At 34.0% G+C, this 121339-nt stretch overlaps 9 protein-coding genes and 1 long non-coding RNA gene across 12 annotated transcripts in view; 7 read left to right on the top strand and 3 right to left on the bottom strand.

Annotated features, from left to right (window-relative positions):
- The window catches only part of LOC105328666 (poly [ADP-ribose] polymerase tankyrase-2), a 6010-nt gene extending 4296 nt beyond the window's left edge, over positions 1-1714 (bottom strand). Inside the window, exon 1 of the mRNA XM_020067375.3 lies at positions 291-1714. Coding sequence (XP_019922934.3) covers positions 291-1574 — 1284 coding nt within the window. The 5' untranslated portion in view covers positions 1575-1714. The remainder of the gene's footprint in view (positions 1-290) is intronic.
- Positions 1715-4163: 2449 nt separating this feature from the next.
- On the top strand, positions 4164-15175 carry LOC105328665 (protein unc-119 homolog B). The gene is made up of 5 exons (XM_011429638.4): positions 4164-4473; positions 5877-5990; positions 11380-11488; positions 12602-12774; positions 13744-15175. The coding sequence occupies exons 1-5, from the start codon at positions 4317-4319 to the stop codon at positions 13854-13856; spliced, it is 666 nt and encodes a 221-aa protein (XP_011427940.2). The 5' UTR covers positions 4164-4316; the 3' UTR covers positions 13857-15175.
- Positions 15176-20579: 5404 nt separating this feature from the next.
- On the top strand, positions 20580-29413 carry LOC105328664 (proton-coupled folate transporter). Its single transcript, XM_011429637.4, has 2 exons — positions 20580-20947; positions 26536-29413. Exon 2 carries the CDS (start codon positions 26618-26620, stop codon positions 28103-28105), a length of 1488 nt encoding a protein of 495 aa, XP_011427939.3. The 5' UTR covers positions 20580-20947; positions 26536-26617; the 3' UTR covers positions 28106-29413.
- A 5462-nt stretch (positions 29414-34875) lies between these two features.
- Positions 34876-58767, bottom strand: LOC105328662 (branched-chain alpha-ketoacid dehydrogenase kinase). The gene is made up of 11 exons (XM_011429636.4): positions 58547-58767; positions 56787-56855; positions 56441-56551; positions 52542-52589; positions 52074-52193; positions 51070-51168; positions 48140-48213; positions 44472-44600; positions 43902-43991; positions 36148-36330; positions 34876-35076 (listed from the first exon to the last, which is right to left on the bottom strand). Exons 1-11 carry the CDS (start codon positions 58724-58726, stop codon positions 34932-34934), a joined length of 1248 nt encoding a protein of 415 aa, XP_011427938.3. The 5' UTR covers positions 58727-58767; the 3' UTR covers positions 34876-34931.
- Positions 37153-42256, top strand: LOC105328661 (uncharacterized). Of its 3 annotated transcripts, none has more exons than XM_011429632.4 (2): positions 37153-37530; positions 40283-42256. In XM_011429632.4, exon 2 carries the CDS (start codon positions 40379-40381, stop codon positions 41072-41074), a length of 696 nt encoding a protein of 231 aa, XP_011427934.3. In that variant the 5' UTR covers positions 37153-37530; positions 40283-40378; the 3' UTR covers positions 41075-42256. The 3 variants fall into 3 exon arrangements, with proteins under 3 accessions (XP_011427934.3, XP_011427937.3, XP_011427935.3); XM_011429635.4 differs by lacking the exon at positions 37153-37530 and adding an exon at positions 39633-40069; XM_011429633.4 differs by lacking the exon at positions 37153-37530 and adding an exon at positions 40162-40185.
- LOC105328663 (uncharacterized) lies at positions 54504-61147 on the top strand. Its single transcript, XR_900233.4, has 3 exons — positions 54504-54807; positions 56450-56567; positions 60906-61147. It is a non-coding gene; the product is annotated as an uncharacterized lncRNA (long non-coding RNA).
- Positions 61148-62976: 1829 nt separating this feature from the next.
- Positions 62977-75977, bottom strand: LOC105328660 (lysine-specific demethylase 2A). Its single transcript, XM_011429631.4, has 16 exons — positions 75647-75977; positions 73602-73740; positions 73103-73181; positions 71578-71624; positions 71227-71399; positions 70866-70972; positions 70472-70719; positions 70055-70170; positions 68857-69516; positions 68536-68619; positions 68204-68434; positions 67505-67750; positions 67033-67182; positions 66542-66769; positions 66306-66452; positions 62977-64297 (listed from the first exon to the last, which is right to left on the bottom strand). The coding sequence occupies exons 1-16, from the start codon at positions 75677-75679 to the stop codon at positions 63101-63103; spliced, it is 3885 nt and encodes a 1294-aa protein (XP_011427933.3). The 5' UTR covers positions 75680-75977; the 3' UTR covers positions 62977-63100.
- Positions 75978-76198: 221 nt separating this feature from the next.
- LOC105328659 (calcium release-activated calcium channel protein 1) lies at positions 76199-79495 on the top strand. Its single transcript, XM_034481953.2, has 2 exons — positions 76199-76455; positions 78214-79495. The coding sequence occupies exons 1-2, from the start codon at positions 76264-76266 to the stop codon at positions 78706-78708; spliced, it is 687 nt and encodes a 228-aa protein (XP_034337844.1). The 5' UTR covers positions 76199-76263; the 3' UTR covers positions 78709-79495.
- A 5349-nt stretch (positions 79496-84844) lies between these two features.
- Positions 84845-90498, top strand: LOC105328657 (MORN repeat-containing protein 3). Its single transcript, XM_011429629.4, has 5 exons — positions 84845-85110; positions 85558-85712; positions 86378-86537; positions 87048-87232; positions 90015-90498. The coding sequence occupies exons 1-5, from the start codon at positions 84966-84968 to the stop codon at positions 90081-90083; spliced, it is 714 nt and encodes a 237-aa protein (XP_011427931.1). The 5' UTR covers positions 84845-84965; the 3' UTR covers positions 90084-90498.
- Positions 90499-118645: 28147 nt separating this feature from the next.
- The window catches only part of LOC105328656 (hypothetical protein), a 9444-nt gene continuing 6750 nt past the window's right edge, over positions 118646-121339 (top strand). The window contains exon 1 of the mRNA XM_011429625.4: positions 118646-118801. The gene's annotated coding sequence lies outside the window, so the exon portion shown is untranslated. The remainder of the gene's footprint in view (positions 118802-121339) is intronic.

Genomic DNA, 121339 nt, shown 5'->3' with positions numbered 1-121339 from the left:
AATGGTATTGTATGATTGATATATATTTTAAAATAATGCAAACATCGATATTTAAAACTGTTATTAGGTTACACTGTATGCAACTACTGAATAGCATATTTTAGACTAACTGGTAATGTGGGTTCCATAAAAGACGATGCCAAAACGGAAGCGTTTATTGTTAACAAACTATCCATGTTCCTGCATGATCGAAAACAACACAAATATCTAAAAAATGAAAGCAAAAAAAACAACAAAAAACAACAACCGAACAATTAATATATAGGCCTATACTTGTATAATGCACGTACCTGTATTTTTGGAAGTCCCTCTACAAATTGGCTTAATGCGCTGTCTTCTTTTTTGACAACAACCTGCAGCAGAGACCGGCCTTTCCTGTCTTCTGTGACGTCAAAGTCGTAGCTGTCCAGTGCCAGACCCAGGAGAAGGTCCTTGTCTCCTCCAATGGCGATGTTTATCAGAAGTTCGTCGACGAAAGCCAGTTTTTCTCTCATAATTTCTTTGCTTGCTCTGTGGTACTTCAGAAAAATTCGGTCCCGTAAACTGTAACCGTTTTCATCACGCGTAAACATATCTAGTCCCTTGTCCATGAGGTTCTTAATCATTGTAAGAGGTAACGCTTTTTCGTAAACTGAATTGACGATGTCCACAGCAAACGGTTGCACCAACGAGATGTCTGCCTTTTCAAAAAGAACCTCCAGCATGTCGTATGCTGCATCACACGCGAAGCAGTTCTTTAGTACGTAATAGTACAGGGGCTCGGGGTCTGCTGCACTCTCGTCAACAGTAATATTGACGTCTGCTCCATGTTTTATCAACATTTTCATTGGGGTGATCTCGTAAAGAAGGGCAAGGCACCCTAGGATCGGCAGAGGAACAATAGTTCCCTCCAAGTCGTAGAAAGCTGCATTTCTCGTGTTCACATCCACTCCCCGCTTTTTAATGGCCTTCTTCAATTTTTGTTTATCCTTTGACATCGCACAATGCACAAAATCATTATTGGCAATATTGGCATCAATGGTGTTCATGACATGTTCTGCAAGAAGTAACTGAGCCATGTTGAGGAGACTTTTGCCCTTGCGGTGGTCGTCCAGTTTTACCCATGATGCTATGAGTCGTAAAATCGTCTCCTCGGAATGGCCTTTTTCGATCGCAACCCACAAACCCGGATAGAAAAGTTTCAACACAGTTTTGTTCAAGGGGTCAGTGGTGGTATCCCCGACCTCCTCGCCGGCTGTGTTAGGTATCGTCTGATCCACACCAATTTGAATTAGAGCTTCTACAAGTTGGTAAGTGTTTGGCTTCCGGCATGCAATATGGAGTGCGGTATTCCCCTCCCTGTCTCTGAGGTTGCAGTCAATCCCGTAATTCGACAACTGAAAAACTACTGGGATGAGCCACGGTGCGTCTTTATAACCATTATACTTTAAAGCAACGTAATGAAGAAACCCGCCGCCGCTTTTGTGAAGAGCGTTGATGTTTTCTCCGTTTTTTATCAGATTCAGTGCTTTGCTAGGCGTATCTTCATCTTTTTTGTCAATGGCCTCTTTCAAGGGAGATACATCAAACTCCATGTTTATTCCTTCTAACTAATACTTACGAACTGGTTACATCAAATTATTTTAAAAGAGTCATGCTCGTGTTGGACTTAACAAAGAATGAATCAATAATTAATTTAAAGAACTACCAAACTTTTTTGTGGAGATCGATTTAACAAACAGGAAAATAAATTCAATTTCAATTTGTCTTTGTTATAAAGAAAGTAAATGTTGTTAATCAACTAAATACCCTGGTAATCAATTGTGAGCACACAAAGACGTTTGGAGATCAACCGAAGCCCTAATTATGTTTAATCTATCCCAACAAACTACAAGGCTGAGTTTCATGCAAGGTCGAACCTGGGCTTATTGAACTCTGTGTTTTAAACATCAGTAGATCTATATAGTTAATGATGGTTAAAACTCAAGTTTATTTTTGCTTAAATTCCTTTTTTGATAAAGTTATTCGTTTCAAAGCAAATGGTTTATATATGACAGTAACACTTACTACTTACTTAGAACCATTTTAACAAGAGCTTGGACTTTGGGTTGTTGGTGTCAAACTGCAATGTGACGTAGGCCTGTCTATTTCATTGTTGGCCACTCGGCCATTGCTCTTTGAAATCAACAAGATATGTCTGGCTTTTGAGCTACATGTAAGACTACTCAATCGGTGTATATTTCACCTGAAGCTAGCGTCATTTTTAACTTGTTTTGACGCAAGATATAGATAATTACGTCCTACTGAAAGTCCAAGGCCTTGTTAAAATGGTTCTAGTTCTCTTCGTGCTGGTTAAGCACATAAGGAAGTTACCAGGGATCTCAATGTTGGTCTGTCCTGTGATCATCTCAGAACCTGTCTCCATGTTCAGTTGTTCTCCTTCATTTTTTTATCCACTCATCTTCTCTGGGTATCTCTTGGTCTTCCTCTCTGTCTCTTTCCAGTTGGTATCCACCTCATTGCAACCCTTGGAATGGAAGTTGGGTGCATTCTACCAACATGTCCAATCCATTGTCACATTCATTCACTTATTAGAACCATTTTAACAGGAGCTTGGACTTTGGGTAGTTGGTGTCAAACAGCATTGTGACGTATGCCTGTCTATTTCATTGCTGGCCACTCAGTCATTGCTTTTTGAAATCAACAAGATTGCATAGAAGCTGCTTGTTCTGCTTCATTTGCCAGTTTTTCTGCGACAGTGATACCAGTATTTTATACAATACGTTCTCATACTTCAAGTGACCTACATAGTAAAAGCATAACAAGGCTCCTCCATGACATTTCATGAATTCTTGAGCTCTAAATGTTCCACCCGGATCGCAGTTGACCATACGAAGTTTATTTTCAATTTGGTAAAGTATATTTCCAGAAAGCACTCAACCTCAGCAGTAGTAAGCAAATGTTAAATGTTGTTTAATTGACAGTTCTTCGGCATAAAACCCAACAGCTGTTTCAAGTGAAAATACTACTGCAGCATCAAAATCTACAGGTCTTTCAGCAAAGGAAACTTGCAACTTTTTACTTGACTTCCCTTCAGCATAAAAACCTTCAGCTGTTCTTTGACATTCAGTGACTCTAAATGGAAACTTACAGCAGTTTTATTGGCATCTTTTATAGCAAAACAAACTTATAGCAGTTTCATTGGCAGTTCTTTAGCATAGAAACTTAAAGCAGTTACACTGACAGTCATTTAGCATAGACTTATAGCAGTTTCATAGACAGTCAAATAGCATAAAAACTGACAGTTATTTTACATGTATCAAGCCCTAGCATAGAAATCCATGGACGTAGCAACAAAAAATGTGGTGTCTAAAAAAAAGTTCATCTTCGCTAATCATACTATATACATGCACATGTATTGACAAAAACAAGCAAACAAATTAAGAAAAATTATACTGATATTTTAGCTTAACCGGAAAAACTTGATAACCCCCCCCCCCTTCTTAAGACTAAAACCATTGCCAGCCCTTTATGCCTTTTCTGCGTATTTTTCCTGAGATGTTCTATAAACGAACCCTCTTATTCAATGACCCTGTTTGTCGAGCATAAATGTCATCTGGAGCATCATAAGGCGAAGGTAAAATATTTAAAAAAAAAACCCCAAAACCGTAAAATGGTCATTGGTCAATATCCATTTAGATTTGCTGTCTGATTTGGGCTAGAGTAAGTTTTTTGTGGACTTGTTTTAAAGACAGGTATGTAAGGCCTATTTACCAAATAACAAATAAGCGTTGAGTGTATTCATTCGACAACGTGCAAGTTGAACTTGATAAGGAAATAACACAAACCAACAGTTTTCTTTGATAAATAGAATATCGGTGTAAAATAACGAGCCACTTTTCTCTGGAAAGGTGTAACCACGATTAGGATTCAGAGATTTTTATTGAGAGGGGAAATGTTCAGTTGTACAGGTGAGCGATGTGGCCTATGGGCTCACTATTGGGCTTGTTAATGTACGTTTACATGCTTTATAAACATACAAGAGTAATAATTTATTACTAATTGTTAATTGCATAAACTATATGTGACTTTTTGCTTTGTCCTTTAAAATTGAATGTTTGTTAAAATCGTTGTAGAGCGAAACATCCATGTCTCAATATATTTGGAGACGAAAAGCCTCGCACTCCTCCCAGAGTTCCCGTTGCCATCGCCGCCATCTTGAACTAGAAGAGACGCCAACTATCTATGTGAATCATCATATGAATATCCACAGACAAAGTTTAACACTATTTTATCATAAGAACACTGTGTAAAGAATGTCAATTGACTAACCAAAAATGAGTACAACTACAGGTAAAAAGAAAAGCGGTGGATTTTTAGCACGCCAAGCTAAATCGAAGGAGAAAGCTATTGATTCCATGACGGAGGAAGAACTGTTGAAAAAAGCCACTATCAACCCAGAGGAAGTACTACGCTTAAATAAGATCACTGAACGTTAGTATATCTGTGAATTACGTACGTTATTTTCCATAAACGGGGCTTTCTATGAAACAAAACGGCTGTTTAGGTTGTGCAGGTGCTTGTTTCTTTGTCCGTACATGAGTCAGACAACAAAATGTAAATACGACGTATAAACTGAAATGCTGCTTAATATGTAAGGTACAATGATCAAAATACATTTGATTTGTGTAATGGGACATACATTGTTTATGTGTGCAGATATTTAGACAAAAACAAACCTTAACAAATTTAAAATTTATGCTCTTGAACAGCTCTTTTCTTTAAAAAAGCATTATTTATCCTTTTGTCTGGGACAGGTTGAATATTTAATTTTTACGTGTACTATACAAGTTATGGATATTAAATGGTATTGGGTTTGTTCGCCCTATCTACCTGTTCGCCTGAGTCCGTTCACTCATATTATCGTTTGACCTATACTCTGTCCCAAGATATCCTGGATTTACATTTTGCTTAATTGCATGATATTTATAAATACCTCAGGGTTCAAACGATGTTCATTCAAAAATATGAAAAATTTCCAAGATTTCTCAGTAGAAACGCCCCTGTTAGCTTATCAGGTTTCAATACATTGCTAAAAAATGTGATGTCTGCAAGGATTTTGTATTGCAGCAAGCCCTGATGATAACGTTGTAAAATTGCGCGATGTATTACGAGTGTATTCCGAATGGAGAAAAGATGTAAATATTCCCCATTATAAATCTCCGTAAGGAATCTTTTTTCGTTCCTGTGAATTTTTCTGAGTGAAAGATGATAATGTGTCAATGAAATTATTTTGGAAATTATCCCTTTCAACTATTTCAATTGCACTTTTTTTCACAGGTATGTATATTTTTATTAAAAATGGTCCAAATATGTAGCATAAATATCTTGGGACAGACTATAATAATTGCTTGCCCTAAACATCGTTTGAGCCTTGTTTTTTTTTTTTTATAAACCATATCATTAGTTATTTGCAATGCAAATTACCCGGTAAATCCCCCATAGACTCTCTATTTTTGTTTTGAAACCTGAAGCGTTTCAAAACAGATAATCTGGACTTTATTCATTATAGTGACAGAGTTGGTAAAATGTGCCAGATTGCCAGTGATTCTCGATAGAGTTTTTAGTATATCTGGTTTAATTTACAACTTCGCCAGACATAATGTCAAGTAAATTTTAACCAGTTTAGAAATGTCAATGTTATATATAAGCACACTCTAACAACCTTTGCTCTTTAAACTGAGTTGGACTATTGAGCAAAAGAACAGTGTCTTCACATATAAAATGTGTACTATTTTCTCTTTAGTTACTTGTCGGGCGAATTTGTATATTAAATCTATTTTATTAAATATATTATTATCATATTAACATCAAAAATAATTTTTTTTTGTTCAAAGATTATTTGTGTTCCCCTGAAGCAAATATCTATGGCATTGACTTCACACGATTCAAACTAAGGGATATGGACTCGGGGGCTGTTTTGTTTGAAGTGGCCAAGCCCCCACCACCAGGTTTGTTTGTGTTATTTATAATGCAATTTTCCAAGTGCTAGACTGTCTGTAGCCTCTTACGCAGGGTTGGCCGGAAAATACCAGTGCTGGGAATTACCGATGGTCAATACCGGTATTTCCCGTCCCGGTAAATACTACTGATTTTCACTAAAGTGGGAAATACTGGAAAATACAAATTTTTAATCTTAATTTCTTTAATTTGTTCAATGTAAAACGTATGTCTAGGATATAAGATATTAACAATAAGCATCAAAACACAATTTAGCATACTTTGCTATATCACTGTCAGTTTATGAATCTAAAATTCACCAGATCACATATTCCAAAGATATTCTATAGCTGCTAGAGTACAAATTTTAGCCCATCTTTTTGAACCCCAAGTTTTGTGTTTTACAGATTTATAATTCAAAACACAAAATAAACTGTTATAATTACTGTAGGTGTTACGAGTAACAAGTAAATAATCACACATGTTGTTTTAATAAATAATTGACTCTTGACAGTTTTGTGCTCCTGTTTTGGGGAGATATCCCATACCAAAAAAAGTTATACAGAGTCATAACTATTTTGTAACTAAACTGGTAACTTTTTAGTGCCTCAAATTTGAGGTACAAAAAAGTTATGACTGATTTGTAACTATTTTTGTCTTTGTCGTTTTGAAGTATAACTAAAATGTACCTATATCACACTTAGACGATTTTCACTATAACTTTTCTGTGCCTAATTTGAACTTAATCATTTTAAAGTATAACTGAAATGTACCTATATCACACTTAGAAAATTTTCACTATAACTTTTTTGTACCTATTTGGACTTTGTCATTTCTTAGTATAACTAAACTGTGCCTTATTCAGACTTAGAATTTTTCAGTATAACTTTTTTGTAACTAATTTGGACTTTGTCATTTTTAAATGTTTGTTTCACTTTAAATACAACAGACTTAAACTCTTTTTGTACATAAGTATATTATAGATTTTAAAAAAACCAACATGCATATATGCACACACAGTGAGTCTGTCTGACACACTTGACCCTGGGTAATTATAAATTTTACTGCCTGAATTTCAATGCTATTATTAATACCCTTCTTTAATAATAACTTCATTTTAAAAACTATTGAAGTTTCCTGCAAGTTTGTGTTTTTCACCTCCTCTTCTCTTATAATTCACATTACAGCAACAAAAACTAGCTATTGTGTTTCTGATTAAATTTTCAGCAAATTCTTTAACAGCTAGTACACTCTGAGAAAAGTGTATGTCCATTCATATGTTGTTCAGTTATCAGTGAAGTTAATTGCGGACCTTATAGAAAGACAGGTGTGATATCAGATGTGTATATACCCCACCAAGCCCTCAGGCTGTGTAAGCCTTAATTCACACCTGTGTGATTGTCTCTATTTAATCATGCGTAAAGTCCAGCAAGCTCTTTTACTATTATGCAATTAAACAATGGACTTGATTAAATGCTTGCTTCTTCATTTTAAGAACAGTTAATAAACATGATAAACATTCAATTGAAGAAAAAAACTGATATGCATTTCCTCTCAGTAAATGGGATAGGCTGGGTTGATTCAATCTTTATAGATAAAACTAAATTTACTTGGGTAATTAGTTTGTCTTTTAAGTTATCATAATGTTTGTTTTTGGTGCAAAGCATATGATATAAATAGAGAAAATATGTATATTCCCGCTTGTTTTTGAATCCACCATGATTCAAAATGGCGACCTGTAGTGATAGTTTCGTATTATTATTAGTACTAATATTTTATTACATACTGCAAGATCAGTGAAATAATATCCTTTATTTAATTAAATTGGTTTTTTACACAATGAAACACTAGTAAATTCATCCTGTATTTACTGAATACAGTTTTTAAAAGTATTTTTCACTCTACTTGGTAGCTGTGATATGATTGGTCAGATTTCAAACTTGATCAATAGCGGAATTTGATTGGTTGATATCATTTTCACTCATTTTAAACATGAAGAAGGACAACAACACTGAGGGTCTTCATTCCTGGATTATCAGAGTTTTTGTGTAAAGTTTAGTTAAATTTCCATGTTAAGAATGATCTGCAACAATGATAATTATATACAGAGAAAGTCCTGAGTGATGGGCTTGGATATATGTTCGTATTTTTAAATGATGGCTGCCCAGATTTGCTGGAGGAAATCATTGTGAGGAATACCATGGTAAGATTTTGATAATTTACAGAATATATAACTATAGGAACAACATTATTTTATTGGATTGCTATCAGCTGATATAAATATTTTAGTAAATCAACTGTAACAGGGATTTTTACCAGTAAATTTAAATTGCCCAAGATGACAACAAACAAAATGGCGGAACTTACTGGGCATAGTGTGATAAGTGTAAGGAGAATGTTCAATGTCTCGAGACTGTCTTCTATTTTTGTATGTAAACTATTTATACTGACAAGATTATAAATATACATCAATATAATAATGGTGAAGCACTGCTCATGCAGCTATCAGTTTAACTAAAGTAATTAGATCATTTTGTTTTACACAGATTAAAAATTCAAAACTTAATGATCTTTATAGCGAAATATAAGCTGCTGTGATGACTGTTATATATTTTTGATGTAATTACAGACTGTCCAATTTACAAAGAAGACATGCAATGGCATATGCAGCAACTTGACTTGCATCCTGTTAACTTCTTGTCATCACCTGCCTTGATCTACTGATACCACCTCCATCCCTGGAAAAAATCTCTGGACTCATTTCTACCAGCAACACCAGGGCATATTCATTGAATATTATTCAATATATAGTAATATGCTCAGTCCATGTGTGATGATGTATGATTTTCATGCATGCACTATTCAGAACAACCAACACCCAACTTATCCATAGATTATCCCACAAACTTTAGCACCAATTTAGGACCAGAGCTGGGAACAATGACTTATCTTATGCCATATTTTTTTTTAAATTCATATATCGATCACACTAGTTTTGTATTTTGTAGTTTTTCTTTCACAAACTGAATATTTATAATTTATACATGATGTATAGTAGACAAAGCCATGTTAACTACCATGATTAACGATTGAACTTAGCTGGAATTTTATTCATTGATGGTAGATTTTTTTTCAGTCTTGGTGAAATGATATATAGAACTGTCAGCACTTAAATATATTTAAATTTAAGAATTTGATAAAATTATGTTTCTTTTTATCTAAAACCGAACAAATGTTCAAAGGGATTTCTTTCATAAACCACTATTTTTCAGTTGTTTTTAATTCTTAATTTGGTAAATATGTACCTTCGAAAAGTGTCAAATAAGATGTTTGCATACTGCATTCCTGGTATTTTGTTTCTCATAATAATCTCCCTAGTAACCACACTATTGAATAACTAAAACTATAAATTATATCAATTGTAATGTACAAGACATTCAGGTATGAAGTATGGGGGGATTTAAATTTACATATAAAAAAGTGAATAAATATGTATCCCCCCCACACACTTTTTGTGACCACGTTACAAAATGCATAAGAGGGGAACGCCCCCCCCCCCCCCCCAACCACCAAACAACACAGAATAGGATTTTCATGAAATCTAAGTTATGAAAACACTATGCTACAACCCACACCCACAGAGATTAGGATTTTCATTATTTTGAGAAGTTGTCCTTTTTTGTCATTTTTGTATTTTTTTGGATGAATCTGGCCCCCCCCCCCTTCAAAAACAATGCTATGTGCCTGTCATTTCATTGTGCTGCTATGTAATGAAAAAGAAAATAAGTTTATCGGTATAATCAATTCAGAAAAAAAGGTTTTCATGTTAGCATATACATCATGATGCTGAATTATTAGTGTTACAATGCTAAAAGATGTTACAATTATGTGTCATATGATTATCTAATAAGAATTATATTTTGATGGCTATTAATTCTTATCCAAAAAAAATTTTTTAATCATAAAAAATTAATCAATTTGCAATAATTATAAGATTATAATATGTAAATGAAGAACTTCAATGCTAAAATTAAAGTGATACCTTATTTATACCTGAAATAATGCATTGTTTACCTATAGATGTAGTATAATGGTATTTTTAGTTTACCTTAAATCTATCTAAATCTGTAACTTTAATGTGACTCAAAGTATAACTCTGATGTACCTAAAAATGTGACTCAAATGTGCCTATATCTATAACTATAATGTAACTCAAAGTATAACTCTAATGTACCTTAAAATGTGACTCAAATGTGCCTATATCTATAACTATAATGTAACTCAAAGTATAACTCTAATGTACCTTAATGTGTAACTCAAATGTGCCTATATCTATAACTATAATGTAACTCAAAGTATAACTCTAATGTACCTTAAAATGTAACTCAAATGTGCCTATATCTATAACTATAATGTAACTCAAAGTATAACTCTAATGTACCTTAAAATGTAACTCAAATGTGCCTATATTTATAACTATAATGTAACTCATTGTATAACTCTGATGTACCTAAAAATATAACTAATATGTGCCTAAATGTATAACTTAAGTATACCTGTATTTGTTCTTATTTAAAAACATAACTATTTTGTAACTTTTTTATAACTATTTTGTGCCTGATCTTGATTTCTTTTATAAAATAAATTGTTGATAGTTATATTTTAGTCATGACTTTTTTGTACCTAATTACAGAGTTACAAAAAAGTCATAACTAAATGATGCAACTTTGGAACCGATAAGAAGTAGTGGTTCCAAAGTTGCATGACTTAGTTATGACTTTTTTGTAACTATTTAAGCCTTCAAAAGTCATGACTTTTTTGTAACTTTTTTTGGTATGGGATATACTATTATTGTGATTAATCGGCTTCTTCTTGGGTGTGTTGCATACTGAGGTAGTGACACAGTCACACTTTAATTTTCATAATTTTCTTGGCTCATTTTCACATACATCAAATAACTAGAAAACAAAACTTTGGATATCATGTTTATGATAACTGTATAGATGCACCTATACATGTACCTGACTTAAGTCTTAAAAACAAATAACAATGTTGTATGAATGAACCATGTTTGGAGTATTTATAAGAAGATAACCAATGCATAACTGGCCAGTCAAAACTTGTTAAAATCAAAGACAATTATACAATGTCATTGCTGACAAGGTGTACTATTGTCTACATCCCTACAGATTTGATTTAGACTGAGTATGAAGTAATATGTAGTTATACTTTATTTCCCAGTATCTCCCGGGAAATACCAGTAATTCCCGGGAATTACCAGTATTTCCCACTGTCCTGGGAAATATGAGTATATCCCGCTTTTTTGCCAACCCTGCTCTTACGTGTTTAGTCTCTACTGACACTCAATAAAAATTCTTATTTTGCATCATCTTTTTGTAGAAGACTCGGATTCTGATACAGAACTCGATGATGTTGATCCTCACGCAGGGCGATTCGTACGCTATCAGTTTACACCACAGTTCCTAAAGCTTAAAACAGTCGGAGCAACGTAAGTCAATGGACTCGATGAAAAGTTCTTTGCCTTTTGATACACATTTATTGTACAAGTGGCTGGAACATAAAAATTTTATCATTTGTCCATTAAAGATGATTTTATGGACTGATTCAAAAATAAAAAAAAAAATGTTTAGTATTTATGAAAATGAATCAATATGAATGTTTTATCGACAACGACAAACTGCCTTACTTGATTTCCCCAATGTTTTTCTAAAGGGGTAACACATGCTGTTAGAGCTAGCCTTTATTGCAGCCTGAATAACTGGGCTGCTCTAAGTGTATAAATTATAAATTCAAGTGTTTGTTTGCTATTTTGAGGTTAAGAGTTATTGAGAAATGACATTTACCTTGAAAAAGAAATGCAAACATAAAAATAAAACATGAAATTATATATACTGTTAACATACATAGTCTATTAATATTTTTTTTTTTGGAGGGGGTGTGTACAAATGGGTGATCTCACTTACATTTTTGTTAAATGATAGTCATTTTCAATGAACTGGTAGGTCTCAATATAGATTTATTGTCAATCAAGAAAGTTTGATATTTCAAATATCAATTGACTTGAAATGTTGCCTATTTGTGGAGTTTGATTCATATCTCCTCATTGAGGTGTTCAAATTTAGGTGTGTGGGAAGGGGGTGGATGTGATCTCATTGCAATCAAAGATGATCTTTGAACATGTATGTGATGATGTCTAGCTTCATTAAAATAATATTTAAAAAAAAAACCAAAACCAAAAAAAAAAAGAAGGTATTTTCACCTTTTCACCTCATAAAAATATTTTTACTTTGTATTCTTTGAAGGCAACAAATGAAGGTCACATCACCTTTTTAAAGACTTCTTAGCATTCTTTTCTCTGTAATAAAGAAGATTGTTAAAAATACAATAAAATATCTTGTAGATCTTTATTTTAGCCTTCGGATTTTATGTGTACAAGCTAAAATTAGCCTGTGGTTAAAAAAAAATCCAATCCCCATCTCTAGCATGTATTATCAGTGATTCCAAGCAGGTTCTATAAAAAGGATTCACTCTTAATCATCCGGCCTAAATTTGGGGTTTTGAATTTTAAGTAATAAGGTTTAAATTTTCTTTTTTATTTCAGGGTAGAATTCGTTGTGGGAGAGAAACCAGTGAATAAATTCCGCATGATAGAGCGCCATTTTTTCCGTGATAAACTCCTGAAAAGTTTCGACTTTGAATTTGGCTTCTGTATTCCTCACAGCAGGAATACAGTGGAACATATCTATGAATTCCCAACACTAACACCAGATGAGGGTAAGTGGACTGATATGTTTTAAAACAGAGCAATTTTTGAATGAATCTGTTGGTTTATTTCTAGAACATTAACATTCAGATGAGGCCATTCCCAATCTCACAGCTGTATTTTAGGTGTTAATACCTTTTCTTAACTCACTGATAATCAAATTTGTCACTTAAGGTCAGACGACACGTTCCTCAATTTTATATAACTTTTTCCAGGAATTTGTTGATGGTTTACTACTATTTTGACAAGCTTTCTTGCAAAACATTAGGGTACCTTACCAGGCATTTCTGCAAAATACTAGAGTATGCAATTTCCTTTATAATCTTCTTGAAAATACACTTGAATTGCTGATATAAAAATAAATACATATACAGCACAGCAAAATTCACTTTGGTGGAACTCTATCTTGGCCGGGGCGGGGATTTGAACTCACGACCTCTAGAACCAGTATGCTTCTGGCAGTGAGCGGCCACGGTTCTCACCACTCGGCCATCTAGACACAGAAACACATCCCATTAAATTTTAATCATATTTAAAATAATTATAAAATCAATATTTTTTATTGGAACTCTTTATTACGAGGAGATACAAAAAAGATTCTCAAGGAACATGTCGTCTGACCTTAAATGACATGGGAGTTGTGTTTTCATATGGAAACAATGTCTTAGCTTAGCTTAGATTACAATTTAGAGTTACCTTTCTTTGAACATTACATATAATAAGCTTTTATTTTATTTACATGTGCATTAAAACATTCCAAATTATCTACTGAAATCTGAGGTTGGTTTGATATTAACTTGGATGATTTATCATCTTGGTTATGTCACCATCAAGATTCTAGATGTTATTTAGGGAAATGTCGTAAGGAATGTAAAGGTGATAATGTCATTAACAAACCAAGGTTAGTCACTTCTCCTCTTGTTTTGCCTCAGTGGAAGACAAGATTAGTCACTTCTCTTCTTGTTTTTGTTTTGCCTCAGTGGAAGACATGATCAGCCATCCGTTCGAGACCAGGTCCGACAGCTTCTATTTCGTGGAGGACCAGCTCATTATGCATAACAAAGCAGACTATGCGTACAACGGAGGATCATAGGTGACCTTCAGCCGGCCTGGAGAGAGAAAGAGAGAGAGCTAACGTTTTTATTCATTCCATGTCCAATTACATTTAATATATTGATACATGAATATTTTACACATGTTAAAAAAAAAAAATTTCAAATGACATTCCAACAAAAATTCCATTTATTATGTTTGTTTCTTAGACTGATTTTGTGTCACGTGTGGGTCAGTTTGCGTGGGTGTTTATCTCAGTAGACGATTTATCATTCCTTGATGATGTACAGATATTTATTGCATACGATACATTTATGCATGATTGGTTATGTTCATTTCACAACTCAATGTGCGGAAAGCAAAACCATGTTGAAGAAGGCGACAGAGTTTTTACATGTTAGGGATCTATTATATATACAGTTACCGATAGTCAAGTGTTTCTTGTGTCTTAACTCTACTGACGTTTAATAGTACACTGTACTTGTATTTAGATTATAAACTCTTATCTTCTCTTCCTAAGTATACTCAATGTCCTAACACTTTCCGTTTTGCCTGGAAACCCAGGAAAAGCAATAGGCATTAAACCTGTACTGTAATTAATTTATTAGATATATAAAGATATAATGTTTATTGTTTGTATTTGTATATTTAGCTGCATGTATTTTACATATACATGCTTTATTAGGATGATAACTGATGAGAGAGATTGTGAACTTTATTTTACAAGACAGTTTTAATTCTGTATCCATTTGTGACCATTGGTATCTTTTGACAAAACAGAAGGCCCAATTAAATGCAAGTTATAACTGCCTCCATCAAATGGGGATGATATTTGTTCAACTTTTTATTCCTTTCAAGAATCATAATAATTCTGTAACATTTTCTTACATCCAATAATTCAGGACTGTGTATGAGTGTGCAGAGCCTTTTAGTGCAAGTGCCTGAAAAATAACTCAAATTATTTTAGATCGCTGAGAATCATTGTTATTTGAATATGATGATATTTCCTTTCAAACATTTATGGCAAAACAATCTCGTAAGAACTATTTTTTTTATTAATATCATGTAAACAAGTTATACCATTGTGGGGATCTCAGAACTGTATATTATTTGTGTTTGTGTTTTAAAATGGTGATATTGAGATGAGTTGCAGTGAACATGCTTTTAACAAACAGAAAACATTCCCGTCCATTTTTTTTAATAATTTTTTTTGACATTGAAGTGTCAAAGGTCAGACCAAAGTTGACATTCATGAGAAAAAAAGAAATATATATCTGAACTCCTCTCTGCTATATATTTTATGTTGTTATTAAGAAAATATTTCATTCATACTTAATAAATGACAAAGTTCAATCCAAACTGGTTTTGATTCTTCTTTCTTTATTGTTGCAGTGTTTGTTTTTTGTTGTTGTTGTTTTTTTGCTATCAAGAATGAATTTATTTTACAAAGAAAATGCCAAGTTCTATTTATTACTTGAGGAGGCAATGGACACCTCCATATTGTGACGTTATAAACAAATAAAATTAAGTATGATTTTATTTATAATTGATTTCTTGCCCACAATTGTTAATTACAGCATATCACAATGGTTTAGAAAGATAACTAAGAATTCGCGAGTCGTGACTTTGAATCGCGCTTGGGCTTTATAATTTTCTACCTTTCCAAACAATTTTAAGTAAAACGTATTTTATGGTAACATATTGTAAAATTTTAAAATTCCAAACCATTGAAAGTATTTTGACTGAAATATACTTCTTATCCACAGTAATATCGATATGTTCCCCAAACCTTTTTAAGGAGTGTGTCAGGGGTGGCCCCTTACCAACTTACTCTTTAATGATGTGTCATGACAATTTGAAAACGAGGGAAGGCTACGGGAGGGATCTCAACCATTTTCGATATATTTTAACCTGTTTTGAAATGGGGCCAACGGATGATTCTAGATGGTACTTTCCCAATATACAAAGTATGATTTTAAAGCACCTTGACATTACCAGCAAAAGTTGTGGTTTAGTTGCGGAAAACAAATTTCTTCAAGATGTTTTATTGAATGGGAACGGGGATGACCTTATGGGCACGGTAGTGTGCTAATACTGTATAGCTATTGAATACTAGTACCAATTTCGTTTCAGGAAGAACAGAAATATGAGTTTAAAAATGCATTGTCATCTAAAATATAAATTAATAAACTCTACAAAATTAAAACGTGAATTCGCGCGTGGACTAAAACGCCTTTCGGAGCAAGCCCTAGAACGCCAACAAAAAAACCCCACTGTATACTGGGGAATTTTGCCCCCCCCCCTCCCCCGTTTGATTTTCGCCTCTTTCGCCCTCGTTGTCAGAGAGTGAATTTAAGACTAGACGAATTACAATGTTTTATATTATCTCCCGTTAATACACAATTTTGTCTGGGCGAAGTCAAGACGGGGCAAAACCGTTTGCAAGTGAAGAAGGGCGAAAATTACACGGGGCGAAAATAACCCTGTATACAGTCTTTATATATATATATATATTCTTCAAGTTTTATAAATACCGCTTATCAAGCTAAAATGATAGCACATTACAAACCAAAATTGGATTATGCGCATACAATTTTATTCAATAGTTTTGCTCCTTGCTTAGCACCCGAATGATCCAGAAAACTGATGGGTAGTATCGCAAAAAGCCGATTTTATTTTTTTAAAACGTCTTAAATCATCAAGAGAACAAAGCCATGTTGAGATTTTAATAATATTCTCTCTTTCCGCCAGTACCCTATCCAATTGAAGAGAGACAACACTGATTCTGTCCCCCGCTGCGTGCACTTGTTAACCATCTTTGATGACATGGAGACATTTGATCAATCGACAACTCTCCATCGGAGAGCAACGATGGCAGTTCTACATCAAACTAATAAATATCGCATTAATATTTTTGGTCGCGTCTATAGAATAAGTTGATATTGCAAGATTTCAGTTCCAAAGAATACCCTCAACGAAACTCAACTTGGCCATTGTTATGTTCGATCTCCAATCAATTGCAAATCAATCACCAATTAACATACGCTGGCCAGGTTTATATTATTTAATTACCAACTGTTTAGCAGATAAAGTAAAAGATAAATTTAATAATTAAATGAAAAATAATTGAAACAAAAAATGAAATTCATGTATAGAATGCGGAGTACAGTTGTCACTATCAACGCAACATTATTACAAATTCAATGTATCTCACAAACTTAACAGTTAAGAAAGGGGTGATTCCAACATTGGCGATGGAATGTAGCGTAATTTTAACTCTTTTATAGACAATAAAACCTTACGTATGCCCTCTTCGTCGACCGGAGCATAGCGGCATAAATTACGTCAAGCGTGCCAGACGTAGTCAGTAGGTTCTAACATTTACGTATCACACCCCCAAACCCTCTAGATAAAACCCCCCAGCATTTCAGTTTGTTGACGATGGGAGTCTTAAAATACATACAATGCTTCTATATACTATTGTATATATTATTATTATTTTCAGGCGAAAACAACGAATTCTTACCTTATTTTTGTTTCATTTATTTTTTTATTTTGACCCTTCTTTTACCAGTAATGATAATCGTTTTAAAAAAAATTACATGTAGCGAATATTTACAAGTGTAAATGTCTCATCTCAAAATATGAGATCTAGTGTTTTCTTGCTGTATCCTGTAATCATACCTATGAATATGATGTATAATAAAAGTTACAAAATTATTCGACTTCAACAGTTATTCAACAGTTCGTCTTAAATCTCGTATTTATTCTCATAAAAGATTGCCTATTATTAATCGACAGTAGTCATTTTGTAGGAAGAAAAACTATATTGTCGATTACCTACACAGCAATAATTGATGATTGTAAATTGGTTCTTGTAAATGAAGACCGAGTCACTTGTCAATCTAAAGAGTCGTCTTTTGTAATGATTCCCGAACCCTCTCGACCCGGCGCCCACAGTTTTATTGCAGAGCCCATTGTAGACCAACATTGAAGGCGGGCTCAGACACAAGTTAACGTTTCCTTCCTTCTCTACACACACAATGGACAATAAAACAGTGTATCGACGCGTTATACACTGACCAATTTTTATTGAACGTGATTCAATTGCAACGGAAAGATTATTTTCCAATAATGAAGATTTAATTGTCTGTGGAATGATATAGATGTCTTTATTGTGTTAATACGACTTTGACATCGCGCTAATATTTTGGAAAGCAAGCAACAAAAAATATCCATATATCCATGCATTCATCCCTCCATCCATCCATTGTTTTATCTATTGTTTATTGTTCTGTCTGCCTTTTTTATTTAAACTTTTCTTGTCTTCATGAATATTCATTATTCTGAATTCACCAGTAAAAAAGCGAATTTCTTTAATTTTTGGAGATATCAAAACAAAGATAATTTCAGAAGCATGAATGCAATAATCAGTATAAACGCGATTGCTGGGATTTTCTTCACAAAAGTGTGAAGGGTTCAATTAGAATAATGCATGCATTATTCACGGAGAACAAGAAAAATTAAGCTTGTTGGCCAATTGTCAGAAATCTCAGATTTGCAGTGGGTTTCCGATGATATAGCACCTATGAATATCTAAAGAAGTTGTCACATGTTCATGAAAGTAAACAGGTGAGTGTTCAGCAATCAGATACCGTGTGTTTCGGTAGTACATTTAATATTGTGTGAAAAGAAAATTCGACTTGTGATATAAAAGGAGTGGAACCAGTAAAGACCATTGGTCCAAAATGACTTACAAGTGTCCAACCAACAAGGACCAACCAGTCTCAGTGTCTCACACGTTCCGCCCAATAAAACACCAAAACGTTTAAGGTGTCAATCAAAAGAACACCTTTTAAGTCTAAAGGACTGACAAGTGCAAAGCGTTTGAAACGTTGAGTGTCTTATACATGTAAGTGTCCAACCAATAAACACGTTTAACTCAGAGAGTTCAATATGTTCTAGTTTTACGCCTATTGTTATGGTGTCTTGCATGTGTCCGCTCAAAAAAAGCACAAATAATTTCAGTATCTTAAAGTGTCCAACCAATGTCTAACAGGTGCCTTACCAGAAAGGACACTTGATAGTCTTACATGTAATAACCATCAAATGTTCACCCAATGAAGCACCCTAACATTTTCCAATTCAAGTTTCAACAGGTCTCCAACCATGTGTCTCTTGTGATTCCAACCAATAAAGCACCCAAGTTGTATCATATATGTGTCCAACTATGTGTCTAACAGGTGTACAACTAATAATAATCCCTTTAGTCCGGATCATTTTAACTTGATGTTTGTGTAGAAAATGTTCAACAATAAATACAGGTGTTTAGCTGTTTTTTAAGGTGTGTTTTGTACGTGTCCATATTTGGTTTCCTTTTAGTATTACTCAGAGCCCAACAACTGTTTATTTTCCATGTATAGATAAAGATTGTTTATTAATACAATACATCATCGCTTATTATAAATTCCTTCATAAATAAAGGTTCAATGCTCGAGGTTTTATAATGAAACATGAAAACAAGTTTACAAAAGCGAAGTGTTAATTGCATATTTTTATTAAACAGACGACAAACAAGAAATAACAATGCGTCATTCTATTTCTTGTGACGTCATTTACATATCAGCAAGTAAATATAATCCAAAAAGATACAATATCCGGATTGGGGGTTTAATTTTTGATAGAAACTATCAGTTAAAGGGACTTAGACACGATTTGAGTCCAAATTTTTCAAAATTTATTAATCCATTTTTAACGTCTAGAATGACCAATATGAATGTTCTTAACGTTTTGCCAAAATTTGAAAGTCAAATATTGAGATACAAGTGAGCTGCAAAGGTTAAAATTCTTTGTTTTGTAAACAAAGCTCGAGTCCTGTTATTGTTTACAGATGTGCTTTATTGGTATAAGTTTCAATCTTATGTTGCTTTTTGTTGTTGATATTTAAAATAGTTTATGAGCACATTGAATTAGTTTATCTTGTTTGCCACAAGTTATTTAGTCAAAGAAATTGAACTTTCTTTCCCTTACATTATTTGTAAACAAATATGAGACTCGAGCTTTGTTTACAAAACAATGACTTCTTTCTTTGTATCTCGCTTGTAACTTGACTTCTAACATTCAAATTTTGGTCAATCATTCAAAATGCATAAGATAACAATTTTATACATAAAAATTAAAAATAAATTATTCATCTCAAATCGTGTCTAGGTCCCTTTAAAAAAAACCCTACCACCTTAGTACACTGGAAACTGACACGTTTGTCAGTCAATACAATGTAACTTACACATACATTTTTTTTTGGCGAGTACTCTTTTACAAACATTTACAAATAGCATTCCTCGCGGGGTTTATTTGTAGTAGCTATATCGGAAATGTGATTGATATTTTTAAAAGTATCGGAAATCAAAATTTATATATTTTCCATCTAATGTTGCTCTTTTATCTATTGCTGGGCACCATTATAACGTTTGACGCAGTCAGTCAGTTCGTTTTGGCTCAATACTCTGATAGTTCAGCTCATTGTCTGATCAAAGCCAATGGTAAACCAAAAAAGCAGAAAGATAATTCCTGACACCGCTGATGCATGATTTGATATCTATAGTGTCGTGTGACACAGTCAAATGAATAATGGCAGAATTCCATTACATATATGTCTATTGATTTCTTATTCAATTCATTAATATTTCTGTCAGAAACTTCCACGAACATGAAAAGGAGGCGGAGTCTACAGATCATAATTGATCAGTGAAAGTCAGTATACGACCATTCTACACATAATTGCTAATTTACAAGTGAACGTGCTGTCGGTTAGTTAATTAACATGGTGTGCAGATGATGACACCCGAACATTTCAGCAACGATTGCTTCTTCTCTCTTGCTATTCACACTTGAAAACTTATCTGATGACCGTTTTTATGTAGATTAGTGTAATCTTTGACGGCGAAAAATATTAACTCGTTCGACTTTTGGCGGTAACTTGCATTAATTTTTCATAACTAATTTTCTTGCCTTGATAACTTTGGATCTGTTCCTCATCTCCCGTCGCCGGACCGTGAAACCAATATTGTTTTTATGAACAAAAGCAATATTCAGACACATGAATAGACCCACCGCGAGGCAACAGTAACGGTAAGTTTACTTATAAAAGTATCTGTTTAATCACTTGATTTCTTTTTTGAATGAAACCGATAAAAATAAAACCAGCAGCAATTATTTCAGCTACTTACTCAACTCATTTTCTATTATTGAATGTTTATAATATAAAAAAAAAATAAAAATGTATAGAGACTTAAATTGCATTATACATATACGATTCGCTCAGATTTCTCATTAATATTTTTTTAATTTTATCATATTTTAAATGCTGCAATATTTAGTTAAAATTAAACATTTCATATAGAATATTGGCAAACTTTGCAATGAGAAGTTGAATTTTGTCTTAGACAATGATATCAGAAAATCCAGGTCCCAGTAATACAACAACCAATAAGAACTGCGCGCAGATGTCATTTATTTTGATGACGCAATATCTGACACAAAGACAATTATATATTATTCATAACTTTCTTTGATCCAATCAAAACTGTTGCAGTCGGGTGATATGCTTGCCTGCCTATGATTTAATTCTGTCTTTTACAGAAATGATAATAGAATAATTACAGAACCAATATTCTTTCATCTTACATTGGTCTATGCTGTACACAGTTCTGCAGTTCTTCATCCCCTGTGTCTCTTTCGTTTCCTATGTTCATCATACTGATATTTTAAAAATACTGTTTTTTTCAAAAGTTATGTTATGTTTATTAAAATTCCAATATAATATCGGTTTGATCTTTAAACGCATAGATGTTGTAGTAAATAGATAATTTGGTAATTTGGCTTGTAAAGGGAATTGCCAAGATTGCTTTTCTATCACAAACAATTTATTATTTCATGATCGCATCAAAATATCTGACGTTTCCTACGTCAAATAAATTACAGAATACAGTGTAGCTATGTTTTTCATATAATTTTTGTTTAAAGCACGAAAACACGATAGGGAGCCATGATCGCTACAACAAGAACATAATAATAGAAAAAGGCTGAGAGGTTCTTTATTTTCAATTTACTAGAACATGAGACATTGAATTGCTTCTTACCATTATTTGGTTCTACATTAACAAAACCATTGGAACGACAGGTAGTCATCAGGATGTCAATAAACTGTCGATTGTTCAGTAAAAAAAATCGAATTTTTAATAGAAATAAAATAATCTTTTTAATTATCTACAATTAACATTTAGTATTACTTCAATTTAAAGAATAAGACAACCCGGTATTAATAGGGTCCCCTGGCCGGGAATGCTAGTAAGAAAGACCGGACAACAAAAAGCCAAAATCCTGGCTCCAGAGCGTCTGATAATAGCAGACTACAATGTATACACGTGACGTCATTGATCCTAAGAGCGTTTTTTGTGCTCACATTTTATTTATTGATTAAGAACACAATTGAGAGGTAATTTCTTATTATACAATGTACATGTATCTAGTCTTAAACGTTGATTCTCTCTCTCTCTCTCTCTCTCTCTCTTGGTGATTTAAAAAAACTTTTTAAAAAAAGGTCTCATCTGTAATAAAGATCAAATGTTACACCTAAAGTTGCATACGCATGGCAAAAGGACATTTTCAATGAACACCCTGTTTGCACAATTCACGCATATCGTATGTCTCAACCCAGCCCTACTCCCAAGAATATGACTAATACAAATCAGAATTATTTGTGTTTTCATCTTCAAATTATCTTCATGACATTGACCAAACAATGTAATTATTTTTTTACTCTTAGCTTGTATGTTTGATAAGATATTATTAAGAGTTATGTATTTGGTACTACCTCAAATACCAAAAGAGTAGATTCCCGCCTCCATATTAGCTTCATCGCTAAGGCGAGCTAAAACCAAATCTCGAACAAATTTAACACCTCTAACTTGAAACGAAGAACCGGTTATTAAGCAGCAAAGACTGATGGCGCTTGTTCCTACTTCTGGTCAATTTCCACTATCTTTCAGAGTCTTTATTATCACGACTTAATCTGTAACTGCTTTGATTTAAGTAATTGGCGATTTATCAACCGGAAGTCGTCATTTTTCCGTCCATAAAGCTGATATCATTTGTTGTCATACATAAATGAACGTGCGTAATTAAAATCTGTGGAAGAACACATTTTAAAAGAAATAGTTACTGTGGCGTCTAAAAACAAATCTTTTTATTAAAAAATACCTGTATTTTTATATAGATGCTTCACAATTTTGCGGATGTTCTAATTTCAAACTTACTTAATTTCTAGAATAACAAAATTTTTGTAAACTTTGTGGAAGCGGCGATTGCGGTTAATCTTTTAACGACTTTGCTTTTGATCCGCCAAAACATCGAGGTTTGTTTTACGTCAAAATTACCCGAAACAGTTGACGATGTGTTTTGCAACATTGCTCAACTGGCCTTGCATACATAAAAACAACCCACTCTCTTTGTTTCTTTCATCAATAAATGTTAAAATGGCTGAATGCATGTTTTTGCAAAGATGAGGAGGTTGTTTAAAGAAGAAAAAAAAACTATATTTTTTGATACATATGAAAATATCACACCAGTAGTTGCATGTATTTTGCAAAACAATTAACTTAGGTTGATAGAATTGCAAGCACTTTCAATTTAACAACTCATCTCTTCATTTCCTGTTCTTTCCACCTGGATATGAAAATGTATTATATATAATAAAAAAAAAACCATCGTTGACATCATGTTTGGAACGACAGGACAAACTTATTGCTAATAGTCCTGTGATTAAACCGGAGGCGGTGCTCCGTGATTGCGATCAACAATGAGAAATCCCGTGTCCGGAGCATTAAGATTATTGCATTTAACCCTCAATATCGGGAGAGGGGCACTTCTCCATCTTTTGATATAGATAACGTATAAACTCCATCAGTGCAACAAACACTATAAGGAAATCATTATACGTGAGAGCGAACAGGGTCGTCACCGGAAAATAATTTCCAAGCAGGTTATTGAATGCTTAAGTGCACAGAATCAATGACAAACAATATTCCATTAATATCTAATGGAATAAAATTGAGAAAATGTACTCCAGGAGTCTGCGAGCCATGATATTGAGGTGCCGAACTGTTAATTTACTGTCCGCCGACGTACTCTATTTTCATTTAACATCTTTACCTACTGTGTAACGAACTGGAAACGATCTCGGTGAATAATAAGAGATGTTAAAAGCCGATTTTGCGGCAAATTATTTTCGGATTCTTCCGTCGGATTCCGTTTGAATGGGGTTTGCACTAAATAGCTAGCCCGCACGCAACCCCTCTTTGGAACAGAATAGAATTGCTATATACATTGAATGTCAGACATTGTTTTGTACACACGCAGCGATGAAGAGAGATAGTGCTGATTAATGTGATTTGCAGGAATTATTGTTTTAATAATGTATCTAAAGTGTCTTCCTCTAAATGAACTGAAAAGGGGTTTCATTAATAATTGCTATTGAAATATTAGAAACGTCCCATTTCATTACGCTACACTTTGAAGATAAACTAATAAAAAGAATGTTAATAACATCATCAGTGTAAAACTCTTCGTTTTAGTATATATTATTAGATCCAATCGCCATAAGTTCTTTCACCTTTATATCTTTATTTCTATACACCAGTTTCTGTCTGTCTGAATCAGTTAATAATTCATAGCAAGATAAATCCTTATAAAATTACGGAAAATGCAACTTCATGTATAGAACAAGCACAAATATTACATGTAATATATTAATTTCTAGGAAAGGGGGTATAATATTGATTTATAGTACAAACAATAGATTTCCATATTTGAATACTGAGAATTCCACGTTTCTAATATTTTTTCAATGCCAGTATTGATTTATTAATATATAATTTCGTACATCAACAATTACGTTTAGTATATGTTTCTCATCAGGAATTTTAAAGATTTCCATTTGAGAGTCTTGAGACGTTTAATGCACATCAATGAATGTCCTCAGTGATAACATCTCTTTGAATCTTTTTAGATTCATTGCATTGTTTGCGAAAGATAAAAACGATAGATTTTCTCTTCGCCATTGTAACATCCAACCCGATCAGCATGATATACGCATAGAAAAAAGATCAAAATGAAAATGAATCATCGTTCAAGATCACTCCAGAATTTCAATACTTATTTGTATTTGCAAGATACATAACACATCAATCTTCATAAAATACTGTGGAATCATTGGGCAGAAAAATTTTCCTGGTTCGTTGGGACGCAATTTTGTCGGTAGCAATATCGGTATAATTCTAATAAGCATTTAACAAATGCTTGTATATAAATTCGTAGGGATGTAGATTTATGGGCAAGGATTATCCGAGAAAGCCACCCAAGATGATTCCACAGTACTATGACTGGATATCAATTATAATACGGGTTTTCTTTTATTAAATATAATGATACATGGTAAATTGACGAGACTAAAGTGATAACACGTGTACAGGCATACTCACAAACGACTGTACTTGTTCAATAAAAAAAAATCATCATAAGAAGTGTCTCTGAAAAAAACAGTTCTTCTTTCCGTATTATATTTTTCAGTAACTTTAAAAGCAAACCTTTTTAAAAACGATTGTCTTTACATGCATGTATAGATAAAAATTAATCATCCAAATTAACCAATGTTAATTTTCAAAAATGATTTCAAAGGTAGGCACAAATGAATTCATAGTTAGGCACAAATGTTATTAGTTCTTTCCTCATCATAGAACGTATCAATCATTTTCAATGCCATTTGGCATAGAACTGTTGTAACCTAATAAGAAAAGTTTTTTACTGTTGATAAACGTCCCGTCAAAAATGTTTCATTTTTATAGAGCTTTATAAATGTCGAGTGTGAATATTTGAAGAATGGAATCTCTTCCTGCCTTATCCACATGTGGGTTGACTTTCTTACAAACCAAACCTACATGTTGGGTGGACTCGAACCTTCCCTGCATCGTACGGAACTTTTTTCCGCGAAAGGATGTTTTAATCTTCGAACAACCCCTTCTTACGCGGGAATTCTAAATAATGACCAAACTATAGGTAAGGCTTTCATTGGGTAAGCGCGCAATATCACAAACAATTTAATTATCACATCCCTTTTTTGTATTACTTGAATGATGTTTTAAACACTGAATCACCAATTTTCATATTTTTCACGATACCACCGTAAAAAGGGTATTTCCATCGGCCGCAAAAATACTAAACTATGATGTTGCAGGATGCAAGTCTTTTCTGGTTTTATTTAGTTTTGCTTTCACTAGTGTACATATTTGGGACTTATAGTATTAATTCAATAAATTTCGTACTAAAACTGTCGAGAATGCTTTGTTTGGAAGAAAAATAATTCTTCCATTGCTGCAGACAATCAGAATTTTAACATTAGTATTAAGTATTATAAGTTATATTGTTTTTAAGAATTACACAACGACCTAGCTTGTCCCGGCCGTGATATGGGGCAACACATGTGTCACAAATCTCATCCGTGTTGCAAAAATAAAAACACGATGAAACTAAAATATAACACGATGCTAAAGCAAACCACGATTATGAAATAAGACACGATACGGTACTAAAATAAGACAGTATTAAAATAGTACAAGATGTTGCATAATGCTCTTTTATATCTCGAGTTATATTTTTTTCAGATTTAAAATCAATTATGCATTGGAACCAAAAGACGTAACAAAAACAACAGTAGCTTAGTCTTCACTCGACACGTGCCTAACTATGTCATTCTTTAAAAAAAGCGGAAGGTCGATTTCAAATTACCTATCGCAAGTGTTCTCCGTGGCGTCACTTGGGTGTTTCTACGATTGTGAAGTTGATTTGGTCTTCCTCCTGTACAGCGTTGCCGACTCGCTACTGGATGCCATACTTAGGCCCAACGTACCGCAGATGGTATGTTTCTCAATCCATCCAGATCAGATTCAGAACTGTCGGCATATGGATCTGCATGCTTCCATCCAAGTTCAAGTCCAGAAAGAGTCCACGACCTACCTCATCTTGCACAAACTTCTGACCAACACGCCAGCCCTGGTTCTGGGCATGTTCTGTGGTGCCTGGAGTGATAAATACGGCCGAAAACTCCCAATAGCCTTGCCCAGCTTTGGAACAACTTTTGCTGTGTTATTCTACATGGCAGCAAATATGACATACAAAGGATCTCTCGACTTTTTTCTCTGTGGCTCTTTCATTCATGGCTGTTTTGGAAAAACTGCTATGATTAACATGGCCGTTAACAGCTACATTGTTGATGTTACAACGGTGGACAGGCGTACGAAAAAGTTGGGAATCTTGGCAGCAATGCAGTTCATCGGTATGTTCATCGGCTCTCTGATAGGAGGTCTGTTAATTGACTTGACGTCCGTCCTCACGTCCTATTGCATTGTGTCCGCGATGAGCGCCGTCGTGGTTTCCCTGACTCTTCTGTCTCTCCGAGAAACGCTTCAGGTGGACAACGAAGAGAACTCGTCTCCGTTCAAATCCTTCTTTCGCGGAAGCAACGTCCAGGATTCGTTCAAAGTCTTAACACGAAGCAGAAGCGGAAAACTAAGATCGTGCATCCTCTGTCTGTTTATAATCGTCCTGCTGCACCAGACGTGCCGAACTGGTCTAACAGACGTGACTCTCCTGTACACGGAGAAATCACCACTCAGTTGGCCAACTTCTTGGTTTGGTTATCTTTCTGCAGCAGACAATGCCGCCATGGGCATCATTTTGCTGGTGCTACTTCCGCTGTTATCAAGTGTTGCAAACCTGAACGATGCAACTATAAGTATGATAGGGCTTTTCTGCGCATGCGTGAGATTTGTGATCATGACATGGAGCAAGAAAACGTGGATGGTGTGGTTGTCAATGGCGATTGGGAGTATAGCTGGAGTGATCAACTCGCCGATTCGTTCACTTTTGAGCAAAATGGTCCACGAAGATGAAGTAGGGAAAATGTTCTCATTGCTCGGAAGTGGAGAAACTATTGCAAAATTCTGTGCAGTGTTTTTTCCATATCTGTACGGCTATACAATTGATATCTTCCCTGGATTTCCTTTCATTTTTGCATCTATTCTGTACATTTTAATGATGGCTATTATGGTTGTGGTGTATGTGTCCTATGCACCTGATAGCAATCCCGATACACCGCAAACAGAATCCAACTGGGAACTAGATCGCATCGAGTGCTCTACTGGGAAGGAGGCAAAGTATAACGGGACCGGGTAGATAGCGGGCCCTGGAGTTGATCCGAATTCCATTACACAGAAAGTCTAGGAAAAGTGACTGTTATAAGATGTACATGCATCGGAAAAATACACATTTACATATCAATCTGTAAACACAGTATACACAACGCGTAAAAATCTCTGCATCCTGAAAACTAATTCTGTGAACAGTCTACACGACTTACAACTCATGCTGGAAACAATCTATACCACTGACAATGTATACTGTAATCAGTCTATATCACTGACAACTCATAACAATCTACAGAACGGTCAATTTATATTGTAAACGGTGTACATAACTGTCAATTTTTATTGTAAACGGTCTTCACTACCGACAGCTCATATTGTTAACGGTCTTCACAACCGAAAAATCACATTGAAAACGGTTAACATCACTGACAACTCATATTGTAAAGTCTATACACCTTTTACTCATATTGTAAACTGCCAAAACAACTGACAATATATATCAAAACAGTCTTCACAATTGGCAAGTCATATATTATTAACTATCTACATAACTGGTAAGTCATATTGTAAACGGTGTACACCACTGACAAGTTATATTGCAAACAGCTTACACCATTAACAAGTCATATTGTTAACAGTCTAAAGAACTGACAACTCTGGCAAGTCATTTTGTTAACAGAACTGAAAACTCATAACGTAAACCTTTTTCTTTACACAATTGACATCATTTGATATTGTAAACGGTCTACACCACTGACAAGTTGTATTGTAAACAGTCCACATAACTGACAACTTACAAAAATTGGCACAAATACTTGATTGGGTTAAGAGGACTCGATGGTCGTGGCTATTTTTAGACTATATTGATCTCCTTTAGAAGAAGAGCTCTATACAAAAATATAGGAAAATACCCAAATTTGAAATGTAAAATGTAAAATTTATGGATTTTATAGTTTATAGGTAAACAAATCATACCCGAAAGTTTTTGGTAGATTTGATCGATAGTTTGTTGGCCATTGAGCCTCGTTAATTAATGCAAGACAAAACAGTTTACCCAACTAACCAGTCTGTGTTATATACAACTGGAAAGTACACTTTTTATATATACTAGTAGTTAACAAACTTTTATAAAAATGAAATGGATCTCATACATATCAACTGAATTAGATTAAAAGTACACAATTCAAGATTTAATATATTTTGATTAAGCATAGAATTGTACATAAACGTTATATTTTCTATTTATTAAATTGAACTATTTTAATAAGTTAGAATAGCGTATTGTGTTTTTATTGTGCATTGTGTATGGCTTTTATTTCATTCAAAACAATGGTGCAAGCAGAAGACTTATAGATTTGATATTGATAGATATTATGTTGTATAGAAAATTGAATTGAAATTGAAATTGAATTGAAATAAAAATGGGAACTCTTTTGCATTAGTTATTGTACTAGTTCTTTATTGTATTTATTACATGTACAACAGTATGAAGTATTATGCCCACGACTGGAGACCAATTACAGGCCGACACCTTTCAAGGTTCTCACATTAGCAGGATATTCAATATACAGGGGTGATTTGCGGAACCTGCGCTTCAGCAGCATTAGATGTTTATCCTATACATGTATACTGACAAGAATAACGATCAGCGAAACCTTCATCTTACACCATTAACCCTGTAGTACATTGAATGCTATTCAAACTGGTATTTCCCTTGCATACATAAACTATGAATGGAATAAATTTCAAGGTTAATATATAGAAGTGGCAAGATAAAATAATAATTTCACATTTACTTGTATACGGTTTTACATTTACCGTTTTATATTTACCGTTTACCGTTTTACATTTACCGATGACGTCTTCACAGGTTCTAGTGTGTTAAATAGGAATTTAATGGTTACCGCGTCCTTTACCATACATGTAACTAAACAATATACAGTATAACAACCTTGATTCTCTATATGACTGATGTACGTAACTTTGGCTATTTGCTATATACTTAAGCTGCTATAATGGCTCACAGACATACTTGGTACGTTATATAGTATTTTGTTTATTTACTGGGTCGGCGAAAATTTGATATTGTCATGTTGTAAATCCACTCCGTTACTAAGCAAATAAACCAAAAACAAAGGGACACACAACTGCCACATTAGATGAATGTTACCATATCAGGCTTGTAATAGAAGACGATTTAATTGATTACTTGATTAATTGTTAGATTGAATTGATCCACACTTTTTTTTTTTTTTAACTTTTTGGGTTTTTTAACAAAGAAATACTAAGGGCGCTCGAGAATTGAAACTAAATTGATCTCTGTCCAACTGTTAATTAATTCTAGAATATGTTGTTTCTCCAAAAAGAAAGTAGACATGTGCAATACAAGCCAAGAAATGGCACAGTCGTTGAATGAATGTTGTACTCCGTATTCAAAGAACTTTGTTCTGGTAATAGAACGTGAGAAAACGCCAAATTGCTTATGCAAGCTCTTCTTAAATATTCATTCTCCTCGAGAACGTTCTTTATCTGCAACTGCTAGTTTGGGTTTGTTTCAGTGGTTTAGGCGGCGTTGCATGCAATCTCGTCAGTGCAACACAATTGCATTTTCGTTTTAATTAGTCTCAATTACCCAATAGATTGTCTTGGGAATTTTTCTTTCTAGTCATCGTTGACAACTTGATAATATTTCCCTTATTTCTACCGCTGACTGGTTTTTTTTTAATCATCTTTAAACATAAAAAGGAACCATGAAACAGTCCATTTAAGATCCCTAACATGCAAGTATTTAGCTGCGCGGTGCACAAAAAGTGTACAAAATGTTTAGAAGTTAAAATGATTTTTTTTATATAATGGAGAAATTCTAATTCAAACAAATACCCTTCTACAATTTTTATGCATTTTATATTGAAAATCGATACAGAAGAAATATCTCCCTTCAATAGGTCTGTTAAATATTAATTTTGAGTCATTGGCAACATTTCTACAAAATTCTATTGCAGCAAGCTATTTTGAAATATATTTCAATAACTACAATTCAAGATACATCATTCCAAGAAATAATTTATTACCGGAGGACAGGGGATTTAGTAAAATGCACAGAACTCATTAAACTAAATCATAAACTAAGTAGCCATTGATGGCATGTTGATTGAGGAGGAATTGTAATACATTGTCTTGATACTTAAGATGTTTCAACGTCTACTGTACTGGTGAGATGAAAGGTAAGCTCTTAAAACCTTCGTAAGCAGCAATTTGTCTGGACAACGAGCAAAATTAAAATTCCAAAACTGCTCACCAAAGAAATGGTTTTATTGAATTCTAGTTGTACTTCATGTATTGACGCCAATATTCTCAGGAAACCTTGCGTTATTACTAAAACAATGCTGAATTTTTTTTTCGTTATAAGAGTCATGGTTCTTAACCGTTATCAGATATGTGTAAAGGTAATAGAGAGTTCCAAGGGACCATCAACAATACTGGAAACCCAACTTTCATTAGCGTGCTACCAAATATCGCGAGGTTTAAAAGAACCTTGTAGCATTAAATACTTGAAATACGCAGACCACCTAAGTCTGTGAAAGACTTAAAGCTTCGAATTGGGTATCGCGAACATTTGTTACAGCGAATCATTTTATTACAAAGGTTCACACAAAAAATCGTTCGGGGTAAAGAATTGTTTTACAGTATATGACTAAACCTTAATCTTTGGTCTAATTCCACGTAAGTCATAAAATACACACATAACATATAAAGTAAGTATTTAAAATTGTCCTTTATTTTGTAGAAACTGCATAAAACGACCATATTTCAAAAACAGTTTCAATGTAATGTTATACCAATAATCAGTCAAGTGGGCCCGTAGAATTTCTCCGACCTACCCTCAAAATCCTGTAAATGTTCAAATAACAATACGTTGTCAACAAAAAAAAATTTCAATCCATAAAAAGCTGTGTATACAGTATATATGTCACATGGCAGCACCGACTAGAAATACTTGAACTAGATAAAGAGACGCGGTATACCTACATATACATGTACATAATATCGCCATATTGTACCAGATTATTATCTTTTGTATGAAGTGAATCGATCCATTCCGCTCTATGACAATGATTAAGAAATATGAATATAAATGTCGCGGACACATAGAACTTCCATCCACAACACTTTCACACAATGAATCAAAAAAAAATGTGAGCTTTAAATAAAGCACCGCCAATCACTGCAGCCATGTTACTCGGTGACTAAACAGTAGTTAGCTTAACACTAAGCGGTAAGTAAAAGAATGCCATATATCTGCAAACACAGCGAACATAAATGCATATTACAAAGACAAAACGTCCAGCGATAATAAAATCGTATGCAATGCCTGGAACAATGAATCTAAGAGAAGGAAAATGATGGATCAGGAGAAGTTAGACTTCTCTATTTCATCAACAAACGATGTGATAGGGTACAGAACCTGAACGAAGCTTAATGCAATATATAGTGAAAACATTCATTTCTGTGTGAAATTTTTAATGGCGTGACAATGATTACCGCACGCGCTTATTGTTTAATAGTTGCATTATTATAGACATAATAACACGGTTATGTTAATACTAAGTACTGTAGACCAGCTTTTATTCGCCAACGAGAAAATTTCGCGAGGTTCGCGAGATCCTCGTTGTCGCAAATATTTATCACCTAGCTGCAATAATGTAGCCCTCTCCCGATTTTTTTTTTTTTTTTTTTTTTTGGGAGAGGGCTACAACTCCATAGGATCTCCGTAATGGTGCAAGTGCGGGAGTGATTCACTCCCGCAACGATTTCGTCTCAAATCGTTTATAGATGACAATAACATTTGCATTTCTTACCTTAACTCAAACGTTGTAGATGTTTATGGCATAAATTATTCCAAAAATATCAAGTATAGTCCATATTTGGCATATATCGGTTATTTTTCGTGTATGTCAACAACGAAAGTTGAATTTGTCCGCCATGTTTACTGACCTTGACCGGTTTTATTTTGGGACAGCCAATGAGAATTCAGGAGCGGATCTTGGACTGAATATAGGAATTCCCCTATTTTAAACATAATCAACGCGGTAAATATGAATTTTCCATTATATACCATTTCCTCAAATGATGTTTTAGTGATATAACGAGGTAAGATCGATTATTTACACTGACATTCACGTTATCAAGCCCATCAAATCTCCAAGCGTACATCCCATAAAATCACGCGAGAACTGTCATGGCTGCTGAAAAAGACGACTGGTAAACATGCTGATGTGTTTTATCTGGTTTTGATTTACATACAGTTAATTTGTTCAACCTGTATTTAAAAATCATTTTATCTAAAGGAAGTTAAATATTAAATCGATCTTTTCAGACCGAAGTCAGCCGCATTAAAAAATTAATTTTGCACCATTACGGAGATCCTGTGGAATTGTAGCCCTCTCCAGTAAACATCAGATATAAAAAATCGGAGAGGGCTACATTATTGCAGCTAATTTATCACCGCGAACCCACCTTTTTCGAATGGTTGTAATAACATGAAATTTACTCGCGAAAATTAGTCGTTGCAAACCAGTTTATTGATAACAAATCACGAAATAATACGGTCCCAAATAAAATTTGGTTTACAGCAATTCTGAAGAATTTGCCTTTCTCTAACGTAAATCTAAGTAATAAACAGTAGTGTTAAAAGTTCACCGGAATATGAACTTGGTTGGTACGTAATCAAATATTCCGAGAAGCCATTTGGGCTTCACAGGATTTAATCACGTGACCAATCAAGTTCATATCCCGGTGAACTTTAAATTTATTTCTTAACTTATAAAAATCTAAACGTACTCTGTTAAAGACAAAAAATAACATCATGTCAGTACAAGCAAAAACCCAGCATATTTCATCTTCACACATTGAAATTTTGCTTTGCATAAATAAATATTAAGTATCTAGTAAGGGAAGATCTCACAGGCAAGAAAAACTATTTCTTATAAATGTACATAACAGTAGTCCTGAAAGGTTTAAAATCAAATCAATTATTTAAAGAACACATTTAAGTTTTGATTTGTATCAAAGTTGATAAAAAATATCAATATACATACATAACCCTCAAAAATATATTACAGCTACTAACAGAGGTACCTTAAAAAACACACTATATCATTACATTTGAAAATGTAGCAAAAATGTTAAGTAACCATTGTACTGAGTTTTGCCTTCATTTTCCTCAATTTAGGTGATATGCACTTATCAATAGGTTGGTATATGGGATATGTGATTTAAAGAAATGAAATACCAACCTTGAAACAGGTTTTGGATACAGATTTAGTGTCCTCACACGTTGTGGATCAGACAAGCTCCTATACCTTAACCACCGTTGACAATTATGTACAGGTTTTGAAGGTCTATCTACACCATTTTGTAAATATTTTTTAAAAATGAAATGGCAAAAAAAAAAAAGGGAGTGGAATATCCACTTCATGAGTATCATATAAAATTTCAGATCTATTCTTCCAAATTATAAGTGGAGGAATATATTAATCCTCAATTCATATCACGAATAATAACTTTTTTGTCATAAAGAACTTTAATGTCAGATCTTTTTAAAAAAAAAAATCTTAGGGTAGGAACCATCCCAAGCCCCAAATTCTAACTAGTCCACATACATGTAAGTTACTTTGTCATGAAGTTCTGATATACGGACGGCAGGCAAAGGAAAAAAATTCTGATTGTAAAACTTTGATAGAACTGCAGCTTCCAGTTGAATTATATGTATTTTTTTTTTGCTTTGCAAAAAGCAACTTTGATACAAGACTAGGTGTACACAACATTTTTCCATATGACAACCCGTCAACCTGTTAAATGCGAAAGCTTTCCTTTGTTCCATCGATATGAACTAATCGCAGGTAAACGTCTGTTCCAATGCCCTGCATGGTCTGCATACTTAAACTTCCACCCAGATAATCAGCGTAGGTTCTCGAAGAAGGAAGTCCAAATCCATACCTGTTGAAGGAAAGACGTTTATTACATACAGTCTCTATATAACCCAGAACAACTTTTTTGTAACCCTTTCTTGTTTTTATGCTGCTGAAATTAAACCAAATTATATTATAAATTGGCAATAGTTATAAAAAGGTATGCTGCTAAATTAAACCTTATTATAAAAAAATGGCAAATACAGAAGATATGTGCTATAAAGCATGAGGTTTCCCGGAAGTATTGGAACCATTTGATGCGACGCTACATTGTGACTAACCAATGAACACTTTGGTGTATTAATAATAATTAACTAGAACAAAGGTGTGACAAAAAGTTTCCGGATCATTAGCATGACAAACAGTTTCCGAGACATTAATATGTAAGATGGAATAAGGCACGCTTGTGATAATGACCTTCTAAGTCAGGATACCCTAAAGGTATAAAAATAGTAATACAAATGTACACTAAAACAAACGCTGTCGAGATTATCCATTGACTCAGATCTACCAATCATTTTGTTTCTACTTGGAGACTAATTTTCCATTTCCTGTGGATCAATATTTATTCTTTAACAAGGCTGTTAAAAAATAGGACCTTTCAAGTGTTTATGCTCAATTACTTTCCATTGCCTTTTGCTATATTGGTGTTAAGAATATAATAGGGGGCAGAAAAAATATTTGTACGAATGAATTCAAAGATAAGAACACTAGAGATTTCAAATGCTAAAATTTCAGCATATAAAGTGCAATTTTCAAAATGCTAACTCAACAAAAAGATGTTATTCAACTTCTGTTTGAATCAAGCTATTTAACTGGCTAGAAGAAATAATTCATATATATGTGTAAACTATTTTGTCATTTCACAACAACAACTTGGGTCTATAAAAGGAATAAATGGGCAATGTAATAATCTTTTGTTATCAAGGTGCACAATTTGTCTTAATCTCTTTACTTGACAGAAAATTGAATTAAAAAAAAAAAATTCACTTATTAAATTCATTCTATAATGAAACCTAAAAGAACATTAAGGTTGCACAATACTGCACACAATTTTTAACCTTAAGTCTACAAAGATTACCAAGCACTGTTAACATACCCGTGCATGGTGCCCGGATTTTCGCCACTCCTGTTGCACGGGTTTGTGATCTCATCAAACAGTCCGACCTGTTGCTGGGCCCCAGTGTTGTTGTTGTTGTTTTCACCACCTGACGACGAGTAGTTGTAATTATGAACCCTCTCCACGATGCTGTGGGGGATACCCCCTCCTCTATCAGACACTCTACAAGCAAAAAATTGTCTACCATGAATGATGAAATCATAAGAATCCATGTTTACTCAATTTTTGTGGATATCAAATTTTTGCGCAAAATTGAAAATTCATGAAAATTTATTTTTACTAATTTAAATCATTTCTTACAACAATGCATTTTTTAAAATTTCAACATAGCACAATTTGCTTTCAAAATATGATACAAATATTCATTGAAGTAAGTGACACACAAGAAAAGGCCATATTTCTGGTATACATGCATGTCCAATAATATAAGTTCAAATTTGACCATGACATTTGTGAGCAAATGACTGTAACAATTTCAATCTTTTGTGAATTAATTGATCTCACAAGAATCATAATTGGTACATTATACTAAAATAACTCAATCCTCACAAGAATATGGCCATGAACACAAAAAAAAAGCTTCAATGCTTCAACATAAATTTATCTGAAAAATCTTGAAATCATATTTGACATTTCTTTTATTAGAACATTTTTAATAAGGCCAAAAAAACTTTGTCATGATGAGAGATCATTTATCTGAAGAACGACCATAACCATGCATGCTGAGTTTAAAATTAAAGAAACTGACTTTGTACATTCTGCTTTTAAATAAGCTATTTAAAAATAAAGTCAACATTTTGGCAGAATTATCATTTCAAAGAGATCGGCAGTATTGTAGCCAAGAGAAATAATGCTGTCATAACAAATTAAAAACACCAATTATTATTTGTTAGCTAGAACACCTCTTCAACATATGTGTTTAATGTTTATTGGTTTTCTATAAATGGTCACCATTATGAAACTTGGGAATATTAATAACACATAAGACCAGAGGTTTAAAGATCAACGGGTAACCAGTTATTGCTCAATTAATAAGAAGCTTACACGTATTAGTGGTTTTGGGAAATTTTCCTGACATGGATTTTGCTTGTTCTTTTTTAATAGCCAAGAGTTCAATACACCAACTCATGTGTGACTTAGCTGGCTCTTGTTCATTTTAACCCCTGAATTAGAACTTCACTGCACAAAGTACATTCCAAACAGTGTTTCTTACAAATTTAGAAACACTTATATCTGTGAACTCTCGGGATGATGTGAGAATTTTCAAATGAATTCTTGGTTGTTGGAATACTAATTTAGAAGTCATGGAGAGGAAGCAAACACTATTTTTATTCAATCTGGATAATTCGACAAAGTTTCCAGGTAACAAACCGTATTTTGAACTCAAACAACAATGCATTATTGGTAATTAACTGCTACTAAAAATACTAATGACATCAACACGATTGAAGCACATAAACATTTGAAAACAGTATGTAAAAACTTAGTCATTGATGACTATGCAAATTGATAAAACAATTAATTTGCTTAATCATTTAAATTTAGTCAATTAACTAATGCTGCCAATAGCACCTACATATCATGTCTTTGTGTTTTTCTCTAAAAAAGATTTTTATTTCAAATATTAGAATTCATTAACTTTATAATTATTGTACTCTGTTTTGAGAATTCATGTAAGAAAGCTATCTAGATAATCTAGATAATTGATCAAAAGTCAAATGGTGTACCAGCTTACCTAAATTGTGCCTTTAAATGCTTATGGTACATCATAGTCATTGGTAACTTATTCATAATATCAACAAAAAGGGGGTAATAAATTATCAAAATACATAATAAAGTCAAGGATTTATTCATTTATTTATTCATTTTTTACCAAGTTTGGTACCTAAAAGTGTGGCACAATGGATTAGAGCGTTAACGAAGAATCTGTAAGTCATGGGTTCGAATCCACTGGGGCGAATCCACTGGTGCTTTTATAATTTTTACCTTTTCAAAAAATGTTGAAACATATTTGTTGGTCAAATATTGTAAAATGTGAAAATTCTAAAACTATGAAAGTATTTTGATTATAATGTACTTTTATCCATATTAATACTGACAGATGTCCCATACCACCCTAATGCATGTTCTTTTCACATGAAATTCTTGTGATCAAGGCATGTACAATAATGGCTGTGTAGAACAACTATTTAGACACAAAAAAAAACCCACAGTACAAAGTGTTAAAGATCAGAAAAAGATTAAGAGAGATAACCGGTATCTCCCCAATCTATGGGATCCCTTCTCTCTCCTGACGTCAGTTGGCCCGATTATCTGGGACCATAGAAATACGCAGACTGAGGTTGAGATTGCTATCGACTCGGTGTTACGACCACGGTCATGTAGAACATGCGGTTGGGCACAGACACCATTTAAATGTGGCATCCGATGGACTGATACCACCAGCAATAACGCGTTTGATTCTAACACGATAATGAATGTCATACTTTTGGTGACTAGGATCTTTATTAATGATGTAACTTTTCACCTAATGCAGCATTTGATTCTAAAACATCAACATTTTTAGTGTCCTATAATTTGCAACGTTTTAAAGTTAGCCAAATTACACAATGGGGAAAAATATGTCCATGTAATTTTTGGCCCAACATTAAACATTATACGGTTATTATTTTGACAATAGAGCAAAGAACTAGGTTATGTCACTCAATATTGTTTAGAATTTTGTGACAATCAATATGACTGACACTTTGGTTTGGAACCAACTTTGTTATGCAATGATCAAAACTCCCAGATTGAACATGGCAGTGTTTTTTATCGACTTTGGTGTTTCACCTGAGGAAAATTTGAAAAAATAAATACGGTACAGTCTGTCATTTGCTCTTCAGCTTGTATGCTTTGATGGAAGATACATATTGAAGGGCAATGCTAACTCATGCATTTTGTTAAACACTGTTTAGTATTGTTCCTATACAAACATTAAAGACAAAAGCTTCCATGTCATCACAGATGCAAGTACACAAAGAGGAGTTGACATTTAATGATTGATTAGATCTACCAGTCTCAGTACACGTAAAAAGTTTGCTATCTTTTGATTTAAATTTTGTTGCTAGGGAGATGGTTGATTTGTATGTGCCATCTTATAAGACCAATCAAATAAATCATATGAATATCAGTCATATACATAAATATTGCATCTACCAAGAATGATTCCTTTTAATTGTTACAGAAACTTATTGCTAATTCATAGAAGTTCAAGGTGTTGAACATCGGATGGCTAAGTTTAGAACTACACAGTTCAAGCTAGGTTTTGAAAATTGAACATGTGGAATGGTAACTTAGTAATCAAGTTTAGACCTACATAGTTCAAGCTAGGTTTTGAACATGGAATTGTTTATAATAAAGTTTAGACCTACAAAGTTCAAACTAGGTTTTGAACATGGAATGGTTAAGCATATAGATCTGGAACTGATGAATTGTAGGTGCACTTTCTGGTATCTTTTTGATAATGTGCCATTGATTAATTTTGTCGTCATGTGGCTTGCAATTGTAAGTACTCAAGGAATTCTTGCACATGCTACCACAAAGACTTTACACCATGACTATACTCATTTTATTATGTAAAAATATTTCCAAGGAACGGTACGTGAAAGGGTATGCATTGAGAAAAGGCTGGATAAATTAGAAAGGTGTATTGATTATCTATCAGGTGTTCCGATCAGCAGGAAAAATCTATGGTCAAAAAGGAAAAAGTAAATATACTTCATTCACCTAAGTAAACTCTTGAAGTACAGCACCCAAAAGGTGTGTTTAGAATTCATTTCACCGTCAACATTTTATCAAAAGAAATTTATCAATTACCGCTAACATTTATCAGAGAGTTTCATGAAATGTTGAAGCTAAGGTATGTTTTAAAGCAACTTCTAAAAAATATAAAAAAATAACTAGCTGTAAGGATGACTACACTCAATCATTAATATTTTAAACAAGGAATGGTGCATGGTACAAGTATTCATAAAGGTTAATCTACAATTTAAATTTTGTGTATTTTGTTCAATTTGTTCTCTTCATAGTATTTTATCGCAATGGATATTTAATTTTTTGTTTTATCTTACAGGCAATTCCTATGCCAGCAAGTGAACCTAAATCTACACTGGATCCTCTGTTTTATTGTTTGTGAGGAGAATTTTAAAAACTTTCATCTGCTGTTATAATGCAGTTGATCATGGACAGTCCCAGTAAAAGCCCCGTGAATCCTGATCCCAAATTTCTAGACAGAGACTATGTTCAAAGCACTCCCGATCTTAATGGTAACACGAAAGACCTAATGTCTAAGTGTGAAGACAAAGAATGGGATGCCGGATTTTTCAGTCATTCTACCTCCGCGGATCCCATGAGTGTGGATGAGTCGGATGATCCAAACAGCCTGGAGGAGGAACTCAACTCATCAACCTATCACACGGACTTGAACGGAGAGATGGTACCATTGAACAAGGACGAGCTTCTTGACACTTCCTCTCACTCTCATCCCTGTGAGGCTAATCTGACTTACACTGTGCCAACTCCGGTTAACGCGAACCTAAACGAACTCGTTGACCCCCTCCAAGAGTTGACCCAGATCCACATCAAGGAAAAGAAATATCCGGTTCTTCCTTCCATCACCAAATCTTCATGTTCGCCCCGATCCAACACCAGTAAGAACTCTCTCAATAATGAACTAACTGACGAGTTTACTCTTGTGCGTGAAACGACAAAGAACCAAATGGATTTTTCGCGAGAGAGGATGGAGAAAGAGGCCGATTTTTTCGCAGATCATCGAGTTCAGTCGAAAAAAGTGAAAATCACCCCACGAATCCATCCCTTGCCGCCTATTCAACCAACCAGTGATCCATCGCCAGATAAAACATAGAGGATCTTAAAATTTAAACCCTCTATTGTCTATGTGCATTCCATCTGACTGCTGAAAAGTACAAAACATGGAAATTATCCTCAATTATTCATAGCACCATCACTTTATCCATATCGCTCGGATGAGTCCCAGCTACTGAATGTTATTGTAAAGGGTATGACTTATTGTCTAATCCTGTTTTATTGATAAGACTTTTGATACTTTTTTTGGTTTTTGTTCAGTGGGTATACATCAAAGGAAACGGTGATCATCAGCAAATAAGGGAGCTGGCTTTTGATCATGTCAGTTGCAGGTTGACTAATATGTCACACACAATGAACTTTCAAAGGACAATTCCTGTTTTTTTAATTAATTACATGTTTCATTAGATTACTGGGCATAAATGATACTGAAAAGAAAGTCCCTAGATAGTATAGATGGTATGAATTTTAAATAGAACATTATACAAATCATCAATATTTAAACATCTACAGATAGTTTGTGTCATCCTGTGGTATTAAAATCATTAGATAGATAAATAAATCAATTAAGACTTTATAATTAACACCAGTATGAGCTTAAATAATGAAACACATCTTTTTTTTCTCTATTGTTTATTGTTGATGAGCTGAATGTATATTTGAAACTAAAATGCTTCACATGAAATGTAAACTTATTTGAACTGTATCATGGCTGCCATCAAAATTTTCTGTAAGGCCAAAATAAAATTATTGTTTGTTTAAACCTGCCTCCCACCTGATTGAAATACCCCCAGCTGATAAAATTTTATTAAAAATAAAGACCTTTTTTATTATGACAATTTTTATTTTCTACCTATTTTTAATTAGTTAAACTTCAAGTTTTTAAAAACAAAAAATCCACTCCCTCCCTCCTGGGTCTAGAAAGCCTCAGGCCGCAATTCCAAACAAACATTTTTTTAAGGGTGGCCCAAAAGACAAAGTGGGAATAATATTTTCTAGCTATCATACATTTTGTCTCTTCCATCTGATATTATAGTAAAAACAATTTAAGGAATTCAATAAGCAAGAATATTGTGGATACAACGTAATTATGAAATCAGCATTCATTTGAATATCTTAATCTATAGCAACCCCTAGCTGAAGCCAGATACAAGTTTCCATTAATTGTTTAAATGCAATTTGGATGTTAAATTTTTTTACAATAAACACAAAATTTTCTCATTATATTGATTTTGTGTGTTTGTCATGGAATAAAGTTTGCTGAGTCAATGTTAATATCCAATATACTGCAATATCAGAACAATTTTCTTAACACAAAAGTACAGAAAATTGCAAACAGATCGGGATGGCAATATATATATCCATCTCTCTCCATTATCCTCTGAAATTGTCGACAATTACGAGGTTATCGCGCGGCAAGTAACAACTACCGGAGAGTTAGACAAGGCACGTCAACTTCCGGCATGAAGGGATTATCAAGATAAAAATAAAATTTTGCAGGAAAAATGTTTCATAAGCAAGAAACATAGGTGGCACACCTGAACATTTGATGCTATTTGATTTGATAAAACATGACTTTTTGTGTGAGTGAGGAGACTTATTTTTTTTTTTTCATTGGATGTAACTTTCCACTGATGGACTACCAGCAATTACAAAAGTGTCTTTAATTCACCGTAATCTTATCCCAAGACTTTGAGAGCACCATATGTATAACCGATACTCTCGATTTCTAAAAGCAAGATGCTATAACAAGAGACAACAAATTAATTTTTTTATGTGAAAATTTTAATCAATTTATTAATCCTGTGTATTACTTGTCATTCCCTTACTTAATATCAATTGATTTAATCAGTATTTAAAGTGTGTGTAGCTTGGCAATCTACTGTCCACAGTTTTTTATCATATTGTGAGAAAACATAATCACCAGCACCAAACTTCTGATATGATTTTATACAGTTCACTAATTTCAAAAAATTAAAAATCTGCGAGGGTTATTTGCCCTAGCAATTTTATGCAGATAATAATTCCTCACTTTTTCTAAGGAATCTACAGTATTTGATCAATGCACAAAGAATAATTTCATTTAAAAATGCATTTATTCAATCAGAGTGTTCCACATTTTTAATTAACAAATCTGTAATCTGTTCATTTTTTGTTTCTTTCTAGCTCATTCAATAATCACCTTTATTTTCAGATTTTTTTTTACTGAACTAATTGAGCAAACGTTATAATGAAACAGCTACAGAACAAAAGAAAGACATTAAATCCAAGGTTCCTTAAGAGACATTGTCAAAATTTATTAGTCAGTTGACGAGAGCAACAATGCCTGGTGCTTGCATTCTTTTAAACTGATAAATGGAGGGTGTCCAAAATTTAAAAAAATCAAGTCATTATTGCTCTCTGTTGTTAAAAGAGTTTCCCATTGTCTTAACACTTGGTGCTGTATGAATGTCTTGCATTCTTTAGGACGACTAACCATGATAACTTAACAGATTTTCTTACAAAGATTGAGTACATTCTTGATTGTTTTCACGTTTTCTATCAGTGATTACACTCAATTTGCTCAATAGAAAACACTTTGGCCCACAAGGGTTTTAGAACCATTTTAACAAGACCTTGGACTTTCATTAGGATGTAGCTATCTATTTCTTGCATCAAAACAAGATAAAATGACACTGGTTTCAAGCGAAATATACACCAATTGCTAGTCTTTGCTCAAAAGCCAGACAAATCTTGTTGATTTCAAAGAGCCATGACTGAGTGGCCAGCAATGAAATAGACAGGCCTACGTCACATTGCCGATTGACACAACTACCCAAAGTCCAAGCTCTTGTAAAAATGGATTTATCTTAGACCTCAAAGCTTACCTTATAATGAAATCCAAGTCATTATTGGCAATTGTGACTATAATATCAGGAATATTGTCTCTATTTGTGACATGACTTTCAACAGAGGCTCTGAAGAAAAATAGAAGAATGTGGTCATTTCACAATAAAATTATATCGATATACATGTCCATGAAAACTGTTCAACATGTTAGTTTGACATGAAATCTGGAGTTCTTTATAAACTCTTCATGGCCCCAGGATCATGAAGCAGACACTTTGACTAAAGTCAAAGTTTGTACACTGTCTTATTGTCTTGTGATTTAAAACATTGAAAAAATGAAGTGCTATCAAAAGGTGTCGCTATATTACGTTGATAGTTACAAATTTTAAATGAAATTTTATGAAATTTGGACTCAAGTCTAAAAATGCTTCATGACCCCGGGGCCTGGACTCTCTCAGACAATGAAGCTCGTCATCGCAAACCACAGTTTTAAGTTTACGAGCTCCCTCAAATGGTGACAGAGAGAATCGATGTGAATCACATGTGAGTTACCGACAATAAATAAAGCTTAACCCTTAAAGAGATAGGAAAGAATATGAGTTCATTACCTGTAGGCATTTTTTAATATTTCTCCCAATATATACTCAAGAGGTTGTGGTATATATGGAAACCTGGCGTGAAGGTGTCCATTCAAACGAATAGCTGGTGAACATCCATACTTAGACAAGCAAAGGTTCCTGGAAAATTTAAATTTAATAGGAGTTATACTTTAATTGCTTAAAATAGATATAAATTTTCCATATTTCTTTTACCATCAGAGTGGGCAATAATTTCAGTTGTAAACATATAATATTTTGTTGCATTTATAATAATTATCAATGTAAGTACATCTGTATCTTGACAAGCTTACACTTCACAATAAACATAATGATAGAGGGAGCAAGATGGAGTAATATACAAAAGAAAATGATTATAGTGCTGATAATTTTCAAAAAGGAATAAATCTGAATGTTGTCAATAGTTTGATTTATTTATGCTTTGCTTTGAGGAAAACAGCATAATCAAAGAATTATTAGACCATACAGCTGCCAAATTCTTCCAGGCTTGTAATAACTCTGTTCTTTTAAGAAAAATTAAAATATGGGTGGGTTTTAGACTTTATGAATCTAAAAAACTTGACAGGATCAGGCATTAATAACATCGCAATTTTCAACTCCATAATCCCATGGAAAAATTCTGTCAGTATGTGAATAATAAATAAAACCTGCTTTAAAAAAATCTGACAATGTAGGATAGACTTATGTAATTATTTTGTTCATCAAGAAATAAATCCAAAATCAAATTGCAAATTTCATAACAGTCGAAGGCTCTTGAAAAAATATTTTGCAATTCATTTTTATATTCATTACTCAGTAAACAAAAAATTAAACAGTCCATGCTTATAATTTAATTCTAAATAAATGGCTAAATTTTTTTTCAATAGGATCCTACCAATTAGCAAAAATTTGAGTGAGATGAACAAGACACTAGCAGGAAGAGTCTCAGGATTGTTTGTCATTCAAAGCAATCAGAAGGAACATTGCTTGTTGTATATCAAGGCAAGAAATAAAGAGCAGTCATTCATTGTATCAAATAAAACACAGCTATTAAATATATCATGAATTTGTTATAATATATAAGATGTAAACAATATTCTATGTCTGCAACAATTTTAGTATATTAAACTATAAATATATCATCCAATCCGAATTTTTAAAGGTCTATCCCATAGTATGACACGAATCATGAACAATTACTTCCAGCATCCCTTTTCCAAGATACCCTTTTCAAGATTTATCAAAATAGGAAACTGTAGACTTATGAATCATTTGATATTTGATATTCAATCCTGTTTCAACATCCTTGTTAATTCTAGTCAAATGCAACAAAAATAGACAAGAGGCCCAGCTAGGCGCCACATTGCTCACCTGAGCAACAATACGTTTAGAGTATCAAATGCAAAATATCTATATATAGACAACTTAGTGAAATATATCTTGTTTAAAAAGATTTAAAAATTTTTCACCATATATTCTTAAGCTTAACATTGAGCACCTTTGGTTGTTTAGTTTTTGAGAAAAAGATTTTTAAAGATTTTTTTTGTGTTCATTTATGCCTCTTTAGCTCAGGGGCCCGTTTCTCAAAAAGGCATAAATTTGGGCCTTAGTTAGTCCGACTAACAAAGTTACGCCAATATTTAGTCGGGTCTAAGTTGCGTTTCTGAAAGAGGCGTAAGTTAGGGTTTAAATGTCGAAGAACTAAGACATCTCCGCTGAGTACTAAGCATGCGTACATCGTATTTAGTTTTGCTTTGAGGCAATGATTATATGTGGTGGATCAATTTTCCGATTTATAGTAACAAGTTATACAATACCACAGAATGTTCAAGTTAAAATTGTTCATAACCGTTTATGTTAATAAAAAAAAAAGAATAAATGCCTATACGCTTCTTAATTGACATAATGAGATTTTAGAGAAAATACAGGTCATATGAAAGGGGCAGAAATAAGAGGCTGCAGAAATTAAATATATGACAATTGAATTCATCGCAGACGATATTGAAGCACAATTGTGCTTAATTGATCATGTATGAAACAACGCATAGAAATTAACTCCAATATTCGTGTAAAATTGAAAATATTATTAGAATGCAGGGGCAGAGTACAGTAGAAATGCCTGCATACGTCTGCAGAATGATCAGTCATGATTCATATAGATATTTAGACACTTTCAGCTGCTGGGATAAGGCTTTATACTTTTTTTTTAAATCAAATCACTGAATTATTTATAGACAATAATATGGCTATGATTTAAACAGAAACCTACTGAAATCGAAAATATCCACTGCATGTACATGTATAAATAGCATGTACATGAACCTTGTCCATGTGTACAGAAAGAAAGAAAAATTCCATCCCCTGTTCCAATATTGTAGGAATTTAGACAGATTGTAGACAATGACATGAAAACGATTCTCGATTTTCTGCAATTCAAATGATAAAAGTTTTGAAAGATATTTTCTACAATTAACAACACGATAAATAACAACATTTGAGGCCAGAGTTTCCAGTACAGTCTTTCCTGTTTTTGGTTTGATTAATTGCTTGTTTTGTTTTGGGGGGTTTTTTTTTGGGGGGGGGGGGGGTGGTTTGAAAGTAATATATTCTGTATACAGGGAATTAATTGCCCCGTTTAATTTTCAACCATTTCACCCTCGTTGTCAGCAGGCGATTTTAAGAATTTCAATGCCTAATATTATTATAAGTAACTTGAAACATAACTGTGACTCGTAGAATTCTCGACGGGGCGAAAATGTTTGCAAGTGTAGAAGGATGAAGATTATACAGGAAAAAGTACTCAAGTATACAGTATCTTGATTAGAATATAGATATAAAAGCAATAATCTAAGAACCCCCTCCCTATTTGAAGAAAGTTTTATGAGCGAATGGTTTCTCAAAGTTTTATGGAAAAGAGATCTTAAAAATCCCCTATCCCCCTCCCCCGGATAAGATATTTAGGGCGGTTTTAGATCTAACAAGAACATTAAGTCCTCCTTTTTTTCCTATCTGCTTTGAGTTATTGGGGGTATACATTTATATATATTATAAGTATGACTAGCTAGTTAAATTTGTAAATAATGCAAACGTGTTGTAAATTTTTTCGTCATAAAGGCAAGAAACATACAAATACACACTAGCACAGATTACAACTATAAACGTTTTGAGATGCTCCTATTAAAGAAGTATTCTCAATTTTTTTAATTCAGTTTCGTGTCATAGGTTCAAATTTTATTAGAAACATCAAAATAGTCTCAGACTTAGCTTACTGAGTGTTTCCTTAATAACATGTAAAACAATCCCAAAATTAAAAATCTCTGTTTATTTTGCCTTAGAAACAAAACGCTCTGCATTTTTGTGTACAGACTAAGGACTTACGCCTACCCATTAGCAGGCGTAGATTTAAACCCAAATTTAGTCCCAACTAAGTTTCCGCCTTTTTGTGAAACGCAACTTAGTCTGGTTTTGAGGTTTAGTTCCCAATTTAGTCTGGACTAAGCTTACGCCTGGACGTAGGCCTTTTTGAGAAACGGGCCCCAGGTGTGCTAAAAGGAGTCTCTTGTCGAAACTGAACGAGCTAACTTTCTTTAACAACAACAAAACAGAGGTTCTGCTTTAGACAGATGAATTTCTTAGTCCTTGATGTCAATTAAATAACACATTACTGGAAGTTTCCTTACCTGACATTTTGAGCACACTGTTCCACGAAAACTCTTGGAGAAAAGTTAACATCCACAATGCCAACATGGTTTGCCTACAAAATAATTAATATGAAAAAAATTAATGACCCCAAAGTTTTAACAACGTCAGGTATATTATCCCCATAATGCTAAGATACATGCATCTTGGGAGCCAAGACAAAAAACACTGATAAAGGAAAGAATTTGCTTAGTGGTTATTTCCTTCAATGGCAATGAAGGCTAAAGGTACCAAAAATCTTAGTATACAGTACAGAGTAACACCTTAAGGTACATAGACTCTCTGTAAAGAGAGACAACTCTCACTGATATCAAAATTAACAAGTTAATTATAGGGTCAACCTTTCTCAAATATTATCCTGCTAAATTGGTCAGAATAAAAGCTATAGACATTGTTAAAATCATATGTACATATATATTCCTATGAAAGAACAGAGGAGTGAAAGTCTAAATGCCTTTATCTGTTCGACCTCTACTGAGGAGCATGCAGATATAAGTTTTTAATTTTAGATTTGTCACACACTAGTACGGGTGCTAATATGTGACAAATAAACCTCCCTAAAGAAGATTTCATTATGTTCTCCCCTACCCTCGAAAAAATATCAGACCAAAAAAACAGAGAATGTTGCAGTTTTAATTAAACAATTTCTTTTGAATACGTAGGTGAAATCACCAATGTTTTATTTATTGAGTACAATTTTTTTTCCACATGAATAACATCTTCAGGTCAACAGAATGCTATCCACTTGACATATTGCCATTCCTACTTTGAACTGTCTTATCTCTGCTGGAAAAAAAAGGAAAAATACCCCTAACAAAGATTGAAATCTGAACCTTATGACTACAGTGTTAATTGGAATGGAACCTTTCGGGGCTTATCACCATTAAGGATGGAGAGTGACTTGTGAGCAATAAGTCAATAACCAGGAAAAATGTCTACAAAAACAAGTCAGCAGGAGTGTTAACAACTGTTCATCTGCAAATAGATGTACTCGCAACTGTTCGTAGAGGACAATAGTTCACCTGCCGAGAAAAATCACTACCACACCTGTCTGTTGATGAATTGAGTGTTGAACATCAAAGTTACATGACCACTAAAACAGGTTGTGAATTATGATGGATTGATCACAGCTATTCACTGCATGACACACAGAAAACTACTTTGTATAATTATGGTATCCAAAAAATCAATTTTCCTTGTACCATGTACTGTCCATGAAATTAATAGCTGAATAAAATCAGCCAAGAATTACCAGGTATCAGTTCAAGACAACACACTTTTATACATGTGTTCATATTTCTTTCTTTTCAGATATTGCCACATCTGTTGGGAATAACATGTACTAGACTGTGCAACTGCTGGCAATTACATGTACTAGATTGTGCAACTGCTGACGATTACATGTACTAGACTGTGCAACTGCTGACAATTACATGTACAAGACTGTGCAACTGCTGGCAATTACATGTACAAGACTGTGCAACTGATAACAATTACATGTACAAGACTGTACAACTGATAACAATTACATGTACAAGACTGTGTAACTGATAACAATTACATGTACAAGACAGTGCAACTGATAACAATTACATGTACAAGACAGTGCAACTGATAACAATTACATGTACAAGACTGTGCAACTGATAACAATTACATGTACTAGATAGTGCAATTGCTGGCAATTACATGTATTAGACTATGCTTCACATCAAATTTTGATACTTCTCATTAACCAATAAATATTCTTGCTCCAAAATATGATTCTTTATGTATAATCTAAACAATAAGATGCTTCCATTTACTGTTTAATTAAAACAAGTGAATGTATATGTTAGTGGTTGTAGTCTTTGCAGAAAATAGACAAAATATTTGGTTGTGTAAATTGTTACTTATTATAACAAGTAAAAAACAACAAAGAAAATTTTTATTGTGTACATTTATATACTTTTTAAAATTATCTATAGTCACTGAGCTAAAGAGTGTTAAAAATTTATTGATGGATTACATATGTGGTAGAGCCAAAGGAAAAATAGCCTTTGAAATTTCTTGATATTTGGTCATGAAAAGCTATTGCCACTTTAATTTCAACTATTTTCAGCTGAATCTTTCTTCGAATATCTTGACATGGCTTTTTACAGATATGGTTATAAGAAAGAAAGTTAATTATTTATATACAAATTTGGGAGAAAATAGAAAGTTACTGTAAAGAAAATGTACTGCTTAATACTGGTAACCCTCATGTGTGAAAAGTAAAAAGCATAAGTTTTTACACAGCAGGTAAAGTTTTGTTAATTAAGTTTATGAATCCTGGCCATGCAATTAAATCATTAATTATCTGCTAGCTGACCTACATTTGGTAAATTTACAAAATTAAAACAACTGAACTGAAAGAAAAGCATTGTGAAAGCTGTTATAGATAACAGCATACATTGTTGCATGTTATCATGTGAATGAGTAGACACAATTTCTGTAAAGGAGTCTCCTCACGAGTACCCTCCATATAAGTCCTGTGTAAATCCATTAGTCCCCACTTTACACTGTGCATCCCTCAAACAGAACTATCATATAACTGATTAACGAGTGCACTTATTCTGACATTCATAATTGATACAGATGATCACTTTCCATTCATCTCTTTGTTACGTGGCGGTGCGTGGAGGGCAGGAATTACATGTATAACTATACACAATAACGCCGCGGATACGACCTACTGTCACAGAATGTTTTATTTGTTTTTTAATGAAAAAAAAATGTATCAACTGATGCTGAAAGTGAACATAATTACATATAGAAAATTACTCCATCAGTTAATTAATTGATTTGGCATTTTGGCTTTATTTTGTTGTAATTCCTTGATGTGATTTATTTTCTCACGGTTTCATTTGACTCAATTTTGATGTTCTCGTACCTTTTCATCGTGTAAAGCCAAATGATGCTCCACTAATAACCTAATTCCGAGGCGGGATTTTAACATTCGGTCCAAAAACAGTCGTATCATTTCCTCATCCTGAAATACATAAAGCATCGATAATCAAGGATTATACAAGAGTTCAACCTAAACTAGGCATCACCTATATAAAGCATCATTGTCATATTACCGGTATATAGAATATATTTATAATAGAATTCATCCCTGAAGCTAAATCTATGTTACTTATCCATAGTCCAAGTCAAACCTGAGTATAGTATGGGCCACTTGACTTTGTCTTTAAAAATTGTACTGATTAAAACCCTCAACCCAAGAATTGGTTGGTACTAGCTGTATAATGCACCTTTCACTTTGATGAAAAGAGATATACAATGCAATAACCTTTTATTTGATAAATTTAAATAGAATGGAAGCTTATAGACCAAGTCCAAGGGCAGTAATTCTAATCTATCTCAGTTTTTTTTTTTGCAAAACAGTGCTTCATAATAAGAGTTATCCTGATTGAGAAGAATCTTTTTAACAGGAGCTTGAACTTTGGGTAGGCCTGTCTGTTTCATTGCTGGCCACACAGCCATGATTCTTTGAAATCATGCAGCAAGATTTGTCTGGCTTTTGAGCTAAGACTATGCAATCTGTGTATATTTCACTTGAAATTAGCGTCATATTTAACTTGTTTTGACACACGGAAAAGATAGTTACATCCTACCGAAAGTCCAAGACCTTGTTAAAATGGTTCTAAATGAAATCTTTTATCAGTTTAGTATTCTATAGCGGAATAATTTACAATTTTTTTTAACGGTATTTACCCATAAGATGGTACCGAGGTATCGGTACACTAGTTTCACAAGCTGCAAAGTGACTGACGGAAAAACAAGACAGACAAGATGAACACTAAAGGCCCTGGCCACATTAATACTAATTAAGTGGGGCATAAAAAATTAGGCAGTTGGTCTTGAATTAGCTGTTTGTGTTCAGACATATACCTGAATGTGTCTGCGGCACTCGGAGAAGCCCTCAGCCAGCATGGTTACTACATTACTATGGTCATCAAGTAGTGTTCTTAAGGTGTGACTGTAAACCTGCTCTGATGCAAAGTCCACAACCTGAAATAACACATTATACCCTCAAATAACAACAAAACTCAATAACCAAGAACCAGTAAATAACAATTACATCGGAAAATCAATAACCTTGATTAACAATTTAAACATCCATTAAGTCAATAAATTCAGCAATAAATCAGTGATATGAAAGTTATTAAAATGCATCAAATTTTAAAGAAAAATTGAGAATATTGAGAATATTATAACCGAAAGAAGAGAATTTCAATGAATGGAGAGAGAGAGAGAGAGAGAGAGAGAGAGAGAGAGAGAGAGAGAGAGAGAGAGAGAGAGAGGGGGGCACACACAGTCACACAAACAATATTTACTGGGTTAAAGCTGAATACTTACTGGTGGATGTTCATACAGGATATAGAAAGCTCTGATGTACATTTCATGCTGTAATAGAAAAAGAACCCCCAATGTTTAGAATTTCATAAAACACACTGATACCACTTATTTGATAAAGTGACATCAATTATTTGAATAAGTGATATCACTAAAATCTAAACAGGCTCTGAGGCCAAAAAAAATTTGACAAGCTCACTTTTGAACTCATAAGGCTTACTTTTCTTCCACTTTTGTACATACTTTCCTTTTGTAAAAGTGAGACCCAAAGATCAATGTGAGCTAATTTAAGTTTATTCAACAGACTTAATGTATCACTGATTTGAATGGGTGATATCACTTACTGAATAAATGATATCACTTACTGAATACCAGGTAGATGATATCTCTTACTGAATAGATGATATCACTTACTGAATAGGTGTTATCACTTACTGAATAAATGATATCACTTACTGAATAGATGATATCACTTACTGAATAGATGATATCACTTACTGAATAGATGATATCACTTACTGAATAGGTGTTATCACTTACTGAATAGATGATATCACTTACTGAATAGATGATATCACTTACTGAATAGGTGTTATCACTTACTGAATAAATGATATCACTTACTGAATAGATGATATCACTTACTGAATAGATGATATCACTTACTGAATAGATGATATCACTTACTGAATAGATGATATCACTAACTGAAAAGGTGATGTCACCAGCTGAATGGGTGAAATCATTTGATGGCATCAAATACCAAAATAGCCTTTCATATTACTAACACATCTGGTTTACAGAAAAAATGTTCCAAATATTTGACTGTCAAATGAAGAATGCAACTGACTATCTTATTAATAAAAATATCAATGTTGAGATCCCCAAGTTCAAAGATAATTCATAGCTTTATGTGGAATTCTGTTTGGGTAATCTGAAACATATTTGAATTTATGGTGTGTTTTCATGTGTAATCTGAAACATGCTTAAATGTGTTCTCTTGCAAGAAAGGCTCTAAATTCTGCCAAATGAAAGATAAGGAAATGAGAAATAAAACTTAATGAAGGATTCTTTTAGATAAAATAAGTGAATGATTGATTTAAAGTTTAATATGGTTGTTAAGTGTTAATTGTCTTATACAGTGTGAGGTCCAGGATAAAATTCAAGAAACTCCTGGTTTATGGGGTTGATTAAAAAGAATGGGTTTATCAAAAGAAAGCGGCCTCCTTTTTACACCAGAGAGGTTTCAACTGAGCTGTGAATAAAAGCCATTTCCAGTAATACCCATCTTATGTTTCCATCAAACCGGAAAAAGTTCCACCATTGATAAGAACTTCCAAACGTCTTCTTTAGTATCCATTAAGATATGGTCTGTTCATGCAGATAGCTAATAAATTTATAGAATTGCCTGAGAAAACAAAAAGTTTTCTTTACAATAGTCCGGTTTCTCAATACCGATTTCGAGACATGCATGCAAAACTTTACCAGATATCAAGTTTTAGTTCTGAAATACAAGTGTACCTGCATGGCTACAGCTAGCACAGAACTTCAGATTAAAAATGTCTTTATATGTATATTCAAGCACCTAATGAGCTTCAAAGATTAGAAGAATATTGGTAGTTTGATTCTTTGCCCTGACATTATTTGTGAAAAGTCACAATCTTAAGGTATATATCTCCATTTCTTAATATTCACTGTATTATGGACGGAAATTGCAATTCGGTCATTTACTCAAGTTAAAATTAATAGTTACATGTAGTTGTACAAAAATGTTGAACTACCCCCCCCACCCTCCATATTCTATCAGAGAGGTGGACCCTGTGTTTAAATATACGTTATGTATGGGAAAATCCTGGATCCACATCTGATTACGGTATATCATGATCTGTACATTTAAAATTACAAATCACCTGTATATAGTTATCTCTATTGTACAAATTAAATTTCATGATCACTCATCCGTTCAAGTCCCCAGCTGATATCATTTTGCAACAGGTACATTTTATTTTGGGAAAACCTTACTCTATCAACAAAGGTAATTTCATGACTCTCTGGGCTACCATCCATGTTGACCAACCTCTGTATAAAACACAAGAGTTTGTTGACAGTTCTGATTAAGTTCATTTCGATAAGGTTTATCTGTCCGAGTGATTTCGGCATGCATCCACAACTGAGTGTCATGTCAGCATTGATAAAGGGAAAGAGATTCACCCCCATTCAGCAGGACCTCTCTACTGGAGGATGACCGCTCAGACTTTTCGAAAACAAGGTAATATTCATCTCATCTTTTCATGATCTTTAAAAGAATTATTCTGTCATTCTTTACTGAGAACTATACTAGTCTAGTATATCTAATGTACAAAGTAGTGTATTGAAGAGAGAATATTTTGGCTAGTAAGCAGTTTTTAAATGATTGCCCAATATCTTGTGAATTAGGTCATCTGTGCCATTATAATAATACATTGTATGACCCACAAACAGGTAGAGATAAACATGTACTGATCGCCTGATCAGTTTTCTTGAAAAAAAAGAAGTTTTCACAAGAAAATCAAACCTTGTTATCTGCAGATGCATGCACAACTTAAAACACTGACAGTTGGAACTTGTCTGCAAATGCCCAAAATACCATACAAATTATTCTTAAGTGGGTTTTCAATTATCGAATTGACCATCCCGTGAAATGAAAATTAATACATTATAAAATTGTAATACATGTAGCAATAAATAGTAATGGGTGAATGGCCTTGCTAAGCTTGCTATATAAGGTATGACTAATAATTTACTTAACAGGAGGATGCAGTGGGTAGGATGTGGTGTCTGTCGTGGGTCTAGGAATAGACTAGCCGTGGGGTTTCTGACAATGACAATGGCCAGGGGTTAATGAGGGTCAAAATTAAAGGATCATACTGCATTGTTAAAGGTATATGGTTCGTCTGTATAGAACTATTTTGTACAATGGAGCTATAAAAAGTTAAGACAGGATCCTACAATGGCCTATGTCCGTACATGATGTGTATTGCATAGAACATGTTCTTATGATTGGTACATATAGGGTAAAAATATATCATCGCATACAAATGCTTTGTATTTTACAGAACAGGGTCTAATATTTGGTTTAGCAGCATAGAACAGGGTCATACATTCAAAATAAAACATTGTTATATTCAGTAGTATATTCTCACTTTATAACTCTATATACTAGATATTTAAACAATATTTTATTATGTAAAAAATATCACATAATAGGATTGGCAATCTGCCTATTTGAGCCCTCTCCTATATACTAGATGAAAACGTCAATGATTGAAATATTTGCTCATCTGAAATTTATTGACCATTCAATATTTTTTTAAATATTGACATATCAAGAAAACCCTCAGAAGCAATTACAGTAAAACATGGTTATAGCAAACATGCTTATAATGTATTGACATTTACACCGAAGTGATTTTTTCGTGACTATATTACAGGTTGTAAACCTGACTGATAAAACCTATTACACTTATAATGAAGCCAAATCGCCCGTCCCTGGCACTTCGTTATAACAGTGTTTTACTGTATAATCAACGGTGCTGTGTGGTATTGCATGTATGAGTTGTATCATATCCAGTATATAAATTGGGGTATAATCACTGTATACATTACAAGGCAGTACTGCAAACAATATTGGATCATATTGTGTTTAACAGTTGAGTTACACAGTATACACGTAGTTGGGCTGTATAATTAGAAAAATATCTTATAAAATGTGTTTACTCCTTAAAACAGAGTGCAATATTTATGCAACTCCAATTATACCAACTTGGTTGCATGTCATACTATAAAAGGATATTGTATTATAATATTTCCCCTCTCATTCATTTACAACTAATTATTGCTGACTAATTTTTCAAGACACTTACAACTTTCAGAATCGTAGGATTGCAGCCTACAATGAAAGGAAGACCTCGGAAACCCCGGATCCTGTGAGCTATCCGGACCGGAAGTTCCTTGTGTAGATACTGGGCACTCCGCTGTAACAGACAAAAGGTAGGCCATAACATACAGTAACACTGGATCCTATAAAATGTGAATCTGCTTTTATAAATTTTAATGAACTATAGCATACAAGCAGTACTGTAATTAATGAAAATTTTAAAAAATTCCTTTTTTTATAGAGATGAAATCGTAGTTTTACAAATAAACCAAGTTTATTAATGTGGAACTATGTTTCACTCAATTTTTGGATATTTGGTGTATTAAACATACCAGAAGATGGCTTTTGTCCGGACTCTTTCCAGCATAGAGTAAAGTTGTGGGAGTTAACCTTACGGAGGGCTGAAAGAGGCAGAGAAGTTAATGTACTAGCACATGTAAATCATAAAACCGTTAAAAAAATTTTCAAGGTTGAACCTCAATGATAACAAAAATACTTGTCAGTGATAATTAATTTTTTTTTTTTTTTAAAGCATGCATTATGCATCTTATATAACTGATCATTCATTTTTTTTAGTACTCAGTATACATAAATTATAACTAAATATATAGACATGTCAGAAGTTTAATGTCATTAGCATATTAAATGGACCCATCAAACAGCATGCAGCCCATTATATCTGACAGCAGGGCAAAGAAAAGTCAAGGGAACTCTGCAATTTTTAAATTTTTAAATTCACTTTTGAATTACAATGCATGTCCATTGTGTTAATTGAAGTTTTTGGGCTATGTAATTATTTTTTTTTTCTTTAATATCAAAATATTAATTAAAACTTGATTTGCTTTTAATTCTTCCATCAACCCCCCCCCCCCCCCCCCCCCCATTACATTATAGGTGTACCCACAAATCAATTTTTGACTGCATGACAGCTTGTCTGAATAAAATTTTAGTCTTTACCATATGGTTTTGAGGTCATTAGTGGACTGGAGCTCATTTTAAAAAGCATTAGGATAATTAAGTGATGCATGTAAGTCATTTGGGGTATTTTGAATCAATTAAATTCACAACTTGGTTGCAAAATAAAATTCATTGTTTATAATCAGTTATTTGGCATCAACAGAAATTTAAGGAGATTTTGTCAGGAAACAGATCAGTGTCACAGAAAAATTCTGTCTTTGAAATAGTGACTTTGATGGGGGTTCTGGGTATTTCGAATCAGTGGCCTCAATTATAGAGGATAGTGAGTACATTAATTAAATCAAACATCATTATATTAATGTATGACATTTCCTCTTTAAATTTTGCATATAGATAACTTATATATTGCTGATAATGACTGTTGGGTAGTTACATTTGTTGATAGATGTACATTCCTACATTGCACAGTGGTAGTTCAAACTTCCAAACACACGAAACGTGGGGCGATTTAAAATAATCAAAATGACTGTACTGGCATGCATCATACAATTCTCGACCATTTGCCACCAGTGCAATGTTACGTCATTTTTTTTTGGTATCTATAATTTCATGTGTTGATAAAATGACGTGAGAATGCACTTGTGAGAAATAGTCCACTGCGAGAACTGCACCTGCATGGTTGCACGCCAGTATGGTCTACTTGCAACATGTATGTTATAAGTTACAAATTAATTGTCCATTCTTTTTTATAATGTCAGGGACAATAAACATGAATCTGTGTTTATAAATTTGTAGATGTCATGGAAACGAATAATTTCATTATATTAATTGTGAACATATACAGATCAAAGAGGACAAGTCATTAAAATTCTAAGACTGCAAATGCAAAAATACAAAGGGCCCGACCTTCATTTGATTTAAAATTGAACTAAAATGGGAACTTACTTTAGGCATATTACCTTGAAATTAATTCATAGTCAGTTGCTATTACATTGTTACATGGCAAGTAGGACACTTTCAGAAGTGAGCAGGCACATTGTATACAAACAGTGCCGTAATGGGGTCATGATCGTCTATAAATACCCATGATGTCTCTTTATGAGCTCTTGTATATCATTCTAACGTGTTTTCGGGTGTTGTTTTTAAAAACAGCAAAAATATAACGTATCGTTACCTGTCTAGCCACTTGCTCAATGGCGCTTTGGTTGTAGAAGGAGGAGATTGAGGACGTCCGCTCAGTGTAGTCATTTGTTCTGTGATATTGTTTAAAATTTAAAAACTGACATATCAATCGCGAGCATAGGAAAGATTTCTCTATATATTTTTTCCTTTTGAAACAGCTGACTGTCGCCATCTTGCAGTTCCGAATTCTCGCCAGTCAACTCGCCCCATTGCCAACTCGCTCCGTTATAAATTAAACAAAATATAATAAGAGCAATGACACCACATCAAGAATTTGTAGTGTTTAATATGGTTTATGTTAATCTATATAATTGTACATAGCCATTAAAACTTCAATTTAACATCAAAGCATCCACATGAATCGGCAACATCAATTTGGTGTGTGAGAGAGAGAGAGAGAGAGAGAGCAAAGACATAAATAACTGTTATTTATGTCTCTGGAGAGAGAGAGAGAGAGAGAGAGAGATATGGGGGTTCTGACTCTAGTGCCATAATTTTTACAATATTATCTTTTACTTTATAATTAAAGTCGTGGGCATTTAACAATTTTAGTTTTAAAAAAAATGTCACAGGCTTCTGTGCTCATCCTAAATTGACATCTTCGCTAGCCAAGGGTTTCTGATCCGCACCGCTTCTCACGAAGCGGTGCGGATCAGAAACCCTTGGCTAGCGAAGATGTGCGGATCAGAAACCCTTGGCTAGCGAAGATGTGCGGATCAGAAACCCTTGGCTAGCGAAGATGTGCGGATCAGAAACCCTTGGCTAGCGAAGATGCCTAAATTGAATGCACCCACTTTTCCAGCAATAAATAACGAATTAAATAAATGCATGCACGTTCACTCTCTGACCAATTGTAACCCTCCCTAACATCAGATACCCTAGCTGACCATAGGGCCATAATTAATTGATTCTTGAGTAGAAAAGAAAACCAAACAAACAATTTTGTCATGGTTTCCATGCACATCCTAAAAATGCGCTGGTTTTTTTTTCCAGCTACATCTAAAGATGCATCTATATCCAGAGGTAAAGAATTTAAACTATTTAACATGCATGTCACTATGGGACCATTAGAGTCCCGCCCTAATATTTGGACCCCTGACCATGGGGTCATAATTTCCACATTTTTTTTTTTATGAATATTTACATGTATTCTCATCTAACCATGTGCACTCAATTTTGCTACACTTACATGACAAAAAGATTGTCACTAAAAAAAGAAAAATTAGTTTTTTAATATAAAACAAACCTTATATTTCAAAGGTAGTTTTGATGTCATATTTCGTCAGATTTTGAAGAAATTGGGTCGATGAATGCAAATTGATTTCACACTTCGTGTCATATATTGAAATAATTTTCTGAAAATACATTTGTAAAACTGTGTTTCAAAAACATTTACAACATATATGAAAATGTTTTTTTTCCGTGCCCCACTATAAATATCCATGGCAGTTTGCAAGGCGAAAATTCTTACTTTTAAAGATTGTAATCGTCAAATCTCAGAAATGCGAGGTTGTAAAATCATTCCGATATTAAAATATGTTGATTCAAGGTCTTTGAAAATGTTGATTTTCGGTGAAGTATATAACGAAAAGAAAAACAGTTGACATACTTTTGGGACCTTTAGCATTATCATTATAATTTTTTTGGGTAGTGTTAGTCATAGCGGCATCATACCGCTTTTCTCGTAAACAAATTTCGTATACCATTGACTAATTGTAAGGGGGGGGGGTGTCCGGCGACATTGACTTCAAAAAATGGAATGATGGTTGTCTTCTTACGATTTTCCACATTATCTAGCATGATGTCACGTTGTTAAAGCAATATGAACTGTATTTATCAATGTATAGTTTATTTTGCTGCAAAAATCTGCTATCATTATAATTCATCATAGATCAAACTGATATAAAAAGACCAAAAAAAAAATCATTAATTTTTAAGAAGAATTTTTTTTCTCCGAGGATCGAATATATACAGCAAACCAATTTTTGACAGTATATATATATAAGTTTGTCAATCAGGGCATCAAAACAGCCCCTCCCCCCAAAAAAGATTAATATGTAGTCATAAACCATAATTTTCTTACCACAGTAGTTAATCACGATTGCACAATTCAAATAACCGACATGAAAATTGCAGCTAATATTGCTTTAATGATTTCTATCAAAAATAATTAATTAAAACAATTTTTTTTTATACTTTATTCATAATTTTTCAAAAAAGATCCTCATTTTGTGTGTTAGCGTCAATATATTGTTTTCTGTACAAAAAGTGAAAAATAAACCTACAAATAGATCACACCATACACAAACTAGTACATGAATATGCACACGTGTTTTTTTTTTCTGTTGTAGATGTGTTGACATTCGTTGTGTTAACTAGTCCAGGACGAGACAACAGGAATGGGGAGAGACAACTGGATGTTACCTTCCGAACTTCAGTCCAAAAACTAATATTTCCCCAAGAATATCAATGGCGTGTAGGGTTAACTTTTTAGACGAGTGTGCTGTTAGGAAAAGACTTATATATAACTATAGGCAATGCCTATTGCCTAATATAATTTTATTATGTTTATAATAAAATGTTTAAATTCAAATGCGTGGTTTTATACTTTCTATACTTTTATATTATTAAAATAGAATAAGTAAAAGTCAATATTGTTATTGTTTCATTTATATTCTTGATGAATCAAATGTCATGCAAAAAAAATATTTTTCATGAATCTTAAATTTTTGTGACAATTTACAAACTAACTATTGAAATTATCTTGAAAATAGTTGCATCAGCTTAAAAATTCAAACTTGGTCTACTCATAGTTCTTTATCCGGTTAAGATTGAGAAAAAAAATCGGATGGACGACCTCCGATTTTTTCAGACTGGACGATAAAGACCTGCTGCTAAACCATATTTAAGTTGAACATCACATAAAACTAATCTGAAAATCTAAATCAAAAATATTATAACAATGGCAAACGACTGAAAATATATATACAAAAAGAAGATAGTTCTATTGTTAAAATGATACTGTCCTATGGATTCGGCCGCGGGGCCATAAAACTTTTTTTAAGCCCTCCCTGTATTTTTTTTTTGGGGTGGGGGTGGCAGCTGCATATGGTCCCAGTTGCATGTATTCTAATTCCAATGAGACAGTCAGTTATTAATGTAACTATATAAACGTGTTTTTTTTCCATTGTCACCAACAGCTAAGACTAGCAGACGAATAAAAGTAATATGGTTTCATCAACTTAAGAATCTGATTAATGATGAGTTCTAAATACATGCATGTCCTATATAGTTTTCAGTATATACAATGAACTTGAATACGTATACTACACAAAACTATTAAATTACCGCCGTAAAAGTTAAAACAAAAACCTTAACTTTATTTATTTGACAACGATTGATAAACAAGTTCTACAACTTATATAAATATCTCTCGTTGGCACGAATGTTAGCGCGAGGGGGTCACTTTTGTGGGAAGGAGCCGGAGTACCAGGAGAGAACCCATGTGTCCAAGCGGGCGACTGCCAAACCCTATCACATACGTAAATGTTCTATCGTCCATCATCTTAACGGTCTGCGTTTTCAAGCTTGATCCCATGCGTGGATCTAAATGAAGGGGTGGGGTCGGACCCCCTCCCGCTGGAAATTTCAAAATTTACGTAGTAAAAATACCAAAACTAGGCATTGGACCCGCTTCCTTTGGCAAAACAAAAATATTTACAATGATAATTACAATTTTTTCCGAATCTTACAATTGTAATTATCATGCACCATGTTAATGTATTTGAATCTATAATGAATTAATATTGTCTAATTAAACTAAACATATACATCCCTCGAACAACCACATCCCACCCCCTGAATATTTTTCTTGATCCGCGCATTAGTCGTATTTTAATAAACTTCAAATCTAAATTAATCACATATTATAGTTATGTGGGAGTGGTTCTTTTGCGAGTTCAAATAGATTTTGTTTAACGTCGTTAGTGTATAAAAAGTAGGACCATGCGGTAGCGTGGTCTGTATGCTCGCTCGAAAGAAGATGCAGATATATAACGGCTGACAATGATGTGGAGTGTAATGAATTTGGCTAGGTAAATTCTAGTAAAAATCAGAAAAGGTTGTACAAACGGTGTACAATATAACATGTTGTATGCATAATAAAAGTCCTTGCGAGCAATTTTCATATGTAATGCTTGTTGTTTATTCAGCACTTCATTGGAACGAAATGAGAATGAACTTAAGAAATGTTAATATGACTCAAAAAACATAGAGAATATACAGTTTAGGCAATATTCGAGGACCAGGCCTCTGAAAGACATTTGTACAATTTAACTTCGGTTTCCATGAAACTGTACCTGTATAATTGATCCCAATATCTATACATGCTCTTAGAACACTAATATACATGCTACAATAATGTTGAATTCATGAGACTCATTTTAATATGAAAATAATGGATTTGTTTATGTATTTCATACATTATAAATGAAAACAAAAGTATCTCTGAGAATAGATTCGGCCTCTCTAATGAATGAACATGAAGTCATTTCAAAAATTTCACAGCCTTGTTGGGAAACCTTTGCACTGATATGGCTGTGATATTGGAACATTTGTGTATTTTGACCACAGACAGGTTGACACATTTGACCAAACTGTCGAGGGTTTGGTTAGTTAGTGAGCGTGACCCCGAAATGTCCAACACTCGCAGAGACTTGGTAATCACTGCATTATTGGCCTCCACAAGCTTTTTAATTCCTTCGTTGGTCACCCTAGGACAATAACTAATGTCAAGGTCTCTTAACTGGGTCAGATGTTGTGGAATAAGCTGCAATGATTCATCCTCGATTTCGGTTCCAGCCAACCGCAAGGTGCGCAGGTTGTGGAACCGACTTACATCGTTCATACCCGGACGTAAATCAGTGGGAGGGGTCACAAGGTCCCTGAAGTGTTGGTGGCTCAGTCCCAGCATCCAGTTCAGATTGAGGGTGGTCAGAAGGGGGCAACAGGAGAAACAGAGGGCACTGACCGTGGACCAGGAACAAGAGGACAGGGACAGGGTTTTGAGCTGGGGGATGCGGGCCAGTAACCAGGTTAGCTGTTGTTGGGTCATTATCACATTGTCTAACTTGAGGCTGTCCGGCTGTCTTTTCACCATGCCTATGATGTGTGTTTGGCATATTCTTTTTCGGCTTAAATCAATGACAGGCCACAGCTCACAGTTCATTCCCCAGCTGTAGAAAGCCTTGCAGACAGACAGACATCTTGCCAGGTCCGCATGAGGCAAGAAAGAAAACACTTTAGTCCAGTGGACTTTCTCCAACAGATGGAAGGCACCATTGTTAAGTTCCACACAGTCTGGAGGTGGTGACGGGGCTGGGGGTCGCACCACATACTTCCTCTGCACCACCTCCGTCACTTTACCCTGCCCGCTGTCACAAGATTTCATCTGAGATGGTCTGGTCCCACTGCTTACTTTCTCGGCCTTCCTTCCTCTCCTTCCTGCTCCATAACTTTGCCTCACTTTGTATGTTTTCTTTGGAAGAGGATTCTCTCTGACTGTCTGTTGATCTTCACTAACCTTTTTCACTTTTGTCTGAACAAATTCAAAGTTAGTGACTTCCTCTGAGGAATAGTAGCTTTCAGTGGCCTCGTTATTAGAGGCGGTGGATGACAGAAGACCTTGACTTTTCACGACCTTGACCTCCATATCACCTGGATCATCCGGTCTGGATACAAAGCCCTGGAAGGACAAGGACTTCAGTCATTATTGTGCCAGATTTGGGCAAAAACCTGCAGCCAAATCATTAACAAGAAATGCGACAAAGTTTAGCACGAAAATTTATTGGAATTAAGTGACAAGAACAGATGAGTTTTTGGGTCAAATGATGAAATATTTAACAATGAAAATAATTTCTTTCGAAGATGGAACGATAAAAAAAATGTTATCATTACACGAAGATGAATACTTTTAATGAAAAGTGAGATCACATGCAAACATGATTTTCTCCAAAAAATTTAATACATGATATTTATAAGGTTTACAAATCAAAAACACTTTTTAATACCAATAGGATAATTTATCACTTGTATATATATTTGATTGATTGGAATTCATAACAATTCAACAAAAAGAGTGAGTCTCATATCAAACTGAAGTACAGTATATACATGTACCTTCCTATAATCAGAGACTTTACATCTACTGCTACCTACGCAAAAATTACCCGTAAACAGTTTAACAACCAGCAACTTCATAATGTGAACCCTTCAATATCTATATATACATGTACATAACTGTTTTGTAATATTTTTAAAGTTGAGCAAAGAATTGGTTGATGATGATTTAAATGAGCCTATTGGCAAGCCTTTGGCTGTCACATATTTCCAACTTCAAACAGTATTAGGTTAATCTTCAAAATCTTTAACAAAAAATATATGCAGTATCCTTTTTTGGGAGTTGATTTTTAATCAACTCTCCTATGCAGTCACTCGGACAAACCGAAAGTGAAACAGTGTTTGGACCTCAGCACAAATCATTGCTCCTGACAAGACTTAGTTCTTGAAATTAATTGATGAATTCGATGTAATGTATGCTAAAGCATTGTTTTTCAAGGAAACTTATTTACAAATACCTTAGAAATAGTCAGATTTTAAATGGTACGAACAATTTAACTATTTTTTGTAGTCGTATGTATTCCTACGCCAGAGTTCAATATAGTCTCGTTCAACTCGACGCTCGGCTGTCTCCGTAAACCCTTGTCGGAGATTTACGGTGTCAGCCGAGCGTTTGGTTGAACGAGACTAGAGTTCAATATTGCTTGGATCCATACAATTTTCGAGAAATATTTCTACCACTGATACATAGTTTGATTGAATTAATTTTATCTTTAAATATAATTTAACATGATTCATATGGAAGTTTCTCGACATTCTAGTCGAAGAAGTTCAAAAATTCATATTATAAAAATATGCGTAATTCAAATTAGAAACTACGTATACATGTACTTGTCATGCAAAATAACATATCATTGATTTTAAAATAAATAAACATCGACAAAATCAACTCCCGTCAGTTCTTCAGTACTTTGATTTAAATCTTGGAAGAAAAAAATTAATCACTTATAAAATCAGTTTATTCAAGTTGATGATAAAAAAAATGATGCCATTAGATTGCAATAAAATGTATTCAAATTTATCAATTAAAAAAAAGACTAGGTCTTATATTTTAAGAACTGACATACAAAATTTTTATGTACATCATGAAACTGACATTCAGCAAAACATTGTGCTTAAAATTGAGCTCAGACATGGAGACAAGAGAGAGACAAAAACTACAAATCAAAAATCCCAACAGACTTCCGTTTCCTACTTAAAATTTTGAATTTCCATAAAATTACAAATACCGTTACATACTTAACCCAGGGCTTCTCTATTAAACAAAGAGGCCAATAGATAAAAATTAAATCTGGATAAAAAATCCCAAACCTCAAAATACCAAGCAAACCCTAATTACCCCAAAGCCCCACACACTTAAAATGAACAATGAACAAGAAAAAACTGGATAACACTGAACACACACCTCACACATGTTTTGAATGAATCTGGTTTTCACACATTGTTTTATCAGTATAAATGACTTATGATTTGCTGGTGATATATTGGCGATTTTTTAGTGAATTAATTTCAATGGGATAAGTCACTAGATCATTGTCTCTGAACTAATCAAGGTATCTCCTTGGAATAACTACCTCACGCTTTGGTCGTTTCTTGGGGAAGTCTAATTCCATGTCATCTCCCAACAACTGTGGAGATCTCTTCACTTTGCGGCCAGACCTGGTTATAACGGTCTCTTTTACCTTTGAGCTTTTGTTGGGTGAAATGTTCCAGGCTGATTTCTACAATGATCAAATTTGCGATTGACATTTGAAATGTATAACTTGTTTATATGCTAAACCAATTTTTTTGTTGACAAATATAAACCAACCTTTTTCAGCTGATTTGATGAGCCGATTGGTCGGCCAGGTTTTCTCCGGACCCCAAAAGATTTGGGAGAGAATTTCTTTTGGAGGGTCTGTTTGAAGGTGGGCGGGTCTTTGGGGGAGGGTGTATGTGATACAGTCTGTTCAGGTGACTGGGTGGTTGTCGATCCGATTCTGGCATCCACTGAGCTGCTTTCTGTTTCAGTTAAGGAATCGTCATTGACTTCAAAGTCCTGATAAAACAAAGAGAAATGTATTGATAACAGCATGGAGAGGGAAGAACTTCTGTACATGCACTAGACAACTCAATAAAACATTTTTCAACTTAAAACAAGAAAGTCTTCCTCAGTGATCAAACATATTTGCCAATTTAGTTTTTACTTAAAATGATCTTGCTCAAAAAATTAACGGATAAGGAAAATTAAACGGGGCTTTAAAAATTCACTGTAAAACATCTAGCCTGCAGAGAAAAGAAATAATGGAGCAGAATCCTTACAGAATATTCCCTTTCCTGTTTCATGACGACCCGTTTTCCCTCTGCCTCTGATTCTGATTTGATCTCTGTCGTAGAATCGTATGATGATGCTGGACTTCCTGCTCGGGGGCTGTAGAGACTCTCTTCCTTCTTGATCCTTGAAAACCTGGCCTGTAAAAGCAACATTTCATGTAACAGGACGAAAAAAAACTTTACCCAGGTCCGGACGCCTATGCCGAGGGTATAGCATAAGCTCCCATCGACTTTAACTCTGTGAGTTATAAAAGGAATTTCATTTCAATCTCTCTCAAAAAAATTCCTATGGCCAAAAAAACCCAACAGCATGAAGTCTTCCAAGGAATTAGCTAATACATGAAAACTGGGACTTGACATAAGATCACAAATATATTTTTTGCAAACTCCATCCTATGAATGTAGGAACTTGCTTAGCTAGTTCTCTTATTGAACAATATGAACAACAATGGGAATCTACCTTTAGCAGACCCTGTTTTCCGTCCTGGCAACACTTCGGACACTCCCAGCTGTTTGGCAGGTCCTCATTGATCGTTCCCTCATTCTCCAGGTTTTCATGTTTTTTCCGGACACACTCCGGATGATTGATCTCCCAGCAGATACAGCACTCCATCAGGGTGGTGATCATCTCGTCCGGATTTTCCGAGGATTTCACCCGTTCGTCCTTCCCACAAATCATACAGATTGCAGCATTAGGAATCACAGGCTGTAAAAAGAAGAACAACTTGTTACACATTTATATATAAACTTAAAATGAAATTCACAAAGGTTTATAAATACAGACATTAATCTGAATTTTAATTTGTCATTAACCAATAGAAGAACATTAGAGTATTAAAACTATATGTACTATATTATAATGGTCTATTAAATCTGTGATTTACCAGTATATTAGGGCTTACATATACAGTTTGTGATCTTTATTGAAAATGCATATCCAAGTAGGGTATATTGAAAGGTTGCAACAAAAGTGTTTAGACCCACAATTGTAATTTCACTAAAATGTTGCTTCACAGTAAGAATTGAGAGAAAAAACACATAAAAAATTTTGCAAATTCTTTTGGCTGTTCATTTCTTATACCCTACTGCGTCAGTGGTTTTAAAAGAGTTTTGATTCATAATCTATTTTCCTCATTCACTCTGTCATTCTTGCACTCACTGCTAAACACTGTCTGCTCTTGCAAGACTGCTTCATACGTCCTGGTCCTCCGTATTTCTTCATGTCTTTACAAAAGTTACACTCTCCGCAGTCCGTTCTGGTGCACGGCTCACACTTTTTACACCGCGTTCGCCGTCGCCTGATACATGAGGTAGAATTACTCTTGGCCTGCTGGGATTTCGTCAACTTCAGATGTCCCTGGCCTGTCTTGTACACTTTTGGCTTGGGAGGCTGAACAAATTCAAAACAACATAGTCTGTTAACTCTAATTTAAATATTTATTGTAAGTGGAAATGTACCTTTTGTTAATTTGTTACTTTAAGTTTTGTTACCTTTTTGGATGCAGGCCAAACAAGAAGAGCTTCTCCATTGCATGCAAGACTTTGATCATCTGAGGCATGGTCTTCTAGCATTTGCTGTAAACAAATATGACAAAATCAGAAAAAATCTCAATAAAATAACAAATTTCTAGATACTATATAGTCAACATGCATATAAATTATGCATATCTCTGTGATAACTGATATAATACAAGTACAACTCTCAAGAACTATGGTTTGAAACTCCCCTAAAATACCAGCAACAGTTCAATGAAAGTAATATTAAATGTAGTTGTAATTGTAACAGAAATGTAGTTGAAAGATTCAGCATACCTTTGCATCGTTTAGCAGTGTTTCTGGATCTAATATATCTTTAGGATATCCTTTTTTGGCAGTAGGGTGCTCCTCTATCCACTGAATTAACTTTTCAAGTCCACGTAATTCACACTTTGTCAAATAACACACTTTGTGTTCCTTCCTGTTCCCCCGAACGGAAGGGCTGTGTGCCATCTTGTATGTCGAATCACTAGACTTGGGTTTCTTGCCCCCAGTTTGAGTAGTGTCCATTTTTTTCTCTTGCGATTCACCACTGGTAAGAGATCCTAGAATATCTTCAGATTTGTCGTATATTTCTGTGTCCGCAGAACTACAGCTGTCGGATGATAACTTGCGAGGGGATCTGACTCGCTGAGGTGTGACCGCTTCCTCCTCACTGACTGACCGGTGTATGGAAGGGGACTGGTCTATCCGGGTCAGTTCTATGGTGACACTTTTGGAGAGTTTGGGGGTGGTGGATCTGTGGGTGTGGACACTGGTGTCTGTGTCCTGGGAACATTCGTCCTGAAGAAAGGGAGAGAACTCTCTCCGGTCCTCGTTTTCCTTGTCCTCGGGAGGGAGTTCCAGACACTGTTTCCCTGTTATACAGCTGATGTACCTCGCTAATACGTACCATGCAATCTCTGTGTAAAATGGATAACGGAACTTCTGTGGCACCTGTAAGTCAAACCAGATCTAGAGACAATTGCTTTCAATTTGATTAAACTCAATTTATTTACCAATTAAGGCCTGCAAGGGGCATCAAGATGGAACATTTCTGTAAAATCCCACAATACTCACAGAAATGTAATGATATAAACATCCACAAGAGAGAAAGAGTAAAACTATCTAGTTTCAAATAGTTGAACAGTATGTTTACTTGTAACCAATAGAGGCCCCTACACTGAGTTTAATCTGTTCAACAAAATGTATAACTAGACAAGCTAGAAAGTGCTCTTGATTCTATTAATAAAGTCAGTGCTTGATGTAACCAAAAATCAATCCTTATGCTACTTGCACAGCAAGTAAATTTTCTCAATGCTGTTATAATCACTTTATTGTATACAAATGTATTTGATTGTTCAACTTCAAATAGAAAAAAAAAATTAAAAAAAAATAAAGATATAATCCTCTTAATAAATTGTTACTAAACATAGGTACATATTTCTGCTTTATTGGGGGTCTCATGATAGTTGTTCCACATTGTTGTACTTACACGGGTTTTGTCCTCAACTTCCGACACTCTCAGTTGGTTTATGATGTTGTAACTGTGCAGAAAGTTCCCACCAAACACCAGGGAGTCTTTAGGTGTGTAGACGGCATGAATCCAGCCTACAACGGAACAAAAGAACCCGTCCTAGCGCTGTCTAAATCAATGGTTAGCATTTAGGTTTATGTATTTTTCAAAGCAAAATATCTGGTAATAACTCTGTAATGGGGCCATTTTACATCAGTATTTGATGACCAAATACATGTATATCATATCAATGTATGACTATTCAAATACTTTGCAGCTGTTCCTTAGCTTGTTTGATTTGCATATACTTTTCTTGTTTAAAATATCTACTGAGGTTGATAGGCTGACAAAGGATTTTGAAAAGTCATGAGAATTGATACAAATACAAACACATACCCGAGGGAATAATAAAGGTATATCCTTGCAGGAGTTCAATCTTCTGGCAGCCTTCCACGTGGTCTGCCAGGAAAATGTCCCCCTGTTTTCCTGAGAGCACCCAGTTGGTGTATATGTCTATGTTCTTCTCAGTCGGTGGAATCAGCCAGAACACTTTCTCTCCGTGCAAGATGTGGTACCACACCGAGGTACCACCAAAATCAATGTGGAAATCTGTGTAACATCCCTGCACGCTCATCAAACAATACCTGTCAAATATCTCAAACATGTTAACACTATACATTTAACTTAATGAAATATAACATTCTACATTTCTCTCAATAAAAGATCCCCCCCCCCCCAGTTTTAGAGAGAGGGAGGAACCACCTACAAATGTGTAAAACAGAATACTTACTTTTGAACTTTCGGATACTTCATTTTCTCGATGATATTGGTGGACTCAGTCTGACATTCCTTCAGATGCCTTGGCCATACTGTGTCTACCCAGTCTATCTGTCTCACCTAGCAGCAAGAACAGGAGCAAATCACAGACAACATTATCAAAAAATAAATCAAATACATTCAAACAACATGTGTCAAATATCTACACAGAGTCTTTTATCAATTCTGTTGAAATTGACAGACTTTAATCAAGCTCTGTCTTTTTTCATTGTTGTAAAGTTAATTGCAAAAATTTTCACAAACCCATCTGTCAGAGCAAAGCCTATAATCTAAAAATAGAATTTTTTTCTCCTTAAGGAGATTGAATCTCTTACAAAAGTAGGTGACTCCACATAGTTCTCCAGCTTGGTGTGACTGAACTCCAGACTGATGACATTGAGCAGCCTCTGGCGGTCTGGATTATCGTAGTACTGCACCCACTCCCGCATGGACATTTCCATTCCTTTCTGAGTATTGACATCCATCACATCCAGCATCCGCCTACTCCCTGGGTAAAAAGAAATTGTCAATCAAACAGCAATCAGCAAAAAAAAAAAGTCATTCTGTTTTGTTCTTCATTGAACTTTCCTATGAATTGTTTTAATAAATAAGATATATTTTTCTGAGTCATTGATGCAACTTCCTCAAACTTCATGAGGATGTGAAACTCTACAATATTAACTTACCTACACACTGTTTAACATCTGAAACTTTGAAGTTTTCACTTGGAACCCTGTAAATTAAAATATTAACATTAAAAATATCTGTAGTATCTTTGAAATAAGCTGAATGTAAAACTAGAGGTACTGTGAGCAAGCTCACAATTGATACCCCCCACTAAGAAAAAAATCATAACGCGTGTATTTTTGATATTATGGAAAATATTGGATGAATCTTTTTCACTGTCCATTTTCTATAAATAACAACTGCTCTATTTTTTAAAACTGTTAATGCTAATAGGAGTAAACAAACCAATTTCTATCCTTTAATTCCATTTTATTTTAAGTTAACCGTTAATGCATGAGGACAATTGCATCCTTCCGTTAACAACCATGACTCGAATCAAAGGAAATCCACATGTCAAGCAGCCATTTAATATTTAAACATTTTGAATTATTGGTATACTGAGCCCGATTTTTTCCGAAATTTTTTTTCTACACATTTTCCCCCCCCCCCCAAAAAAAATTTCAGCTGGGCAACCCATTTTCAGAGAGATGGGGATGAGAATCTAAAAATAATTTTATGTGGCCTGAGACAAGCAAGCTTTGTGTCAAATTTTAGCTTCTAATATCTCCATTAATACAAGACATGACACAGACAGAATTTAGCATTTTCAAAATAATGACCTTGAACTTCCTCAATTGACCTTGGGTCAAGGTCATGACACACCCTTAGGTCATAAGCAATATTTGTGTGAAGTAAGAACATTCAATGCTTCTCAATAAGGAATATATGGACCAGAAACAAATTTTGTATTTTTTCTGCCAGTGACCTTGACCTTGCCCGAATGACCTTGGGTCAAAACATGACACACCCTTACATCATAAGCAAGTTTTGTGTGAAGTAAGAACTTCCAATGTTTCTCTATAAGAAAGATATGGACCGGACACGAATTTTGCATTTTTTCTGCCAGTGACCTTGAACTTCCTCAATTGACCTTGGGTCAAGGTCATGACACACCCTTAGGTCATAAGCAATCTTTGTGTGAAGTAAGAACTTCCAATGTTTCTCCATAAGAAAGATATGGACCGGATACGAATTTTGCAATTTTTCTGCCAGTGACCTTGACCTTGCCCGAATGACCATGGGTCTCCATAAGAAAGATATGGACCGGACACAATTGCACATACAGACCGACGGACAGACAGACAAGGTGATTCCTATATACCCCCCCAAACTTTGTTTGCAGGGGGTATAATTAGGAATATTTTAAAAGGTCATGGGAAAGGTCAGGTTGTGTGAAGAAACTATTGAAATAAGACAGGAACAACGAGTACTTTAAGGACAGCCATATCAATGATGAGCATGAAAATATCTATATAAAAATATATATGCCTATTTCATTTTTTCTGCAAATTGACTTTTAGTGCATCAAAGATAATGGCAATCCATTTTACATAAAATGAAGACCTTTAAACAGAATAGATCACTCCTATCCCAGTACAACTTCTCAATAAATGTATATATATACTCTTTGATTTAATACAATACCTAAGTCCAAGTCCTGTCTTGTCAACAAAGACAATTGGATATTCAAGCCCATTTTCTTGGATGTATTTCAGACCAAACTCTGAAAAGATGCAAAAAATAAATAAAAATAAATGATTGATCAACCCATTAAAAAAAAAATAAATAATTCTTTTTATAAAAGAACTTTCGTATAAAGAACTTTCATAAAAGGTGAGAACTTTATTTTATAAAAAAAAAATCTTTCTCTTTTCCATTCCCTCTAAACCACGATATATTTAGTTTCAACTTAACATGTTATACAAAAACCTCCATTAAAGATACAAGAACAGCAGCTACCTAAGTTTTTTTTTTTTTTTGAGTTCTATTTAAAACATTTTCAAATCTGCAATACCAGTATTAAAAGCATTCCTTCAAGAGAGTCATACCACAAGGTTTCCAGCATTCATAAAAATCATTAATTTAATTATCAATTCACTGTTGAAAAGATTTTAGATACTATCCTGGAAGCAGTGCTACCTACCGGTCCCCGTCAGCTCATTGACATATTTTCTGTTGTACTTGTTGGATCTGAGTTTCTCATCCAGAGTGTAACTTCTCTTGCCGTCAATATCATCATCATCCAAGTCCACATCTGTGTACGTCTTCCTCTCTTTCACTCTCTGAAACAGTTCAAAAAGACGATCAGTACTCAGATCAATTCACATTCTGTTTTTCTATTTTCATAATCAAGCAGACTCTACAACTGATATAAGTTTTTTTTATCTTCCTCCTATATTTCCATAAACACTTGAAATTCAAAATGAAAGTAAAATATTTTTAAGGGATATACAAGTACTTTAATTAGGAGAACTAAAACGTTTTAAACTTGAGTAATTAACTCAAGATTTTTTTGCTCTGATTCCATGACTTAATTAATAACACTGACAGTGATCAATTAAATTTCAAAATTGCAATTCCTTATAAGAACATTAAAAACTATTGATGGTAGAAGTTTCATGTTTATATGCTTCCTTAATAGATTCTCTCACTAACAAAAATAATTTTTAAAAAAATATATCTATAAATCCCCTACAAATAATTTTCATAAAAATAGTAAAACATCTATACAAGAGAAGCAGTATGTGTTCACACAAAATAAAAATGCATTAAAAATTGGGTCGTAGATAACATGACTAAGCCTATTCGTGTTTGTGACCTTGATATCCATTACAATGAAGGTCACTGCATTATTATCGACTACAACCATTTCAGAGCAAATATTTAATGTTTCATTCATGCCTTTATAAATTATCTTATTCATTATTTTTCCAGTTTTCTAAATACTCTTATTCAATGAAAATTTGAAATTTCTTAGCACTGTCTCCAGCGATCTTTTATTCAATCATTATTGTAGCTCAGTCAATGAACTTTACACAAAGAGAAATTCATGGTATTAAATATATTATCAAAAAAAATTTGAAACTAGTCATTTGTATTCACAGCTAAACAAAAAGAAAATCAGTTTGGATTAAATTTATTGACAGGTTTTTTTCTTTTTTGGGTAGTAAATTGCAATCAAAAAAAGAAAGCCATATTAAATAATATTATCAAACCTACAAATTACAATTCTGAAAAAGTAAAGCTCTTTCTGAGCATACTTCAATATAGTTTTTTAATTTCATCTCTATATCACTCAGATTCAAGCAAAAAAAAATTCAAGCAAAAAAGGGGGTTGGTATATGCATTCATGTACGTGACTTTTTCAGCATAGACGACATCAAAGAAATAGTACAGTGATAGCCAAAAGTCTTGAACACTTTTTGAAAGTCAGTGTACCTCACAGGAACAAGACCTTTCCTGCCAAAACTTATATAAATATTAAAAATCCTTTTGATTTGAATAAAAAAAAGTATTTTTTTCATTTTCAAAGAAAAACACTCATTGCATGAAAAGTAAACCAAGTTGGTGATTCTTCTTTTTATTAAGTTTTAGAGTTAGATACACATACACTTCTCCTTTTCCTTTAAAAACAACAAATATCAACAACTTTACTTCTCTAAAAACATACAAATTTAAAAAGCAATAGGTAATAAAAGATTTTTTGGCGTTTCTGGAGAAAAATAATCCACTACATAAGCCACACTATAGAGCTTAAGGAAGTTAACAACGTTGAATAGGCATAAAAAGGGTAAATTCTAATTTCTTTGATCATTTTATTACTCTATAACTTTCAATATAAATGTGAATTGATCCGGAATATATCTATTTAAAAAAAAACTATAATTTTAAAATGGATTAAAAAAGATCATAAAAAGCAATATAGAAAATAAAACAAGAAATTTATCTTTTCATAAAAGTTTAATGTAACATTTTGAATTTCTATTTCACCAGTAGATCTACAAATCAATAACACATACGCTCCAAAGAAAAATAAGACAGCCCTTTGATTAATGATCGAAACTTTTAATCATAAATACTGTAGTGATAAGATGGTCAGAGAATATCAAAATGGCTGCTTGCAGAGGTTTTTCACAATAAATCAAGCAGTGAATGCAAAACTTTTACAATGTTTTGTCCTCAACATACCAATTTGCGTCCTCTCTCTTGTGAATCGGTCATTTTGATTAAACCTGAAACATTTAATCTGAGGACATATTCCTAAAAATCAATGAAATTTTTCACATTTAACAAATAGTGTTTTGACGTCACACCGCTCCAAACGTAAATAGTATGGACCACGTGATTCCAATTTCGCCTCTTCTGTTGTCACTTTGTAAACTCAAGATTATTGTTTACCATAATCTACGCGGTGATTAAGATATATATGGTACTTCTATACACGAAAATCATTTACAGTTTTCTCTTTTGTTTAGTTGCGTTTCACAATAAATTTTGAGTCGTTTAACTACCCAAATAGGTCCTATTTACTCAATTATTGACGAATTTACAAAGCAAAAACAAATTTGAAAAAATCATAATGAATTAATTTATTATGTCAATTAGGATTCAATTGCAAAAATATTTAAGCTAATAAAATTATTCTTAAGTGAAATGATGATTTATTTATATTTGTTTTGATTATATCGGTTTTTGTGGTCTTTTTGGGTATTAAGTTAATGCAATGTCTGTTTATGACAGAGACTTGACACTTTGTTGGGAGAGATGCGAAAAGATCCTGTTGCTGAATTTCAAGTGCGGATTGCATGCTGGCGCATATTATAAACGTTTATTCTTCTGAAGAAAATTCAAGATATTTTCAGACATCGGAAGAGTTGAACAGAGGCATGAATATGAATACGAATCCAAATGCACCACATTGGAGAAAACTGTATTTGAGCCGGGCTAAGTTGAAAGCTTCTAGTAACACTTCAGCTTTGCTGTCAGGATTTGCAATGGTAATATTTATTAAGAGTATAGTGATTCTTTTTATGTCATAGAATATTTTAATACAATTGAATTCAGAGGTGGGTAAAAAACCTGGAGAACCTAGCATATGGGTAAATATATTAATATATTTAGGCTAGATTGTGTACATCAAGTTTTATAGGGCTAAATTTACGTAATTAACCTTTTACTTTGATCTGTAGAGTTAAAAGTCTTTAGTACCAACATATTTTCTGGCTGAGGCACCATTTTTCTCAGTTGCAAGAAAAGTTGGACAACAACTTATGAGAAGAGTGATGTACAAATGAATCCATTTGTGTAATTTTAGCACTGTTATGTTTTTGCATTACATGTACCAGTGATTACAAAGGTCCATAATCAGTCATTTGTTGGATGTTTTATGTAAATCTTTGTAACATCTGAAATTGGCTTCCTACTCAGACTGAATGCATTAATTGTGCTTTGTGCATTGTGCATGATGGATCAGATACCAGGAAGAGACTCGACTGCATTACTATATCTTTTATAAGTAAGGCCATGCATCCTTAAAACATGTTTGTTTGGAATTGGTGCCTGGAGGTTTCGAGACACAGGAGGGAGGGAGGGAGGGAAGGAGGGAGGGAATTTTTTCTCAAACTTGAATTTTAACTAATTAAAAATTGGTAAAGAATAAAAATGTCCATTTAAAAAAAATGTCCTTTATTTTTTGCTAAAAGAATTTTGTCAGTGAGGGGTATTTCAAAGAGGCAGATTGTAATTCCAAACAAAAAATGATTTTATTTTGGCGTAATCTTCTGTTTTAGTTTTTATGTGCCTTCTGGTATTCATTTGATAGTCTGAGAAGTTACATTTTCATAGAATGCATAAGGAATGAGGTCAATATGTACTAATTAAACTAGTGCAATTTAATTTGTTTGTGCTTTAAAATGCAAGATTTTATTTGCTAGCTGCATGTCTGTAGCTTTACTTGAAAATAAATATCTGTTGTTTTTCTGGCCCTTTTAGCGATTTTGATATTTTACATGCCAGGAAAATATCAAAATCATTAAAAAGAGATCAGGTAAATGTCAGATATATTAGTAGTAAATTGTATAAAGAATTTTTTGGTACTGATTACTTCCACATAATGTGTCCGGAAATAAGGTTAATCAGTCGAAAACTAATGCAAGTTTTGTGCACCATGAATTGCAAGTTTTTTGTATGTGAGGCTCTTTAGCTCCACAACATGTCCACCTAAATTTTCCCTGTGTGATGAATTATTATTAAATGTTTCAAATAGCTATGCTTTCTGTCAGTGTTTGTGCTGGGCCTCGCCAATTTCGCAAATGGCAAATTTTTTTTTTAAATGGTTAAAAGAAATTCAAATGTGGCAAAAAGGATAATAATAGAAATAATTGTAGAACCATTTTAACAAGAGCTTGGACTTTGGGTAGTTGGTCAAACAGCATTGTGACATAGGACTGTCTATTTCATTGCTGGCCACTCAGTCATGGCTCTTTGAAATCAACAAGATTTGTCTGGCTTTTGAGCTATGGCTACGCAATCTGTGTATATTTTACTTGAAACCAGTGTCAGTTTTAACTTGTTTTGATGCAAGAAAAAAAAGTTGCATCTTACAGAAAGTCCAAGCTCTTGTTAAAATGGTTCTATAACATGGGTTGTTCTTTGTGCCACTTTAAAGTGGCAAAAAGGATTTTTGGTCCAGTGGGAGCACTGCTTTCTGTCAGTATTAAATATGATTTCTAAAAAAAAAATTATGTTCATTTTAGGTGGCCCTTGTAGAGATAGGGATTGAAAGCGATGTTCCCCAAGGACTTGTTGTTGCGTTTAGTGTGTGCACCACCTTGCTGGTTTCTGTCCATTTGCTAGCGTTGATGGCTAGCACCTGCATTTTACCGCACATCGAAGCCGTCAGCAACGTCCACAACGTCAACTCTGTGAAGGAGTCCCCACACGAAAAAATGCAATCCTTCATACAAATGTCGTGGGCGTTTTCGACGGGATTAGGGATAATGTTATTCTTAGCGGAACTGGTGTTGATATGCTGGGTGAAGTTTAACACTAAGGCGGTGGGGTACAATGTGGCAGCAGCCTGGGCATCCACAGGCATCGTCATTCCAGTAGGAATCGTCTTCTTGGTCTTTGCCTTTCATTTTTATAAGAAACTCATCGCGCACAAGTTCGACAATCACGAGAGAAATTTAGCAGCGCTCGACAGAATGGCCGAGGAGATAGACATGAACCATAGTATATTGGATGTGTAGGTGTTATTTATAATTTTCAATTTTTGACTTTAATACGGTGCTTTATAGATATCCCCTACTTGCCAATTAGAGGAATTCCTTGTGATCCACCCCTTCTGAGCATGTTAAAGGTGTTGACTTTGATGGATAATGAATTGGAGGTATATACTGAGCATACCTATAAAGACTACTTTCGTTTAATCATATGGTGATAGTCATTTATTCATCTGATGAACACATCGGAAGTTAGTTTTAATTCTGTTTATTCTGTATTCTTTAAACTCTACATGTAATTATGTCTTAATTTTGGTTTTTCAAGAAAATTGTCACTACATGATTGTATAGATCTGGTACAGTATTTCTATGTACAAGAATTTTCAATTCACTTCACAAAAGTGAATTACTAAAAAGTACTAAACTGCAGGCTGGATATTATATTGTCTTACTTCTTAATTAGCAAACATTCTTAGTACATCTTCAAAAGAGAAAGAAATACAATTGTGAATGCATTGGCTAACTGGTTGGATGTGATTTTTTTATACCTGTCTAGTATATTTTTTTGTCAATGATTGAAACTATATATGTATACTATATATATAATGTGCAATCAATTTCAATAGCCATGAAGTATATGTACTTGCTCATGAGTGGTATGCAGTATTTTTCTCTTTCATCTTATTTAACATGATGTGTATATAATGTAACATATATATTTTTTTCATTGTAACTTCTGTATAATTATTGTACAATGATGGTTGGTCAGTTAAGATTCAGGTAGATAAATTTTAGATGGAGATATGAGTTTTAAGTGGATGTGTTGTCAGAGAAATGATTGTCTTTCCTCATCACATTTCCATTAAAGCATAGTCTTTTTTAAGCAATATCCTATAATGTTGCTTTAGATACTGCAGATTCCTGATTAAACGCGTGAAATTAATATTCATGAAAAATTGCAAGTTTTCAAAATTTTGCTTTTATTTCTCAGACAGACGTTACATAAAAACTAAATGAAAAGTTCATATAAAAAATATGTCGTTCGCAAAATTATATTCTGGCGAATTGGTGAAAAATGGTTAAAATTTGGAATTAAGTACTGGCCTAGAATAAGGAATGTACATTATTGCCAAAAACTGTGCAACTATATTTCCAGAAAGAGTCAGATATTTTGAACCTTTTCATCAAAATTAAGGATCCTTTTTTTTTTGGCAATGTTTACAAGCTACATGTGAGAGATATAGATAACATTAATTTAATTAAAATATGCATGTGACTTTCTGTGATGAAATGTTTACGTACACATGCAAATATGTGGTACCAGTATGCATTTTCATTGTCATATTTATCAAGTTGTGTTATATTTTACTAAATGTAAGGAATTTTCTCATTTAAGCAACATTTTACATTCATTATCAAGTATAATTAATAACAACAGAGAAAGCATTATGCATTACACCCAGCCCAATCTTTTTTCATGCTTTAACTCATGTCGTTTAACTTTATAATTGTTTTATAATTATCGTAAAATGACCGGAATATACAAAGATGATGACGTCATTATTTCACCACATTTATCAACACAATGTTAATGTGTTGTATGCTATATACATGTACATTTGTATTAATTACTCAATTAAAGAGATTTGGTGCTAGGTTCCTACTGACCGAAGAATATGAGTGTGTATTTTGTTTTGCATTTTTTTTTTTTTTGTGGAAATTAAAACTTTTGAAGCAAGAATAGAATTAAATGAAAAGAATTCATAAATTTTGTTTAATTAAAGTTGTATACTGTAAATTCCAAATTAAAAGCGAGGAATTAATATCCGTGTAAAATCGCGAGAATCCCGTCTCACGAATTCTGAAATCTCGCTTTTAATTTTGGGACACATGTAAACTACATGAAACTAAGATAAAATTTCGGCATTCCCGATTTTATGTTCTCACCATTTGATGGTTAATCGTTGAATTGTGGAATTAAGTACTCGCATAAAATAAGGAATCTACAGTATCAACAGATTTTTATATACACCCTAAAGAAAATTAATTCTAGTAATTACATCAGTTTTAAAACTTATATTTTAAAAACTTTAATACAATTATAAATGAGTATGTTTTGAATTTCATTGAGCTACCTAGTTTTTAATTGATGGTCAGTATTTTTTCTATATTTGTCTAGACTATATATAGAGTTATGTACTGGTATATACTGAATATAACAACATTTCATACTTTATGCTAAACTTTGAGTGATTACCAGTTTGTGCACTTTTTCACAAAGAATATTTTTGTCCATCATTTGAATTTTAACTGGAAGTCAATGATAATGGTGATCTCTTATGTTTTCTAATCCTCAGCTCAAATTTCAAGCACACACACAAATTTATTTTACTGTACATGCAGTATCCTGGCATTACACAAAGTCAAAGATTTTTGCCTAGCTCTGTCATAATGGAAAGTATATATTTTTTTCACAGTGCAGAATTGTGTGAATTTTTTTACGTTTAAACCCACATTTTTTGCCCAAGGAGCAAAAAGTCAGTCATAATTTCAATTATTAATGTAAACCCTATCAGGTTATTACACCTTTTCCAACATGATGGCCAAACTATGATTCAAATTTATGATTTCTGGATGAAGAGTTATTGAACATTGTTGAGGATTTGACATTGTCTTAAATAACAATGTTATTGATTATTACAATTATACAGTTGTATTTCTGGCAATTTATCCTCTTTTTTTGTAGAATAGATACAATTTTTGTTTAAATCCCTCAATAAAATTGTGTCAGTCTGTCTAACCAATCTGGGTTTTTTTAATTCCATTAAAGAAAAGTTCTCTATATTTTTATTTTGTGTCCATCTTATTCATCTCTACAAGTCTCATGAGTCTCAAGAATTCCAAAGATAAATAAACATGTAATAAATTATGTGTCTGAGGTACAAGATATAGTTTTTGGATTTTTGGTAAAAATAATAGTCCGTGTACCAGTTACCAGTATACCTGTGTAGGCTTGCGTGTTGTGAAAAAATTGGGGGGGGGGATAGGTCTGACGGGATAATTTTGTATCCAGTTGGTGAAGGGGGGGGGGGGCAAAACCTATTTCTGGTAATTCTAATCGATGAATTTAATTAGTTTGAATTTTTTCAGGGGCTCACTTCTACAAATGAGTATGCCAATGACCAATCTAATTGAAATTAGACTTGTACTTCCGCTTCTCTACGATACGCTATACTGTATATATATACAAATATATTGTATATAGTGTATTGTAGAGCGGTTATGCATGTCTAATTTTAATAAGATTAATATTGTTATGAAATTCATATGCAAAGATTTGGATATTGTAAATTTGTGAATACCTGTGAGTGTCTGATATGTAAAACTTGAATATGCATATGGTTCATAGGCGTCGAAACCGGGGGGGGGGGGGGGGGGGCTTAGCCCCCCACTTTTTTTGCAAAGTTATACCTAACCATTAGAAACATAGCATGATAGAGGGTTCAGCCCCCCCCCCCCCACACTTTTTCTCGCAGGAAAGATTATTGTTCCTAAATTTACCTTGAAAGATTAAGAAGTTGGATTCAGAAGCATACTAGCCCCCCCAGCCTTCCGACGCCAGTGTGGTTTATATGGTATGTGGATTGTCAACCCAGTCTTTGAGTGGGGCAGTTTTAGACAGTTCCAACAATCAACAAATGAAGGTGCCAAAAATCTCATAAAAATGAGAGTATACAAAAGGGGAGGGCAAATGTCGAATTTTATTTAGATAAAATTAGTGTGTAGAAAAAAAATTCTGCCGACAATACCCTTACGAACTACATTGTGTATAATTATCTGCGATGACCATATCATGTCTTTAGGTGATAAACTGGATTGGGTCAACTATTTCTGTTTCTGCAGCTAAGCATATTTTTATGATTTGCAACAAAAATTTGAATATAAATTTGCGTTAACTACATCATCAAAGAATTTGCGTTTTTTTTAATTCGCAAAAAAGGTTGGTTTATTATTCAAATAAGCCCTCTGAATACGATGTTTATCACACGTGCTATCCTAACTTATGAACCTAACTCCGTCACCCACATGATCTATGATACGCCAGGGAATGAAGACACATTAACAATTTAGTTTAAACTCAACTTGTATTTAGGCCAAGTTTAAATAAGTAAAATCGGTGTATACAATTTAAATTGTATTTAATATCATCAAAGTGAAATGATCGCCAGAATAAAAAAAAAATGGGTCGTTGTAACAACAATCACAATGACCTTTTCAGAATGTATGGGTGCCGTTTGATTTTTGTCCTTACATATTTCAAATATATCATATCAATAATGAATACATTAATAGTATTTATTACATTTTTAATAAATGTAGCATATTCTAAATACCGACATACCGTTTATATCTGTAACCCTGTATTAGGCAAATATTACGGCATGAGCGATTTGACGTTATCATCAATTGTAGTGCATAAACGCTATTGCGGACTTTGCGGGTTTTTTTAATTCGCAAAAAAGGTTGGTTTACAACTCTTTAGACTCTCTATGTTTCTTAATTAATAAATATATATATATACCATATGAAACTTCAATCAAGCTTATTTATATTTTATAACCTTTATCCGTAAGTCAGAGAGGGACCACGATCAAATAAAGGATCCAGTTTTATCCAAGAAAACAAAATTACGTAGGCTTACGCTATGATATAATCAAAGTACATGTAGTTGAATACACTTTAGGGATGGATACCAGTCCAATTTTTCATGAAAACATTCCTTGGATTATTATCGAGGCTATCATTTGTGAAATAAACCCCCATTGACTAATGTAAAGATGTTTTGAATGAACGCATGCCATGATCTGTGTGGGTCAAGATGGAGCCACAGTGACGGTTTTAAAAATGAACACTAAAATATATAAATGAAATGGATGCCTTTTTAAAAAATGTGTGAAATAAATTACACATGTATGCAATACTAAGTAATCATTTACAAATGTTCAAGATTTTCGCCCATTTCTATGTGAACCTTTCAACGGGTCAAGACGACATATCAGTTTTTCAAACGTTGCAAAAATCACGCACCGCGCGAACTTTGGTTTGACGGTTGCAATTTTATAAAATTTTAATATTAACACACTTTTATGTTTATAATCGTGATTTGCTTTTGTAAAACGTAAAATATAAGTAATAAACAGCAATGTTGAAAAGTTCGCCAGGATATGAACTTAGTTGGTAACTAAGTGAACACATCTTTCTATTTACCAATTATTTACATCTTCTGAGAAGCCCTTTGAGCGTCACAGAATTTGATCACGTGAGCAACCAAGTCCATATCCCAGTGAACTTTCTAGCCTTCTGTTTATTTCTTAATTGAACAGTAACAACCACATCTTTGATAAAAAAAATTCGTAAAGCTGCATTTCTGTCATTATCATATATCTATTTTATTGTACTGTAGTAGAAATTATTAAAGCATTATTTATTGCAAACTTAATGTTATACGCAAGGTATAAATATCTGCGATAATCACGAATTCCCTCTCATATTTTGCATACACGAACAAAAACAATGTTCAAAATAAACAGTCATTACTAGTTTCTTAAAAATGCGCGTATGATATTTGGTGTACAGTAATGTACAAATGGTCAAACTGAACCTGCACACACTGTATACACATGAGAGGCAGATACATTTGTATTTTGCACACAGTTACTTGATTTCGCAATGAAAGGGGTTAACCTTTAAAAAAAAGAAACAATGTGGTTCCAGACTGTTCCGGGTTCCCGGGGATGAATTTTCTTCAAGAACCCTTTCAATTGTTTTCGGATCTTAAGAAGTGCCTTTTATCAAAGGTTATTTTGAAATCCACCGAAATTGACGTAGATGTTATTAATTTATTTTTTCCAAGATAGTGATTTACAGGGCAATATATCTAAAACTGTAAATTTTGAATTTACCACTTTTTTTTCGAACTGCCAGACTGGGTTTAGTAATACCCTTTTTAAAATAAAAGAGATACTCTGCAAGCACAAAAATTTATAATGTTATTACTGTTAAATTGTAAATGTATGCATACATTGATTCAAGATATGCAAATTAGACACTATTAGCTGTAATATTAAACTTTAAAATCATCGGGCTCGACGTTCAAGAAATCACTTCAACCATAGCAACGGAGGTAAATCTCGCGAACTTTTTTGTAAACACCACAAAAATGACAACACTGTAAATACAACTCATCTATTAGTAAGTTACTGTTTTATTAAATACCCGTCAACATGCCCCACATAAAACAACCCAAAGTAAAAGAACCATTGTGGAAAGATTGGGATTATCTTGCACAGAAAAAAGGAGTTCGCCACACGGTTTACTCTGTGAATGGGGACCAATACACTGGCGAATGGCTCGATAACAAAAAAGATGGTAAGTATAATGTTCGATTTATTTATCTTTTCACCCAATCTGATCATTGTTCTAGTGGTTTTAATTCTCTGAAATATGGGACACACTTTAGGATGCGTTTAAGTTTGTATCTCGCATTTCCTCAGCGTTCATTCTGCACCAACCCCTACCCCTTTGTCTTCTTTTTTACTCTATTTCTCTTTTAAAATTCATTTTCTAAATAAACTATGAAAATGAAATACATGAACCTCTAGCACTATTCTTCTTTTGGTTAATAGCTGTAAAAACCAGTTATGAATTGTACATGTATATTGGATTCATTGGGCTATACATATACATAGCACATGTGTATACAAGAGCAATTCAATAGACAGTGACCAGTGTATTGTCATTTTTCGTAGTCAAAATAACATAGTCATTGTAGCTGACTTACAAGTACATGTTTATAGTCAATTTTGGATATTGTAGGAAAAGGAACCTATAAATGGAAAGAGAATGGTGCATTGTATGATGGAGATTGGAAGCGGGGGAAGAGAAATGGTTTCGGAACATACAGCATGCCAGATGGAAAAGGAGGATACAAGAAGGAATACTCAGGAGGCTGGAAAAATGATATGCGACATGCAAGTTTTTTTTTGACATTCACTCAGAAAGTTTATATCAATAAGAGCGTAAAATACCATGAATGTAGCGACATTGCAGGAAAAATACATAACCCGCGTTAGCGGGTTGTGTAAATTCTTCCTGCAATGATCGCTACCTTCATAACCCGCATGAATCATCAAAGAAAGCATTTTATTGTTTATATTAACATCTTTCTTTAACTAATTAATAAACTGATTATAAAAAGTTAGTAAAATTCACTAAATTACTGTTAATGTACAAAAGTACGTTAGCTAAAAGAAACAGCCAAATTGTCTCCTGTGAGACTTTGAATCTGGCATCGTCATGATTATTTCGTGCAGTCTGGGATTTTACTAAGGTCGCTGTAGGTTTATACCAATCGATAAACACGGCGTGTCAATTTCAGTCCTGTCACTTTCAGCCGCTGTAGATTTCGACCAATCGATAAATAGGGCGTTTAGATTTCAGTCTGGCTGTTTCTATAGAGCTATGAATTAACTATAAGTTTCCGTAAGAAATAGAGGAAATTATGCTTGGTAGATGTAAATATAATTTTATGATTACAGCTACCCAAAGTGAAGATAGAGGATACTGAAAATTACTTTTATTAAAATATTCAATGTATGACCTGTATATATTAATTTGTTTATTTTATTATTATCAGGGGTATGGAACCCAGTTTTATACAGAAGAGGAGTATTATGAAGGGGAATGGTATGCTGATAAGAGAAGTGGTTGGGGGAGAATGTATTATAGGGATGGGACTATATATGAGGGCGAATGGTATGATGACCAGAGAAATGGCCAAGGAATGCTCAGATTGAGTAAGAAGCTTCTTTATTTATTCACTTTACATACTGTGATCATCTCTGACTTTACATGTACCATGAATTATGAGCTCTGGTTTTGATTTAAACTTAATTGACACCTGACAATCATTTCTTCTATGCTTTTTGAAAACGTGTTCAAATTTCAAGCTGTTTAAACACTAAAAATTGAGAACAACAAACCTTTCAAAAAATTAAGTGCAAATACATGTCGTTAACATACCCCTTCTTTCTGATAATAAAACTAGTACTTATGCTCTAAATGGCTCATATAGAGAAAAATTCCAAATGATATTGATTATTCTTTCAAGAGAGAGAAGGTATCAACTTTTAGACAATAGGATAGGATGTAATGAGCTTATCCCTGCAACTTTTGACTGCATGTTATTGCACTTCATGTGGAGATGAACTTAACATGACATCATAAAGCGGCTTGATTTTATGAATCAGAGGATTAAATGTTGTCTTTGCAACTACCGGTACAATTCTATTGTCATCTATTTGCAGCAAATGAAAATCGATATGAGGGATCATGGCGTGATGACAAGAAAAACGGGCCTGGTAAATTCTTTTATCTAACAACCGGACAGATCTATGAAGGAGTCTGGAATAACGATATCGCTAAATGTGGATCAATGAAAGATTTTAATCGAGATGAAGCTCCAAAACCAACAAAATACCCTATTCCAGATGTAAGTAACAAAAGTGAACGTTCACATTCAGTTTACATAGTTATGTCAAGTTAGTAATATCTATACATATATACACATGTAATTATTACACAGGTATCCAAATTAATATATTTATTCTTGAATAGTTTGCATTATTCAAACAAACAATAGTGAAATATTCAGTCTAATTCAAATTAGCCCCTACATTTCATTATTTGTTCTGTCAGCATTACAAATACTGTAAACCAATTTTTATTCGCGGCGACTTTATTTCACAATTCACTGCCAATAAACTGGTTCGCAATGACTAATGTTCGCGACCAAGCCTTATCCAGACCTGTATTGTTGTAAAAACTATAGACAAAGGATTGGTTCGTGGCGAGAAATATTCGCGACAACAAGGCTCTCGCTAACCTCGCAAAAGTTTCTCGCACGCGAATAAAAGTTGGTTTAAAGTAATAGGTCCGGAGCTTATTTTATTGAGACTGTCAGATGGAAAATTATGAACATTTTAAGTAAACAAGAATTTATTTTAAACTATGTCAGTTGCCTATGCTGTAGTCATCATGAATCATAGATCACAGGCACATAGCCCTATAAGAGCAGATAACAATTACATCCCACTATGTATAAGAATAAGAATTAGATGTCATCAAAGTGTTAGGTTTCTAAATACTTCCTTCTTAACTCAAGATAACCTATTTCAAAATCTCATATGTAGTTTTCCAAGACAATTGTATACTCTGCACTATAATTAAGACAAAGTAAATTTTCGCCCATGCAAGTAATAAGATTATTACTTAGTGTTAACAGTGACTTATAGGTTTGATCTGAACTTATTTTATTGTAATATGATTACAATGGTATCGGGCACAAGTTCTAAAACTTTTTTAGCTCTCTCCCTAGTCTTATAGGTCCAACAGGCTGGGTGTTTGATTTATGTAATTGTATATTCATTTCTTCATTGTAAAAAATACACAGGTCACTATAATAAATTATTTACTTACTTTAGGCATAATATTACCAGTATGTGTCAGTCATAATAATGCCATTACTAGTTGCTGTATCAGATCAAGAATATTGAGAAGACACACTTTTTATTTTTTAATCTAAACATGTTTATTTGCTTCATAATTTAACACATAAAACAGAACATAAATGGCTCACCGCATTTTTGTTGTATACAGCAAAGAAGCTTTATACAATGTATATGAAAATAATAAATTTAATCAAAAGGGATAGCTAAGCTATGTTGGTAAATAACAATTTGTTAATAGTTTTGTTTATAAAAAACTATTTGATAAACTGTTTACAGAACTGCCCATCAGTTCTCCTGACTTCTTTTCAACCAGTTAACTGGTTTATTGTATAAAAATTCATAAGTTTGTGTCATTATTTAAGCAGGCACTAAGACAATGAAATTCTTAAAACTAATAAAAAGACTTTGAAATTCTGAAAACTATCATAAAAATTTTGACAGGTACGACTATATTTTTTTAATGTTATCACTATCATGATAAGAATTTTTATTGCATGTATAATTATGTTTATTTATCGGTAATATAAAAAAAAAATGGAAACATGAGCAATTAATAATTTCAAAAATTTTCCCGACCACATGGCAATTACATAGTTTTTATTCTACAGTAACTTTGTTTCAAATTAAGGTGCTCAATAGGAGATGATATACATAGGCTATGCCTGTTGTCCAATATCCTATAAATTTTTTTTAATGAAATATGTTTAAATTAATCAATAAATGTTGTTGACAGTTTAAGTTAAAAATCGTTCAAAATGTTTTGACTTTGATATGACTCATTTAGAAATCAGTAATTGTTGTTTTGACCGAGTAAACGAGATTAACTAAGTAAGAAATTGCCATCCCTTTATATAAATTAAAAACATGTAGTTAGTTATGATAATTGTAGCATTGACATTTTACATATTATTGGCCAGCGTTCATTTCCATTGCATAAAATTGTCTGTTGATGTCAGACTCCGGTTGCCTCTAGAGTACCGGTTACTGCTCTTTACATTTTTAATATAATAGGATAGAACCACGTCAGGAAGGCATGGTACACAGAATATTTAAACCTGCAAAAAATAAATGAAAAACAAAGTTATTGTAAATATGATGTCATTGACGTAAAAGAAGTTATTAAGCTGTAAATGAATTTAAATCTACAAGTGCATCAAACAAGGTTCATTGTATTTGTGTAAAAAACAGAGTTTCGTCAAATTCAGATTTGTTTACAACTTAGTTCTCTATCTATTTGCTGCCACTTTTGTATTTGACTGATAGTTCGTTGAACTCTTGTCACCAATAATAATCTCCAGATAGTTGAACTGCTTCACTAGTTTCACCTCATTTTCTCTTAAAATCTGTTATACACCCCCAAAACCCAGTCGTGATAAGCATCATTAACGTTTGTAACTTGCTTCATCTCTTATTTATGAGTTTGTGAAAAACAGAAAAAAGAATTTCCTTAGAGTAATGCTACAGCTTATGGTTTTGAAATAAAAAAAAAATTAAGCATTATTTGTAAAGTAAATATTTTTGGGTGTTTGCAATATTTTGTAAAAGCATATACACATATCATAAAAAAAAAAAATGATTAAAATGGCTATAGTTTGAAAAAAAAATTAAAATTTTAGAGGTAGGAGGCTTGAAAGCATACTAGCATGGGAAATAGTCTTCTTTTTTGTATACAGAGGAAAGGAAATGTTTTGTTGAATTCGATGTTTAGTTGACTTAAGTTGAGTTCTATATTTATTTTGAAAGACTTTTTACATTTATTTACAGGTCAAATTGTACAATTCCGATGCTGTGTTACAAGATGCCGAGGAACAGTTTCTACATGATCACGAGTAGATCATGAATAAAAGACTTATCAAAACTTTTAACCAATGGTTACTACCCACAAAAACAGCATTCAGTTATCATAATGCACATTCAGTGGCAATGAACTGAATATTTTGAATATTCTTAAATTTTATATTTTGTTGTTTTTAAATGATTGAATGTTTATGACTACAATGTGGAATACTATGTTTAGTGTATGAAGTTGTGAGCATGAGTTATCTTTATTTTTTTAAAGTGAATAAAGGTTTAAATGATCCAAGATTGTAAATATTAGTGAATATATATATACTATTTTATTGATGAAAATTCTCAACATTGCTTTTCTTCATATTGAGCATATAGACATGTTGAGGGAATTTATCCATACTGTTGATAAAAAAAAATCTTTATTTAAGTAATAAATGATAGACACGATTGTCTCAGCTATCAGTGTTGTATTTTTTATTATTATGTATATTTATTCATATTCATTGACATCTAGCTCACCTGGTACAAAGATACTGTGTATTCTGCTGATGAGCAAGTCAGGCCACTAAGGCCTTTACATAAATTACAGTATAACTTTTGTTTTAAAAGTTCATGTAGTAACTCTGATGATACACAGAAGATTACTCAAAAAATGGACTACAAATCAATAAAATACATGTACTTACTAGAATTATAACTTATAGGATATTGCATTGAATTGGAGGAGTTAAGTCAGAATTGTGATACATAACATCATTTGTGAAATATCTCAAATGAAGTGACCAAGTTATTATTGTGATAATTATGTTTCTAATGGACATGTAATAGCTTTGACTTTCATAGAAGATAGAGATTAGGAGTTGCTCAGCTTTAATCTACACCACGACCCCTGATGTGACTTTTTAAGTACAAACACTCAGATGCTCTCATAAGTTCATCTGAGTATTGAGTGGATCTATAATAAGCTTTTTTTTCTATTTGAAAATAATTAAAAATGAAAATTAATCATTTTTTAAAAATTAGATAGGTATTAATGTTAATGCTAAATTTTCTTCCATTAATGAAGATGCAGCCCACAGTAAGATGACATTCCGTAACAAAATCAGTTATTGTATATGAAAGATGCTGCTTATTATTATTAGGGTGCACTTTGATACTCGGCAGCGGATTGGAATCGAAGTGAAGAAATAGAATCAAAGTACTGAAGTACTGACGGGAGTTGATTTTATCGATTGTTTTTTAAATTTAAAATCAACGATATGTTATTTTGCGTGGAAAGTAAATTCCTATAAGTATTTGAATTACGCATTCTTATAATCTGAATCTTACAGAAATTTCGTGAAAACCCAATATCAATCATGATGTGTAATATTCAAAGAATTATTCCATCAAACTACGTATTATAGTAATCGGAATAGTTATGAGAAATTGTATGGATCCAAGCAAAATTAAACTCTACTCTTGTTCAACCAGACTCTCAGCTGTATCCGTTAATCTCCGACAAGCAAGAGAGACTCTATGCTTATCGGAGATATACGGAGACAGCCGAGCTTCTGGTTGAACGAGACTATATTGAACTCTGGCGTAGGAATACATAAAATTTACGACTTCAAAAAATATCTAAATTGTTCTTACCATTTAAAATCTGACTATTTACAAGGTATCTATAAATGAGTTCCCTTGAAGAACAATGCTTAAGAACTCATTACATCGAATTTATTGATTAGAACTAAATGTTGTCAGCGGTGTTGATTTGTGCTTAGGTCCAAACACTGTTTCACTTTCGGTTTGCCGAGTAACTGCATAGGAGGGTTGATTAAAATCAACTCCCCAAAACAATAAAATTTATGTTTACAACGGGTATAACGATTGTGAACATTGCAGGGAGGAAAAACGGCCGACATGGGTTACATATATTGGATTGATCGCAAACTTTAACTGTATCGGACTATCAAAATGCAACAATATGTTTTCGTTTATTTATTTGTTCAATGGAGCTAAGCGCGCCTTCCATCTCTAGCGCATCTTATTGCCAAACATGGTCATGCTATGCAGCTGGCTTATTGCTTTTCTCCAGTTTTCTCCAGTTTATACCTATTATGAACAAAGTTTGTAATCGGTAAGAAACACTTTGTTGATGATTAAGGGGCAGACATATTAGATTTTTTAATATACATGTACAATGAATCATATTTAATCTTGATGATAGAATTTAATCTTGTTTCAGTTACTAATTATAATCTTTTAATAGAGGAAATGTCTAAGAGAACATTTGCTCTCCCTTTGTATGGCAAAATCTTTCTGGCGTTGATTCATTACACATTAAAAGATACATTTTAACACCTGTTGATTCTGTTCCTAATTTTAAGATACTTTAAAATATCATCATCTAGTAGATATATGCCAACTTTGATGAATACCTGTGTTCTACGATATAATATTTTTAATAAAATGGGTAATTTCCAACAGTTTCCCACAACATGGAGAACTTTTTAATATTTTTCTTACATATCTGGCTGTCTGACGTAATTAGCTGTCCAAGACTACCCAAGCGCGACATTCGCATATATCAAAATGCTTTTGGTGATTCATGCGGGTATAAGGGTAGTTCAGCTCTCGGTGAATTCAGTGACTAATTTTTACATGACATGTTGTGCTGTTTTAAAGTGGAAAAAGGCAATTGTTCTACTGTAGAATCATTAGATTTCGTGGTGGCTCGATTTTCGTGAAATTTGTGGATACCTCTAAACCATGAATTAACATCCTCCACTAATTATTAATTAAGGTTATAAAGTTATATTTTCTTTTGTAGGTATAAGAAATTACACGAAATTACGTCCCCACTAACCTATAAAATTCCAGCAATTCACGAAAATTGGTCACCACGAATATAAATGTTTATTACTTCTCAAATAAAGGGTATACGGAACCTTGTATGCACTTTAAAAAAATGCAGACACTACTGCGTAAATTTAACCAAACTTCTTTCTACGGTTGATTTGAAAAATTTACAACTACTTAAAACTGCAGATTAAGTTTTGTTAAATCATTCCAAAATTTTGAGCTTGTGTTATATTATGTGGAAGTATTGATAAAATTAACAATTGTGATTAAAACGTAACTGAAAATGTTAATTATAGAATTGTTGAGATATTTTTTACGTTATATTATATGTACATGTAACAATTATCTTTAATTTTACTTACTGTACAAAATTGCTTACAATTTTAAAAAATCAAGAGTTTTGATATGCCTAGGGCGAAGAAGGAACAAGAAATCACGGCATACTTGAAATTCGTTTCGGAATGTGACGTCATTAATTTGAATACCGGAAGTGCCATCGTCAGTGTATGTAATTGTTTTTTAAGTTAATTGTTAACAGGGGGCGTAGAGAGCGAAGCGAAGAAAATTATAAAAACAAATTGACGTCATTGTAAACTTGTATTGGAGAAATTCTTAACGATTAAGAGCATCAATATTTAAAAGTGGGTTATGTTCAAGAAAAGCCATTTGGAGGAGGATGTTACTTGAACCTTAGAGTTGTTTTAATCCCTTTATTATTCTGACTTTTTGAGAGGTTTCCTTCTAATTTACAACGGCTTGTTGACATCACGCGCCCAATCACCTAATCACTTTCTAGAGTGCCGAGCTCTGAGTGATCTCCGTCAAAATTTCTATAAACGACGAGTGGCAATTTTTTTTTTATCCCGACGCGACGTAGCATTTCTTTCTGATATGCAACATGTTTTGACCCATATAAAATATACACTCATTAGACATTCTTGTTGACTTTTTTTTATCATTTAAGAATGAAATATTACTTTCAAAGATGTTTAGCAATACACAATTCCAATATATAACCAGTGGTCACTCTGGAAAAATATTTTTGAACAAAACTAGTAGTGTAATACTTTATAATTTTTTTTTGTATCAAGACAAGTATACCTTTTTTTTATATATCTTCCATTTACCTGTGTAAATTTACAGCATATTACTTTAGTGATGCGAATATGTGTACATGTATGAATGGCTGGTGAAATTAAAAAAAACAGAAAAGAAAATAATCATTGTTAAACCTGTATTTACCTTAGAACTGTTTATGAAAATACAATGGATAAAAGCAAATAAAAAATATATTTGTCATTTCTTATAACTATGTAAAATTATAAATAATTCAATATTTCTCATGCATTCCTTAGCATCTTATTACTCTCTTTTAAATTAAAATATTTGTGATAATTTTTTATGCTAGTATTTAACTCAGTATTTCTTATTGCATTCATAAGTATCTGATTATTCTCTTTTACAAATAGAATATTTGTTCCAAAATGAATAAATAAACACTGAGCAAAAATGTGCCATTTTTTTTGTTAAATAGTTTTAGTCAGTATGATAAAAAATCGAATAAAAAACAATTCTTACCACGCAGAACAAAAATACCTCTTTTTTAACAATACATGTTCGAGTAACTGGTCTGTAATTCCAATTAATCAAGTAATAATTAGTCAATTGACCAAGGTCAATTAAATTATCCTATGTTTTTATTACCGCTACAAGTACTCCTTTCGACATTTCCACCTCCTCGAGTACCTAATTATCAACCAATCCAGTTAATTAATAGCAGCTAAATTAGTAGTTGAGTAGGTAATTTGTTCGTCACCTTTTGAAGTATATAACCTGTTGAGTGACTTTATTTTTTCACTGGAGTCTCCTTTACAGCAAGTTACATGTATCATTTAACAGAGTTTGCTGAATCCAAAAGGCGGGTAATCTTTTTAATTCCTTTTTAAAAAAAAATGAATTTTGAATTGTATACTAGAAACTTTAGTGGTAGTTTGAACAGAACATGTCTTACAGGGAGGGAACAAAATTATCTAAGGTCAAGCAATCATTTACATGTTAGATTTTAATGTAGTTGTAGTTTTAAATATTGCTCTATAGAACAAGTACATGCTATGTCTTTGCATGGCAACCCATTAAATTTATATTTATTAATATTAATAACGGTCAACGAGATGTGATTTTCATATATCTCTATACACAAGACAATAAGGCATCCATTTTAAATGACCATTAGTTTAAGTACTGATTAACTGACTAACAAAAAACGAATTTTGTATTTTTAAAAAATCATCATATCTTTTCGTTAAAAGGAATTATGCACTGTATATATTTCCCAAAACAACACCCACTACAAACGTACAATTAAAAAGGCCCTCCTAAATAAGTGTATGTATCAAGTCGCAATTTCTAAAAAAAAAAATCCTGTATGTGTTTCCTTTACACACATTTGTCAAAGTGACATTTCAACACTGGACGGAAGTCTGATAAGGGATCGCTAATGGAACTTCTTCATGATGTCAAGAAAGTGGCTTCACAGATAACAAATAAAATTCGTTGCGTTTCCTTGTCACACATTCGTCACAGTGACATTCAAACACTGGACGGAAGCCTGATAAGGGATCGCTAAGGGATCTTCTTCATGATGTCAAGAAAGCGGCTGCACATATACCAAATAAAATTTGATGCGTTTCCTTGTCACACATTCGTCACAGTGACATTCAAACACTGGACGGAAGTCTGATAAGGGATCGCTTCTTCATGATGTCAATAAAACGTCTATACAAATAACGAATACAACTTGTTGCGTTTCCTTATCACTCATTCGTCACAGTGTCATTCAAACACTGGACGGAAGTCTGATAAGGGATTGCTAAGGGAACTTCTTCTTCATGATGTCAAGATAACGGGTGTACAGATACCAAATAAATTTGGATGCGTTTCCTTGTCACACATTCGTCACAGTGACATTCAAACACTGGACGGAAGTCTGATAAGGGATTGCTAAGGGAACTTCTTCATGATGTCAAGATAACGGGTGTACAGATACCAAATAAAATTGGATGCGTTTCCTTGTCACACATTCGTCACAGTGGCATTCAAACACTGGACAGAAGTCTGATAAGGGATCGCTAATGGAACATCTTCATGATGTCAAGAAAACGGCTGCACAGATAAAAAATACAACTTGTTGTGTTTCCTTGTCATTATTCGTCACAGTGTCATTCAAACACTAGACGGAAGTCTGATAAGGGATCGCTTAGGGAACTTTTTCATGATGTCAAGAAAACGGTTGTACATAAAACAAATAAAATTGGATGCGTTTCCTTGTCACACATTCGTCGCAGTGGCATTCAAACACTGGACGGAAGCCTGATAAGGGATTGCTAAGGGAACTTCTTCATGATGTCAAGATAACGGGTGTACAGATAAAAAATACAACTTGTTGCGTTTCCTTGTCACACATTCGTCACAGTGGCATTCAAACACTGGACGGAAGCCTGATAAGGGATTGCTAAGGGAACTTCTTCTTCATGATGTCAAGATAACGGGTGTACAGATACCAAATACAACTTGTTGTGTTTCCTTGTCACACATTCGTCACAGTGTCATTCAAACACTGGACGGAAGTCTGATAAGGGATCGCTAAGGGAACTTCTTCATGATGTCAAGATAACGGGTGTACAGATACCAAATAAAATTGGATGCGTTTCCTTGTCACACATTCGTCACAGTGGCATTCAAACACTGGACGGAAGTCTGATAAGGGATCGCTAATGGAACATCTTCATGATGTCAAGAAAGTGGCTGCACAGATAACAAATACAACGTGTTGCGTTTCCTTGTCACACATTCGTCACAGTGACATTCAAAAACTGGACGGAAGTCTGATAAGGGAACGCTAAGGGAACTTCTTCATGATGTCAAGAAAACGGCTGTACATATAACAAAAAAACTGGATGCGTTTCCATGTCACACATTCGTCAAAGTGTCATTCAAACACTGGACGGAAGTCTGATAAGGGATTGCTAAGCGAACTTCTTTATGATGTCTAGAAAACGTCTCAACAGATAACAAATACAACTCGTTGCGTTTCCTTGTCACACATTCGTCTTAGTGACATTCAAACACTGGACAGAAGTCTGATAAGGGATCGCTAAGGGAACTTCTTCATGATGTCAAGAAAGCGGCTGCACAGATAACAAATACAACGTGTTGCGTTACCTTGTCACACATTCGTCACAGTGACATTCAAACACTGGACGGAAGTCTGATAAGGGATCGCTAAGGGAACTTTTTCATGGTGTCAAGAAAACGGCTGTATAGATAACAAATAAAACTGGATGCGTTTCCTTGTCACACATTCGTCACAGTGTCATTCAAACACTGGACGGAAGTCTGATAAGGGATCGCTAAGGGAACTTCTTCATGATGTCATCAAAACGGCTGCACAGATAACAAATACAACCTGTTGCGTTTCCTTGTCACACATTCGTCACAGTGACATTCAAACACTGGACGGAAGTCTGATAAGGGATCGCTAAGGGAACTTCTTCATGATGTCATCAAAACGGCTGCACAGATAACAAATACAACCTGTTGCGTTTCCTTGTCACACATTCGTCACAGTGACATTCAAACACTGGACGGAAGTCTGATAAGGGATTGCTAAGGGAACTTCTTCTTCATGATGTCAAGAAAGCGGCTGCACAGATAAAAAATACAACTTGTTGCTTTTCCATGTCACACATTCGTCACAGTGACATTCAAACACTGGACGGATGTCTGATAAGGGATCGCTAAGTGAACTTCTTCATGATGTCAAGAAAACGGCTGTACAGATACCATATAAAATTGTTGCGTTTCCTTGTCACACATTCGTCACAGTGTCATTCAAACACTGGACGGAAGTCTGATGAGGGATTGCTAAGGGACCCTCTTCATGATGTCAAGAACACGGCTGCACAGATAACAAATACAACTTGTTGCGTTTCCTTGTCACACATTCGTCACAGTGACATTTAAACACTGGACGGAAGTCTGATAAGGGATCGCACAGGGAACTTCTTCATTATGTAATCAAAACGGCTGCACAGATAACAAATACAACTTGTTGTGTTTCCTTGTCATACATTCGTCACAGTGTCATTCAAACACTGGACGGAAGTCTGATAAGGGATTGCTAAGGGAATTTCTTCATGATGTCATCAAAACGGCTGCACAGATAACAAATAAAATTGAATGCGTTTCCTTGTCACACATTCGTCACAGTGACATTCAAACACTGGACGGAAGTCTGATAAGGAATCGCTAAGGGAACTTCTTCATGATGTCAAGAAAACGGCTGTACAGATACCAAATAAATTTGTTGCGTTTCCTTGTCACACATTCGTCACAGTGTCATTCAAACACTGGACGGAAGACTGATAAGGGATTGCTAAGGGACTCTCTTCATTATGTCAAGAACACGGCTGCACAGATAACAAATACAACTTGTTGCGTTTCCTTGTCACACATTCGTCACAGTGACATTTAAACACTGGACGGAAGTCTGATAAGGGATCGCCAAGGGAACTTCTTCATTTTGTAATCAAAACGGCTGCACAGATAAAAAATACAACTTGTTGTGTTTCCTTGTCATACATTCGTCACAGTGTCATTCAAACACTGGACGGAAGTCTGATAAGGGATCGCTAAGGGAACTTCTTCATGATGTCAATAAAACGTCTACATGTATACAGATAACGAATACAACTTGTTGCGTTTCCTTATCACTCATTCGTCACAGTGTCATTCAAACACTGGACGGAAGTCTGATAAGGGATTGCTAAGGGAACTTCTTCATGATGTCAAGATAACGGGTGTACAGATACCAAATAAAATTGGATGCGTTTCCTTGTCACAGTGGCATTCAAACACTAGACGGAAGTCTGATAAGGGATCGCTAATGGAACTTCTTCATGATGTCAAGAAAGTGGCTGCACAGATAACAAATACAACGTGTTGCGTTTCCTTGTCACACATTCGTCACAGTGACATTCAAACACTGGACGGAAGTCTGATAAGGGAACGCTAAGGGAACTTCTTCATGATGTCAAGAAAACGGCTGTACATATAACAAAAAAACTGGATGCGTTTCCTTGTCACACATTCGTCACAGTGTCATTCAAACACTGGACGGAAGTCTGATAAGGGATCGCCAAGGGAACTTCTTCATTTTGTAATCAAAACGGCTGCACAGATAAAAAATACAACTTGTTGCGTTTCCTTGTCACACATTTGTCACAGTGTCATTCAAACACTGGACGGAAGTCTGATAAGGGATTGTTAAGGGAACTTCTTCATGATGTCAAGAACACGGCTGCACAGATAACAAATACAACGTGTTGCGTTTCCTTGTCACACATTCGTCACAGTGACATTCAAACACTGGACGGAAGTCTGATAAGGGATCGCCAAGGGAACTTTTTCATGATGTCAAGAAAACGGCTGTACAGATACCAAATAAAATTGTTGCGTTTCCTTGTCACACATTCGTCACAGTGTCATTCAAACACTGGACGGAAGTCTGATGAGGGATTGCTAAGGGACCCTCTTCATGATGTCCAGAACACGGCTGCACAGATCACAAATACAACTTGTTGCGTTTCCTTGTCACACATTCGTCACAGTGACATTTAAACACTGGACGGAAGTCTGATAAGGGATCGCACAGGGAACTTCTTCATTATGTAATCAAAACGGCTGCACACACAACAAATACAACTTGTTGTGTTTCCTTGTCATACATTCGTCACAGTGTCATTCAAACACTGGACGGAAGTCTGATGAGGGATTGCTAAGGGACCCTCTTCATGATGTCCAGAACACGGCTGCACAGATAACAAATACAACTTGTTGCGTTTCCTTGTCACACATTCGTCTCAGTGACATTTAAACACTGGACGGAAGTCTGATAAGGGATCGCACAGGGAACTTCTTCATGATGTCATCAAACCGGCTGCACAGATAACAAATAAAATTGGATGCGTTTCCATATCACACATTCGTCACAGTGACATTCAAACACTGGACGGAAGTCTGATAAGGGATCGCTAAGGGAACTTCTTCATGATGTCAAGAAAACGGCTGTACAGATACCAAATAAAATTGTTGCGTTTCCTTGTCACACATTCGTCACAGTGTCATTCAAACACTGGACGGAAGTCTGATAAGGGATTGCTATGGGAACTTCTTCATGATGTCAAGAACACGGCTGCACAGATCACAAATACAACTGGATGCGTTTCCTTGTCACACATTCGTCTCAGTGACATTTAAGCACTGGTCGGAAGTCTGATAAGGGATCGCACAGGGAACTTCTTCATTATGTAATCAAAACGGCTGCACAGATAACAAATACAACTTGTTGTGTTTCCTTGTCATACATTCGTCACAGTGTCATTCAAACACTGGACGGAAGTCTGATAAGGGATCACTAAGGGAACTTCTTCATGATGTCAAGATAACGGGTGTACAGATACCAAATAAAATTGGATGCGTTTCCTTGTCACACATTCGTCACAGTGGCATTCAAACACTGGACGGAAGTCTGATAAGGGATCGCTAATGGAACTTCTTCATGATGTCAAGAAAGTGGCTGCACAGATAACAAATACAACGTGTTGCGTTTCCTTGTCACACATTCGTCACAGTGACATTCAAACACTGGACGGAAGTCTGATAAGGGAACGCTAAGGGAACTTCTTCATGATGTCAAGAAAACGACTGTACATATAACAAAAAAACTGGATGCGTTTCCATGTCACACATTTGTCAAAGTGTCATTCAAACACTGGACGGAAGTCTGATAAGGGATTGCTAAGCGAACTTCTTTATAATGTCAAGAAAACGTCTCAACAGATAACAAATACAACTCGTTGCGTTTCCTTGTCACACATTCGTCACAGTGACATTCAAACACTGGACGGAAGTCTGATAAGGGATCGCTAAGGGAACTTCTTCATGATGTAAACAAAACGGCTGTACATATAACAAAACAACTGGATGCGTTTCCTTGTCACACATTCGTCACAGTGTCATTCAAACACTGGACGGAAGTCTGATAAGGGATTGCTAAGCGAACTTCCTCATGATGTCAAGAAAACGTCTCAACAGATAACAAATACAACTTGTTGCGTTTCCTTGTCACACATTTGTCACAGTGTCATTCAAACACTGGACGGAAGTCTGATAAGGGATTGTTAAGGGAACTTCTTCATGATGTCAAGAACACGGCTGCACAGATAACAAATACAACGTGTTGCGTTTCCTTGTCACACATTCGTCACAGTGACATTTAAACACTGGACGGAAGTCTGATAAGGGATCGCACAGGGAACTTCTTCATTATGTAATCAAAACGGCTGTACAGATACCAAATAAAATTGTTGCGTTTCCTTGTCACACATTCGTCACAGTGTCATTCAAACACTGGACGGAAGTCTGATGAGGGATTGCTAAGGGACCCTCTTCATGATGTCCAGAACACGGCTGCACAGATCACAAATACAACTTGTTGCGTTTCCTTGTCACACATTCGTCACAGTGACATTTAAACACTGGACGGAAGTCTGATAAGGGATCGCACAGGGAACTTCTTCATTATGTAATCAAAACGGCTGCACACACAACAAATACAACTTGTTGTGTTTCCTTGTCATACATTCGTCACAGTGTCATTCAAACACTGGACGGAAGTCTGATGAGGGATTGCTAAGGGACCCTCTTCATGATGTCCAGAACACGGCTGCACAGATAACAAATACAACTTGTTGCGTTTCCTTGTCACACATTCGTCTCAGTGACATTTAAACACTGGACGGAAGTCTGATAAGGGATCGCACAGGGAACTTCTTCATGATGTCATCAAAACGGCTGCACAGATAACAAATAAAATTGGATGCGTTTCCTTGTCACACATTCGTCACAGTGTCATTCAAACACTGGGCGGAAGTCTGATAAGGGATTGCTAAGGGAACTTCTTCATGATGTCAAGAAAACGGCTGTACAGATACCAAATAAAATTGTTGCGTTTCCTTGTCACACATTCGTCACAGTGTCATTCAAACACTGGACGGAAGTCTGATAAGGGATTGCTAAGGGACACTCTTCATTATGTCAAGAACACGGCTGCACAGATAACAAATACAACTTGTTGCGTTTCCTTGTCACACATTCGTCTCAGTGACATTTAAACACTGGACGGAAGTCTGATAAGGGATCGCACAGGGAACTTCTTCATTATGTAATCAAAACGGCTGCACAGATAACAAATACAACTTGTTGTGTTTCCTTGTCATACATTCGTCACAGTGTCATTCAAACACTGGACGGAAGTCTGATAAGGGATCACTAAGGGAACTTCTTCATGAAGTCAAGAAAACGGCTGCACAGATAACAAATACAACTTGTTGCGTTTCCATGTCACACATTTGTCACAGTGTCATTCAAACACTGGACGGAAATCTGATAAGGGAACGCTAAGGGAACTTCTTCATGATGTCAAGAAAACGGCTGTACATATAACAAAACAACTGGATGTGTTTCCTTGTCACACATTCGTCACAGTGTCATTCAAACACTGGACGGAAGTCTGATAAGGGATCGACAAGCGAACTTCTTCATGATGTCAAGAAAACGTCTCAACAAATAACAATACAACTTGTTGCGTTTCCATGTCACACATTCGTCACAGTGACATTCAAACACTGGACGGACGCCTGATAAGGGATCGCTAAGGGAACTTCTTCATGATGTCAAGAAAACGGCTGTACAGATACCAAATACAACTTGTTGCGTTTCCTTGTCACAAATTCGTCACAGGGACATTCAACCACTGGACGGAAGCCTGATAAGGGATCGCTAAGGGAACTTCTTCATGATGTCAAGAAAACGGCTGTACAGATACCAAATAAAATTGGATGCGTTTCCTTGTCACACATTCGTCACAGTGACATTTAAACACTGGACGGAAATCTGATAAGGATCGCCAAGGGAATTTCTTCAGAATTTCAAGAAAACGGTTGTACATAAAACAAATAAAATTGGATGCGTTTCCTTGTCACACATTCGTCGCAGTGGCATTCAAACACTGGACGGAAGCTTGATAAGGGATCGCTAAGGGAACTTCTTCATGATGTCAAGAAAACGGCTGTATAGATAAAAAATAAAACTGGATGCGTTTCCTTGTCACACATTCGTCACAGTGTCATTCAAACAGTGGACGGAAGTCTGATAAGGGATCGCTAAGGGAACTTCTTCATTTTGTCAATAAAACGTTTATACAGATAACGAATACAACTTGTTGCGTTTCCTTGTCACACATTCGTCACAGTGTCATTCAAACACTGGGCGGAAGTCTGATAAGGGATTGCTAAGGGAACTTCTTCATGATGTCAAGAAAACGGCTGTACAGATACCAAATAAAATTGTTGCATTTCCTTGTCACACATTCGTCACAGTGGCATTCAAACACTGGACGGAAGTCTGATAAGGGATCGCTAAGGGAACTTCTTCATGATGTTTAGAAAGCGGCTGCACAGATAACAAATACAACGTATTGCGTTTCCTTGTCACACATTCGTCACAGTGACATTCAAACACCGGACGGAAATCTGATAAGGGAACGCTAAGGGAACTTCTTCATGATGTCAAGAAAACGGCTGTACAGATAACAAAAATACTGGATGCGTTTCCTTGTCACACATTCGTGTCATTCAAACACTGGACGGAAGTCTGATAAGGGATCGCACAGGGAACTTCTTCATGATGTCAAGAAAACGTCTCAACAGATAACAAATACAACTTGTTGCGTTTCCATGTCACACATTTGTCACAGTGTCATTCAAACACTGGACGGAAGTCTGATAAGGGATTGCTATGGGAACTTCTTCATGATGTCAAGAACACGGCTGCACAGATAACAAATACAACTTGTTGCGTTTCCTTGTCACACATTCGTCACAGTGACATTTAAACACTGGACGGAAGTCTGATAAGGGATTGCTAAGGGAACTTCATGATGTCATCAAAACGGCTGCACAGATAACAAATACAACTTGTTGCGTTTCCATGTCACACATTCGTCACAGTGTCATTTAAACACTGGACGGAAGTCTGATAAGGGATTGCTAAGGGGATTTCTTCATGATATCAAGAAAACGGGTGCACAGATAACAAATATAACTTTGTTGCGTTTCCTTGTCACACATTCGTCAAAGTGGCATTCAAACACTCGATGGAAGTCTGATAAGGGATCGCTAAGGGAACTTCTTCATGATGTCAAAAAACGTCTGTACATATAACAAATACAAACGTTGCGTTTACTTGTCACACATTCGTCACAGTGTCATTCAAGCACCGGACGGAAGTCTGATAAGGGATCGCTAAGGGAACTTCTTCATGATGTCAAAAAACGTCTGTACATATAACAAATACAAACGTTGCGTTTACTTGTCACACATTCGTCACAGTGTCATTCAAGCACTGGACGGAAGTCTGATAAGGGATCGCTAAGGGAACTTCTTCATGATGTCAAGAAAACGTCTGTACATATAACAAATACAAACGTTGCGTTTACTTGTCACACATTCGTCACAGTGACATTCAAACACTGGACGGAAGTCTGATAAGGGATTGCTAAGGAAACTTCTTCACGATGTCAACAAAACTTCTTTAAAAATATATTGTGTCATTTAGTAGCATCAGGGAGTTAACGACTGATGATTTTCACTCAGTAAAATATGGTTTTAAAGTAGGGTTTTTAAAACTTTAATATGGCCAGCCCTTTTCATTTGCCACCAGCTCTAACCTAACTTTTTATTTTCACCCTTGCAAGATCCTCTTTAGTTTATTATTAGACGCCTGACACGTCGTTTATCCCGGGGATTCTATTCTAAATAAATGACCGAGTTAAACTTTTTAAAAAAGCAGGTTAAAAGTTTGGCCTTGGAAAAGGTATTTTTATAAGCGTCTTAAGGTCCAATTTGAAACAAACTGGCATGGATGCTGATGCATTTGAGGACACATGCTTGGGATACAGAGTGCGACCCGTATATTTGGAATCGTCGAATGGAAAGTTTTAAGGTATTTGAAACAGATCTGCTCCTTAGTAATAATGAGTCTTTAGTTATCTAATCAAATGCTGTAAACGACACGTGTTTTTTGATGAATGAACAATATATTGCATAATTCCCGAGTATCTATCGGTCAGATCTGAACCAAACTTACAGGGATGATGCATTGAGTAAAAGTGTCAGTTATATGGTTTGGAGGCGTTATATGGCCGATATTTTCAGGTTATGATTTCTTTTGAAGCAGCGGATGTAACCATCAGTCCTAACTAGATGATACATCTTGGAATGCATTATATATCAGCCACCCTTCGGATGTTGATGCTGATGAAAACGGACCATTGTTTTTAGGTTGGTGAACGTGACCTATATTTTTCGAATGCGTGACGTCACGGGTAAGAGCATTTGGAGCAAACTCCCTACTTTAATTAATTAAATCATAATGCAGTATGGCTCTGAAACGTAAAACCAAAATCAATGAAAAAAATTATCTTAAGTTAATTCACTTGTTTTTCTGTGATGAGCTTACTTATTCTTTTTTTGAATATAAGCTTGTTCCAAACCAAAATCAATGAAAAAAATTATCTTAAGTTAATTCACTTATTTTTCTGTGATAAGCTTACTTATTCTTTTTTGGAATATAAGCTTGTTCCTTTATAAAATTGCCAAGTTATACAAAAAGTTTAAGACTATTTAAGACAGAGCATTACGTTGATTTAAATTCTGTGAAGTCCATTCGTTATGTGGTTTCCATGGTAATTAGATAACAAGCAAATTTTATGAGCAAAGAGAAAGGATGATTTCACACATATACTCCCAAGAGCAATGTATTTCGAAATTTTCGTAATTCAAGTGCGATTTTGTCTGTTTGTTTTTGTTTTTGCTATGAATTTTTCATTTCTTATAATAAATAAGAGTAGAATTTCTCTTTGCATAGATAGGCAACTCTCCATTTTAGCAGAGATTTGTCCTGGACAAGGATGCATGAACAGGCGGACGGACGGGCGACGTGATCAGTGAAAACAAATTAGATAATCACGTAAGTTAGGTTCCATGTATTCCATGAACTAAAGAACTACATGTATATTAGATGTGTGTCAAATTTGGCCCCTGTTATTCGCAATTTCTATAAGTGTATAAGATACATTAAATTATGTTATTTTTAAAATAATTGATATACAATATGTATTTCACCTATTTATTTGATTTATTTGCATTATATGACGTTAGAAGCGTTGTTATTTTTGTAATTAAATCAAAATCACTCAATTTTATATTTTTGTTACTTTTTTTTCTATACTTTTTTTTTGGATGGGAAATATAGAGCGACGCTTTGAACAAGAACAAACTTTTTGTCACTAATAAGTCTTACCTAAATACACCTTTAATGAAGGTATATTGTTTGTTCAAGCAATCGCTCAATATTTTCTGTAATAAAAACTGCTTGGAAACAATTTCTTTTATGCTAAAAATGCGAAAATGGTGGGGTAAAAGTGAACTTTCTGATGTCATACACATGTATTTTTAAATTGAAGGCATTTTGGATCAAAATGAAAATTACAAGGTATAAAAAAAATTCAAAGGATAACAGTATATTAGTATTATTAATTATTTAGAAATTTAACCTTGGGCAATACAGCCCATCAGTTTACAATAACTCACGTATTACAATATAATATTAACAGACTCTTTGGAGTCTAAAATGGGGGGTGAAACCCCTGATCAAGTGTTCCACGGTTCCACAGTTCCCACAGTTCCACATATTACATGTAGTAAATTAAATGTATTAATTATATACGAATTGAAAATACAGTTTTAAGTCAACAAGTGTTACACATAACTAAGGAATAGTATAAATTTCAAACATATGTTAACATACAAGAGAATATGTTTCTTAAATACATTGTTTGAATTTCATGCAATTTGGCAATTAATTATTACGGATTAATAAAGCACATTTAATTTATTTAGCAAGACCAACCAAGGTAGATACAAGTAATATTATAATATTTTGGACATTGAAGAATAAAATGAAACTCGTCTTCGATTTGTTGAGTATCACAAACATCGCATAATCGAGCATGCCTGCTTTTACTTTGGTGTCATCCTGTTTCAATATTTAAACAATGCGAAGACAGTCTTATGCGAGAAATATGTGTCTTAAGATTATTCTGGATTGGTTTTGTTAGGTATGATTGGATTTTCGAGTAATTGTTTTTTGCAAGATATCTGTATAAAATACCTTTTGAAGAATTTTCCATAAAGGCATTGCTTTCTTGCATGTAAATATCAAAAATTCTATTCTCATATATATGTAAAAACTGGCAAGGAATAAGTGACTGCTGTCCAATCCAGAATTCTCCTAGACCCACATGAAACAACTCATTTTTGACATCTCTTGTCCAATTGACATTAGAAGCTCCACAATTCTCAGCATTATTTCGTAAGTAATTATAAGACGATTTTTAAAATACAATTTTCTGTTTCTAGTAATTTACACCAGTATTTCATAATTTTCAATTTTCTTTGTAAAATAAGCGGACGTCGACCTAATTCACTATAAATCATATAATTACATACATTAATTAATGGTGTTCATTTTCGAGGGCCATATTAAGCCCATATCATATGACCCTTTAAACAATGTTTATATTCAATAATTATTCGGCAAAATGCAACTCAATATGGTAATTTAATTTATTTTGCAAGGACATATGCCAAATTCTTGAAACTACGGGTATTTAGGCTATTTAAGGTCCGTGGGTGAAGAAAATATACTTTTCTATCAGAGAATATCATGAATTCAAATGTTCATCAAAAATATAAAATTAAGAAAATATGTGATCTATTTGATGTATCGATAGGATACTGACATGTACAAATTTTTTTAAACTACAGGTATGTAGGCAATAAGGTGCGTTGGTGAAGAGAAAATATACCTTTGTATCATAGAATATCATTAGTTCAAATGTTCCTCAGAAATATGAAATTAAGAAAATATGTGATATATTTGAAGTATTGATACATATATGTAAGATACTGACATGTACAAATTTTGAAAATAAAAAACTAATTAAAATAAATAAATGAATAAATAAATGAAGCAATGCAGCCTGGTTTGGGTTTGTATTACGTAAGTCCATGTATACCCAGTACGCATGCTCGCTCGTGTTCTCTGAATGCAACTTTTAGCTCTACTGAGAGGTAATTGACACGGCAAGCCAAGCGAACGTTGAACTTAGGTGAATGCTTCTTGTCGATAACAATTTTTCTCATCGAAGACCCTATAATATGAACTTTCCCAACCTCAATTATTAAAAAATAGATTCTTAAAAAATGGAAGGCAATTTGACAGGGCTTTCCCTTACTTTCTACTTTTAGCTCACCTGAACTGAAAATCGCATAATGTACAAAGCTACAGTTTTCGTAATTACTATTCATGAATCATTCTATAGTGTAGATTCTTAAAACCGTGGTCAATTGACAAATAGTAAAGTCCTCGGAGCTTTGCAGAAACAGAAAAAAACGGACTGCACAAGCTGACGATAGAACTTTGTTTTTTTTTTTATCTCTTCCCAAGCTAAGCTTCCCGGAACCATAGGTTAGGAGAACCTTAAAAATATATAGAAAACATTCTTTTTAAGACATATATTTCTGTGGATCTTATGGGATGATTATGCATACGTTTTAAATAATGTAGTCTAGATTACTCAGTAGATTAAAAGTTGAATATGTGACTTCAATATTGAGTAATGATGGGCAAATATGGTGTGGGTAGCTCAACCTGGGAATTGATAGAGAAAAATTGTTTAAATTTTCCCTTTCATAAATTGTCTATAGTGTTCGATTTGTAATAATACTATACAAGTGACTTGATATAATCTAGATTGCCGTGCCCCTGAACCTTAAATGGCGGCGAAATACATAGATCAACCTTGGGATATATCGGGGGGAAAATCTTTTTTTCTAATTCTAAAATATTTCGAATGATGTTACAAAATTATTATATTACCATGGATTCATCCTGATACACATAAATATATTGATTCTTTCTTTTTTATTCAAACAAGAAAATATCGGGTGAGTGATGCAGCCTTGTGGGCTTCTTGTTTACTCTATTAAACAGAAGAGAAAATTCACAACAACAGATAGAATCGAGGACCGGGAAATCAATGACTTATCTTCATAAGCAAAACATGGATTGATGAATTTCAACACTAGTCTCACACTGGTCACGATTTTCAACTCTACCATTATAAGGCAGATTCATCGGACACCCGTATTTTCATTATATGTTTCCTTTTGGTAACTAAAATGTAGTTTTTTGGTTTTTCAAATCCCAAAATACTAGTATATTGGTAATCAAGGCCATATTTACAAATTGTCAATTAAGAACCATTTTTAGATTATTTTTTTTTTTATAGATTAATTAGCGGAAATAAATGTGGTGAGTAATTATCCAGTTAGTGAGTCATGTTCGAATCTTCACCACAACAGCGTTGTTTGAGCCCTAGCTGGAAGTCAACATGAATTTTATGTACCTTAATCATATTCGGATACTGTTTTAATTTCATGACTTTAAACTTTTAAAGTAACGGAATCTCAACTGACCCACTATCAAACTACAACTGTTTTATTTTTATTTTTGCCACTTTCGCTCTCGTTTTCAGCGGGCGAATTTAAAACTCCGTCATAAGCACAACTGTACAGCAAAGTACATAGAAGCGTTTAATGGGCGTTAACTCAACGAAAGTATCTACGTAATGTTTTGACTGACCTTTGTCCAATCAGGTCGTAGTAGGCGGAGTTGAGACATTACCGCTCGTGACTTGAGAGAAAGATAGAAAGGGAGTTTAATGGAGTAAATTATAGATGACGAAGATGAGCGAACTATCTACCAACAATAGTTATAAAGTGACAAATCAAGGTCTAGTATATCTTATAAATTGAAGTAATTTTTAAGTGTTACCAGTAGTGTTCTAATCAAAGTATGCCGAATCTTCCTGGAATTAAACACAGGTTGTACCTTTACTTTGTATAAAAACTTTCTTCATGGTTACTCAGTGTGAAACATTCTTTACCTAAGGACGAATTTGTCCGCCATTGTTTTATTTTCCCACTAAGCATCCACCTGCGTTGCCTTTCTGTTCAGTCACTAGTATCTAAATTCATAAGTGATCATTCGTTCGCATTTCAAAATATTTAATGCCTTTTTTCTCGGACTCCATGCCAGGAAATTCAGTTGGTAAGTTTCGTGTATGAAGACAGTGTTGTCGACGGCCAAAGAAATTTTCACAATCGTTCTTTAAACGCTTTAAAGTTACACCAACAAAGGTATATAGATCTTAATTATTTTTTGCCAGTTTATAACTAATGATGATTTCTTCATCGACATCACCTATAAATTAATCGATTCACTTTCTCTTTTCTTTCTCTCTTTCATTCAAGTCACGAGCGGCAATGATTGGACAAAGGTCAGTCAAAACATTACGTTGAAACTTTTCTGGAGTTAAAGCCTATTAAACGCTTCTACGTAGTTCGCTATATCGATCTGGGCGAATTCAAGACTGAGCGAAACCGTTTGAAAGTGTAGATGGGCGAAAATTGCACGGGGCGAAAATAAGCCTGTGTGTACACAGTACTAGTAAACATATTTATGTTTGCCAATAACTTTACTTATAGTATAGCTTTCTGATTGAATTCATGATATGAGTGATTGACATGATGTTATTATATAAATAGTGCCTGTTTTGGAAGGTAACAGTTGAAATTGACACCCTGAGAAAACCATTGTCAACCGACGCGAAGCGGAGGTTGACAATGGTTTTCGAGGGGTGTCAAATTCAACTGTTACCCTCCCAAACAGGCACTATTTATTTTATTATACTGAATGTCTTAATTTGAAAGAAAGCTGTGCTGCTTTTATGTATAAATGACGTGAATTCTACGTCCAACCGTACATGCATAATTCACGCGCATGTAATAGTTCGTTTTATTATACTTTCATGTTAAATACTGAAATCTGATTGGTTTATACGCAGTTGATAATCCGTTCTGTTACCATCAGCGTTAGCAACACACTTAGCAACGGGTAACACTATATAAATAGTGCCTGTTTGGGAGAGTAACAGTTGAAATTGACAACCCGAGAAAACCATTGTCAACCAACGCGAAGCGGAGGTTGACAATGGTTTTCGAGGGGTGTCAATTTCAACTGTTATCCTCCCAAACAGGCACTATTTATTTTGTTATACTGAATGTCTTAATTTTTAAGAAAATTTTACTGCTTTTATATAGGAATAACGTGAAATCTACAGCGAACCGTACGCGCATAATTTTCGTGCATGTAACAATTTTTAATGTTACCCGTTGCTAAGTGCTTTGCTAACGCTGAGGGTAATAGAAAGGATTATGAACTGCGTCTTAACCAATCAGATTTCAGTATTTAACATAAAAGTATAACAATACGAATTGTTACATGCGCGTAAATTATGCGCGTACGGTTCGCCGTGAAATTCACGTCATTTCTATATAAAAGCAGTAAAAAAATCTTTAAAATTAAGGATGACGTTTACTCAGAATGAAAAAAAAATCCACTGATGATAATGAAAAACCATCTATTGTATGTTATAGACCTTTGATTGTAGTGTTGTTTCTCACTTTCAGGAAAGTAGGTCAATGACCTACTTTTTGAGTTTATGGTCATTGAATATTTTTTGAAAAATCAAGAAAAATCCCGTAAAATTTTACACTACGATTGAGATTTTCTTAATTGTTAAAATATTACAAATAATAAAACACTTTAAAAAATAAAATACAGTATATGAATGGTAGTGGCACTAAAAAGATTCAATGCATGAAGATTTTAGCAACAATTTTTAAAAATATTCTAGTCCGATTTTCCTCTATTAGTTTTAAAATTCATACCCATTATTGATCTGATTTAACAAAAAATTGAATGATGATAATACAAAAACATTTATAGTATTAAACTACTTATATTGACCTTATTCTGTTGGCATAAAATCTATATGAGGTCAATGATCAAAATTTTGAGATATGGTGTCTTTTATCGTTTTTAAGCATTTTTCAATATTCGTGAAAGTCGTGTCATAAGATTATTTTAATGAATAAGTGAGGTTAAAACTAACAGAAAATATGCAAAATTATATGTACTAAAATATAAAATCTTAACTTTCAATATAAGAGTACTACCAAAAAAATTTTAGCGGAAAACAAAATCTGCAAAATTTAGTCCGAATTTCCTCTGTTTTGCTAAAAGTCTATTTTTGTTTGAGCCTAATTTCATAATATAGTAAAAATATCGATTGTTTTGTCAATAATAATTCATTTCATAAATACTTTTTGTGTTTAGAACAAATTTTACTCATTAAATTGAATTTTATAACAATCCGAATTTGAGAACTCAAACCCTGAGTAAACAACACCCTTAAGACATTCAGTATAATAAAATAAATAGTGCCTGTTTGGGAGGATAACAGTTGAAATTATTATATTTTCATGTTAAATACTGAAATCTGATTGGTTTAGACGCAGTTGGTAATCCCTTATATTACCCTCAGCGTTAGCAACACACTTGGCAACGGTTAACACAACGAATTGTTACATGCGCATAAATTATGCGCGAACGGTTCGCCGTAGAATTCACTTTATTTCTGTAGAAAAGCAGTAAATTTTTCTTTAAAATCAAGACATTCAGTATAATAAAATAAATAGTGCCTGTTTGGGAGGGTAACTGTTGAAATTGACACCTCGAGAAAACCATTGTCAACCTCCGCTTCGCGTCGGTTGACAGTGGTTTACTCGGGGTGTCAATTTCAACTGTTACCCTCCCAAACAGGCACTAGTTATAAAGTGTTACCCGTTGCCAAGTGTGTTGCTAACGCTGAGGGTAATGGAACAGATTATCAACTGCGTCTACACCAATCAGATTTCAGTATTTAACATGAAAGTATAATAATTTTCTTTACCACACACACAAAAGAAGAAAAGTTAAAGGTTATCGCCAGGATTGATACAGGCACGTAGCACCAAATAATTTTCTGAAATTTACATAGTAAAAATTGAATGGAGTTGACCCCCCCCCCCTCACTTTTTTTGGGAGTATGTAAAAAATTGGAATAGAAATGAGAGAAATCGAAGTTAAAAGTTATCTACTAGATCTACGCCAGCCCCCCCCCCCCTCCCCCACGAATTAGGATTTTGAAGATTCTGGGAAACTGCCTTTTCCCTTTGTTTTTTTGTGTTTTTTTTTGCTTGTCAAGATTTTTTTGGATGAGTCTGCCCCCCCCCCCCCCCACTTTCAAAATCGAGGCTACGTGCCTGTGATATGCACTTATTAAACCTTGGTATCTCGAACACCGATATCACGAATACAATGGATATGTCAGAGTGATTGGTAAGTTCCAACCAATTATACTTTACGTAATTCACCCTTGGTATTTCGAATACTTGGATATCTCGAAGTTTTTAACCAGTCTCATCTAGTTCGAGATAAGGAAAAAAAAGTAACATTCCAAACAACAGCCAGAGTTTGACAAACTGAAACTAGAAGAAATGGCTTTTTGCGTTGGATCTTTTTATTATATATTTTTTTATTATAATTCTTGTTTGTCAATTCCTGGTTGTTGTTGTGTTTTGTTATTGTTTCCTTATTTACATTGTGTTCTACAATATGCATAAACAACTTAGTGTGTCAGCTTCCATATTGAAGTTGAATAAGTCAATGTTCTTCAGTATCTAATACTTACTTGTTTTAATTAGATATGTTTTTGTCTTACTTCTCTATTTATTATTTTCGTCTCTTGATACTGTGAAAATCAGAGCCAATCGAAGTCGTGTGGTATTTGAATCGATAACGTCCTTATATAACAAATGACAATGATAATGATAATTCACATATTTTCGTTGCCTTCGTTTGAGGGGCAAAAAGAAGTATAAGAATGAAAATCAGGGTATATAAAAGGGAGTAAGCACGATGCGCTGTGTTATGACATTGTCAAAATTGAACTTTTTTCACAATCTGATCTTAGTTTCTTCAGTATACTAATAAAAATAACTTCATATGAAATAGATTGACATGAAATCGAATGATTGAGTTCTTTTTGGCGCAATATTTCATAACCAATAAATACACGCTTCCGTGAATGATAAGAATCATATTGACGCATATCAAAAGCTTTAATCACAGCTCGGAAAAAACCCCCACCTATTAACATTACCGGGGTTAGAATTTTATACAAAGTCGCTTCCAAGTGCCTTGTAGGACGCTTCTGTTATTTGTTTTATTTTAAATATATCATTGAATTTGATAAGGTTTAGCTCATATTACACCAGATCATTTATATGTGGTATTGATATCAAGTTTGATAAAAAAGAGGGGTTGTCATGGACGCCTATATAATACATTCGACGTGTTTTTCCGAGCTCTGCCGGAAAGACGAAGAAGTTGCAATTGCTAACTTGTCGGGTATTCAGTTACCAAACCAACGTTAAGCCAAATTGGTATTTCCGGTTTGTATCAAATCTCGAGTCCGATGCAGTCTTGTGACGTCATTAGAACAAAGTAAAGAACCTCTTGTTTCTTGTACAGTATTAATCTTTGCTAGCCAAAAGTTTACAGTCCACTTTGTTCGTTTGGGAGCGGATAGCGGGTAGCGAGGAGCGGGGTGGACCAAAAACCCTTGGTTATGGCACATTAAAAGCGTATTTCCATTATATTTTGCCAACTTCAGGGAGTAGAACTAGAAAGCCATGTTCGAAGGATGGAGAACACAACAATATGAACCGCTGCAGTAATACGACACCCAGGAGGGTGAAGAAAAGTAGGCCGATCAAAAGCACTCAAAGCAGGAGCGGTTATGGTGGGGTGGAATAGATGGGTATCAGCAAGGACAGCAGCCAATCACAAAGGCAAGTGGGGACAGTGCATCGGGGTCTTATGTGTCAACTGGCAGGTCAATGATAGGGAAGAGGGTAGATGTAGGGAAGGCAATATAAGGTGATTTGTTCTTTATTTTAATTATTGAGAAAATCCAGGTCTCACTAGTATGTGTCAGCTGGCAGATGAATAATAGGGAAGCAAATAGATGTAAGTAAGGCAATGAAGGTGATTTTTTCTTTATTTTAATTATTGAGAAAATCCACGTACTCAGTACATGGGAATACCAGGCACGCGGATACATGATGACTTAAGGTCCTTCCTTGTTTTCACAACGGTTTTATCAAATGAAAAGCAATGAATATAATATAAATTGCCTTTGTATATAAGCCAATTAAGTTTTGCGTATTATACAAACCCTACTGGTTGCGCTGTATTCTAAAAAGAAGTTACAACGTCTTGCTTGAAAATCAGAAAACTAATGTTAAAGTAGTTTTGGCAGAAATTGGGGAAATGATTGAGATTCGGTATCTATGTTAGACTTGAGAAAGTCAAACGAGCTAAAGAAAAATATGAATTTATACGTTGGTCTTGTTGAACAATCAAAATTAAAGACTAGTCTTGAAGAAACTTGGGCAGAAATTGGGTAAATTATTGAGTTTTAGATAACTTAAAATAACTTTGAATAACTTAAAGTCTATTACACTGCCTGTAGAAAAAATATAGTTATACAAACTAAGAACATGATAATTATAAATATAAACTCTCATTGATAGTTTTAAAGGTATTGAACGATATAAATATTTCTTTTGTATTTAAAATTCATGGCAATAACCGGTTAGTAGGTCAGAACAATGCTTACAATGATTACGAAATTAGGTCATGTAATACTATTCATGGTTTAGTGTTTCTTTGACGTACCATTTTAAGCATCTGATTATATCTCTGGACGTACTTTAAACCATATTATATTTTTCATTAAGTATATTAATAATTATATCTTGAACTCTTTCTTTTATTGGTTTCGTACAAATAATGTGTTTTGTCTGTGATTTGTTTAAGGTAATAAAGAAAGGGGGCTCTAGCCGCGTAGTCAATAAAGAGCTTGATTTTGCTGGTAATTAGTGAATAAAATAAACATTTGATTAAACATGTCAAGGGGAATAGAAGATATATATTTAACTATTTTTTAAATTAATTAAAAATAATATTATTATGCAAAAATAAAAAGATAAGTCTAGTCTCTGAGAGCATTTTCAAAAGTTGTCACTCATAGAAAGGAATATTATTAGATATACATGTGTCTTATTGCAAATTTTTAGAGTAAAATGAAATTTTTTAAAAATACATTTGTTAGAATATGCAAGTAATTTTAACAATTTTATTTACATACACCTGTATACTATGGTCAGCCTTGTGTTTACCTATACAGACAACAGAATATAGCCTCGTTTGATAAACTTAAGTAGCACAGGACCTCGTTTTCAGGCTAGATTTTGATAACACAATCTGCTCATTAAAAAACTTGTAGAGAACGAGAATATTAAATATCAATAACCACTAATGTTATAGTTCTGAAAAGCGATAATGAAAATATGTATTGATGTCGTTTGATATCTTTGATTTGATAATCCATTGGCTCGGACCACCAGATGACGTTATCTATATTTAATATACCTTTAGCTTTGTTTACAATGATAGTAACATATAAACACCACATGAACTATATGTATACATTAACTATAATAATATAACCGCACGTCCTGGTCGCGACTCCTCAGTGGATATTCATGTACGTGTGTCGTGAGGAAAACTTGTTTTCAAAATATTCAAAAATATAAGTTTAGTTAATTTGAAAACAAGTTTTCCTCACGACAAATAATGATAGGCATGAACTCACTGACAATTAAAAATTGTTAATTAGTAAAATACACATGTAAGGATTAAACTATTTTGGTGATTGGCTTATTTTTTTTTAGATCATCAAAAGAACAACAATAACATAGACACTTTCACTTTTTCTGATACATTACATATTGAACTTTGAAAAACCGAGTTGGAAGTAAATTCAGACGGCTTGGCAGTTCGCCTACGGGTTCATGTAAGGGTCATTGCGGGTTTACCAGGTTACAAAGTGTACACCACCGTAGCTCTCCATAACATTGTGTACAAATAATCGGCCACTTCCTCAAGGACCATATGGCAAAAATAGTTCAAGTGTGAACAATCCAGACACGTTGATCTCAATAGCCGGGCGATACAGCTGACCTGAAGTTAATGTATACAAAGCTAGCTCCCCGTATCGATAAAGGGTGAAAACGAAAACATCAGGCCCCAATATTACCGTTTACTAAGTCAAAATATAATAGTTTTTATTAATTTTTTTTTTCATTTGCATGAATCAAAATGAACTGTTCATCTTTTGTTGCTGACAAACTCACAAAAAAAACATTTTATTTAAACTACTTAAAGTAACTGAAAAGTTATATCAATTCAAACATTTGCACATTAGAGCTGTTTTTTGTTAAAAAAAAAAGAAATAAAGCGATGTTATCAGTAGATAAAATATACAATTATTTAACTCGGTAGATAAGGCATGATCACCCCCCCCCCCCCCCCCCCCAACCCCCCAGAGTGTGTGTGTCAATAATAAACTCATTTAATCATAGCAATTTGTATGTAGCAATTGAATATTTTTTACAATGATGACAAATGTGATGTTCATTTTTACGTTCCACGGATACTTAATGGAAAATCAACCATATTGCGTCATCAAATATCATCAGTAATTCCTAACAGATGTGTCTCGGTTTTAAATATAAATGTCCATCAAACGTGAACCATTTGAGAAATATACACGTGGTTTTGGTATTGTTGATGTGTTATGAAACTGTTTTATTGAAGCAGCTTTCAGAATTCAAACAACAAACAACAGAGACATATTCAAAGACTGGTCTTATAAAAGAAATGACTTTTTTAAAAGATTTGTTTGTTACTGGCGGGGGGGGGGGGGTCTTCCCGTAAAGTAAATTTCAAGAAATCCTAGGGTTTTTTTTAAATGACGCGCTAATCACTTTGTTAATGTACATGTATTGGGACGAGTTTTAGCACATAAAACAAACAATCCCAAATGTCTGTGCACTGGTACATACTTCGTATGTGTTGTATGTTTTATTGTGCGATTTAGGCTTGTTGACATTGTGATTTACTCTCTATTTATAAGTAAATTTACATCAACTTTATCTTCAGTCTAGCAAAAACTCATGTTGCAAACGAGATGAAAATATCACTGAATTCATATGCTTCACGGATATATTGATCTTTATAAAAAGAGATTGTATATTCAGGCTCTGGATTCTGAATTACTGGCAGATAAGATGCCAGCTACAGCGCCCACAACAGTGTTCTAGTATAATCTTTACTTTCTTCTATGAAGATATTATTTTTTTTTCTAATCGAGACTTTAGCACACATGTAGTGTTTTAAGTGCTAAATATCGATTAGTACATTGCAGTATTTTTTTGTGTCCTATTTTACAGTGCTGGGATACACATAAAAAAAATTACGAACCATTTTTTTTGTAAAAAAAAAAATAAATAAATAAAGAGAGCCGATGTCGTGTCCTGAAATTTTTTCATTCAAACAGATTGATTACGATGCAGTATTATAGTAGGCCTCTTCGTTTTTTTTAAAGGCCATATCAGGATAATGACACGAGGTATGTTAATTTAGCAAAGTTCGCGAGCGGGCATTGACATCAGTCGAATCGACGAGGTCGCAGCCACGCATGCGCAAATTCTATAATGCAATATTGTGGAAAGTACAACTCTTAGAAGTTGGACCTTACGGTTATATTGGTAAAGGATTAAAGTTTAGGAAGAGGCTGAAATTTAAACATAGAAAGGGTAAGTATTTTTTTATTTTACAATCAAGAAAGCTGTGTTTATTTTTTCCAGGATGATAACGTTATGAGAAAAGTTAAAAAAAAAAAAAAAAAAACGTCTGCTAGACTTGATCTGCTGTTGATGTCTAGGTTTTGAAGCGAAGTGATTGCTTTCTGCCTGCTTTCTTCTTCAAGTTCAGTAGATTTTGTGAGGTCAGTGCGAGGTCAGTCACTATAGAATTGTTATCTGTTTTATTGGGTTATTAAGCAAAATATAATTGCATGTTTTGTTCTGAAAAATGTCAATAACACTGAGTGCATGTTATTCTCTTTTGAGAATTTGGACGTAGGCTATGCCTGTCCACTTCTCAAAAGAGAATAAGTGAATCTCTCTCTCTCTCTCTCTCTATCTCTCTCTCTCTCTCTCTGTGGTTGGGTGTGTGTGTGTGTGTGTGGATGCAGTGTATACACGTGTGAGTAAAACGAGCGGCTGTCTGAGACAGTGCGTATATGACTGTCTTTCGCTCGTGCATCAGAGGATTTATATGATAACATTACTCACTAGGTGCTATGGTGATTTTAATAAACCTATAACAAACCTTTTTATTGAAATTCTGTTATCATTCTCGCTGGCTTACAATGTCTAAACATCTCCGCACTGTAGCTATAATTAGTGAAGTATATACTTCACTACTATAATTTTAATGTTACACAGAAAACAATTGCAATGCAGGGTAGGAAATGTATGTTTGGTATTCTAAAACTATGTAATGAAACTTATTTAAATATTGAGACTAAATTAAGCATTTTTGACACCTATGTATCTAGCGTTCTTAACTATGGCTCCGAGATATGGGGTTTTCACTCTGGTGATGAAATAGAACGAGTTCACACAAATTTTTGTAAAAGAATTTTGAAAGTTAAAAAAGGTACGTCAAACTTTATGGTTTATTCAGAGTTAGGTCGTCTACCTATGAGTATTATTCGTAAATTGCGTATCATTAAGTATTGGTTGAAATTGATTAAAACAGAAAATTGTATATTACGCAATGTATATGAGGAAATGGTCTCACAGTTGATACCAAATACATGGTGTTTTAATGTCAGAGAATTATTAGTATCTCTGGGTATGCATGAAGTCTGGCTTTCACAAAATGTGGCTAACACTAATGTTTTCTTAAAAATTGTAAAGCAGAGGTTGTCTGATTTTTTTATTCAGGAAAGAGACGCATTTTTCGAGTCATCCTCTAAATGTTTATTGTACAAGTATCTGCCTGACACTTTTTCGTTACAATTTTATTTGAGTAAAAATATTCCGGAAAACCTTGTTGTCCTTTTAACAAAATATAGACTGTCATCGCATATGCTTTTGGTAGAGCAAGGCCGTTATAATGGAACTGTCAGATCGATGCGTATCTGTAAAAATTGTAATTTAGGTGAAGTCGAGGATGAATTCCATTTCATACTTATCTGTCCATTTTATAAAAGTCTACGGGTATTGTATTTAAAAAAATATTACTGGTCTCGTCCTTCAATGTTTAAGTTAGTTCAACTCCTTGCCATTCATAATCGCAAACAATTGTGCCATCTCGCAATGTTTCTGCGTGAGGCAGGTAAAAAACGGGATGTCGGATAACTAGTACATCCAACTGATGTATTATTACTATCACTATTATTATTAATATTACTATTATTATCATTATTATCATTATTATAATCATTTGATTTATTGATTTATAGGGTCTCTCCTCCTATGATTGTACATGTATGAATAATATTTTTTTAGAATATTGTTTAACGTCAATAGCGAACTGTTTGATTTTGATTGGATAGAGTGTAGCATTATATATTTATAATTATGTACATATGTTTCAACAGCTTATAATTCATTTGAATTTAGCCAATAAACAATACAATACATATACTAGTAATAATTGAGCTGGGTTTTTTTTGTATTTAATGACTGCTTTTTTTCTCACTTACGTATTTTTTAAGATAGAACAATGATAAATAATAAAAATGTTGCTGTAGAAAAAGGAGGAAAAAAATTGAGACAGTTTCATTAAGCATTTTCGTTCCTTTTTCGTTTTAGCATGAATTTCACAGAGTTAAACATGGATTTTTGTTGAATCCTTGTATTTAGCAATGATAATTTCTTTTCACAATTTTTTTGGGGTAAAATATTGTTTGGAACGTGTATATATCTTTCTATTGAAAAAGAGATGCTGTACACTAAAAAATCGATTTCTGCATTTTATATAAAAAAGAAGATATCAGCTGATGAATGAGCAAGACCTCCGTGGGAGGAAGAGAAAAAGATTAAATATAAACTGTCTTATTGTGATTGCAAAAAAAATCTTTTTTTAAGTTTCATTGACATAAAATATTATTATATTTTTCATCTTCAAAGTTTGATTTATATTGTGTTAGTTTTTACAGTTCATTGAAAAAAAGTGGATTAGAATTTTTCAACAATTAATTAGTTTTTCGGTTTAGTCTCTCTCTCTCTCTCTCTCTCTCTCTCTCTCTGTAGATCGAACATAAATGAATATATCCAAAT

Source organism: Magallana gigas, chromosome 3, assembly GCF_963853765.1.
Source record: "Magallana gigas chromosome 3, xbMagGiga1.1, whole genome shotgun sequence".
NCBI lineage: Eukaryota > Metazoa > Mollusca > Bivalvia > Ostreida > Ostreidae > Magallana > Magallana gigas.
The sequence above is the reverse complement of the archived record's forward strand: the minus strand, read 5'-3'. Positions and strand labels throughout refer to the sequence as shown.

What these genes read in the sequence shown, in the direction of transcription:
- LOC105328662 (XM_011429636.4), bottom strand. Translation starts at nt 58,726, where the DNA reads ATGGCGACAGTCAGCTGTTTCAAAAGGAAAAAATATATAGAGAAATCT. An exon ending in TTGAGCAAGTGGCTAGACAG is followed by an intron (nt 56,856 to 58,546) that starts GTAACGATACGT and finishes TGCCTCTTTCAG; the next exon opens with CCCTCCGTAAGGTTAACTCC. An exon ending in GACTTGGATTTCATTATAAG is followed by an intron (nt 36,331 to 43,901) that starts GTAAGCTTTGAG and finishes TTTTGCTTGTAG; the next exon opens with AGTGTCTGATAGAGGAGGGG.
- LOC105328659 (XM_034481953.2), top strand. Translation starts at nt 76,264, where the DNA reads ATGCTGGCGCATATTATAAACGTTTATTCTTCTGAAGAAAATTCAAGA. An exon ending in TGCTGTCAGGATTTGCAATG is followed by an intron (nt 76,456 to 78,213) that starts GTAATATTTATT and finishes TGTTCATTTTAG; the next exon opens with GTGGCCCTTGTAGAGATAGG.
- LOC105328664 (XM_011429637.4), top strand. Translation starts at nt 26,618, where the DNA reads ATGTCATTCTTTAAAAAAAGCGGAAGGTCGATTTCAAATTACCTATCG.
- LOC105328660 (XM_011429631.4), bottom strand. Translation starts at nt 75,679, where the DNA reads ATGACCGATTCACAAGAGAGAGGACGCAAATTG. An exon ending in AAGAGAGAGGACGCAAATTG is followed by an intron (nt 73,741 to 75,646) that starts GTATGTTGAGGA and finishes GAACTGTTTCAG; the next exon opens with AGAGTGAAAGAGAGGAAGAC. An exon ending in AAGTATCCGAAAGTTCAAAA is followed by an intron (nt 70,720 to 70,865) that starts GTAAGTATTCTG and finishes GATATTTGACAG; the next exon opens with GTATTGTTTGATGAGCGTGC.
- LOC105328657 (XM_011429629.4), top strand. Translation starts at nt 84,966, where the DNA reads ATGCCCCACATAAAACAACCCAAAGTAAAAGAACCATTGTGGAAAGAT. An exon ending in GGAAAAATGATATGCGACAT is followed by an intron (nt 85,713 to 86,377) that starts GCAAGTTTTTTT and finishes TATTATTATCAG; the next exon opens with GGGTATGGAACCCAGTTTTA. An exon ending in CCAAGGAATGCTCAGATTGA is followed by an intron (nt 86,538 to 87,047) that starts GTAAGAAGCTTC and finishes ATCTATTTGCAG; the next exon opens with CAAATGAAAATCGATATGAG.
- LOC105328665 (XM_011429638.4), top strand. Translation starts at nt 4,317, where the DNA reads ATGAGTACAACTACAGGTAAAAAGAAAAGCGGTGGATTTTTAGCACGC. An exon ending in CTTAAAACAGTCGGAGCAAC is followed by an intron (nt 11,489 to 12,601) that starts GTAAGTCAATGG and finishes TTTTTATTTCAG; the next exon opens with GGTAGAATTCGTTGTGGGAG. An exon ending in AACACTAACACCAGATGAGG is followed by an intron (nt 12,775 to 13,743) that starts GTAAGTGGACTG and finishes GTTTTGCCTCAG; the next exon opens with TGGAAGACATGATCAGCCAT.
- LOC105328661 (XM_011429632.4), top strand. Translation starts at nt 40,379, where the DNA reads ATGCAGTTGATCATGGACAGTCCCAGTAAAAGCCCCGTGAATCCTGAT.